The sequence below is a fragment of the Bufo gargarizans genome, chromosome 3 (assembly GCF_014858855.1).
Source record: "Bufo gargarizans isolate SCDJY-AF-19 chromosome 3, ASM1485885v1, whole genome shotgun sequence".
NCBI classification, from domain to species: Eukaryota; Metazoa; Chordata; class Amphibia; order Anura; family Bufonidae; genus Bufo; species Bufo gargarizans.
Window position 1 is genome coordinate 309,340,016 of NC_058082.1, and position 144,179 is coordinate 309,484,194.

General features: G+C 44.9%; 3 protein-coding genes across 3 annotated transcripts; 1 reads left to right on the forward strand and 2 right to left on the reverse strand.

Moving 5' to 3' along the window:
• The first annotated feature begins 53,900 nt into the window (after positions 1–53,900).
• PNRC2 (proline rich nuclear receptor coactivator 2) lies at positions 53,901–57,147 on the forward strand. Its single transcript, XM_044286795.1, has 3 exons — positions 53,901–54,084; positions 55,081–55,266; positions 56,049–57,147. Exon 3 carries the CDS (start codon positions 56,067–56,069, stop codon positions 56,463–56,465), a length of 399 nt encoding a protein of 132 aa, XP_044142730.1. The 5' UTR covers positions 53,901–54,084; positions 55,081–55,266; positions 56,049–56,066; the 3' UTR covers positions 56,466–57,147.
• An 18,329-nt stretch (positions 57,148–75,476) lies between these two features.
• On the reverse strand, positions 75,477–98,655 carry SRSF10 (serine and arginine rich splicing factor 10). Its single transcript, XM_044286797.1, has 6 exons — positions 98,507–98,655; positions 95,703–95,807; positions 90,205–90,308; positions 86,967–87,132; positions 86,827–86,874; positions 75,477–77,102 (listed from the first exon to the last, which is right to left on the reverse strand). The coding sequence occupies exons 1-6, from the start codon at positions 98,569–98,571 to the stop codon at positions 76,859–76,861; spliced, it is 732 nt and encodes a 243-aa protein (XP_044142732.1). The 5' UTR covers positions 98,572–98,655; the 3' UTR covers positions 75,477–76,858.
• A 31,778-nt stretch (positions 98,656–130,433) lies between these two features.
• LOC122933134 (fatty acid-binding protein, liver) lies at positions 130,434–134,230 on the reverse strand. Its single transcript, XM_044287934.1, has 4 exons — positions 134,070–134,230; positions 133,573–133,745; positions 131,979–132,068; positions 130,434–130,562 (listed from the first exon to the last, which is right to left on the reverse strand). Exons 1-4 carry the CDS (start codon positions 134,134–134,136, stop codon positions 130,512–130,514), a joined length of 381 nt encoding a protein of 126 aa, XP_044143869.1. The 5' UTR covers positions 134,137–134,230; the 3' UTR covers positions 130,434–130,511.
• Positions 134,231–144,179: the final 9,949 nt, after the last annotated feature.

The following is a 144,179-nucleotide window of genomic DNA, read 5'->3' on the forward strand; positions in this document are numbered from 1 at the left end:
CGTCCTACCATCCAGGTCCGCTCATACGGTGAGGAGTTAGGGCAAGGATTAGGGATGCTTTAGGAGGTGACCTGCTCCATGTTTCCCTGCATACCTTATCTTGTACAGTGGGGGTTTTCCCCCTCTCCCCACCATTACAGGTAGGCAGCTTTTTAAACAGAACACAGTGGCACATCTTGGAGAACCGATCGACAACCATGAGAATAACCATGTAACCTCGGGATGCAGGAAGTTCCACAATAATGTACATGGCCAGGTGAGACCAGGGAAGCTCTCTATTGGGAATGGGATGCAGTAGACCCAAGGGTAGGCGGCGGGAAGATTTGTTCTGCACACAGACAGAACACTCATCCACATACGTGGCAACATCAGTGTGGAGAGACGGCCACCAGAACTGACGGGAAACAGCCCAGGAGATCTGGTTCTTACCAGGATGACCGGCAGTCCTTGAATTGTGGTACGTGCGCAGCAGCTTGATGTGCAACCCCTCAGGCACAAAACATTTACCAACAGGTGTCACCATGGGTGCATTGGACTGAGCAGCCAACATCCGTTCCCCAAGAGGCGAGGTCAAGTTGGAGCAGATAGCAGCCAGAATATGATCGTAAGGTATGACTGGCGTCGGTCTGGAGTCCTCCCTGGACAACTCAGAATACTGGCGAGACCAGGCATCAGCCTTAACATTCTTGGAGATGGGCAAATAGGAGACCACATAATTAAAACGAGACAAGAATAAGATCTATCTAGCCTGATCTGTCTATCTTGTAAGTCTCTTGGCCTACGAGAGAAACGTCAGATTCTTACAGTCAGTGAGAATGAGAACCGGAACCACAGAACCTTTAAGCAAGTATCTCCACTCTTTGAGAGCCAGGATGATAGCCAAGAGCTCTCTGTCTCCAATCTTGTAATTGCATTCTGCTAGAGACAGCTTCTTAGAGTAGAACTCACAAGGAAGCAAGGGTCTATCAGGTGTCCGACGCTGCGACAGGAGGGCACCTACTCCACCTCTAGGACAAAGGGCAAGCCAGGATTGGGATGAAACAGAATCTGAGCCAAAGCGAAAACAGACTTGAGGCCCTCAAAAGCCTGGGAAGCATCAGGCGTCCAATTGTGGGGATCGCTGCCCTTCTTAGTCAGATCTGAGATGGGTTTGGCCAATGTGAAAAAGTTCCCGATAAATTGGACAGGACAGACAATTAAGACGTTTCAGCACATGGACACACCCCCAACCCTATAACAGAACCCAATCTGGCAAACATTTTACATTATGTGTTTTGCCAGTGTAGGGAGAGGTTGCATTTTGGAGCAGGGACAGTTAGGGACACCAAACTCTAGCTAATAGGGCCACAAAAGTCCTTTTTAAGGACTGGTATAGGTGTGCTATCGAAAGATGTGATATAGAGGGGTGTGATATACTTATAATATACTTTCTAACATATAAATTATATTATAGTGTACAGTATTTATATTGTGCAGCAGTTATGTGTGGTTCTGCTGCGATACCGCAGCTAGATAAGGGGACAAACGCTATTGGAGTAACTAATTGCAATGGGTGTGATATACCTGTTGACCCCCAAAAAATGTCTTGAGGACTACGATATACCTTCTTCCACAAAATCCTGATTGAGGGGTGCTATATACCTGTTTCCGCCAAATACTAATTCAGGGGTGCTATATACTAGTTTCCGCCAAATACTGCTTGAGAGTTGCTATATACCTGTTTCCGGCAAATACTGATTGAGGGGTGCTATATACATGTTTGTGCAAAATACTGAACGAGGGGTGCCATATACCTTCTTCCACCAAATACTGATTGAGGGGTGCTATTGCTATATACCTTCTTCCACCAAATACTGATTAAGGGTTGCAATACACCTGCTTCCAAAAAATACTAATTGAGGGGGGCCATATACACGTTTCCACCAAATACTGATTGAGGGGTGCTATATACCTGTTTCCACCAAAGACTGATTGAGGGGTTACATATACCGTCTTCCATTAATTACTAATTGAGGGGTGCTATTGCTATATACCTTCTTCGACCAATTACTGATTAAGGGCTGCGATACACCTGCTTCCACAAAATACTGATTGAGGGGAGCCATATGCCTGTTTCTGCCAAATACTGATTGAGGAATGCTATATACCTTCTTCCACAAATTCCTGATTGAGGGGTGCTATATACCTGTTTCTGCCAAATACTGATTGAGGGGTGCTATATACCAGTTTCCACCCAATACTGATTGAGGGCTGCTATATACCTGCTTCCAAAAAATACTGATTGAGGGGTGCCATATACCTGTTTCCGCCAAATACTGATTGAGGGGTGCTATATACCAGTTTCCGCCAAATACTGATTGAGGGGTGCTATATACCTTCTTTCACAAAATACTGATTAGGGGTGCTATTGCTATATACCTTCTTCCACCAAATACCGATTGAGGGCTGCGATACACCTGCTTCCCCAAATTACTGATTGAGAGGTGCTATATACCTGTTTCCACCAAATACTGATTGGGGGGGGCATATACCTTCTTCCACAAAATACTGATTGAGGGGTGCTATTGCTAAATACCTTCTTCCACCAAATACTGATTGAGGCCTGCAATATACCTGTTTCCGCCAAATACTGATTGAGGGGTGCTACATACCTTTGTCCACAAAATCCTGTACTGGCCGACAGGTACATATTTATCATGTGAACGCCTAATGAACCTCCAGCCACAGAATCCAAAGTTCTTTGCTGTCAGGTGAACGCCTTTTGCCTAATTTTTGGGGCCTGTACTGTCCGACAGTAACATTTTTATCCTGTGACCGCCTAATGTACCTCCAGACACAGAATGTTGTTTGCTGTCAGTTGAATGCATATTGGCTATTTTTAGGGCCTGTACTGGACGACAGTTACATATTTATCCTGTGACCACCTAATGCACCTTCAGCCACAGAATCCAAAGTTCTTTGCTGTCAGGTGAATGCCTATTGCCTAATTTTTGGGGCCTGTACTGTCAGGTGAATGCCTATTGGCTTATTTTTAGGGCCTGTACTGGCCGACAGTTACATTTTTATCCTGTGACTGCCTAATGCACCTTCAGCCACAGAATCCAAAGTTCTTTGCTATCAGGTGAATGCCTATTGCCTAATTTTTTGTGCCTGTACTGGCCGACAGTTACATATTTATCCTGTGACCGCCTAATGCACCTTCAGCCACAGAATCCAAAGTTCTTTGCTGTCAGGTGAATGCCTATTGGCTAATTTTTGGGTCCTGTACTGGCCAACAGTTTCATTTTTTAACTCTAGCCACATAATCACACCCCTGTCTCACTCCTCTGCATCTAATTATGGTGGCGTATGAACCGCATTCACCATAAGGACCTTCTAATGTCACAGGGTTATGTGACTGTGCCACCTTATACCCTGCATTGTGCCCTCTTACCACACCCTGTGCAGTGCCCCTAGTCTATTTTACACTTTTAAATACCCTGCACATGTAGAGGCACTTATATTGTATTTACATTTAGTCAAATGACTACTGGTTGCCTGCTCTTGACATGCACATTGTGATTTTGTTAGTCTTAATTTACTTAAAATTTAACTTTTTTTAGTTATTTACTTAATATATTATGAACTCTTATTCTAACCTGCTATGTTAAAACTTTCAACAGTCGACCCTTGGTGTGCTGTATTTCTATTAATTTTATTGTAGTGCTGGCTTGTATTAGAGTGGCAGCGTTTTGCAGGACTATCTATCTTTTCACTATATATCTCTGTATACACTCACTGAGCAATGATAGTCGCGCTATTGCTTCCTTTACTGCCTACTAACTAGTCTTTATCTATACCTGCTGACACATTTGTGTAACATATCATTCTACTTTGTAGCTGTAATAGTAGCTGTTGAATCGCTACACTTGCTGTGTTCTAAATGCCTCCTTTTGCTAATTCACTGGCTCTACTTGATCTCTAATGGCGGCGCATTCACTTGCTAAGCTACGTGTCAGCTACTCGGTAGCCAGCACACTGATTCTAGGTCGGCTGTGATCTAAAACTTAATCACTGCCCCCCGACATGTTTCGCCATATACATGGCGTCTTCAGGGGATCGGGCAGTCTGCACAGAGATTAGCATCGTTGAATATATTTGTTACCTCCGGTTTTTGTGACACAATCAATTAACAGCCAATGGATTTGTTTCTTATTGAATGTGTTGTTGTTACACATGGCTCAATTGGCTGTTTGGTGCGCTCTGTCGTGACGTCAGAGATCGCGCGATTGTTCCATAGTCTTGCGCATGTCTTTCCACTTAGAACTTTTAGCTGATCGCTATTTAGGTTTCTTTAGTCTTGACTTGTGGGTTTGCGCGATTATTCTTAACTTGTGAATTCGTGCGGTTGTTCCATATTCTCGCGCATGTCGTCACACTTAGAGCTTTTACCAGGGTCCGATCAATTAGATGACTTGCAGGTATTCACAAGTATCCGTGATCTTTATTTTAGGTGACATGATTACTGATTGGATGAGTATAATACTTGTTGTTCTAAATGTTTACATATTGTTATACTGATATTTGTTTATGTGTATTGATTTCTTGAGTCTAGGAGGTTATTATTACAGACTTCTGCATATGTTTAGTACACAGATATTTCTTCTTTTTCTTTTTTGGGGTTATTATCTCCCACATTTTTTCTCTGTAGTTATTTAGATGTGTACTGTCTCAAATATTTAGCTTGTATATATTTCATATACATAAATTTATTTAGAAATTTTTGTAGATGGTCTGGCTAATATTAACCTCTGTTCCTAATTATATGGATTCCTTGATGTTGTTCTAATACGGATATTGGACCCACAAGTCAAGACTAAAGAAACTTAAATAGCGATCAGCTAAAAGTTCTAAGTGGAAAGACATGCGCGAGACTATGGAACAATCGCGCGATCTCTGACGTCACGACAGAGCGCACCAAACAGCCAATTGAGCCATGTGTAACAACACATTCAATAAGAAACAAATCCATTGGCTGTTAATTGATTGTGTCACAAAAACCGGAGGTAACAAATATATCCAACGATGCTAATCTCTGTGCAGACTACCCGATCCCCTGAAGACGCCATGTATATGGCGAAACATGTCGGGGGGCAGTGATTAAGTTTTAGATCACAGCCGACCTAGAATCAGTGTGCTGGCTACCGAGTAGCTGACACGTAGCTTAGCAAGTGAATGCGCCGCCATTAGAGATCAAGTAGAGCCAGTGAATTAGCAAAAGGAGGCATTTAGAACACAGCAAGTGCCCCTAGTCTTTCCCTGTACTGTGCCCCCTTACCACACCCTGTGCAGTGCCCCTAGTCTTTCCCTGTACTGTGCCCTCTTACACTCTTTTATCCGGTCATGGTATGGCGGTGTTATCCGGTCACTGTACAGAGGTGTTATCCGGTCAAAGTATGGTGGTGGTATCCAATAACTGGATGACCATAACTGTATCCTTTTCCCTGCCCACGCCATCCTTTTTTAGACCTAGCATGAGCGGAAAAAATATGCAGATTGCGGTGCTAAGGACCATTGCGCCACAATCTGTGTCAGAAATACGCCTAACATAGACGTATTTCTATATAATAAACGATCACCTAATTGTATTATTATTCGAGGGTAGGGCTAATATCTTTATATTATAAAGATTCTAGTGTATTATACTGTGCCCTGTATTTCCCAGTAGAAAATGATCCTTGGAAAACACGGTCATCATACCTGACCACCAGGACCAGGTAGCGCTCTGTCATATATAGCGGCCTCCCCTCTCCGCCACGCTGCTCTGCTGTGTACTGGAGCTTATTCTGACACTAGGGCTGGGTTCACATCCTATTTTTGCCATCCATTTAATGCATACCAAAAATGTATGCGTTAACAGATGCCGCAGACTGATGGCGAACAGTGGCGTCCGTTCACCATACAGTTCCATGCATTTTTTTTGTATCCCTCTGCAGGATACAAAATCGAGTGCTGCACATTTGTATACATCAAACCGATAGGAAATACGTTTTCTAGGCTCCAGCAGGGCACATTTTTGAGAGTTTCCCTTTAAGATGCATAAAAATGGCCCCTCATTAAAATATATATTTTTTTGTGGGAATTTTTGCCAATGATCCCTCCTTTGGTATATCACTGTCCATGTTGTGGGACTATTTGTGTACTTCTAGTAAGTGTTTATATTACCTGAAGTTTTTTTAGGTTCACCTGCCATTAAAGTGAATGTGGCCCGCCGCGAACGCGCGGTTCGCAAACATTTGATCACGAACGCGCGTTCGCAAATCGTCCCGGCCGATGTTCATCCATCACTACTACCGAAACCTTCTGAGGGTCCGTGGAGAATCCTTCAGCAGAAATAATATAGCCCAAGAAAGCAACCTGAGACAAGTGAAATTCACATTTCTCAAGCTTACAGAAAAGCCCATCTCTACGTACCCGTCTGACATCCAGGTAGTGTGATTCAATTAAGTCTGAATAAACCAAGATGTCATCCAAATAGACCACCACACATTGCTGCAATATATCACGAAAGACATTATTAATGAACTCCTGGAAGACAGCGGGCGCATTGCACAAGCCAAAAGGCATGACCAGATATTCATAATGACCGGTTCTGGTGTTAAACGCAGTCTTACACTCGTCACCCTCCTTGTTCCTTACGAGGTTATATTCTGCCCTTAGGTCAGGCTTGGTAAGACCATTGCTCCCTTGAGGCGGTCGAACAATTCAGTAATCAACCGAATCGGGTATGAATTCTTGACAGTGATGCGATTGAGACCCCTATAGTCAATGCAAGGTCTCAACTCACCTTCCTTTTTCTTTACAAAGAAAAAGCCAGCACCCGCTGGAGAAGTGGACTTGCAAATGTGTCCCTGGAAAAGTGCGTCCGCAACGTGCTTCTCCATCACCCTATTCTCTGCAACGGAAAGAGGATAAACCCTGCCACGAGGGGGAATGGTAACGGGTTGCAGATCTACTGCACAATCGTAGCGACAATGAGGAGGAAGTGCACCAGCACGCATCTTAATATATCAAATATATCCAGATACTTAAGATATTCAGAAGGCAACACAGAATCCGAGGAGGCAAAAAGTACCTTAACAGGCCCATTTATGCAAACAGCGCCACACTGTGGAGACCAAGAGAGGATCTCAGCCGACTGCCAATCAAAGGTCGGATTGTACCGCTGAAGCCAAGGGAACCCCAAAACCACGGAGTAGTGCGGGGACAAAATAACCTGAAAACAGGCAGATTCCCTGTGAACAGCCCCAATCACCATATCTATCGGAACAGTCTCGTGGGTAACCTGCGTCGGTCTCAGAGGTCTTAAATCAATGGCCTCAATGGCCAGTGGAGTAACACAAGGCTGCAGGGGTATGGAATTTGCAGCAACAAATGTACTTTCAATAATATAACCGCCAGCACCGACGTCCACCAATGCTTGAGTAACCGCTGTGCCCCCTGTCCAGAAGAGAACAACTGTGATCAGCGGTTTATCTTTACGGGAAGCCAGGGATGAGGAAATTCCACCTAAGATCTGCCCCCGACAGGACCTTAGGTGCGAGTGTTTCCCGGACGGGTCGGGCATGACTTCAGGAAATGCCCACTGAGACCGCAATACAGGCATCGGCCCTCCCTCCTCCTAAAGGCCCGCTCAGCCTCAGAAAGGCGAGTGAATCCCAGCTGCATAGGTTCACTGCCAGACGCACCATCCCCAGGAGGCGTGGGAGGTGAGGATGGAATGGATGGGAAAGAAAACGTAGGAGCCAATCTAGTAGGAGGCCTTCGCAGACGCTCCCTAAACGAAGGCCTCTCCCTGAGCCTGGTATTGATCAAAATCAGGAAAAAAAAGAAGAGAGTCTTTAGCTCATCAGGGAGATCCTTAGCCGCAACCTCGTCCTTCAATGCATCAGAGAGACCATGCTTGAAGGCAGCCACCAGTGCCTCATTATTCCAACCCACCTCTGCAGCCAGGGTATGGAATTCAATGGCATATTCAGCTACGGCTCATATGCCCTGTTGAATGGACAGGAGCTGCTTTGCAGCAGAGGCAGAATGAGCAGGTACATCGAATACCCTACGAGAGGAGGCTACAAAACATGGGTAATCACGTATCACAGGTTTATCGTTCTCCCATAAGGGATTCGCCCAGGTCAAGGCCTTGTCCGAGAGTAACGAAATCAGGAAACCCACTTTGGACCGGTCAGAAGGAAATGCCCATCTCAAACTATATGGCCGCTTGGTTTAAGAAGCCACGACACTGACTCGGTTCACCCCCATATTGCTGCGGCAGGGGGGCTCAACCAGTCATCCCTCTGGAAACAGGGATCTCATCTGCAAATGCACGAGCAGGAGTGGCAATGGGCGCGGCTGCAGGCGGAACCAGCAGCACCAGGAGGAAGGTGTGCGGTGAGTGCAAGCAACGTCTGCAAAGCCTGAGCAAACTGACCCAAAAAGTTATCTTGTTGATCGAGTCATCGGCAGGATTCATGGCCCTTGCGTAATGTCAAGGGAGCCAGGAAACCAGTCCACATGCAAACGCAGATAAAATAAAGTCTTTATTTAAAGGAACATAAATAAACATTCATCAGGGACAGCAAGGTTAGGAAGAAGCCGGTCAAGTCCAATGCAGGAAGTCGTCCAAGCCGGAATCAGGTCCAAAGAGGCTAGTCGTCCAAGCCGGGGTCAGGTCCAAAGCGGGTAGTCGTCCAAGCTGGGGTCAGATCCAAAGTGGATAGTCGTCCAAGCTGGGGTCAGATCCAAAGCGGGTACGTCTGCCGATGTAGGGTCGAGAGCCAGAGGAAACGTCAGCCAGTCCGGATCATACATAGGAACACACAAGGAGCGCAGACTGCCAGAGATGCACCTTGGAGAACAAACGCAAGGGCAATAAACCCGAGCCTGAGCAGACTGATATAGTCAGGTGTTGTCACATCATCACTGTGTGACGCCCAGGCAGCAGGCAAGTGATGATGCAATCAGAGGTTATAAGAGACTGCAGTCTGCACATGTCTAAAATGGCGCCACCATGAGGACAAGGTAAGACCTTGACAGGAACAAACTCATGTTTGTTTCACTGTGGAGCAACAGTGCTGTCCGCATTTGTTTCTCTGTTCCATGTCCCTGAAAAAAAAAAAAAAAAAAAACATGTCCTATTCTTGTCCATTAGGCACTTCTGTAATGGGAACATACACGGGTGGAATCCGTGTTTTGCAGACCTAAAAAAAACACTGTCGTGTGCATGAGCCTAATACAAAGATCAGGGTTTGGGTGAGACTAGTGTCAGGCCGCACCGAGTCCACTGAGAGTCTACCGAGTCTTGTTGAGGGCATATCTCACCTGAGAGGCTAAATGATAGCATGACAGCATGTCCTTTGTGGCTTAGTGTTTGGGGGAACATGTTTTAGTTTTCTTTAGTTCTGAATTGACTAGACACACCTGCTCACACTGTAACACCACCACCACCAAAGGCTTGTCTAGTGATAACAGTGGCTGATGCATGGCGCTCTTCTTGACGTCTCCAACATCGTTGGCGGCCATCATTTTTGCTCAGCGTGATTCGACCTTCATCAGTGAACAGCACTGAGGCCCACTGGTCCCTCAACCAGCGTAGATGCTCCCTGGCCGATGCAAGATGATAATGCTTGTGGTCGGTACCCTTGAAGGTCGTCTAGCATGCTGATGTAAGTGGTTTTGATTGGTCTGATGTGACACTTGGGTGCCTCTCACCTGCCTTAAATTTACCTGGAGTTGAGTGGCATTCATCATCCGCTTCTGCAGGGCATTTTTCACAATGAAACTGTCATTAGTGTGGAATATGTGGGATTTTCTATGACACTCTAAGCCACTTCCGTCTGAGAACATCCTGCTTGAAGGTTCACAATGGCGCAGTACTGTTGATCAATTATTAGGTGTCGTCTTGGTCTCATGATGTCAAAATGTGAACAGCATGATGAGGAGGACTGTTTAAAAAACAATTCTAACTGAACCAGGAAATTTATTGAGCGATTCTTTCGCATGGATCAAACACCTGTTGTGATTTTTGTCATTATGATCCTTGTTAGAGAACAGCAAGTTGTGCAAAAAGTACTGAAACATTGAACAGTTGGACATGTGCATTCAAAAGTTTAGAGAAGGTCACATTAATTTCACCTGTAGAGGTTAGAGTGTATTTTAGGTTTCACCCACAAGCCAAATATCCCTAACTTTTTGTGAGTAGCGTATATAGTCATGCTTAAAGGGCATCTGTTAGTAGATTTGTACCTATGAAACTGGCTGACCTGTTGCATGTGCACTTGGCATCTGAAGGCATGTGGGTTGGTTCCATGTTCATATGTAACCGCATTGCTGAGAAAATTGTTTTAATATATGCAAATGAGCAATGTGGGAGCAGTGGAGGCGTTGCTATTACACCTAGAGGCTCTGCTCTCTCTACAACTGCCACGCCCTCTTCACTTTGATTTAAAGGGCCAGGTGTGATGATGTTTTCACTACCTGGCCCTGTCAATAAGGGCTTGTTCACACAACCGTATGAAGCCCAGGCCCTTATTGCGGATCGCATTTGCAAATCTGCAATACACGGGTCCCGTTCCGTGGTCATTCCGCATTACGGATGCAGACCCATTAATTTCAATGGGTCCGCAAATCCGGAGATGCGGAACGGAACCACGGAATGGAACACTACGGAAGCAGTACGGAGTGCTTTCTGAGGTTCCGATCCGTGCTTCCGCACTGCAAAAAGATAGAGCTTGCTCTATCATTTTGCGGAACAGAGGGATCGCAGACCCATTCAAGTGAATGGGGCCGCGATCCCTATGCGGCTGCCACATGGCAGGTGCCCATGCTTAGCGGACCGCAATTTGCAGTCCACAACACGGGCGTGAACAAGCCCTAAAACTGCAGAGGACGCGACCTAACACTGAGGCCTTCAGTTGACAAGTGCACATGTAACAGGTCAGCCAGTTTCACACGTACAAATCTGCTGACAGATGCCATTTCATGCTTAAAGGGAACCTGTCACCGGGATTTTGGGTATAGAGGTGAGGACATGGGTTGCTAGATGGCCACTAGCACATCCGCAATATCCAGTCCCCATAGCTCTGTGTGCTTTTATTGTGTAAAAAAAACTATTTGATACATATGCAAATTAACATAAAAGAGCCATATCTTACTTGTGTGACCAGAGAAGAGTCATATTTTCAAGCTCTGACTCATCTCATGTAATTTGCATATGCATCAAATCGTTTTTTTTTAAACAATAAAAGCACACAGAGCTATGGGGACTGGGTATTGTGGCTGTACTAGCGGCCATCTAGCAACCCATGTCCTCAGCTCTATACACAAAATCCTGGTGACAGGTTCACTTTAAGGTTTGTCTAACATTCATCATAGACTCAGCCTCATAATACAGGACTGATGCAAGACATTGATAAAGCTCATACTATAAAACCTGTATGTCTTTAGAATGATGTTATGATGTAAGGGACAGCAACACGTATGCCATTTCCTTCCTCAGGCAGTGACAACACTCAACCATTCATTCAGTTGCCTGCAGATTGTCTTCAAGCAAGTAACACATTTTTTGAGTGAATACTAAGGCGAGGAAAACAAGTACATTTATTTAATAAAACTCTGGACCTCAGGCCTTGACTTGACTAGTTCTTCCTGTCTTATTTTAAGGAGCCAGAAGAATTCTCATCTCCCTTCTGGCCACTGAAATTTGATACATGTTGATACCTCCTGCTGAAATCTAGGGGTGTACTTCCCCCAACGGCAGGGCAGATGTCACGTAAGGGAAACAAGGGTCAGACAGGTTGAATTTCAATACTCCCAGGTCCTCTGTTTCACACTAGAGCTGTCTGGCAATGACTTTTTCCTGCACTATCCTCTTATAGGGAACCATTTTATCTGCAGTCGCATATTGTCAGAGATGTAGTATAGGGTTTAGTATGATATTTTCTTAAAGGGTTTACCCTGTGGACAGGTGATAAGTTGTTGTCACAGGACAGCCCCTTAAGGGTGGGTTCACACTAGCGTTATGGAGTCCCTTATGGCTTTCCGTTATAACAGGGTTATAACGGAACATAACGGAATCCATAAGACGGAAGGGCGGATCCGTTTTTCTGCCCATAGACTTGCATTATGACGGAATGCAAAACGGACGCCTTTGAAAGGCATTCCGTTTGCTCTCCGTCCTAATAGAAGTCTATGGGAATCAAAACAGAGGGAAGTCTATGGGAATCAAAACGGATCCGTCTGGTTCCCGTTATGCAAGACAGAAAACAAAGTCCTGTCGACAGGACTTTGTTTTCAGACTTGCATAACGGGATCCAGACGGATCCACTATGTTTTCCCATAGACTTCTATTAGGACAGAGCAAAGCGGAATGCCTCTTAAATGCTTCCGTTTTGCATTCCATCCTATGGATTCCGTTATGTTCCGTTATAATGGAAAGCCATAACGGAATCTCTAACTCTAGTGTGAACCCACCCTAAGCCAAACAGTGACTAATACAAATCTAATTTATCACTAGTAACATTTACATTTGTCTCAAATGGTTCAACAGAAGCATCTCAATTTTGGGCAACTGGCTTGTTCCTACTGGGATACATTACTAGTACTATCCAATATGTGAATAAAATAGTGTGTGGTTCATGGAGAAGTGTTATTTATCTGATCATTTAAGTCTGGCTTTTGAAAGACTTTGCCGTCAGGTCAGTGGAAGATTTAGATGGCCACACATTTTCCTGCTGTAGCCGATGCTAGTCAAATATAATATAATACAATACCTATTCAAATAAATGGGCCACCGTGAAATCCATGGCTGTGTCGAGTCTTCCAGAATGAGAGCTGGTCTTTATTTTGTCTCTGACCAAACCAATGCTTTAATGGGTCAAACATTTTAATTACCATTTAATATAACAACAAACTGGTAAGATATCTGTATACCCTTGTGTAGATAGCAAAAAGTATACAAACAATATACAAAACAAGTAAGCCTAGAGTGCCAAGAGAACAACATTCTTTCTCACAAGTTGTTAGAACATTTATTTAGTACAAGCACCTCTTTGTCTCTGTATTGGAGTCCTGCAAGTTGTGGCACTTCAGTACAAAACAAACCAGGCCATTGAAAAGATGTCAGAGGGAAAGAACAGATGGCGACCTGCTGCTTTACAGGCACAGCTGTCTTGGTGACTCTTAAAGCAGTTGTGAAACCTGCAGTAGGCAGAGGCTTTTGTAACGTAATAGCCATACAGCTTTTCGCATGCCATTAATAAATCTGGTCTCAATGTTGAGGGAGAAATACTGGTGCACTGCTTGTACGAAGAACCAGGCGAAACCATTTTAGTTTTTCCTCCTTGCCTTTATAGAGCCATAACGTTTTTATTTTTTCATCAACATAGCCATATGAGGGCTTATAATCTTTGCAGGAGTTGTGCTTTTTAATGGATCTATGTAAAGGGGTTTTTCAAGATTTTAATACTGATGACCTGTCCTCAGGATAGGTCATCGGTATCTGATTGGTGGGGGTCCAACACTTGGGACCCTCACCGATCAGCAGTTTGAGAAGGCACCAGCGATCCTGTGAGCGCCACGCCCTTCTTGAAGCTTACCAAGCACCGCGCTGTTCGTTGTATAGAGGCTATGCTTGGTATCGTGCTCAGCCCCATTCAGCTAAATAGGGTTAAAGGGATTTTGCAGTGCGCGAGCTCGTGCGTGCGCAGTTCCTTCCCTGAGGCTGATACCAGCACAGGGAAGGAACACTATGCCGGCACTGTGCATGCACGAGCTCATGCATCGCGAGATTACGGCGATCTGACTTGGTGAGCATGGAGGAGATTCGTGGATACAGGCGGTGCTGGGCTCCTTCACAGGGGGTGTGGCTGGACTCCAGAACGTAGTGCAGCCCCTTAGTGCAGCCCCTTGAGCACCTTACCAGGCTGATTTACATATATATAAAATATTTGTTTATACTCAATAACACCACTCAGAGATATGGGACAGATATATTGCGGACATGCTAGCGGCGATCTAGCTCTGCATGTCCGCATCTCTATAGGGTAAAAAGAGGTAACCGAATCCCTTTAAAGGTGATGCCATGCAGAGCTGCTATATATAATGTATGGCCCTGTGCTTGGTAAGCTGCAAGAAGGCAGCAGCACTCATAGGAGTGCCAGTGCCTTCTCAAACAGCTGATCGGCACGGGTCTCAGGTGTCGGACCCCCACCGATAAGATACTGGGAGCAGCTACTGTCACATAATAATACAGAGGATAAATGGGAGAGCTGCAAATCCACATTGAGTAATTGCACTAAAAAATGTATCCCTTTAGGTAACAAGTATAAACGGCTAAAATTAAAACCCCCCCCCCATGGCTTACAGCTACTGTAAAAAGAGCAATAAAAGACTAAAAGAGGGCATTTAAAAAATACAAATCTGAGGGGTCAGCTGTAGCATTGAAGATTACAAAGGGCTTAATAAAATCTGCAAAAAGGAGATAAAATTAACAAAGATACAAAAGCAAAAGAAAGCAAAACAAATCCCAAAAAGTTTTTTAAATATATAAATGCTAAAAAACCTAGGTCTGAGCAGGTAGGTCCCCTAAATAATGGTAAGGGGGGGGGGGTAGTTACTGAAGATAAGGAATAGGCAGAGTTCCTAAATAGTTTTTTTTAGCTCTGTATATACAAAAGAAGAGAAAGGAGCTGATATATGTGGTGCCGGGGTTGTTAGTACATCCAGTGATATACTCAATTGGCTAACTGTAGATATGGTCCAAGAGAAGTTAAATAAGGTAATTGTGAACAAGGCTCCGGGTCCAGATGGATTACACCCAAGAGTGCCTTAAGAGCTCAGTTCAGTCACCCTGTTTATAATTTTTAGGGATTCTCTAGGGACTGGTACAGTGCCAAGTAATTGGCGCAAGGCAAACCTGGTGCCCATATTCAAAAAAGGATCAAGGTCCTCCACAGGTAATTATAGACCAGTTAGTTTAACTTTTGTTGTTGGAAAGGGCTGTTTGAAGGAATCTTAAGGGACTACATCCAGGAGTATGTGACTATAAATAATATTATAAGTGATAAGCAGCATGGGTTTACCAAGGACAGAAGTTGTCAGACTAACCTGATTTGTTTTTATGAGGAGGTGAGTAGTAGCCTGGACAGAGGGGCGGCTGTGGATGTAGTTTTTCTGGATTTTGCAAAGGGTTTTGATACTGTCTCTCATAGATGCGTAAGGTCTATTGGCTTGGAAAGTATAGTTTGTAATTGGATTGAAAACTGGCTGAAGGACCGTGTCCAGAGAGTTGTGGTCAATGATTCCTATTCAGAATGGTCTCAGGTTATAAGTGGTGTACCCCAAGGTTCAGTGCTGGGCCCTTTATTATTTGAACTGTACTGTCTATGGAAGATGTCCACAAACTACAAGCTGACTTGAACACTCTGAGTGATTGGGCATCAACTTGGGGGGACATGATTAACCTGTACAAGTATATAAATGGGCCATACAAAAAATACGTCGAAAATCAGTTCCATGTAAAATGTGCTCAAAAGACAAGGGAGCGCTGCCTCCGACTAAAGAAGAAAAAGTTCAGTCTACAGAAGCGTCAAAGCTTCTTTACTGTAAGAAATGTGAATCTGTGGAATAGACTTCCTCAGGACATGGTCACAGCAGGAACAGTGGACAGTTTCAAAAAGGGTTTAGATGAATTCTTAAAAGCAAAAAACCTAAAACGTGTAGAAATCTGAGTCTCACTTCCTCCTGGGATTCGCGTCCCCACCTCTCCCTTGGTGGAACTTGATGGATGTTTGACTTTTTTCAACCATTTGTAACGATGTAACATGATCTCTCATATTTTACATGTTATTCCTATGACAGTCATTTTACTTCACAGAGCTGCTGTGTCAGACACTACTCATCAGTATGAAACAGGAAGGGAATGTTGCAATACTAGTAGTTACCAACGTAACAGTTAAGACGTGTCTGAAAATTCCCAGCTGAAAGTTCTATGACTATTGCACAACTGAGAGGCTGATCCCAGCAGATAAAAAACACAGTGAAAGGCTACTTTCACACTAGCAGGGTTCAGCAAAAACGCTTCCGTTACTGATAATACAACCGTCTGCATCTGTTATGAACGGATCCGGTTGTATTATCTTTAACATTGCTTTTTTTTTACATCAGTTCACAGGAACCAATCCTTTTAACCTCTTTCTGCTGTAAACAATTTTTTTTGCAGGACAAGTTCTGTTTTTTAATGGCACCATCCTCTATTGAAAACAGGGAAAAAAATTGTGGGGTGCGAATAAAAAGAAAAATGAGATTCCACCAGTGTTTTTTGTTTCTACATTGTTCACTATGTGCTAAAATGACATATTGCCTTTATATGTTTTATCATTCTTTACTACTTTTAAAAAAATTTGTAACGTTGAAAAAAAAATTACTTTACGTCCGCAGATTCTGACACCAATACCTTATTTCTATTTCCATCTACAGCGAAGGCTTGTTTTTGTGGGGCAAGCGAAAGTTTTCATTTTGGGTAACATACATCTTTTTCATCACTAGTTCTGGGGAGAGGTGACCAAAATATTTAGACATTGTTTCCCCATTTCGTGGTTCACTCTACAGGATAAATTCTTATATTTTAATAGATTAAAGGGGTTGTCTCACTTCAGGAAGTTGCATTTATCATGTAGAGAAAGTTAATACAAGGCTCTTACTAATGTATTCTGATTCTCCATATTGCTTCCTTTGTTGGCTGGATTCATTTTAACATCACATTATACACTGCTCGTTTCCATGGTTACAGAGCACCCTGCAATCCATCAGTGGTGGTCGTGCTTGCACACTATAAGAAAAAGCATCAGCCTCTCTGGTGGCTGGGACAGTGGGAGCTCACATAGGCTAGTGCTTTTTCCTATATTGTGCAAGCACGCCACCACTGATGGATTGTAACCATGGAAATGAGCACTGTATAATGTGATAGAAAAATAAATCCAGCCAGCAAAGGAAGCAATATGGAGAATCACAATACATTAGTAAGTGCCTTGTATTAACTTTGTCTACATGATAAATGCCAGGTACTGAAGTGAGACAGCCCCTTTAAATGGGTTATTTACTAAACAGAAATACGCCTAAAAAAAGCTCCTTTGCGCTGCAATCTGTGACTTCTCCCCGCTCATGCCAGGTCTAAAAAAGCGGGCGTGATGTGGGCAGGGAAGGGGAAAGGCCGGCAGGACCGTCTTATTTACCATTTTCTACATCTGTTGTAGGTATAGAAAATAGCCTAAATGTAAGACAGCTATGTAAGAGATTTGAGTCTAAAACTTAATAAATGACCCCCTAGATGTTTATTTTAGATGTAAAATTGGGAAGGGGGTAATTAGAATTTTTATTATTATAATTTTTTTTGTATCTTTAAAAAATGTTTTTGTAGTTTTATTTTTAGTCCCCTTTGGGCACTTGAACATGCGATTGCTTACTATAGACAGCAATACTTTACTAAAGCAGCCTATGGAATTTGTGACACCTTTCTATAAGGCCTCTTGCACATGACCATATGGCTTTTTCAGTATTTTGCAGAACGGAACGGAACAGCTGGCCCTTGATAGAACAATACTATCCTTGTCCGTTATGCAGACAATAATAGGACATGTTCCATCTTTGAATGGAACGGAAATACGGAAACGAAAGGCATACGGAGTACCTTCCGTTTTTTTTGTGGATCCATTGAAATGAATGATTTCGTACACGGTCCGTATATGGAACGCAAAAAACGGAGCGTAAACGAAAAAAATATCCGTTTGTGTGCAAGAGGCCTAATGCCCTGTTGGAGACAGGGCTTAAAAGGAATATCACCATGACAATCCGTCACAACTGCCACCCTGTGATTTTTGACAGGACAGAACAAGCTCCCTCCTTCTGTCTAACCTCTCAGATACCGACCACGGTCTGAGAAATGAAATAAACAGGTTTGTAGTTATCTCTGATCCCAGTCACTGCTGGCAGGTGACAGCTGTTTGCATGTGACATTCATTCATTATGTATCGCCACCTAAACATTACTCATTTGCTTTGTCTTAGAATGTGATGCAGCTGTACAAAGGTGTTGTATGAATTTAATGGGTCACTAACTTTTCAAAAAAACTTGTGCTATGTCAGAGAGACATAGCAAAAGTTTAGATCGGTGGGGGTCTCAGCGCTGAGACCCCCTACTGATCTGTAGAATGAGGGGAGAGAAGAGCTCCATAGAAGTCTATGGGCATGTCTCTCAGCACTCAGATCTCCACCGATATAAACTTTTGATATGTCTCTATGACATATGGAAAGAGTTTTGAAAAAGCAGATCTAGATAGCTGTCATGAGCTGCTCATCCTATTGTGCCATCCAGACAAAGTCCCAGGCTCTAGTACAGAGAGGCAGATTTATCAAACTGGTGTAAAGTAGGACTGGCTTAGTTGCCCATAGCAATCAAGCAAATTCCGCCATTTATTTTCCAAAAGAGCTGTGAAAAATGAAAGGTGGAATCTGACTGACTGTTATGGGCAACTAAGTCAGTCCTACTTTACACCAGTTTGATAAATCTGCCCCAGAGTTTCTCCATTAGGCTAGGTTCGCACGGTGCAAGATTTCCACGCGGGTGCAATGCGTGAGGTGAACGCATTGCACCCGCACTGAATCCGGACCCATTCACTTCTATGGGGCTGTGCAGAGGGACGGTGATTTTCACGCATCACTTGTGCGTTGCGTGAAAATCGCAGCATGCTCTATATTGTGCGTGTTTCACGCAACGCATGCCCCATAGAAGTGAATGGGGGCGCGTGAAAATCACAAGCATCCGCAAGCAAGTGTGGTAAGATGAAAGTATATTCATGGTATTATTTTCCCTTATAAAATGATTATAAAGGGAAAATAGCATTCTTAATACAGAATGCTTAGTAGGTCAATTGAGGGTTAAAAAATAAAAATAAATTAACTCACCTCCTCCTCTTGATCACGTAGTTGCCGATCTCTTCTTACTTCTTTAATCATAAGCTGCCGGCTAAAGGACCTGTGGTGATGTCACATCACATGGTCCAAGACCGTGGTGATGGACCATGTGATGAGCTCAGTGACATCACCACAGGTCCTTTTTTTATCAACTTTAGACTAATGTGCAGGGCCGTCTTTAGGCTAGTTTCACATTAGCGTTAAAACCGTCTGGAAGAGGGAGTTCTTCCGTTGAAGAGTGATTTTTCTTATGTATGGAAGATCTTTCTGAGAAAAATATTAAACATGACCGACTTATTTTCAGATGATAATGGTCTGTGATTGGTTGGCTAAAACAATCACTCATTGTTAAATTTGTTAAATTTCACCCAATGAAGGTTCGTTTTGGTTGAAATTGTTTGTTTTGATCAACTTTAGGCCGAATGCACACGGCCGTGGAACACCCAATGACGCCGTGCGCTCCTGCTGTCAGCAGGATGCCAGGCCGGGATACCACGGACCGCTCACGTCCGTGTTCATTCGGCCTTAGTCTAAAGTGTAGGGCCTTTACATAAGTATGCTAGTTTTCCCCAGGCAGAAGTGAGCTGTTACAGAGTGACAACAGAAAGAAGGGTGGGGGCAGTGAATGGACAGCGAGGAGTGTTTACCTGGCTGGAGGCTGTGCCCGGCAATTAGGGGGCATAATGTCTGGCAACTGCGGCTGTTGTTAAGGCTTGGGGGAATTTTGGCTAGAAATGGGAGTATTTTGAATTGCTATCGCCTGACACAATATGGCTAGCACTGCATGAGGGGATATAAATAATCCTTATTTATGTAGCGCCAACAGATTCGCAGCACTTAACAAATTAGAGGAAACACATACAAATAAAATCAGACATTACAGAGTAACAAAACTAATCAGTAATTCAAACAACAGGTATGGGCGCTGCTCAAAAGAGCTTACAATCTATGCAGAAATAGGTTCAGCCATCTTTTATTACAAAAAAAGTTATATATACAGTATATATATAAAGAATAAAATAAAAAGCAGCACTCCCTGGTATGCCAGGTGCAAATCCCCAACTGTTCCTTGGACATGGAACGATGAATTTCTTCAAGTGAATAGGTGAATACCTTTATGTCATTGATATGTTAATTATCAATTATGAAACACTTATGTATTCAGCTGTATTTAAATGTGTTTGGAGCACTACAATGACTAGCTTGACAAAGGCTCCATTGAGAGAGCTGAAATGCTGCATTGCAGTTGGGTGTAATAAAGGTATTCACCTATTCACTTGAAGACCGGAGTGCCGCCTTACTTTCATATATATATATAGATCACAAGACAGTATCTGTATATGCATAGATATGAAGGGTATGTGAGGATATGGAGTGTGGGGGATGCTGTAGGACGAGAGGATCGGGTTCTGAAGAATAATGCAGGAGGGGTAAACAGAGCAGCGTCAGAATAGGGAATGTGATATGCCTGCCTAAGAAAATATGTTTTAAAGGAACTTAAACCATGAATGTTGGAAATTAAAGGGGTTGTCCAAGTTATTTTTATTGATGACCTATACTCAGAATAGGCTTGAGCAGAAAAGTGGCCGATGAGGTTTAAGGGCTTAAGGGCGATCTGCAAAAAACGGATGCCACCCGTATGCCACAATTTGCAGAACAGAACAGGAGGCCCATTATAGAAATGCCTATTCTTGTCCGCAAAACGGACAAAAATAGGACATGCCTCATAATTTTTGCGGGGCCACAGAGTGCTGTCCACTTCTTTTGTGGACCCATTGAAATGAATGGTTCCGTATACGGAATCAAAATACGACCCGTTTACGGAACGCAAAAAAAGTTTGTGTGCATGAGCCCTAACACTGACAAATGTAAGGTTATGCACATGGGAAGGATTAATGCAATTCACATACTAAATGGTAAAACACTGGGTAAGGGCTACTTTCACACTAGCGTTTTTCCCTTTCCGCTATTGAGATCCGTCATAGGATCTCAATAGCGGAGGAAAACGCTTCAGTTTTATCCCCATTCATTGTCAGTGGGGACAAAACTGAACTGAAGGGAATGGAGTGCACCAGAATGCATTCCATTCCGTTTCATTGTATTTCCATGATGCACACAAAAGCGCAGCAAGCAGCGTTTCTGAGTGCGTCCTAGGATGCGGAGCAAGACTGATCCATCATGACTCACAATGTAAGTAAATGGGGACGGATCCGTAGAAAATGGATCCGTCCCCCATTGACTTACAGTGGTTTTAGAGACGGATCCGTCATGGCTATTTTAAAGATATACAACTGGATCCATTCATAACGGATGCAGCTGGTTGTATTATCATGACGGAAGCGTTTTTGCTGATCCATAACGAATCCAGCAAAAACAATTTTGAAAGTAGCCTAACACTGAAATGGAAAAGGACCTAGGAATTTTATGAACAGCAAACTTAGGCCTCATGCACACGACCGTTGTGTGCATCCGTGTCCGTTGTTCCGTTTTCCGTTATTTTCTGCGGACCCATTGACAACTCGGAAAATGCACCGTTTGTCATCCGTGTCCGTCAAAAAAATAGGACCTGTCCTATTTTTTTGACTGACAACGGTTCGCGGACCCATTCAAGTCAATGGGTCCGTGAAAAAACACGGAGGCACACAAGATTGTCACCTGCGTCCGTGATCCGTGTCCGTTTTTTTCCTATCATTTTCAAGGCAAACTTGACTAAGATTTAATTTTCACTTTTCTGGTCTGGTGATCCTCCAAAAATCAAGGAAGACACACGGAAGAAAAAACTGACACAGATCACGGAACAACAGAACACCGTTTTGCGGACCGTCAAAAAATACTGTCGTGTGCGTGAGGCCTAAGCCGCAGAAACCAGTGTCAGGCAGCTGCCGCCAAGGCAAATAAGTTAATGGATTGCATCAAAGGGGGCATAGATGCCCGTGATGAGAACATAGACCTACCACTTTACAAATCGCTAGTCAGACCACACATGGAGTACTGTGTACAGTTCTGGGCTCCTGTAAACAAGGCAGACATAGCAGAGCTGGAGAGGGTTCAGAGGAGGGCAACTAAAGTAACTGGAATTGGGCAACTACAGTACCCTGAAAGATTATCAAAATTAGGGTTATTCACTTTAGAAAAAAGACGACTGACGGGAGATCTAATTAATATGTATAAATATATCCCTTACTTTTAGCTCAGGCAACTCCTAGAAGTTTCAGGTCAAGGAATAAATACACAAGCTGCACAATAGACTAAGCTTGAAAACAAGACTATAGGAAAACATGATTGGCTGAACAAAGGAAGATGGCATACCCGAAGTGAATTTCTAATTTTACAACCAACATAGTAGTTTGCATGAGTTAAAGTGTAACTGTCATATTTTTTTTATTTGCTAGTTTATTAGAGCTAGGCATGTATACCTGAGTTAGGGCTCAAGCACACAAACGTATTTTCTTTCTGTGTCCGTTCCGTTTTTTTTGCGGACCACCATTCACTTCAATGGGTCTGCAAAAAAAAACTTAAGTTACCCAGTATGCATTCTGTTTCCTTATGTCCGTATTTCCGTTATGCAAAAAAATAGAACATGTCCTATTATGGTCCACATTACGGACAAGGATACTACTGTTCTATTCAGGGCCAGCTCTTCCGTTCCGCAAAATACGGAATGCACACGGACGGCATCCGTATTTTTTGTGGACCGCAAAATACATATGGTCGTGTGCGTGAGCCCTAATCTGTCAATGATTGTCAAAAGATCTGTAATTACCTTATAATAACAGCTTTCATTAATGTCCTCTGTCCCTTTCCACTGCTCCCTTCAAAGACAGTTGCTGTGGCTCGTCTGTCTCTGGCTAAGAAGACAGGAAGACAGAGGGGCGGTCCTTCACACTACATGCCAGCATTAGGCTTCAGAATGAGGAGGCGTGTCTCTCAGTAATCCAATCTGATTGGCTAGCAGGGAGCTGTTGGCTACAGTAAGTGTGTATGGGAAGTGAGGGAAAGCAGTTTTGGCCTCAGAGAACTGGCAGAGGAGCCATCTTGAGAATGTCCTCAGATTGTAAATGGTATGTGAAGAAACTAAATATTTCTTTATGCATAATGCTGCTGCAGCTGTAACATATGCTAAAATGTTTTTTTTTTATGAAAACATGACGGTTACACTTTAAATTTTTCATTTGTCAAGTGTAAGTCATTTATCAAACTGGTCTAAAGTAGAACTGGCTTAATTGTCCATAGCAACCAATCAGATTCCACCTTTCATTTCTGACGACTCCTTTGGAAAATGAAAGCTGGAATCTGATTGGTTGCTATGGGGAACTGAGCCAGTTCTGCTTTCAAGAAGTACATTTATTAATTATTTATTGAGGAGCAACAATCTCAGAAGAACTGAGGACAATTATACAATTTATTATTTTTTGTCACTGATTTTTGACAGATTTTGAATGGATGAAAAGTAGAGCTCACTATCTTTGGACCTGTCGATTATAAATGTATATGAAGACATACTTGTGAGTTTAGATGCAGTATTCCACATGCATTGGCAGCTGCAGGTAGCTTGCGGTTTACCACTAATTGCCGGGCAGTACTGGACATGCCACTGTCTGGGTGCAGAAAAGTAATAATTAACAGTAAAGCATGACGATTCAAAAGGTCCCATTACACATAAAATGGTTGGCTGGTCCCAGTGAAATTGGCGAGTTTGGCCGACATTTATCTGATGTGTATGGCTAGCTTAAAGAAAACCTGTCACCACAAAATGCAATTTACAGGCAGCATGTTAGAGCTGAGCAGATTGTTGTGGGAAAGGATTCAGCAAAACCCTTAGGCTACTTTCACACTGGCGTTTTGGCTTTCCGTTTGTGAGATCCGTTCAGGGCTCTCACAAGCGGTCCAAAACGGATCAGTTTTGCCCTAATGCATTCTGAATGGAAAAGGATCCGCTCAGAATGCATCAGTTTGCCTCCGTTCCGTCTCCATTCCGCTTGCAGCGTTTTGGTGTCCGTCTGACGAAACCGATCCAAATGGATCCGTCCTGACACACAATGTAAGCCAATGGGGTCCGGATCCTTTTTCACTGACACCATCTGGCACAATAGAAAACGGATCCGTCCAAAATTACTTTCAATTGTGTTCAAGACGGATCCGTCATGCCTATAGAAGATATAATACAATCGGAGCCGTTCATGATGAATGCATGCGGTTGTATTACTGTAACGGAAGCTTTTTTGGAGATCCATGACGGATCCGCAAAAAATGCTAGTGTGAAAGTAGCCTTACTATATACATATAAATCTCTGCTATTTCTGATTTCATTGTTCACAGGGTCTGTGTTATCAGTGACTGACAGCCTATCTCTGTATACACACTGACAGATTATTCAGAAGAACGTAAGGGCTCCGTACCTGTATTGGGGACCACAAACCCACTGGCTCGAATAGGTCCGCGATCCACAAAATACGGCAAACAATAGGACATATCCTATATTTTGTGGTGCAGAAGCACAGACTCAAAAAGACCACGGAAGCATTTCGGAGTGTTTCCATGAGCTCCCGATCTGTGCCTTTGCTCTGCAAAAGATTGGACATGTCCTATCTCGTATCTTGCGGATCGTGGACCGATCAAATCAATGGGTTAGCGGTCAGCAATACTGGCACAGAGCCCTTACATTCGTCTGAATGAGGTACATTCACACGGCCACATGTATTTTGGGTCTGCAAAATGTGGATCGCCAAAAAAGACGGATGGCGTCTGTGTGACATCTGTGTTGCATCAGTTTTTTTTGTGGGTCCATTGTAACAATGCGTATTCTTGTCCACAAAACGCACAAGAATAGGACATGTTCTATCTTTTTTGCAGGGCTACAGAATCAAAGCCCAAATCAGCAGGAATTTAAGTGTATAAATTACAATATATACTGAAACTTTTCCCACAAAATGACATATCAATCTGCTCAGCACCTCCTGCTCTATAACTTGCCGCTCAGACACTCTTTTCAATGTAACATATCAAAAGTATATGCCATACGTATCTGATGGGTGCTAGTTCCATCTCCAGGCCTACCACTTATTGGGAGAATGGGGACCCCCTCTTCGCACTCCAGAAAGTGTCTCTCTGCATTTCAGGTCAGGTGAGTTGCTGAACCAGCCGAGTATTTCACTATTCCTAGAAACTACAATGAATGACCACCTCTCTGCTTCATCTATTCCTTACTGGAAGGCCTCACAGGCATCAGAAGACCTCCAATCTGCTACTATATGTGGTCACAGAGATGGCCACCGTGCGTCATTAGTATTTGCCTTTCCCAGCTCCTCTTCTCTCTGACATAGAAAGTGCATGTTAGCAGCCACCAGACACAGACAAGCCTGCATGTGACCAGAGGATTGGGGGGGGGGGGGGGGTGCTTACCGAATGGCGTTTCGGTCTGCAGGTAACCCATAGGCCGCAGGAAGTGCAGCATACGGGTAGGCTACCCGACACTGCTAAGATTTGAGTGCGTAGTTCCCTTTAAGCCAGTCAGGCCGGTTACCGGCAATCCTTATCACAGCCAGCAGAGGGAGCCCCCAGTTCAGTATAAATAGGCTAGGGCCTAGCTCAGGAAGTTAGAAGTTTCCAGACTCAGTGCAGAGAGGATTCCCTCCTGAGTCCATGCATAGAAGTCAGAAGGGCATAGCTAATCAGCCTGAAGACACAGAATACCACAGAGGCCGATCAGATAAAGCAAGAGGTACTCAAGATAACAGAGGAGGTACTAGATAAGGACAGCTTCAAGGGTACGCCAGATAAAGGGCATTAGACCTTGGAGAGAAAGTCACATGTAGCAGGACCAGTCAGGAATAGTGTGCAAGCCGCCTGTACTGCATCTCCTGTAATCAACACTCTGTATAATGCCTTGCTAAGACCGGCCATTCTGTACTCCCAAGAACCAGCTGTATTCACTGATATTCAGTAAAAGTTCCAGTTTTTGTTGGCTATCCTATGCTTGCTTCATTCTTCTACAATACCATACACGGCGTGTCACCGTTTAATCGACACTGGCGTCACGAACTGTTAAATACCTGCCTGTTCCAGTATTTGCCCCAATTGAAGACGACAGTGGATCCCAGGTTAGTGAGTCAATCTGCACTACAAAGCCCAGCATACACTACTGACCCCCTGGGACACTGCATCGCTCTTTTTGGCGTCACGAACAGGATCCGCATACTTCTACAGTGCAGAGAAGTGTGAACTGTGTGCTTTAACTATTCCACCACCGTATTGCGAGGACTGTACCCTTTATTTCCAAGCCGGTGGATTGAAATTGTGCCTGGGAGGAATCAGAGACGCTGTACTGTGTTGCGCTACCCCCAGAGAGAAAATCGTATTTGTGGACTGTGATTTATTGGACTTTGCAACACCCTGCTTGCTGTCAGGGAATCGTGATCAAGATGGCCACCGGCCGCCTGGAGTGAAGTTTCCCGCGCTGCTGAGGACCTCCGTGGGCGGATCCCTTCAAAGACACAGAGAATCCCGCCCCTCTTCATCATCACACCGCCGCGGCCCTGCTTTTCCTGCGTCAGCAACGTCACCGCGTACACAGGACGTCCGGAGTCTCACGAGATTTGGCCTGCGCACACCCGGCGAAACCGGTAAGAACTTGTATCCGGAGGGAAGGGGATTGTTCCGGCCCCTTTAGTCACCAGCGGCCACCTCGTAATAAGTTAACATGTCAGATCCGGGAGTTGCCGAGCGGCCGGACCCGGGAGAGCTTGCGGCTCCTAATCATCCTATAGCCCCCAGCATGATGCCCTTCACTATGCCTTACTACTTTGGGGCCCCATGGTTTCCCCGCTATAACGGAGAGGTCCATACCCTAAGAGACTTTAAAGAAAAGTTGCTGGCCTTATTCAAACTGTACCCCATAAATGCCGATCAGCAAATGGAAATCTTGCTAGCGCAACTGGAGGGGGCTGCCCGCAGAGAGGTATTATCCTGGCCTGCTGCTGAAAGGAGTACTCTAGAGCAGATATTCACCCGCCTCAGGGCCACTTTTGAAACGAGGACTGCCTCAGAGATAAAGATGCACTTCTTTGGCAAGAAACAGAAGTCCGGTGAGTCCCTCCGTGACTATGCCCTATCACTTCAGGAGGCTTTGGGGGCTGTAATCCAGATAGATCCCAAGGAAGCTGATAACCAGGATCAGACCCTGAGGGAACAATTTATTACCGGAGTGTCTAGTGAGCAAATAAGGACCCAATTAAAGATGCTGTCCGCCCAACACCCTAACAGTACCTTTCTGGACTTTAAAGAACTGGCTATAAAAATTCTGGGGTCAGCAGTATCTACAGAGTTGAGCACCCCACCTGAGTTATCAGCCTGCAGGTCAAAACCGTTTATTATTAACCGAGCTGAGGCCGGTCAAGCTGTTCAAGCTACAGCTACCGATACTATCGCCATGCTGACAGAGCAAGTAAATCACCTCACTAAAAGCCTAGAGAGAGTGTGCAGAAAAATGGAGGAATGGGAAAAACCTATGATGTCAGAAGAAGAGTTCCTGTCACCCTCTAAGCCGTTCCCACCTCCATACCAAGAGACTCACCCCAGGGATCCTGGGAGGCGCAATAGGGGTCGCCAGCGGCCCGTGTGTACATACTGCAAAAAGATGGGACACACAGAATCCACTTGCTGGCAGTTAAACGGGCAACCCCTGAGGCTGAGGACCACCCCTCGGGAGGTAGAACACTAGGTCCAAAAGATCCAAATTGGATGCCACGGTATGTAGGATCCCATCCTAAAATCAATGTGGAGATTAACGGGGTCCCCTTTGAAGCCCTATTAGATACTGGGTCTCAGGTCACTACTATTCAGCTGCCCGCCTTTGAAAGATTCTGGGACACCAATCAATTGACCCAGCCGCCTGAATCCTGGGTAGAGATTATCGCCAGCAATGGCAAACCGGTAAAGATCCATGGATACTGGGAACCCACCCTGCAGGTGGGAGAAGTAACCTTGCCTCAACAGGGGGTGATAGTAGTACAGGCCGGCGACAGAGGAGTACATCCTGTCATTCTAGGCACCAATGTCTTCAAAAACTGTTATGCTGAAATACTTGCCGTATTACACCAGACTCTGCCCACCGCTTCCTCTGCGTCCAAGAGGGTGATTCAAAAGACTATCACTGTGTTAAGTGCCCAGCAGAGGTTTGCTAACGGGAAAGGAGAAATTTGTACTGCCAAGATTCGTGATAATAAGCCTGTGACTTTGCCTCCTAATTCCCAAACTCTCTTATGGTGTCGTGCTGTCCTGGGAGTCCAAGGCCAAGATTATCCAGCCCTGGTGGAGCCAATCCAGATGGAGAACTACCCTTATGTGAGAGCTGCCAAGTGCCTGGTGAACGTCTCCCAAGGTAAAGTACCTGTCCGTCTGATTAACCTGAGTGATCATCCTGTTGCGCTTACTAAGCATTACCCTGTTGCCCAGCTTTCTCAGGTGTTCTTCCAAGACATCATCCGTCTTCCAGTGACAGAAAAGCCGCCAGCTGCAGGCAGCGGATGTCCGCCGGTGCCCCAGTCACAGGTACCCTGGTGGGAAGAGCTACATGTCGGGGACGAGACTACCCCCCAACATCAACAAGAAGGGATACTACGGCTTGTCAAAGAGCACCACCAGGCCTTCAGTAAACATGCTGCTGATTATGGAGAGGTTAGTGCCATACAACACACCATACCTACTGGCTCTCATCCTCCTATCAAGGAGAGATACCGACCCTTACCGCCTACTTCATATCAGACTGTAAAAGAAATGATCCAAGAGATGAAAGACTCTAATGTAATCCGGGACAGTCGTAGCCCGTGGGCGGCACCCCTGGTCCTTGTAAAGAAGAAGGATGGTGGTATCCGTTTCTGCGTGGACTATAGAAAAATTAACCAAATAACCCACAAAGACGCGTACCCACTGCCCCGCATTGAAGAGTCACTAACTGCTCTGGGCTCCGCTGCCTATTTCTCCACATTGGACTTGACCAGTGGCTACTGGCAAGTACCCATGGCCCCGGCAGATAGGGAAAAGACTGCTTTCACCACTCCCATGGGCCTGTTTGAATTTAATTGTATGCCGTTCGGGTTATGTAATGCCCCAGGAACTTTCCAGAGACTAATGGAGCGGTGTTTGGGTCACAAAAACTTCGAAACAGTGCTGCTGTATCTAGATGACGTCATTGTGTACTCAAAAACATATGAAGACCACCTGAAACACTTAGCAGAGGTCTTTGAAATCCTTGTCAAATATGGCCTGAAGGTAAAGCCATCTAAATGCCACTTGCTCAAACCTGCGGTAAAATACCTGGGGCATGTGGTAAGCGGAGAGGGCGTACAGCCTGACCCTGATAAGTTAGCGGCTGTCCGTAACTGGCCGGTACCCACTACCGTCAAAGAGGTGAGGGGTTTCCTGGGTTTTGCCGGCTACTATAGACGTTTCATCCCCCATTTTGCTCAAATAGCCGATCCTATCCAGGAACTCTTGAGGGGGCAGCCCAAGAAAAGTCCTAGAACTCCAGTGCTCATTGAGTGGAATGAAGAGAGAGAGATAGCGTTCCAGTTGTTAAAAAAGAAACTGACCGAGCCTCCCGTGTTAGGTTATCCCGACTACAGCAAGCCCTTCCATCTGTATACTGATGCTAGCAAGCGAGGCCTGGGGGCTGTGTTAGCCCAGATTCAAGAGGGAAAAGAAAGAGTGATAGCTTATGCAAGCCGCTCCCTGAAAGGAGCTGAGAAAAATGACCAGAATTATAGTTCCTTCAAACTAGAGTTCCTGGCATTAGTGTGGGCAGTGACGGAAAAATTCAAAGATTATCTAGCCGCTACCCCATTCATTGCATTCACTGATAATAACCCTCTGGCACATCTAAATACAGCTAAATTGGGGGCTTTGGAGCAAAGATGGGCCTCTCGTCTCGCCAACTATGATTTCTCTGTAAAATATCGCGCTGGACGTACTAACGACAATGCTGATGCTTTATCCAGACTTCCCACAGAGACAGCTCCTGATGATGTGCGAGATGCTTGGGAAGATGTAGAAATGCCGGCCTTCTACCATAAATTTGCTCAACAGGATCAGGCTCGGGCTACCAGTAACAGAGCTGCAGTTCCTTCACCCCCCAGTAGGCCGGAACTCAAAGAAGAAAGGTGGGTGAAACTACAGTCTGAAAGTAGAGTGCTGGGTGAATTGTTGGACTTCATTACCAGTGGCAGAACCCCTGAGAGGATTCGGCGTAAGAGTACAGATCCTGAGCTCATCAAACTGTGGAGACAGCGCCATCAACTCTTCATACAAAAGGGCCTGTTGCTACGGAGAAGCCTAGACCCAGTGTCCAACGAAAGAGTGCATCAAATTCTCATACCCCGACGAGATGCAGGTATGGTGTTGGAGATGTACCACAATCAATCCGGTCACTTTGGGGTCCAAAAGACTGAGGCAAATATCCGCCAGCGGTTTTACTGGGTGGGCATGAGAGAAGACATGGAGAAGTGGTGTCGGGAGTGTGTAGCCTGTGCCTTGAAACGAGGTGAACACCATGATCAGAGGGCACCACTGAGACCCATTGTAAGTACTCGTCCTCTTGAACTTGTCGCCATCGACCATGTGAAACTGGAGCCTAGTCGCTCAGGGTATGTGTACGCTATGACTATTATTGACCATTTCACTAAGTTTGTTGTAGCGGTGCCTGTGAGAGACCAGACGGCCAAGACTACAGCCGAACTGTTCTGGAAACACTTCCTCCTGCCCTACGGTTGTCCAGAAAAGATCCTCACCGATCAAGGTCCTGCTTTTGAGTCCCACCTGTTCCATGAACTGTGCCGCCTGCACAACTGTAAGAAGATCCGGACGACGGCCTACCATCCGCAAGGTAATGGATTATGTGAAAAAATGAATCAGACCTTGATAGAGATGCTGAGGACCGTGCCTCCTGAAACCAGGGGAGATTGGCCTAATCTGTTGCCACAGCTCATGTTCACATACAATCATACCATACACTGTTCCACCGGGTATACCCCCTTTTATTTGATGTTTGGGCGCCAAGGGTTATTGCCTGCTGACCACTCCTTGGATGTACTCGTACCTGATTGCATCAACCCATTCCCTAATACCGACTGGGTTGCTGAACACCAAAGGCGATTGAATACGGCCCAAGCTATTGTTCAGGAACGTATGGACTATGCTAGAGACCGGCAGCAGAGAGACTATGACCAAGCAGCCCATGCAGAACCCTTGACAATAGGGGCTGTGGTATGGTTAAAAAATAACCGCCGTACCAGTAAACTGGACAGTAAATGGGAGCAAAGTCCTTATGTTGTCACTGCAATCCCAAATGTTGGAACTCACACTTATGAGATCACCCGGGAGGGCAGGGGATCCCAAATTGTACACCGAAACCGGTTAAAGCTCTGCCTGACACCAGGACCCAGTGCCGAGAGTTCTATATCTGAAACCCCTGTGTCAGAGTCATCGATACAGCCCAAGGATCCTATGCAGGCTGTCCGAAATCTAAGGTATGACGCTGATCCCATGCATTGGCTTCTGACACCATGGTTGAACTTGTTGGTGCCCGCTCCGGCACCTACTGTACCTTTACTTCCAGAAGAGCCGGTTCAAGATGCCCCGGATCCAGTTCCCCCTCTAGTGGATCCTGTTGTTCCTGTTGTTCCCGTTGTTCCTGACCAAGGTCTCACGGATGGAGATCCTCCTGTTGCTCCTCTCTCTTCTACCTCGGTGCTAAGGGAAGAGGAAACCCCTGTGTTGAGAAGGTCCACCCGGATGACCAGGGGACGTCCGCCAGTCCATTTAAGAGACTTTGACTATGCTGGTGGTGTCTCCTCCCGAACAGTTACTATCGGAAATAGCCTGCTTGATGTTTGTGCGCAAGAATGGACTCCTCCACGTGAGCCCTTGCCTGTTCTACACCCACGGGGAAACCCTGTGTAGTTCCCTATTATACTTCAGTCAAGAAAAATAGACTAACCTGGTTCACCTTAAGTCCGCTGTGCCAGGTCAGCGGCCGTGCCTAAGAAGAAAGAAGACGCCCCTTTTTCTTGCGTCATTTGTTGCAAATGTTATATTTTGGTGTGAAATAGTTGTTTATTATATTTATAATGCCATGTTTAACTTATGCATCAGCTTATGTTGGTTCAGGCATGTGTGTGAGTACGAGGCCTTACTCACGTTAAAGTCTGGGGGTGTGCAGCATACGGGTAGGCTACCCGACACTGCTAAGATTTGAGTGCGTAGTTCCCTTTAAGCCAGTCAGGCCGGTTACCGGCAATCCTTATCACAGCCAGCAGAGGGAGCCCCCAGTTCAGTATAAATAGGCTAGGGCCTAGCTCAGGAAGTTAGAAGTTTCCAGACTCAGTGCAGAGAGGATTCCCTCCTGAGTCCATGCATAGAAGTCAGAAGGGCATAGCTAATCAGCCTGAAGACACAGAATACCACAGAGGCCGATCAGATAAAGCAAGAGGTACTCAAGATAACAGAGGAGGTACTAGATAAGGACAGCTTCAAGGGTACGCCAGATAAAGGGCATTAGACCTTGGAGAGAAAGTCACATGTAGCAGGACCAGTCAGGAATAGTGTGCAAGCCGCCTGTACTGCATCTCCTGTAATCAACACTCTGTATAATGCCTTGCTAAGACCGGCCATTCTGTACTCCCAAGAACCAGCTGTATTCACTGATATTCAGTAAAGTTCCAGTTTTTGTTGGCTATCCTATGCTTGCTTCATTCTTCTACAATACCATACACGGCGTGTCACCGTTTAATCGACACTGGCGTCACGAACTGTTAAATACCTGCCTGTTCCAGTATTTGCCCCAATTGAAGACGACAGTGGATCCCAGGTTAGTGAGTCAATCTGCACTACAAAGCCCAGCATACACTACTGACCCCCTGGGACACTGCAGAAGTGCACCCCTGCTTTATAGTCAAGTGGATGCAAATTTTCATAATCACAATACAGTAGACTTTTGAAACTGGAGAACAGTGACCTTGTGGCAGAGTACTGACCTATTCAGCCTTTGCATAAAGGTGCTGGAATTCAAGAGTACAAGAAGGAAACGTCATATGAGACTTGGCCTCTCAATGCTGCCTTGGCTAGGTCATAGGAAACCTCGTCTCACTATGTTGTCAGTGACACCACGCAATGGAGCTGCATAGGCAGGGCTGCCTGCTGACCTTACATAGGTAAAACAGGGCGGACGAGGAAACGTACAGGAACCAAGTTGCGTGACTGAATACTCAAGGGCTCTAACATTTTGAAAAATCCGGAAAATATATTTTGTATGTGGTCACTCGTTAGTGGCGAAATGCCTCCCTAATGTTGTCACAGGGACCTGTCATCTCTGTGACATCACTTCTGTCACCACAAAGAAACTTCAGCTATAAGTCATCAACAATGAGTTTGCTGTGGAAATCACTTTGGTTAATGTCTAACTGTCCTATGTAGTCATTAATGTCACTACTACACCCTTATTCCTTCATACACAATGGAGTTATAATACGGTCATGTCTATGAGACTTAAAGGGCTTCTGCACTTTGTTTAAACTGATGATCTATCCTCTGGATAGATCATCAGCTTCTGATTGGTGGGACCCCCGCCGATCAGCTGTTTGGGAAGGCAGCGGCGCTCCAGCAGCGCCGCGGCCTTCTCACTGTTTACCGCTGGCTGAGTGATGTCACAACTTGTATCAAGTGGCCTGGGTGGTGCTAAACTCCATTCAAGGGAATGGGGCTGCCTAGGCCAGTGATACTAGTCGTGACGTCAGTGGGCTGGCGGTAAACAGTGAGAAGGCCGCGGCGCTGCTGGAGCGCCGCTGCCTTCTCAAACAGCTGATCGGCGGGGGTCCCGGGTGTCGGACCCCCGCCGATCAGAAGCTGATGATCTATCCAGAGGATAGATCATCAGTTTAAACAAAGTGCAGAACCCCTTTAAGGCTACTTTCACACTAGCGTTCGATCGGATCCGTTCTGAACGGATCCGATCATAATAATGCAGACGGAGGCTCCGTTCAGAACGGATCCGTCTGCATTATTTTAGCATATAACAGCTAAGTGTGAAAATAGCCTCGTACGGATCCGTCCAGACTTTCAATGTAAAGTCAATGGGGGACGGATCCGCCATGAAGATTGAGCCATATTGTGGCATCTTCAAACGGATCCGTCCCCATTGACTTACATTGTAAGTCTGGACGGATCCGCACAGCCTCCGCATGGCCAGGCGGACACCCGAACGCTGCAAGCAGCGTTCAGCTGTCCGCCTGTCCGTGCGGAGGCGAGCGGAGCGGAGGCTGAACGCCGCCAGACTGATGCAGTCTGAGCGGATCCGCTCCATTCAGACTGCATCAGGGCTGGACGGCTGCGTTCGGGTCCACTCGTGAGCCCCTTCAAACGGAGCTCACGAGCGGACCGACGAACGCTAGTGTGAAAGTAGCCTATGGCACATTGCACACTTGCCATACTAGGCTAAGAACTGCATGAAACATGAACGGCCAAGTATTTTTCAATAGTATGGCTGACATCTCAGTGGAACCAGTTTTTCAGTTCTATTTAATCCCCTGATTATATACCACATAGGCAGTCACTGTACACATTTTGGAATTGACTGACTATGCAATGATATTGGAGGAAGGTGATATAAAACAATATAGGGTTTGTGTAACTTATTGTATGACCCTGTGCATGTCATGGAAGATACCCGTGTAAGGATCCAAGGCCCTTTGTACAGGCCAACATAGCAGACAGTTAGCAGGAACGAGCTGTTCGTTCCCGATAACTGGCTTCTAGTCAGAGGAGGTGAGAGCTGCACTTACATGCAGCAACCCTCTCCTCTGTATTGGGATGAACGATCTCTTGTCATCATGGAGAATCATTGCTTCTGGCAGCAGACTGCTGTTTAGACAGGAAAATCTGCTGCCCAGAAATTATGATTTAGGTGTCTGCATCAACGATGCTTTTACCCAACAAACAAGTGTTTGCTCATTCATTGGGTGATTGGTGGCACATTTACATGTGGCAATTATTGGGAACTAGCGTTCTTAGGAATGCTCCTTCCAATAATTGCCCCAAACATTGGCCTGTGTAAAGCAGGCTTAAAGGGGTTGTAGACATTGCTAAAATATGCCAAAAATTTCAGGTGTGGGTTCCACACCTGAGACCTGCTCCTACCTGTAGAACAAGCCCCCCAAAGTGTAGGACTGCGCACCTCGCTTGTTAAAATACTATCTGCCTATCTGATAGGACCCTAAGAAGATGACTCCATTAGTAAATCTACCTGTCTGTGTTTTACACGAGGATAGCGCTAGTTTTATGCACATCACATGAAAACCTGCATCTAATACACTAAAATGTGCATCTTAAAAGGGGTTGTCTTTTTTCTGTCTGGAATGGCGTATCTCGGATGGAAATGGTTGGAGAGGATTCAAAGTGTGCATGACTAAGCATAACAGATGCTTAAACCCTTCCCAACCAGTGCCATACATGTACGGCGCTGGTCCGGACTTTAAAGATGGCGACGCTCGTAAGTGGACCTGGCGCCATAGCCGCTGGGTGCCTGCTGTTTAGACAATTAACCGTTCGGATGCCGTGGCCAAATGTGACCACAGCATCTGAGGGAGAAAACCCTGGCAAGGACCAAGGGAACCAGATGCAGTGTGTGGCAGCCTCTGTCCTCCTGAATGAACTGAACAGAAAAAAAAAAGTATGGCCCGAAAAGGCAGGGAGTACTAAATGAAAAAACCTCTGGGGCTGAAAGGGTTCAGGCTCTAGGACTAGGTTTTTTTTTTTGTTGTTTATTTTTCTGTTCTTCTGACGGATCAGAGGAAAACGGTGATGTGAACACAGCCTTTTTTTTAACAATGGACATCTCATGGGTGATTAATGGAGGAAGTCATGGGGGTGATCTATGCAACTCTGGAGAGGGTTGCATTTTGCCACACTAGTATTGCAATCCAAAAAAGGTTGCCCACACCAACCAGTTAGGCCATTGCTTTCTTTTCCAATATAGGACAGCTGGAATCTGGTCAGTCCAGGTAAGGCCGAATTTACACGACCGTGAAACACGGACGTGAGCGGTCCGTGGTATCCCGACCTGGCATCCTGCTGAGAGCAGGAGCACATGGCGTCATTGGTTGCTATGACGCTGTGCGCTTTGTGCCGCCGCTGCAGTACAGTAATACACTCGTATGGCACTGCTGGATGCAGACTGGATGCCCGATGGCCCCATTAACTATAAATAACTTTCATTTTGAACATAGTGAAGAGAAATTCTGTACCAGATGTAGGTGATGTGGGCGGCGCGATATGTGTGTGGGGCTGTGTGTGGATGTGGCTTGAGGGTGGGCGGGGACACAGGGGCCCCAAAATCTCCTATTGCCCGGGGGCCCCATGAGTTGTCAGTCCACCCCTGCACAGACGTGTGCTGTACGTGTTCTCCATAGACAGCACACGTCCCCATTCATTTTAATGTGTGCATTCAGACATCAGTGTTTTAGCACTGTCCGTGGGTCAGTGTTTTTAGCACGGATGCATGCTCTATTTTGTCCATGTTCACGGAGCCATCACGTCCATTATAGTCTATGGGTCCATGAAAACCACGAATGCAACTCGGATGCCATCTGTGTTGCATCTGTGTTTCATGGATCATTAAGAAGAGATGCTTTGAAAATTAATTTTCAGCTGTTCAGTGTCAGTGAAACACGGATGCAACATGGACAGCAAAAAACGGACACATGGGCCGCTTCACGGATGCATCACTGACCACCTGCTCAGGGATTTGAGCACGGACACGGATGTGTAAATGAGGCTTTATGGTACCACAGATCTCTATCCTGCTGTTAAAGTAATATACGCAGAAGTTTTTATCTCGAGAAACTGGAAAAGGAACAAGCATAAACTGGTTATAAACCACCAGAGGCAAAAGTTCAGTTTTGAAGAAAAAAAAAAATCTGAAAAACACACATGCCTTTACGGTTGAAGGGAAGGATACAGCCGGCTGACTCATCAACTAAACAATTGCTCTAAATCAGAAGCAAACACTCTAGGTAGGGCATGTTACACACAGTCAGGTGATAGGTTGCAGGAATCTTTGCTGCTTATTTAAGGGAATGTATCACTTATATTTTTTTCTGTCGATTGAAACCAGATACTGACACCAGTGGCGTGCCTAGGGTGTTTGGCACCCGGGCGGGTCTTTCTCTGGCACCCCCCAATCAGACCCCCATTAGACCTCTAGACCCCCCATTATGGAAGCGCTCACTAGTATTCCCTTTATAAGATGCACTGCATCTTATAAAGGGAAAAGCAATGAGCGCTACCATCTGTATTGATGGAAGCACGCAATGCTTCTGTTCTGGCACCCCCCTGAGAGCGCTGAGAGCCGGCACCCAGGCGGTAAGCCCCCCCCCCCCCCCCTGCCACTGACTGACACATATCCTCTGTTTGATTGGCACCCCTGCCAATCAGCTGTTTTAAAAAGAAGCGGCACTTGTGTAAGCGTTGCTTTCTCTTCAAGATTACAATGCGCGTTCGGAAGTGTCATACGATATGTATGTTAATATATATAAATGTGGAGAGAGTGGCAGTGAGGGCAGCAGTAGTCAGTGTGGAGCGTATCTCCACAGTTAACCCCTTAAGGACACAGCCTTTTTACACCTTAGGACCAGGCCATTTTTTGCAAATCTGACCAGAGTCACTTTAAGTGCTGATAACTTTAAAACGCTTTGACTTATCCAGGCCGTTCTGAGATTGTTTTTTCGTCACATATTGTACTTCATGACACTGGTAAAATAAAGTTAAAAAAAATATTTTTTTTGCACCAAAAAATACCTAATTTAACAAAAATTTGGAAAAAATTGCAAATTTCAAAGTTTCAGTTTCTCTACTTCTGTAATACATAGTAATACCCCTAAAAATTGTGATGCCTTTACATTCCCCATATGTCTACTTCATGTTTGAATTATTTTGGGAATGATATTTTATTTTTTGGGGATGTTACAAGGCTTAGAAGTTTAGAAGCAAATCTTGAAATTTTTCAGAAATTTACAAAAACCAAATTTTTAGGGACCACTACAGCTCTGAAGTCACTTTGCGAGGCTTACATAAAAGAAACCACCCAAAAATGACCCCATTCTATAAACTACACCCCTCAAGGTATTCAAAACTGATTTTACAAACTTCGTTAACCCTTTAGGTGTTGCACAAGAGTTATTGGCAAATGGGGATGAAATTTGAGAATTTCATTTTTTTGGCTAATTTTCCATTTTAACCCATTTTTTCCACTAACAAAGCAAGGGTTAACAGCCAAACAAGACGGTATCTTTATTGCCCTGACTCTGCCGTTTACAGAAACACCCCATATGTGGCCGTAAACTACTGTACGGCCACACAGCGGGGCGTAGAGTGAAAGGTGCGCCATATGGTTTTTGGAAGGCAGGTTTTGCTGGACAGTTTTTTTGACACCATGTCCCATTTGAAGCCCCCTGATGCACCCCTAGAGTAGAAACTCCATAAAAGTGACCCTATCTAAGAAACTACACCCCTCAAGGTATTCAAAACTGATTTTACTAACTTCATTAACCCTTTAGGTGTTGCACAAGAGTTATTGGCAAATGGGGATGAAATTTGAGAATTTCATTTTTTTGCCTAATTTTCCATTTTAACCCATTTTTTCCACTAACAAAGCAAGGGTTAACAGCCAAACAAGACTGTATCTTTATTGCCCTGACTCTGCCGTTTACAGAAACACCCCATATGTGGCCGTAAACTACTGTACGGCCACACAGCGGGGCGTAGAGTGAAAGGTGCGCCATATGGTTTTTGGAAGGCAGGTTTTGCTGGACAGTTTTTTTGACACCATGTCCCATTTGAAGCCCCCCTGATGCAACCCTAGAGTAGAAACTCCATAAAAGTGACCCCATCTAAGAAACTACACCCCTCAAGGTATTCAAAACTGATTTTACAAAGTTTGTTAACCCTTTAGGTGTTGCACAAGATTTAATGGAAAATAGAGATACAATTTCAAAATTTCACTTTTTTGGCAGATTTTCCATTTTAATATTTTTTTTCCAGTTACAAAGCAAGGGTTAACAGCCAAACAAAACTCATTATTTATGGCCCTGAGTCTGATACGGGCACACGACAGGGCGCAGAAGGAAAGGAATGCCATACGGTTTTTGGAAGGCAGATTTTGCTGGACTGTTTTTATTGACACCATGTCCCATTTGAAGCCCCCCTGATGCACCCCTAGAGTAGAAACTCCAAAAAAGTGACCCCATTTTAGAAACTACGGGATAAGGTGGCAGTTTTCTTGGTACTAGTTTAGGGTACATATGATTTTTGGTTGCTCTATATTACACTTTTTGTGCGGCAAGGTAACAAGAAATAGCTTTTTTGGCACCGTTTTTTTTTTGTTATTTACAACATTCATCTGACAGGTTAGATCATGTGGTAATTTTATAGAGCAGGTTGTCACGGACGCGGCGATACCTAATATGTATACAATTTTTTTTATTTATGTAAGTTTTACACAATGAATTAATTTTTAAAACAAAAAAAAGTTTGTGTCTCCATAGTCTAAGAGCCATAGTTTTTTCAGTTTTTGGGCGATTATCTCAAGTAGGGTCTAATTTTTTGCGGGATGAGATTACGGTTTTATTGGCACTATTTTGGGGTGCATATGACTTTTTGATCGCTTGCTATTACACTTTTTGTGAAGTAAGATGACAAAAAATTGCTTTTTTTACACCGTTTCTTTTTTTTTTTTTTTACGGTAGTCACCTGAGGGGTTAGGTCATGTGATATTTTTATAGAGCCGGTCGATACGGACGCGGCGATACCTAATATGTATACTTTTTTTTATTTATGTAAGTTTTACACAATGATTTCATTTTTGAAACAAAAAAAATCATGTTTTAGTGTTTCCATAGTCTAAGAGCCATAGTTTTTTCAGTTTTGGGGCAATTATCTTGGGTAGGGTATGATTTTTGCGGGATGAGATGACGGTTTGATTGTTACAATTTTGGAGTACATACAACTTTTTTGATCACTTTTATTAATTTTTTTGGGAAGTAAGGTGGGCAAAATTTCTATTTCATTATAGTTTTTAATTTTTTATTTTTATGGCGTTCACCGTTTGGGTAAAGTAACATGACCGTTTTATAGATCAGGTCGTTACGGACGCGGCGATACCAAACATGTGTAGGGAATTTCATTTTTTTTATTTTTAATCAGTGATAAATGTGTTTTTTGATTTTTACTTTATTTTCACTTTTTTTCACTTTCTTTTTGACCCAGACCCACTTGGTTCTTGAAGATCCAGTGGGTCTGATGTCTGTATAATACAGTACAGTACAATATATATTGCACTGTACTATATTTTACTTACACTGAACAGATCTATGCTTTCAGCACAGATCTGTTCAGCACCATGGACAGCAGGACGCCTGAGAGGCGTCCTGTTGCCATGGGAACCTTCCCCGTCTGCTCAGTTATGGTCAGAACTGCGCAGACGGGGAAGGGTAAGGACGGGGCTTGGGGGGCTGCCTGGGAGCTCTCTCCCTCTCCATTCGGGGGGGCTGCAAAGGTACAGCAGCCCCCCGATGGGAGAGGGAGGGAGCTCCCTGCGCTGTTAACCTTTTCCATACAGCGGTCCGTACGGACCGCGGTATGGAAAGGGTTAAACGGCTGACATCGCAGCACAGATGTCAGCCGTTTATACCAGGGTGCCAGCAATGTGCTGGCACCCTGGTATACCCACTAGACGCCAACGATTACGCAATGGGAGGCGGGGGGTGGGATCGCGATCCCGCCTGCCGCACCGCCCGCCTCCTACACCGCCCGCAACCCTCCCCCTGCACCTCCCACCGGGCAAAAATCACTAAGGGGTGCAGGGGGGGGGGGATACAGATGCATTTCAGGAATACTAAAGTTTCTGATCCCCGCGGTCAGGGACCGCGGGGATCAGAAACTGCAGAAATCGCAGCAAACCGCAGGTCTGAATTGACCTGCGGTTTGCCGCGATCGCCGACATGGGGGGGTCACGGGACCCCCCCGCGCATTTAGCCTAGGTGCCTGCTCAATGATTTGAGCAGGCACCGGGTTCCGATCACTGCCAGCCGCACGGCAGTGATCAGAAATACACAGGGCGTACATGTACGCCCTGTGTCCTTAAGTACCAGGGCACAAGGGCGTACCTGTACGCCCTATGTCCTTAAGAGGTAAAGGGGTTGTCCCACTAGAAATATTCAACAGTTTTCAAGCCAGCACCTGGATCTGAATTATTTTGCAATTGCATGTAATTAAAATTTTTGCATAGCCACTGAGTTATTCAATTAAATGTATCTGTATAGTGCCACCTGCTGTTTCTTCTTTTTATTTGTCTGACCTGCCCACTGAGATGGCCGCACACGCTCTGTTTCATCTACAGCTGCCTCCTGGACTGTGATAGGGAGAGATGAGACACGCCTCCTGAGCTGTGATAGGGAGAGCTGAGACACGCCTCCTGAGCTGTGATAGGAAGAGCTGAGACACGCCTCCTGAGCTGCAATAGGGAGAGCTGAGACACGCCTCCTGAGCTGCAGCAGAAAAGACACTCCCCTTGAGCTGCCAGCCTGATATAAATCTAGCAGAGCAATTAATGTGGAGATCTGTGGACCCATATGAGGTACAGGGCTGGTTCTAGCTTTGTTAGAAAGAGGTTGTCGTGTACTATAGGATCTCTCATCTTCATTTTTTACATTAGTCATGGGATAAACCCTTTTAAGTAAAAACAGAAGATGGAGCATTGCTAAGGCACAAAACGGGACACTTTAGAGCTATTTTTCTAATAGAAATGTACGATTTCAGTAATTAAGGTATACATGGGGCTGATTGGCCATAGACTTTATAGCAGGGATGCCAAACCAGCTGTTGAAGAATTACAACTCCCAGCATGCCCAGACAGTCTACAGCTATCAGCCTACAGCACGGCATGGTGTGAGTTTTAGTTTTACAACAGCTGGAGGGCCGCAGGTTGAGCATCCCTGGTCTATAGGGAAATTTCCCTGTGGGAAGATACCCAGGTGGCCGCCTGAGTCCTCCTTAGTTAGCCTAGTCAGGTAAGTAATGATCTGACGCTACCAGAGTAAATTAATGCTGGGAGTGTCAAGTAGTTATGTACCTGGCTGGCAACCACAGATGCCCTACTGATTAATGAATTCAGCTGTATTACCATCCTGAGCCAACTGTGCCAGAGTGTGGCAGCTGGCGCTGACCACCACAGAGGGGCAACTTGTGAGGAGGCATTTTGTGCTGCACTGTGGTTTTTGATGCTGCTCGGGCAGTTTATTGTGTTTCCACTGAGGCATTTGACAGTGATGGGGCAGTATTTTGTACCGCAATATGGTATTGCTGGCCCACATACTTGTGTTGGCCCTGCCTTCTGTCAATTTGGACCCGCCTACAACATGGGGCCACGTTTAGAATTTTTTCCAGGGCTACTTTAAGTTCCCAGTCCGCTCCTGAAGTTATATTACAAAAATGGTTAATATCACTGCCCCTACACATTACAAAAAAAAAAAGAATGACCATTACACTTTAAGCTGGCCATAGATAGTGGAAATTTATGAGCAGATCCACCAATAATCCAATGGCATACACAAAGGATAAACTGATACTAGACGGGTATAGTAGCAAAATATACATATACTTTATTAGACAATACATAAAAGAGTTGATTATATGTGATGTGTCACATCAGATAAAAAGGTGGACCACACCTGAGGGGACATAACATAGTTACATAACAATTAAGGGAAGAGGGCAATGGGGCTACCAAAAAGCTAAGATGTACAACAAACGCACTGACTTATGCGGATGTCACAAATGTCCAGAAAAAGTGAAGATGTACAGTATATATCCGAACATATACACATATATACACACATATAGGACAAGACCTGTCTTATACTGTATGTTAAAGATGTCACAAGTGTCCACAATTGTGCTGGTATACACGTATATATCTCCACATAAGAGGCTGCCAGTGCACCAAAAACTAAAATCCCAGCTCGAGACATACACGTGTATAGCGACTGGTCACTCAAATGGTCCCATCCACTTGTGATAAAGACTAATGTCTAAATCTCAGCAAAAAAGTGCGTATGTGCATAATATCATCTATCATAGAAATAGAGAACCAAGTCCTATAGACATGCGTGAACATATATGTATATATCACCTTGAAAGCAAATAAGGTTACTGCCAGTGCCCTAAAATAGAGCCATGTATAGAGGCATATACATATACAAAAATATATACAGCAATCGACCACCTAAATAACTGTGTCTACCAAGTGAAGTCAAAGATCACAGAGATCGACCCCTGCAGCAAACACAAAGGGAACTAAATTGTATCACAAAGACATTGGTTTACAAAGCAAAGGGTAGCCACACGCTATGAAATAACATACCCATAAAATGAAAGACTGTCCAACTCAGGGGAGCCACGTACCCTGACGCGCGTTTTGGCTGGAGGATGTGAGATGAAGGCATTGTGGACACTTGTGACATCTCTAACATATAAGACAGGTCTTGTCCTATATGCGTGTATATATGTGTATATGTTTGGAGATATACATCTGCACTTTTTCTGGACATTTGTGTGTGACATCCGCATAAGTCAGTGCGTTTGTTGTACATCTTAGCTTTTTGGTAGCCCCATTGCCCTCTTCCCTTAATTGTTATGTAACTATGTTATGTCCCCTCAGGTGTGGTCCACCTTTTTATCTGATGTGACACATCACATATAATCAACTCTTTTATGTCTTACTATACCCGTCTAGTCTCAGTTTATCCTTTGTGTATGTGTATGTACACTGAGTGGGTACGTTACTATAGGGCACTCTCCATCACATAGGATCACTAAATTCTGTGACTGTTGGATTCCAATAATCCAATGAGCATAGGGTTGTTAAAACATTATCTCAAAACATATGTTAAGCGGAAGATGAGATTGGACAGGGTGGAGTTTGTTCAATTTTACTGTTCCTTGCTGGTTTTAAGTACATTTTTACTGCAGGGTTTCCTAGGCAAAGTCAGTTGTTTGCTGGGGGCGGCAGGAACAAACCCGGGGGAAATAGCTGATCTCCCAGTGGACGCATTCTGAAAGGGGTTGTCTATGGTAAAACAACCCCCTCAAAAAAACTCAACATCTAACAAACGCAGCTCTTGGGCAAACGGAAGGTGTTTCAGACCGGTTTTAGTCATTTCAAACCTGTACTACAGGGTAGGTAGGATTACTGAGTACCAATGTTCTTCTGTATCATGACAATATGCCACAAAACTTATTTAAAAATAAACTATGTGGGTATGAAGCCTAGTTGATCATAGGTTAAGGGTGGCCACATTCAAAATCCTACAGCAGCGATGGCGAAACTTTTAGAGACCGTGTGCCCAAACTGCAATCCAAAACCCACTTTTTTATCGCAAAGTGCCAACATGGCAATTTACCCTGAATACTACAGTCCACCATACTGTAGTATATCTTCCATGTACTTTATCATTTAGCTATAATAGCCTGCCTACATTCAGTGCGCTGCCTGTGCTGTTCATAGTGCGCCCTGGGCTGATGAATGGGTGCGGGTGCTCACAGAGAGGGCTTTGAGTGCCGCCTCTGACACCCGTGCCATAGGTTCACCACCACTGTCTACAGCTATCTCTCCCAGCTCCCCAATACACATAACTGCTTGGCTCAGCCAGAATGGAGAGAGGGGAGAAAGCTGCTGCCAGACACCTCTGGAGGATGCTTCTCTCCCGAGAGAACAAAAGGATTATCAGAAAATATTCATTTCCCCTCCCCACACACAATACACTGGTGGCCACACCCGATATTCTCTGTAGGTTTGGCCACAATACACTAACGTATACGGGGGCCTTAATAGGTGTCACCCAATTTGTGGCTTGCATTTACACAATTAGATACAACAACCAACAGAGAAAATTAGAAGTTTTTTTAATAAAATTATTAGCCAATAAAAGATGCATTTGACACAAAATATGGATGCCTGTCTCTGTCCCGTCACACAATATCGTGATTTTTCCATAATGCTTCCTTTGTTGGCTGAATTCATTTTTCCATCACTTTGCACACTGCTCATTTCCATTTTCGACCACCCTACAATACATCAGCTGTGGCCGTGCTTGCACACTATAGGAAAAAGTACCGGCCTCTCTGGTGGTTGGGACCGTGGGAGGGCACATAGGCTGGTGCTTTTTACTATAGCGTGCAAGAACGACCACCACTGATGGATTGTAGGGTGGTCGTAACCATGGATACGTGCAGCGCATAATGTGATGGAAAAATTAATGAAGCCAGCAATATGGACAATAACACTACATTATTAAGTGGCTTGTAATAACATTCTCTAAATGCTGTTTACTGAAGTGAGACAACCCCTTTAAGGGCCCTTTACATGAGCCGAGAATCTGCCAGATAATCACTAATGAGCGTTCATAGGAATGCTCGTTACCAATTATTTGGCGGTTTAAAGGTGGCAACTGATTACCCGATGAATGAGCGACATGCTCATTCATCGGGTAATCGCATCATTCATGCAGTCACAAAAATCATTGCCAGCCACAGATCATGCTCTCTAATGACGGTCTGCTGCCGGCAAACAATGAGTCTGTATGGGGATGAGCAATGGCATTGGCGATCACTCTTCCACATACTGTGGAGGAGATCGCTACATGTAATTGTTGGGGTCTCCTTCAGTGACAAGCAGGCGATTGCCATAAAAAACGCTTTCTTCCCGACAACTGCTAGGAAGCTGTCTTACATTTAGAAGCGGCGTTGGATGCTTTGATATAGAGGCCGGCACCTCTACATAACTTTGGCGATCCACCTCCAGCGCAGAAGATCCCGTTCTTAATAAATGACCCCCTAGGTGCCCAAAACACAACATTTTGGCTTAATATGCTTACATTTGGTTTCACTTTAGTTTCCTTTAAAAAAAAAAGTTTGTGTAAGGGTCCATTCACACGTCCGTTTTTTCTTTCCTGATCTGTTCCGTTTTTTTGCGGAACAGATCAGGACCAGATCAGGACCCATTCATTTTCAATGGGTCCTGGAAAAAATCGGACAGCTTCCGTTGTTCCGTTCCGCATGTCCGTTTAAATATAAAACATGTCCTATTCTTTTCCGCAAAATTCGGATCCTGGTACAATACAAAGTCAATGGATCCGCAAAAAACGGAAGACATTCGGATGTCATTCCGTATGTCATCCGTTTTTTGCGGAATCCGTTCCTGGAAACACATAACCATTTTTTATTTTTTTTTCTATTTTTTTTTCAAAGAAATCCAAACAACTTTATTTGATTATTGAAATGTATACATGTTTCCGTTTTTTGCGGATCCGCAAAAAACGGATGACATACGGAAACATTTTCAGGAACAACGGATCCACAAAAAACGGACCGAAATTCGGATTATAGAAAAATACTGACGTGTGAATGTAGCCTAAGGCCTAGTTCACACGAACGTTTTTTTTTGCGAGTGTACGGGACGTTTTTTTGTGGTCCGTATACGGAACCATTCATTTCAATGGTTCAGCAAAAAAAACGGAATGTGTTCCGTATGCATTCCGTTTCCGTATTTCTGTTTTTCCGTTCCGTTGAAAGATAGAGCTTGTCCTATATTTGCCCGTAAATCACTAGTCGTGGCTCCATTCAAGTCAATGGGTCCGCAAAAAAATGGAAGACATACGGAAATGCATCCGTATGTCTTCCGTTTCCGTTCAGTTTTTTCTGAACCATCTATTGAAAATGTTATGGCCAGCCCAATTTTTTCTATGTAATTACTGTATACTGTACATGGCATACGGAAAAACAGAACGGAAAAACGGAAACACAACAGAACTCAAAAACGGAACAACGGATCCGTGAAAAACGGACCACAAAAAACAATAAAAGCCATACGGTCGTGTGAACTAGGCCTTAGGCCTAGTTCACACTACCGTATGGCTATTTCAGTGTTTTGCGGTACGTTTTTCACGGATCCGTTGTTCCGTTTATTGTTTCCATTTCGGTTCTGTTTTTCCGTATGGCATATACAGTATACAGTAATTACATAGAACAAATTGGGCTGGGCACATTTTCAATAGATGGTTCCGCAAAAAAAAAACGCAACAGATACGGAAGACATACGGATACATTTCTGTATGCATTCCTTTTTTTTGCGGACCCATTGACTTTAAAGGGTTTCTACCACTTAGGCGTCACATATTTGGCTGTCAGACACTAGCGATCCGCTAGTGTCTGCTCTGGCCAACCATCCTAATATAATTGCTTTTGGGACGGTGGTTTGGCTAAAAAAACTACTTTTATTAATATGCTAATGAGCCTCTAGGTGCTATGGGGGCGTCATTAGCACCTAGAGGCTCCGTCTACCTTCAGAAACTGCCGCCGCCGAGCGCGTCCCTCCAGCCCGCCCATCTCCTCCTGAATGCGATCCTCGTATGTATTCTGCGCATGCGCAGTGAATGTCTGACCGCTTCCTTGCTCAGACATCTCCACTGCGCCTGCGCGATGACGCCATAGTGCTCCGAGGAACAGGCGCAGTGGAGATGTCTGAGCAGGGAAGCTGTCAGACATTTACTGCGCATGCGCAGAATACATACGAGGATCGCATTCAGGAGGAGATGGGCGGGCTGGAGGGACGCGCTGGGGGCGGCAGTTTCTGAAGGTAGACGGAGCCTCTAGGTGCTAATGACGCCCCCATAGCACCTAGAGGCTCATTAGCATATTAATAAAAGTAGTTTTTTTAGCCAAACCACCGTCCCAAAAGCAATTATATTAGGATGGTTGGCCAGAGCAGACACTAGCGGATCGCTAGTGTCTGACAGCCAAATATGTGACGCCTAAGTGGTAGAAACCCTTTAATGGAGCCACGGAACGTGATTTGGGGCCAAATATAGGACATGTTCTATCTTTGCACGAAACGGAGATACGGAAACGGAATGCAAAACAGAAAAAAAAAACGGTAGTGTGAAAGAGGCCTAAAGCTGACAACAGTTGTCAGTTATCTTCCTCAGCTTCTCCTTGAACAGACAAGTAAGCAGTTGCCAAATACCTCTAAGGTCTCATGCGCATGACTGCATGTGTTTCTTGGTCTGCAAACCCCAGATCCGCAAAACACGGATACCAGCTGTGTGCATGCTGCCATTTAAAAAAAAATTAAATCGTCTATAAAGTTTTGTGGGCTGGGCAAACAGATGTGAACAGCACACAACGTGCTGTCTGCATTTTTGCGGCCCTTTGAAATGAACGGTTCCACATATGGCGGTGTACATAGGGCTTCCGTCAGTAGGAGGTTAGAGGGTAAGCTTCCTAAGCTCAGAGACACTGGATTGTAGATGGAAACCACTGACAAATATGTCTTTGACCAGCTCCACTGGCGTTGGGCTTGCCCTCAACGATTTAATATGAAAGCTGGAGAACCCATTTAGGCCTGCTGCACACGAACGTGTGCTGCCTGTTGCCCTATTGCGGACCGCATTTGCGGATCCGCAATACACAGGCGCCGTTCAGTGGGCATTCCGCATCACGGATGTGGACCCATTCACTTCAATGGGTCTGCAAATCCGCAGATGAGGAATGGTGCGGAACGGGACCCTACAGAAGCACTACGGAGTGCTTCCGTGGGGTTTCATCCCGTACTTCTGTTCCGCAAAAAGATAGAACATTTCCTATCTTTTTGCAGAACAGGTGGATTGCAGACCCATTAAAGTGAATGGGTACGCGATCCACTGCGGCTGCCCCACAGTTGGTGTTCTTGCATTGCGGCCCGCAGCGTGGCCATGGAGCGCACACGTTCGTGTGCAGGAGGCCTTAGGCCAGGAATCAGGAGTTGCATGAGGACACACTGGGGCTTATTTATCAATGTGCCGAACATGTAAAGCTTGCATAAGAGGGCTGCAGGCGCATTGTGCCATATTAAACAGTAAGGGTCAGTTCACATGGCTGATTTTCAAAATACACGTGTAAAAAATCAGCACTGAATCCAGACAGATTTTTACGTCTCAAAATTATGAACGTTTTTAGGCAGATTTTTTACTTCATTAAATTCTATAGTACTTTTCCCACAAGGGTTTTTGGCGCGTTTACGAGCGTATGTCCACATCTCAAATGGTGCGTTATATTCTGCTACCCATTAATTTGAACGGGAAAATCAGCGCTGAGTCTACCCCAAGATAGGACATGCTGCTTCTTTTTTACACGTGTAATAAATAAGCAAGTGCTGCTTCCTATTGAAATGAATGTTTTGGAGCTGATTTAGAGGCAGAAACGGTCCAAAATCAGCGCCAAAAAACTCTGTGTGAGTTTTTATGCATTCAAATGCATTCTGAATGGAAAAGGATCCCCTCGGAATGCATCAGTTTGCCTCCATTCCGTCTGTATTGCACTTTGGAGTTCATCTGAAACTGAGCCAAACGGATCTGTCCTGGCACACAATGTAAGTCAATGGGGACGGATCAGTTTTCACTGACACAATAAAAAACGAATCCCTTCTCCATTGACTTTCAATGGTGTTCAAGACAGATCCATCTTGGCTATATTAAAGATAATACAAACGGATCCGTTCTGAACGGATGCAGATGGCTGTATTATCTGAACGGATCCGTCCATGACTGATCCGCACAAAACGCGAGTGTGACAGTAGCCTTAGGCTGCCTGACAGACAGGCAGTCAGACAGTAGGTTATGCTATAAAGGTCTGATGGGTGTGGGTCATACGGCTAGGACCACCATACGGGGTCCGGTGATCTGGCTGTGAAGACAGACATGCATTCTTTGCCATCTCTATTTCAGTCTATAGAACAGGCATGTCCAAACTGCGGCCCTCCAGCTGTTCCAAAACTACAACTCCCAGCATGCCTGGATAGCTTACAGCTGCTATAGAATATGCAGAGTGTCTTTGTCTATATAATCTCTCCTTGTACCGAACATAAGCAAACCCACCACGGCCATGTCCACACCCATTTATCAATCACAGCATGGGGGGGGGGGGGGTGACTCCTCAATCACCTCTCGTCTTCCTTGTACCGAACATAAGCAAACCCACCATGGCCATGTCCACACCCATTTATCAATCACAACATGGGGGGGTGACTCCTCAATCACCTCTCGTCTTTTTTACCGCCAGGCTGAGGGCAAGCCCAGGCTTGTGCTGTGCGTGGAGGAGATCCATTCACATTCACCATACAAAGAAACTGTAGCAGGCAGAATACTGATGTCATTTACAGCTCAAAGGTATACAAGGTAAAGGTATTCTCCCCTGTGGGCTTCCTGACGGGTCTTATACTGCACTGAATAGGTCGTTTAGATGCATCTGGCACAATACAAGAATCCGCTGTCTGGGTCACTATATATTTTTTTTCTATTGGAAGTGCTGTCCATTTCCTTCTAGAGATATAGATATATATATATATATATATGTATATATATAGAATAAAAAACCAGACTGCACTCCAAAGAATCTTCAGTGAAAAAGGATTTATTCACCCATAGGGTGGCACAAGCGACGTTTCGGCTCTCACATGAGCCTTTCTCACATGAGCCTTTCGAAAGGCTCATGTGAGAGCCGAAACGTCGCTTGTGCCACCCTATGGGTGAATAAATCCTTTCTCACTGAAGATTCTTTGGAGTGCAGTCCGTTTTTTTTATTCCGTATCAGTGGGTAAGCACCAGTTACCATACTCGGACAGTGCACCCGTCTTTAACTCTGTTTTTTTGCTTGGTGGTGCTGCTAGTTATTTTTTCCTTATATATACACACAGAAACATAAGCTCATTTATTGGCTGAAAATGAATAAAACAGAATGAGGCATTCAGTTTGCATCCGCCTGTATAATCAGGCCAGTGCAAATGAGCGCAGATGGATGTGTTCTCGTCCATTGGCGCTTGCACTGTCCATATATCGGTACACGGACAGTGTAATGCATAAAGGCTTACAGCTACTAAGATAATTGTGTCCTCAGTCTCACTTCTATCATGTAAATGAGGCATTTTATATTTGTCTGGTTTATATATTCAAAGTAATCACCATCTACAACCCCCCCCCCCCCCTGTAAATGAGGCATTTTATATTTGTCTGGTTTATATATTCAAAGTAATCACCATCTACACCCCCCCCCCACTAATTGTGCCAGTGAGGTGTCTTTTAAAGGGGTTCTCTACCTTTTTCTTACTGATGATCTATCCTTTGGGTAGGTCATCAGCATTTGATCGGCGGGGGTATGACACCTGGGACCCCTTGAGAAGGCAGCACTTAGATGCCATGGTAACTAATGAGCCTAGCATCTAAGGGGTTAAACAGCCTGATCTGAGACGTTGGGTTGCCTTCGCCCGCGGCAGATTTTGTTGCAGAATTTTTCTCACCTGAAAATCATTTGAATGGGCAGCAAGCACATGGATTTCTGCAATAAAGTGAGAGAAGCGTCCTCGCAGAACTGGACTAGGCCACGGTCAAAAGGTAAATTGGTGGTCACTAAGGGCCCCTTCACAGGAAAATGCTACATACAGTGCTTCTCCGGCCGGCGCTATTTAACATCAGGTGTCATCAGTGATGCAACGGATGAATGATCCTACAGAAAACGACGTGGTCAGTTCTAGCTTCTGTTTCTGCTTCACGCTGGAGGGTAACTGAACCGGATCGCCGGATATTTTGTAACGCAGAGGGTGAAATCTGCAGCAAATCCACAGAAAAAGCCCTAAAAAAAAAATCTGCATGGTCGGCGGATTTTTCCAGCATAGATTATGTCCCGTGTGGACAAACCCGTCACTTGAGGTGACCACAGCCATCTCAGCGCTCTCATTGGGGTCACATCCATGCACTTCCTGCAAAACATTGCAATAATTTCACGTAAACCCATGCTCAACCTGTGGCCCTCCAGCTGTTGTAGAAACTACAACTCCCACCATGCCCTGATGTAGGCTGATAGCGGTAGGCTGTTCGGGCATGCTGGGAGTCGTAGTTTTGCAACAGCTGGAGGGCCGCAGGTTGGGCATCCCTGGTCTATGGTGTCGCACTGTGACATTTTGCGACTACAGTCCATCCAAGTTTGATTTTTGTGCGACTATCGTTATGACACATGTGGCAGTATAGTTGTGGGACAAATGTAATTGTGTAGATGTACCCTAAACTGGGGAATGTGTAATGCTTCCTTTGGGCTCATGCACACAAACATTTTTTGCGTTCCGTGTTTTGATTCCGTATACGCAACCATTCATTTCAATGGGTCCGCAAAAGATGCGGACAGCACTCTATGTGCTGTCTGCATCAGTTGCTCTGTTCTGTGGCCCTGCAAAAATTATGAGGCATGCCCTATTCCTGTCCGTTTTGCAAACAAGGTTAGGTATTTCTATAATGGGCCTCCTGTTCTGTAAATTGCGGAAGGCACACGGGCGGCATCCTTTTTTTGTGGATCCGCAAAAAAAGTCACTGTCGTGTGCATGAGCCCTTTCTCCAGTGGTGGCGCTACAGTCCTGCCTAGTTCCCCTGAGGCCTCATGCACAGGACTGTCTACCGTTTTTACAGATCGGGCACACCCTCACATTTATTGTGGATACCTAACGTGTCTTATTACTGTCCGTCTTGCAGATGAGAATAGTCTTTTCTACTGATGGGAGTGAGCATACACAGAAGGTATCTTTATTTTGCGGATTTAAATACGTTACTGTGTGCATTAATTCTAAGATTTATAGAGGATTGGTTGGGGGTCCCAGCAAGTAAACTGTTAGGCGCAACGGGGGCTTCTGCAAAAAAGTGAAAAAATGTCTAAAGTGGAAACACTAGCCTGTGATTTGTGGCGGTATAGTTAAGGGTACTTTCACACTTGCGGCAGAGGATTCTGGCAGACAGTTCAGTTGCCAGAACTGCCTGCCGGATCCGGAAATCCATATGCGAACAGATAGCATTTGTTTCCGGATCTGTCTGACAAATGCATTGAAATACCATATCCGTCTCTCCGGAAAAACAGATCCGGTATTTAAAAAAATGTCCGCATCTTTAAAGGTCTGCGAATGCGCAGACCTGGAAACTGGATCCGTTTTTCCTGAACACTTGGTACCGGATCTGGCATTAATACATTTCAAAGGAAATTAATGCTGCATCTGGCATTTTGGCCGGAGAAAATACCGTAAGAGTGACTGAACTGATGACATCCTGAACGCTTTCCATTCAGAATGCATGGGGACAAAACTGAAGCGTTTTTTTCCCCCCTGTTATTGAGACCCTGTGACGGAACTCAATACCGGAAAACTTTAACGTTAGTGTGAAAGTAGCCTAATATTGTGCCTTATAAATAATTATTTCAGTTCTTCCCTCCCTAATCTTCGCCCCCTCATATATTACCTACAATAAGCGAATAATCAATGGGGGAGATTTATCAAAAGTGGTATAAAAGAAAACTGGCTTAGTTGCCCAATTAACCAGTTCACTTTACGCCAGTGTTGATAAACCTCCCCCAATAACTTTTCTTACAGCGCCTCCATTAAAGTCTGACAATACAGCCACCATTTTCAGCTACACCGCATGATCCCTGCTTTCCTTCTTCCACCCTCCACCCCAGTGCTTGTCTCCAGGCGGATGTCGCAACTCGGCGCAAATTTCTCTCCAGTCCCCGGACTTTGTTTTGCTTTCTCCCCCTCCCCCTCACACAATAACAAGCGTCGCGAAATGGAAACAGTGGGAGGAGCCAGCAAGCAGAAGTCCGAATCCGCACCGCAACAGGCGCCACTCACGGAACAAGCGTCCTGATTGGCAGCCCGGAGATCCCCCTGCTCCTCTATTGGCTACGGCGGGAGTAGGCGGAGATAGCAATCCCTATTTTGTTGCTCAGCTGGGAAGGTCGCGTCGAGAGTTGCGAGTCGGACACGAAGGGAGACAGTGGAAAGCGCTGACGAGGGGGACCGGGAAATCCCACTGAAGTGTGGAGTAACTGTCCCTTTACCCGTCCGGGAGTGTCTGTGTAAGTTCACCGCCGCTGAGGGGAGACAAACCGGGAGCCAGTTTTGTCGAAGGAAGTCTTGGTAAGTTGTTACGGGCGCCCCTCCTCCTCGGTCGCCATGTTGTGCTTGGTCTTTGTTCCTCTCGGTTGCTTGCGCAATCTAATGTTTTCACCCCTTTGTGCCCTGACTTTCCAAAGTCGTACTCGGGGAAACATCGTGGGTGTGGGGTCCCCCTTGTATCATTCGCTGCATAGTGACTTTGTGTATGTTGGTTGTGAGGCTCCGTGCTGGCTGTTGGAATAGAGACTTTATATAGAACATGGAAACAGCTGAAAAATGATAAAAATATCTAAATGCTTTTTGTGTGTGTGCGTATATAATATATCGGTAGAGATAAAAAAAAAAAATATATAGATATTTTAATCTCTCTATCTCTATTTTATATTTCTCCTTTTAGCGCATTAATGTAACACTCTAGTGGTGTATGAGTCTATAACCCCTCTTGCTCCATATGCCCAGAGCCATCGGCAAGCTATTGTTTACATGGCTGGTGTGATTCCATTGATGTCATGGCTCTGCCCAGTTTGGTGGTCAACGTGATCAGTTCTCCAAAGTAACGCCCCCTCCCTTACACTGGGTGTTTATTCTCCCCCCCCCCCCCCCCCCCCCCCCTGTAATCGCTTCTTTTTATGAACTTTCCTTTGTGGATATATCTTTAGCAAAGATATTGTATATGGAGTGTGAATATGTTCAGGGATGTCGCATAGGTGAATAAAGGGTCCCACTTTTCTTCACCAAATGGATGTGCTGCGGTGTCATAAAAAAAAAAATATATATATATATATATATATATATATATATATATATATATATATATATATATATATAGTATATGCTAATTGACTCTCTTCTAATGGCTTTTGTCATCATTGTGATGTTCAGCTCTGCTGTGTATCTGTATTCTAAAGTATTTTCAGGAGCTGTATGTTTTGGCATGTCTTGCGCTGAGCTCCGCACGTAGCCTGCCTCTAGCTGCCCCTCCCCCCTCTTATGTATTTTTTTTTTTTCTTTGCACAGACAGCTGTACAGACTTCTTGCTATCCCCCGCAACTCTCTGCCAAGGGGATTCATGTTGGTTTTGGATTTTCACTGGCCGATGCACAAACAGTCTGGCAAGTGGCAGAGTGGATCACGGTGGGTGGAAGAGTCCTCATTACATCTGAGACCTGAAGGAGTGCAGACGTTTGAAGGATCTGCTGCAAGGTAACTGCTGCTGGAGGTGACAAAGGGATTTTGGGCTCTGTATTCTGGGGGAGATTTCTTAAAGCTGGTGTAAAGGAAAACTCAGATTATATCGGACATGGTGGACAGTGATAGGATTAAAAGATGGTAACTGCGGCTTCCCCTTGGTGGTAATGGCTTTTTACCTTGCTAAAACCTGTAGCTTGCAGCACTTGCATTCCCCGTGAAATGACCATTCTGGAGCACTTTCTAAGAACGGTTTTACAGTTTGCCACCCCTCCTAGAGTTGTATGGGTGTTCCCCATGTCACAGGGGTGTTCTTATAGTGCATGATTGGGCAGGGACACACCCCTAACTGGGAGTACCCAGTTTTCAATGTGCATACATTTCTAGAAGGAATAACAGATATGGCAGGGGAGCTGATGGCTCCTACTTAACTTCGTTGCTTTGTGGTCCAGCTGCATTATCAGATCTAGATAGAATTTTATCTACTAGGGAAATTATGAACCAATTTTAAAACCCTCTCCATGTCTGAGTATGCCTTTTTAATTTTTATTTCTGTGAATCATTTTATGGGGGGCTCTGGTGGGACAGAAGTCTGCTCTACGAGAGATTGTAATGTGATCCTGCCTATGACATTGACCGTTCCTGTCAGGCTGCTCAGCCATATGTGGTATATGAAGGTGCTGGGGCGGAGTGAGGTGTAAATAAAGACATCACATTAGGGCCGGCTTATGGTGTAGAATATGCTCCCTTGTTGTAAATGGTATAAGTTTGTGCTGAGCTTTTTCTTTTAATTTCAGGTGACATAAATTTTCAAGATGGGTGGAGGTGAGAGATGTAACATTCCTGTTCAACAGTATAGACACGCAGTCGGCAAACAGAATAACCGTCAGAAGTTATTTGAACGAAACAATCAGAAGCTGAACACTTCGCATTGTAAAGACAGAGTTCGTGGTCCAGCATGGCAGGCCATGCAGAACAGAGTAATCAACAATAACCTTTCTGCAAACCAGAACTGGAATTCTGGTTTTCATGGATCCAAAAACCTCTTGAGTAGTGAAGATAGCAAGAATTATGCTGGTGCCAAATTTAGTGAGCCACCGTCACCAAGTGTTCTTCCCAAACCTCCAAGCCACTGGGTGCATCTGTCTTGTAGCCCAGCCGAGAAAGAATTGATGTCCTTCCAGCTCAAAACACTGCTGAAGGTCCAGGCCTAAGCAGCATGACCAAATCTATACAGCATTTACAGATGATTGCAGAGTAGCAAGCTGAAGACTGTCATAACTTGTTTTTGGGGACTTTTTTTTTATACATATATTGCATCATTAGGCACATAAACCAATATGAACTGGCTCTGCCTAAACTTGCTCAGGAGCTAGACTGAACTGAATATCTGGAGAAACTTCTGTGAAGCCTCCTGCATCACAAGCACTTTTTTTACCGCCTGTTTTGTGCATATCTCTCTGAACTTGCATTCATCTGCTCAAACAACGTTGATGCAATACTTTGCACTTGACATAAAACTGTGAATTCGGTGAAGGCTAGCTTGGAATGAGTAGCATTGTCCAGCTAGCCTTCACATGAGCTCCATTGTTTCTCAGTATCTGTACAGTCCGGATGGATGACTCTTCATCCATCTTTCTCTTTTTCAGTGTCTGTTAATACAGACTTGCATTGGTCTAGCATGTACAAAGGCTTAATCTTGCCCACCTACAAGATGCTTTATTTTTCTGCCCCTGATGCCAGGAATGTTGTGGTTAGTTTGACTAGGGGTCCATTCAGATGTCCGTAGTGCATTGCGGATCCACAATACACCTGGCCGGCACCCCCATAGAACTGCCTATTGTCTGCAATTGCGGACAAGAATAGGACTTTTTTTTTTTTTCTTCTAAATGTGGAGAGCTCATGCTGTGCTCTCCGCATCCATTCCATCCCTGTAGAGAATGAATGGGTCCACGCATGTTCTGCAATTTGTGGAACGGATTTGGACCCAATATACGGATGTCTGAATGGAGCCTTATCCTCCCCACACTGGTTTACTGAGCAACTGTTTTATATTTGATAATTATGTGCCAATTGAATTGCATGTTTGCACTGCCGATGACTGCCAAAATCTGGAACACAAAGTGGGTTTTAATGTGGTCCCTGGAAAACTTTTTTTTTTTACTAACTGCTTTCTATTCCATGCTGGTTGGCTTTGCTTTTGGTGGCCTTTCCAACTTGAATTTGACACAATTTCCATGAGATAATGGCAAACTTATTTATTTTTTATTTTTATTTTTTTATTTTTTTTTTCTCTAGACCTAGGCAACATTTTAAAATGAGCACTGACCCTAAAGTGGGAACCATATCTGTAAAGTCTTTCCTGGCCTGAGGTTGACTTACTCTATCATTTTTCTAAAACTGCTGCTTGGACAACCATAACCGTTGCGTTCAACGTGAACTGAAGTGTAGTTTTTAGATTTGGGGCTCACTTTAACCTTTTGCATGCTAACAGGCATTTAGCAAAACTAAAACAAAACACTAAATGTTATATACCGGATGCTCAAAATTTGTGAGGCAGGTTTGAGCTGAGTGATTACCAATCCATCTGTGTTCCGGCTGGAAACACTTCATGTAGTCCATGTTTAACGCCTTTACCTGTATCCCCACCCCCGGACACAATCATCTGAATTGCCTATTTGCATGTACCCATTTTGGGTCCATGTTCTGTCTGGTTGAAACTAGGACAGCACCCAAACAGTTTGCTTGCCTGGAAGCATTTTTTAAATATATAATTTTTATTTTTGCCCCACCACCACCACTTGTATAATAGCGTTTTTTCTTTTCTTAGGCCTCTTGCACATGACTGTATGGCTTTTTCAATATTTTGCGGTCTGCAAAAAAAAGCAATTACTTCCGTGTGAATTCCGTTTTTTATGGAGCAGCAGTCCTACCCTTGTCCGTTATGCGGACGATAATAGGACATGTATCTTTGAACAGAAATGGAACACATACAGAGCACCTTCCCTTTTTTTTTTTTTTTTTGTGTGGAGCCATTGAAATGAATGGTTCCGTTTTGTTATGACCTCTTCAGTTGCGGCTCTGCAATGATCTTAATGCTAATGTGTAGTAACTAGTACTTGGCAGTTCTGTAAATACCTGTAAAAGTTGTAGCATATGTAAATGAAAGCAGGAGTGTCTGCGGAGATAAAGTATTTTTTAGTACAAACTGCTGAAAGTAGTCATGCCTAAGCCATGACTTCAGATATTGACTATTTTGGTAAAAACACATACGTATGTGTGTATACGAGTGTAGCCTTTGCACAAAGTGCCAGTATAAATATGTACACGTTTTCGTGTTATCAGTTGTAACTGGTTCTGTAGTGGGATTGGTGCAAATGAAGCATTTAATAATTTTATACTTAAATCTAAAAAAAAACCTTAAAAAAAAAAGAAGCTGCTCAGATCTGACAACATTGTTTTTGTATAAATAGATGTATTTTTTGATATCTTGCAGGCTGAGTCCTCCCACTGCTCAGTCTCATTGTGACACTGTAAATAGGTATGTTAGGGTAAATGGAGTATATATGAAATGTTGCTCAGATTGCATGAGCTAAACCTGAATTGCACTGTGGGCCTTCATTCCATGATTTTTGGAGTATTCTGCCTCCATATCCGGGGATTGACCTCTGACCCTACGAAGATGGAATAACACGGAAAGCCCAACTTGACTGCTCTTCTGTTTTCAACAACGGCCTTACCTCCTTGACCCGGATTCCTGTTTTTCAGAAGACTGGACATTCCTCAAACTGCTCCCCTAAAATGGATATCCATTTGAAAATAACTTGCAGGGTTAGCGCACGAGAGTGAGAATTGCACTGTACTTTCCGTAGTAGCTTATGGTAAATGTCCTACGACTGATGTTGGTTACAAAAGACTTTGTAAAGCGTGTCTAGATGTGAATTGTGGTTTACTAACAACTTCGATGCACAGGAAGTGATCCCATTAGAACACGATCCAAAGGGATTTATTCCTTTTCTTTTGAGCATGTTTGACCATAGCCGTAGTTGGCTTTCTGCACGAAACCTGTGGAAGCAGTATTAAATTTCCAATGCTTTAAAGGGGGTTGTCTGGGTTTAGAGCTGAACCCGGACATGCCTCCATTTTCACCCAGGCAGTTGCCCTGACAGGAGCATCGGAGCAGTTCATGCTCCGATGCTCTCCTTTGCCCTGCGCTAAACCGTGCAGGTCAAAGCCATTTTCAGGAGAGGCTCTCCATGGGGCTGCCAGGAAGCCTGGTGATGTCACTGGCACTGATGGGCTGGCTTTAGTGCTGCCCTAGCCAGTAAAATGGCTAGGGCAGCACTTAAGCCCGCCCATCAGAGCCTGTGATGTCACCGAACACACTGCCGGGCGGAAGCTTCTGTCTGGCAGTGTTATTGTAAACAAAGAGCCCTCGTCCTGCATGATCTAGCGCAGGGCAAGGGAGTGCATTGGAGCATGAGAAATAAGGGTGACAATTAAGGGCATGTCAGCTCTGAACCCGGACAACCCCTTTTTAATTGAAAATTTATAATGGGAGAAACTAGTAATTGTGCCTGCTATGTTTGACATGCTTATGCCACTTATTGTATTACCCCAAGGAACCATTTATACCTCTTTTTAGACTTAAAAAAATATATATATTGTTTTCATTGTGCAAGAAAACAGGGGTCCTATTATGAAATGCATATTTTAAGATAAAAAGCAGGCCAAGAGGATGGAGCATGGTATGTGCACTTTAAGGCGTGTTGTGGAAAAAGCGCAGTACGCACAAAGTGTATGAGGTTAGATGATTCTCATGTACACTTCGCATTTTTTTGTTCCGTGAGGCTTTAGAAACCTGCGGCTCTTTTGTGTGGATTTTTACCCTTTTTCAATGCAAGAATGAGATCTGCACCAAAAATCACAAGCAACGCATGTGGTTTTTGGTGTGGAATTACTTAGAAATCTGCGTATTTTCTTTTTGTAAACTTGTAGCCGAATACTGACAATCTCGTGCTTTACCAGCGGGCGGCCGTCTGCATTGGTACTGCTAAGAGGCTGCTTCACCGGCAAAGGATGTTTCCTCTTGACTTGGTAACCTGAGTTTTTTTTATTTTTTTTGTATCGCTGATCTATGTTATGGGCAAACATTTCTTGAATACTGCTGTGCTGTATTCGCTTATTCTGAAATTTGTTACAATGTGACCTGTTTGTAAAATTCATCTATTTATACATGAAGAATGTGTCAGCAGCACTTACTGATTATGTGAATTATGGAGAAAAAATTTATTGGATTGGCATTGTTTTACACTTATACCCCCTGTACTCCAGAGTTCTGTTACAAATCCCATACTGAATTGGCTTATAAATTTCAAGCAAAAAAAAAAAAATTTAATTTGGAAAAAAACTAATAAATTAACTTCCCCCCTAAATGGAGTTTGTGGTATTTTTTTTATTAAGCTGCTGTAGAGTTCGGATGACGGTGGGTAGGTTTGCATCAGTTTCCCTCTAACCGTTGCTGCTACAGTTCTATTCAAGCATTATCCACATGGTTTCCGTCATCCACTTTCTCGAGTTGGTTACTAAATGAATATATTACAAGTTTTACACTTGGCACAAACAGCTGTGAATATCATCGGCACCCACACCCTAGGGCAGTGTTGGTGAACCTATGGCACGGGTGCCCTGAAAAAAAAAATCTATGGTGTACTGATATGCCTTAGGCTTTTCCTGCCCTTCATCAGCGCAGGGCGCACTATGGACAGCGCAGGAAGCACAGTGAATGCAGACAGGCTATTTTAGCTAAATGATAAAGTACATGGAAGACATACTGTAGTATTCAGGGTAAATTACTGTGTAGGCACTTTGTGATAAATATGTGGGTTTTGGGGTGCATTTTGGGTACTCGGTCTCTAAAAGGTCCACCATCACAGCCCTAGGGTCAACATTTATAGGAATTTAACGGGGAGAACTCCACACAGATGTCCTCTGGTTGCATTCGGACCCCAGTGCTGCCCAGTGACCTCTCCACTGATATAGATATTCCCCATATTCTCCATTTGGCCCGGATGACTCCAGTAGAAATAAAGCTCCCTGTTCCATTCCATCTTGGTGGCAAAGTATCAAAACTGTCCCTAGTGTAAAAATAAAAGTCCCATGCAGGCTGCTGTACAGGCCACTTCTGTCACAGTTCAGGTGTCTCCTGGCTCAGGTGCTCCCAATGACATCACCATACCACAGGCAGTTGCAATGATATCACATTGTGGTTGCCTGTGCCAGAGGTCACTAACGACTGTACAAGTGTTATAGTTGCTTGTTCAGGCCATTTTACTCCCTGGAAAGTCTAAGGCCTCTTTCACACAAGCGAGTTTTCCCTCACAGGTGCAATGCTTGATGTGAGCCCATAGCACCTGCACTGAATCCTGACCCATTCATTTTAAATGGGGCTGTGTACATGAGCTTTTTGTTTTTTCCACACATCAGTTCTGCGTTGTATGAAAAACACAGCTTGTTCTATATTCTGACCTAATCCGTCACGCTTGTGTGAAAGATGCCTAAGGCGTACCAATACGCTTTAGACTTTTCTTTGCCATTCTTCAGCACAGTGAGCACTTTGAACGGCAAGAGCAGTGATGCTGCTGCCTGAAACGACCAATTAAAAAAAGCTCCCCACAACAAGGAGATTTGGCATTGGTTGGTTTGGGTGGCTGCCAGAGGAATACAGGTCACTGCAGCAGGGGGTGCTGGAAGGAGGAGGGCTAGCTCCCAGGGTTGTTATAGTAAGGAGAGCTGCCCAAGGACTCTGGGAAACATGGCAGTGGTGGAGCAGAAGACTACAGCCAAGGCATCATGCTAGACCTGTAGAAGAAGGCGTCAGCGCAGGGTGTAATGTATGTGGGATCATTACACACTGCATCACATACATCACACATATATGTAGTACAGTGAATGCAGGCAGGATATTATAGCCAAGTGGTAAAGTACAGGGAAGATCAGCCATATCAGACTGTACTTTATCACTTGGCTATAATTGCTTGATGTTAATTAGACCAGAAATGGTCTAATAAATAGTAAATCCCCACTTGCATCACTGCTATATGTTGTTCTGCTCATCTAACAGAGCAGAACAACGAAAATAACGGAAGTGCTGGATTGGGCACGTAAGGGTGGGTTTTTCCATATGTTCAACATACACAAAGAATATGTTAACTGATGCCTCATGACAGATGGTTCCAGTGCAAAGAAAAAAAATATATTTTTATATATATTTCTGCAGGATGGGAAAGTGTATTGTGCCACATTTTTCCATCCTGTGAAGTCCAGCAAAAAAAAAAAACATGGGCTATATATATATAGATTTACAATTGAACTCTATGGTGATGGATGCCACAGTATGGCATCTGTCTGAGGCATCTTAACATATATTTTTTTGTAGCATTAAATATATGACAAAAATGTGATGTGAACCCCGCCTGACTAACAGGGAAGAAGCTGAACAGGGCCCCTCCCCTCACACACCCCAGTGGTTTCCTGTCCCTACAGGATGAAGGTGGCCAGTCGATCGGACCTCCTTGTGGTCTCCTTCCTCCTGGCGCCCGAAGTACACAAACAAAAATAGGGTGGGAAATTTGTGTGCTGCTGTTAGGACTAAGGGAAAACAAATTTACGTTAAAATTAACGCTTCCCTTACGTCCTAACCAGCAGCACAAGTGGGGACCTAGCAATTATTTAATGAGAGGGCGGCACTGAGAATGGTACATCCAAATGCCACTCCCTCAGAGCGCCTAGAATCTAGGCGGTAATGCTTCATAAAAGGTGCTGAGGGAGCTCCAAGAGGCTGCAGCACAGATTTGTTTTAGTGGGACCAAACTTTTCTCCGCGTACGAAGTAGATACTGCCCTTGTAGAGTGGGCAGTGACAAAGGATGGAGGAGCCATCCCCTGGGCAAGAAAAGCTTCATGGATTGCCTCTTTTACCCATCTACTCAGAGGGTTTAGAGGCCTTTAGTTTTCCCCGACAAGGACAGCAGGAGGTGTTCGGATCTTCTGAAGTCCGCAGTTCTGTTCAGGTAGATTCTGAGATTTCTTAAATGTCCAAGGAATGGAGGGTTTCTTCCTCGAGATGAGGGAGAGGGACATAAAACCGGTAAGGTGATGGTCTAATTAGTATTTCTAAATGATGGTACCTTGGGGACAAAGGTCGGTAGGAACCTCAACAGAACTCTGTCCTGGAGGAAGAGGGGATAAGGCTCAGCGGCCGCTAAGGCCTGCAGTTCTCCGATCCTCTTGGCCGAAGTTATGGCCAGTAGAAATGTGACCTTCAAAGATAAAAATCTATGGTCCACATTTTCCAAGGGTTCAAAGGGGGGGTAGCGCCCCCCCCCTCCTTCAGAACCACAGATAAATCCCATTCAGGGATAGGTCTCAGGATTCTAGGTTTTAGTCTTTCGGCTCCTTTGAGGAACCTCCTGAGTAGGGGATCTTGAGCTAAAGGTCTGCCTAAACAGGCAGAAAGCGCACTGATATGAACTCTGAGCGTTGACGGGCTTAGACCCTTGTCCAGGCCGTCCTGCAGAAACTGTAGAATAGCTGAAAGAGGATGATCTGAGGGTACAATCTCTTTATCAGCACACCACTGAATGAAGATCTTGTATATCCTTGAGTAAGCTTTGTTTGTAGACTCTGCAGAAAGCCCTCGTAGGGACCTGTCAATCGCCAGGCTGTCAGATTGAGTTTCCTCAGATCTAGGCAGGGGCCTGTGTCCTGATACACCTTGTCCTGCGTTAGGGGAAATCTCCAATATGTGCCCTGACTCATCTTCATGAGCTGGGTGAACCAAGACCTCTTCGGCCAGAATGGTATTATCGCAATGACCGGGGTCTGGTCTTGCTTGATTTTCATCAAATACCCTTGGTATCATGGAAATTGGAGGGAATATGTAAGCCAGCCTAAACCTCCATGTTATGGACAGAGCATTTATCGCCAGAGGATTGTCCTCCTTGTAGAGGTCGCTCTCAAGTCGCTCTCTGGAGTAGCCCATCGGAGAGTGATCTCGGTGAAAACATCTTTGTTCAATGACCATTCGCCTGGAACTGGCAGATCCGACTCAGCCGATCTGCAACTACGTTGAGATTCCCTCTGATGTGAACAGCCAAAAGGTGGGATAGACTGGTTTCTGCCTGTTAGGGGTTTTTCACAGGCAGGTTTATGATGGTTATATGATGAGGCATCAGACCTCCAACTCGTAAATATTTCCCTGTGCAATGAATATCTGGTTTGCTTCTGATCAGGAGATATATATCAGCCCAGACTTAAGTTAGGTTGTTAAATATCTGAAATCTTTATTTCCCAGCACATATTTATAGGGCTTATTGGGGGTGGGCACATATTGTCTCTCAAGATCCAATTGGAACCATCCTGGTAGTTCTTAGCAGGCCTTTGTTAAACAATACTGGTATCTGCTATATACAATACATGAAAAGGTTATTTTACATTGAACAGGTTTTCTCTACATGCTAATAAGTTGAATAAGTTGCTGTCATTGTATGTGAGGTGAGATATTAAATAGCCTTTTGTTCAGGCAGGCTGCTATTGTGTCCAGAGGTTTTGAGATATGTTAATTTGAGGTACTGCATTCCACAAGAGATGAGACTTGTATAATATATGTCTAATCTGTGATGTATCAAAAGTAAGATTATGAAAAATCCCTTTCACTGCCCAAGCAAGAATTAAACAAACTTCCTGGAGGAGAGGTTGAGATCTTGTGCCTCCCTGTCTGTTAATGTAAGCGACTACCGTCGTATTGTCCGAGCGGACTCTTACCGCCTTTACGCGGATAAGAGGAGCAAAGTGGTAGAGAGCGAGACGAACTGCTCTCAATTCACTCAGATCGGATGAGAGAAGCCACTCCTGCGGACTCCAGGTACCTTGTACTGGATTCTTCTCCAGATGGGCTCCCCAACCTAGAAGGGAGGCATCTGTGATCGACATGATCCAACAAGGTTGAATCAAGGACCTCCCATCTGATAGGTTCCTCCACCACCTGAGGAAGGAACGGACTTCGGTAGACAGGGAGTGTGTCTTGTCCAACCCCTTGGGGTTGCGATTCCAGACTGCTAACACTTCTTCCTGAAGTGGATGTAGGTGCCATAGGGCCCAAGGAACTGCTTCCGCAGATGCAGACATGTGGCCTAACATCTTCATGAGTGTTCTGATGGACACCCACCGAGGTGCCATGAGGAACTGCGCGTCTCTTATCACTCGATCCTTCCTCTCTGGAGAGAGGGAAAGGGTTATCTGTTCGGAGTCTACAAGAAAACCCAGAAACATCCTGGAAGTAGATGAAACTTTCTCCGATTTTTCCCAATTTATGAGCCAGCCCAAGCGCTGAAGAGACTGAAGAGCCAGCTGAAGATGAAATAAAAGAACATCTAGAGTGGCGGCTTTAAGAAGACAGTCGTCTAGGTATTGCACGATTTATAGCCCTAGAAGCCTGAGTTGGGCGACAACCGAAGCCACAACTTTTGTGAAAGTTTGGGGAGCGGAAGAAATGTCAAAAGGCAGCACAACAAACTGGTAATGTTTTACCACCCCTCTTATGGAGACAGCAATTCTTAAAAATCTCCTGTGAGCTGGGTGAATGGGGATATAAAGGTAAGCATCCTTCAGATCTAAGGTGATCATTAGATCGCCGGGGTTTAGGATGCTGATGAGTGATCGAATGGTCTCCATTCTGAAGCGCTTTGGTCTTATGAACAGATTTAGGTAACGCAGGTCTATGATCATGCACCAATCACCCGATGGCTTCGGATTAGAAAAACGAGGGAGTATACTCCCAGCCCTTGTTTGCGAGGAGGAACTTCCTCTAGGGCCCTTTTATTTAATATAAAAGGAGGACAGAATGCTCTAAGACTGTTTGGTCTGGTTTAAACAAATTTCTCTTGGGGAGATGACAGAAAATCTATTTTGTACCCCCACATAATTATTTCTAGGACCCGCTGGTCCGGAATATTTTGCAGCCAGGCCTGCTGAAATAAACTCAGACGACCTCCAACTGGAGGGGAACTCAAATTCTGAGCATCGCACAGACGATTTGGAGGGGAAGGTAAGTGGGAGAGTCCGCTTTACGGTCCTTTCCACAACTGCGACCCCGTCCGCACGACTCCTGTCGTCAGAAACCTTGAGGGGCCCTGGGTTCTAGAACTTCTGGGCCTACTCCGGCCCGAAAGGATTGTTGGGGGGGGGGGGAGGGACTTCCCCTTTTTATCCACCAGGCTCTCCATTATCTTATCCTATTCGGAACCAGACAGTCTTCCTGGTTCATATGGTAAGCCACACAGATTGAATTTGGAGGCATTATCGGCAACCCAGGGACACAACCATAGGGGCCGCCAACTGGCGGAAGAGAGAGCCATGCATTTGGCGGCTAATTTCAGGTGCTGGGTGAAAGCGTCACACAAAGTCAGTTCCAAGGAGTAAGGTCTTGCACTGGTCTAGCACATCAGTTCTGGAGACTCCAGATTCCAGGTCGGACTGAATTCTGAGAACACGGGACCGAACAAACTCTGCGACTTCTGAGAAAGCAGCTGCAGCTGCGGAATAGCTGCGCCTCAGAGTGCACTCGGCCCTCCGATCTAATGAATCCTGAAGCTTCAGTCATCAGAAGGAACTAAGGTCCTCTTAGACAACTTGGAGATCGCAATATCGACCTTCGGAGGCGGTACCCACAGTTCTGATTCCAAATCCTGGAGAGGAAACAGTTTAAATCGCTTCGTGAGAACTGGACCTTCTTCAGGATGCTTCAATTCAGTTAAAGGGGTTATCCCACTTTGCGTTTTTATACTTACCTGCTGCCTCCGCGCGTTCACTTCCTGGATTCAGGCTGGGGGCGGGCTTCATCTTGATTGAAGTCTTCTCCCGGCCAGGCCGCTCGCTGGACTGAACGTGCACGCCGCCGCGCATGCGCAATGGTGACTTATTTCTGGCCAGTATAGTACAGAGCCAGCGTGCGCGTTCGCAGCTCTGTACTATTCTGGCCGGGAAGAAGTCACCGTCGCGCATGCGCGGCAGCGTGCGCGTTCAGGACAGCAAGCGGCCCGGCCGGGAGAAAAGAAGGAGTCTTCTGGGCAAGCGCGACAATCGGGATTTTGGAGAAGAGCGGTGGCCGTAACCAGGGGAGACAGAGTCACAACAATAAGGTAAGTGGGGATGACTTTTATCCTAATCGGTGGGAATTGGTTAATCAAATATATTTACAAAAATGATCACTGTCAAATCATTAACAGATTTAACAGTGATCATTATGATGGGATAACCCCTTTAACATAAGCTTTTTTAAATCTTTATCCACTTTAAAGGCCCTTGGCCCCTAGAGGTGGAAGGTGGAGCTTCCCCTTGCTCAACATCATGATCCCTTGATCGGATGGGGCGTACAAGTCTTTGCGTCTCCTCTGCAGGAAAAAGATAAGTGGCATCATCTTCATCAGAAGAGGAGGAGGAACGGTCTTCAACCGAAATTATGTCTTCAGCCATGGGTACAGGACCTGGCGATGAAGCTCTGGGCCTCTTAGAAGAAAGGGCGCTCTTGATCTCCATAATGGAATTACCCATGAATGCCTTCATCCAGCTGAACATGTTACCCATTGCGTCGGAGGAGGACAGCATAAAGGACACCTATTGAATTCATAGGAGTCCGGCATCGGCATCTCGCAGTTGGCACAAGTTAGGTGCTTCTGTTTATGGGAGGATTTCCCATGCTGGTCACCATTGGAAGACGCCATCTGAAAAAACAACTTGGAAAGTAGTTTAGAATAGACTCACTGCAGGCAGAGAGGGCGAGTCTGGCGTCTGCTGAGCTTTTATAGCTAACAGACCCTCCCCTAGCACTCCCGCCGGGAGTGACCACTGTCACTACATTATTTACTTAAGCGCAGCTAAAACAGCCACCGAATATACGCGCGCCGCTGACCCGGAAGTCGTCATCTGATGCACTTCCGGGTGTGGCGCGCATAACACTGAGTGCGGCAGCCGGGATATAGAGGTGCCAACAGGCCCCCCTACCATCTAACTGCGGCAGAGGCTGCAATCCGGCAGAACCTAGGAAATACCGCCACAAGGACCAAGGACTTGGCAGCAAACAAATCAAAAAGGTAACAACCAGTGCCTGAACCTGTCCTCAGGACAGATAAGATGGAAAAACAAACAAACACTGGTTTAAAGGGCGGGCGTCCCTTTATAGGGGGTGGGTAAATTATTTAATTGTCTTGGTAGCAATTTTAATCAATAAAAATTTAACCTGTCCTACCAGTTTCACAGGGGAGAACTCCCCACTTGTGCTGCTGGTTAGGATGTAAGGGAAGGGGAAAGGGAGGACTCCGATTCTGTTAATATTGACTCCCTTTAGTCTGTCGTCCCTAATACCATGGACATTGAAGAGGAGATACCTCACTCAATTCAGGACCAGATGTTTGGGGGTTTGAGAGCCAGGAAGCGTAAAGTTTTTCCTGTAAACCTAAATCTGAAGGAACTCATCATGGATGAGTAGGCGGACGTTAATAGAAGATTCTTGGTCCCTAGAGAATTCAGAAATAGACTTCTATTCAGTCCTGAATATGCAAAAATTTGGGATGAAATCCCTAAAATAGATGTACAGGTCGCTAAAGGCAAACGTACATCCATTCCCTTTGAGGATGCCTCCCAACTTAAGGACCCCATGGACCGTAGGTCGGAGGGGTTACTTAAGAAACTATGAGAGAACGGGGCCATTTCCATTAAAACTAACGTGGCAGCCACTTCTGTTGCAAGGTCAATGTTTGTTTGGCTTAACAGAGTTGAGGACCATCTTAGGAAGGGTACTCCTAGGGATAAGATCTTAAGAGTCCTTTCCCCTCCTTAAAATGACCACAGGTTTTCTGGCTGATCCCTCCACAGAATCTGTGAGGTTTTCCGCCAGATCCTGATCCTTGTCATACTCTGTCCGCCGTGCACTCTGGCTTAAGCCTTGGTCGGGGGACACCTTATCTTTATCAAAAAAATAGACTTTGCTCAATTCTCTTTAAGGGGTCCCTGGTGTTTGGGCCAGAGCTGGACATGATTTTGGAAGATGCTGCAGATAAAAAGAAGGGGTTTCCTATTGAGAGAGCTCCTAGGAAAACACAGTCCTTTTGCAGCAACAAACATCCTTCCAGAAAAATTTTATCCTCAACTCCAACTTTAGTTCTGACCATCCCTGGAAACAAGACTCCTCAAATTTGGGGTCCAATGTTACCTCAAACCCTTGGGCTCTGCAAGTAGTACGGCAAGGGTTAAAAATATTTTTTAAGTCTCCCCCCCCCCCATCAATTTTCAGGTCACAACCTTCTCCTCCCCAGCACAGTCAGCCCAGTTAGAGAAGGGGGTCTTGGACTTGTGGTCTCTGGGAGCCATCATCCCGGTACCCTTAGGCCAGCAGCTAAGGTCCCTTCAGGGTCAGCTAATCGGGAAACATCACAGGATTTACTCCAACAATACAACGGCAGTCTCCTTCATAAGGCATCAGGGTGGGACATGTCACCCTCATCTTCAGAATCTCTCCAAGGAGATATTTTCCTTGGCAGAAGACAGTCATTTCCATCACAGCTGTACACCTGAGAGGAGTGGACAATGTCCAGGCAGATTTCTTGAGCAGGAGAGTATAGACTCAGGTAAGTGGGAGCTCCACAAGGCTGCATTCGAGATGATAGCCCAGAACTGGGGGGGTCATCCTCAGGTGGACCTGTTTGCTACCAGGGAAAACAGAAAGGTCCCCTTGTTCTTTTCCCTGAACAGGGGAGATTTCCCCACAGGTCTGGATGCCCTAGGGCACGACTGGCATTGGAACCTGGCTTATGCTTTTCCCCTTATCCCAGCAGGGTCCCCTTTGGTTTCCCGAGTTTTCAAGAAGATAAGGCAAAGGGATTCTGGTAGCTCCAGCTTGGTCCAAGAGGAACTGGTACCCTTGCGATAGCTCCCCCATTTCCGCCCAGACCAGCTCCAGCAGGGTCCCCTTTGGTTTCCCGAGGTGGGGAGACCATCTCACAGCATGGATCCTGAGTGGTGGATCCTAAAGCAGAAGGGTATGTCAGACCCAGTCATCTCGACTATCCAGTCAGGGAGAAGACTTACAGTTTCCGTCTATTTTAGGACCTGGCATAGGTTTAATTCCTGGCTGCTGGATAGACCCTTTGACATAGACAACCCTAGTATCCCCCTAATCTTGGACTTCTTGCAGGAAGGTCTGCATAAGGGCCTTAGTTATAACACCATCAAGGTACAGGTGTCGGCTCTGTCAAGCTTCCTTGGGGTGTCTCTAGCGGAGGATAAGCTATTGAAGAGGTTCATCAAAAGTGTCAGTATTATTAAACCTAGGTCTAGGCCCTCTGTGCCCAGTTGGGATGTCAACTTAGTGCTGTCAGGACTAACAAGAAGTCCCTTTGAGTCCATTTCAGCAGCAAAAATTAAATGCTGCATTTAAGACTTTTTTTTTTGGTCTGGTCTTTTTGACAGAATCTGCATCAGAGGCTCATTTTCCAACGCAGATGTGAACAGGTGCAGGCTACGTATTATGTATTTGTATTACCGTAACTTTCATACTCCAGTTCGGGGGGAAAATACTCCTCAAAAGTGGTCAGATGAGTATTTTTACACTTCTGGAAAAAATGTAGTGCAACCTCTGGCCTGTGCTATTAGCAGATTACTTCATAGACTTCAGCCCTAACAATATGTTAGAAAACTGCAGGACAGGGAGCCATTAACACCTATGACAGGGCACAGTATTCAACTGTATCAGTGGTGGCCATGAGAAAGACTCAGGTGGCCCCCTGGGCATCTCCCTACTAGGAAGTAAACAGGCTTTATGGCCAGTCAATCCCTAACTGTACCTACACCAGCAGGATCAAATGTCAGTTTACTACAACTGACAGACAATGGCCAAGGTCACAGCCTGCTATTTAACCCATTAGATGTTGTGGTCAATAGCAACCATGGCATCGGAATGGCGAGACAAAGGCAGTGATCGCAGGGTGTTTATGGGTTTCCATGGCATCTGTGGGCAGTGGCGTACATAGAGATGTAAGGGCTCCATAGCAAGGATCAGACCAGCCCCCTCCACAGGACAGAAGGGTTTCCACCTCAACCCCTTTCAATAACCCTTGGGCCATTTTTCCACTTAATTTGCTAAAAGTTCTTCCTTTAGAGGGTAGAGTCCTGATCAAGTTTTCATCCCCAGTAGAAGAGGAGATAATCCCAACTGGGGCCCCTCGCAGTCGCATAGTCTGCCGCTATGATAGGCCCACAGCTTAGGGGTGTTACTATTGAATCGAGGCTTGAGTGAACACCTTGAACTGTTTGTCAGGCACGGCAATGGTTTTCATCAGGACTGACAATTTTAGGCTGAATTTGCCCATAGGTATTTTGTGGCATTCAGCAGCAGTGTTTTTAGTGGGGGGGGGGGGGGGGGGGGGGTTCTGCATTCTGCAAACTCCAGCTGTTAGCTGAAAGTATGGGAAATACAAAATACATGGACATACAGGAGTTCTTTGGCTAGTGCCTTTTATTCTGACTGGAGGTGTTTTTTATCTGGCTTTTTTTTTTTACCATTATGACATTTTTCAGTTGCTGTTCATCTACTTTTTAGGGGCAAAACACAATTCACAAGTTTGTTTAGAAAATGCCATGAAAGACAGTATGGATTAAAAAATAAAAATTTATGTTTTTTATGGTAAAAGGGGCCAGTTTTTTTTTTGCATGTACTTCACACCTAAAACCACTTGATGGCTGCGCAGAAACTGCTCATCATTGCTCTCGATAGGCGACAGTGCTGACATCTGTGACTGCAATTTATGGCCACGACAACATGTCCTATGATGGCAATAAACCATAGTCTTTCATTGAAAATCTACCATATGCAGCATCCAAAAAACAGAATGGCTCCTATACTACTATTGCAAGAGAGCATCTTGCCTTGGCATAACCATACCTTCATTATGTCAGGAGATATAGCTGTTAGAAATCATGTCAGGTGAGATTCAGTGAAAGGTTTTTACTTTTACTTTCAACTGCATTCTCTACCATCCCGATTTCTAACAGCTATATCTTCCGCTGTAATGGATATAATGTTGCGACTCTGGGATTATCTGACTAGGCCCATAGCTCCAGCTGCTATCAAATGGGAGGGGGGGGGGGGGGGGGGGCAGTCAGCACTAGGGATGAGTGAACTTCATATTTTGGAGTTAGTGTTGGGGTATATGCTGAATTGCATTATTAATTCCGGTACCATAGACCATAACGGAATGCCTTTAGAGGACTTCTATTATGACGGAATGAACAGAAGTCTATGGTTTTAGTTATGCAGAAGAGGACTCAGAAAACGGCTGGATCTGTTATGCAGGCCATAGACTTCTATTATGACAGAATGAATAATGGAATGCCTCTAAAGGCATTTCGTTATGCATTCTGTCATGGATTTGCGTTATGGTCCGTGGTAACAAAATCCATAACGCAATTCAGCATATACCCCAACACGAACTCCAAAATATGAAGTTTGCTCATCCCATCCCGAGTCAGCACATCCCAATGCGCAGGTGCACGCACACTGCAAAACACAAATAAAAGTACAATAATGCCATAGTAATAGAAAATATTCTGGCACTAATGCTATGCTTCTTTTGTAAATGTGAGATTCTTGGCAAATACATTTTGTACAAAATTATTTGGGCCCATCTACCAAACATCAAGGCGATCTCTGTAAGACGGGAGGTATACCAGGAGAGGTATAGAGTGGGCTCAGCATGCATGTTGATACCTGGATTTAATGGAAGCCATTATGGCACCAAAAATGACAAAAAGCAGAGTGGACATGCATGTGGAACCTGCACTCCCTGAATTTTATGGTGGCCATTAAGGCACATAACAGGTAATATTTAGTGTTAGGTTCCAGTCTTCTAGAAAATCGCCTTGACAAAATGTATATGCCAAAAATCTCAAATTTACAAAAGAAGCGTAGCATTAGCACCAGAATATATTTTCGATAACTATGGGATTATTGTACTTTGTGTAGCTGCCCCCTTCTTAAATCTGATTTGCTTTGGGAACAGCAGCCCCGCCGGGCACTTTGGAGCCATTTTCCAGCAAAATAAAAGCACTTTTTGTGGACATGGTAAAAAGACAAAGTGCACACAGGTATGTTTGCAATCTATTGTGGGGCAATGATATTATATATATGTAAAAATCTCTTCTTAGGACAGGGCATTCATAGAGATGACCAAAGTGAGCTTCAGAGGCTACATCCAAAGCCACTAATAAAAAAAAAATATATATATATATATATATAAAAAAAAATGAATCATTATAATACTGTACACATGAAGCAGAGTTAAGTTCAGAGTTTTGAAGTTGTTTTTCACAGTAATATTCAATTATTGGAGTTATTCGACAGTCACGCTTGTATGGAGACAAATCTCCGTACGGTATTAGAACTAATTTTTCAGCGAAGTGACTTTGGATGAAGTGAGGGAGTGAACCAATACATGCAGGTATCAAGTCACATAATGATACAGAGGGAAAACATTACTCACTCTCCACTTGGTATGAAAAAAAACCTTCTCTATACATTCTCCCAACAGGGATATAGAAGGACAAGAATGCAGAGCTCCAGACCTTCAACGTATCCCAACACATGCAACATTTTGCAAGACACGCCCCCTTAATAAAGCATAATGAGGGTTGGAAGCAGACTTATGGTAAATACTTCAGTTCATAAGCATAACATTAAAATGTACATAAATACAACTAATTGCAAAAGGGTACATAACTTCAATAATTAACCTGAAAGAATCAAACACCCCAAAATGGCACACTTCATTTCAAACCAGTATTATAATGTATTGGCTCAGATATGCCGAAATCATACGAAGTCTCCCAAGACTTTGCAAAGTAATAACTTCAGGAATTAATATTTACTGTAAAAAAACTTGAAACAGAACTCTGGTTCGATTCCAAGTGGTACCTTGGAACTGTAATGGCTCCAAGTTCTTCTTTAGTGCAATTAGATATTTATGTAGATTTTAATCTTCTGTATGGTAATGTTCCGTCTATTTTATACTTAACGGAGGTATTTAAAAGGCCATGTACACTTTGAGGCAATTTTTGTTTATGATCACATTTTACACATTCAGGTTTTCAATTGGCCTTTATTAAAAATATTGAGCCACTCTGTCACAAACTGTTAACCATTTTTCTAATTGTGTGACTAGTACTTTCAGTTTAGACATGAGGTTTATTAGATGACCGGCAGAAAGTGAGAGATCATAAACACTTATTTAAGCCACATTCTTATCAGTAAGAACTGAGCTATGATGAGTGTTTGTAAGGTCAGAGATAAATAAGGAGCCCATGATCTCCTGGTCTGATGGAAAAGACAGAAAATACAAAGGATGCTACTAGAGCATCTCGGCTCTGCACACAAAAAAAAATATAAGGATTCCACATGTTTAATAAAGACTAATTGAAAAAATGTTAGCTCAAATAAGTACAATGCAATAAAAAAAAAAAAAAGCCCCCAAAGATGTAGATAGCCTTTAAATCAGTTTCCAACCTACATCGTTACGCATACCTTCATATGTTTGAAGAATAATTAGAAAGTATTTTCATACCAAGTAAAGAGAAATATTTTTTTTGCGTTGCAGAGGCACGCAGAGAAACCCCCACAGAAGCACTTCGTAGTGCTTCCATTGCGCACCGCTCCTACTGGATTGCAGACCCATTTAAGTGAATGTTTGCAGGCTACAATACAGGCACAGCCAAGTGTATGAGGCCTTATACAGATTTATAATGCTGAGTAACCCTCAGGGCTCTTTCAGACGAGCTTGTGCAGTCCAGAAATAAAGTTGCATGTGCGAGCGTGATCCTCTGGACACTGTTCATTGTGCAGGAGCGCACGGTGTTATACTAAATTATAATGCTTGAGCGTGTGTATCTGTGTGAATCTGATCAGCTGAACAAAAAACTATGGGATATGAAAGCAGCAGGAAACCCCATAATAAAAAGGTAATCCTACACAACAAAGACCCTGATACTCAAAGCTTGCATGGAAAAAAGGCAATTACAGTGCAAGTGGATGGCACAAAATGATTGGGGAGTAAAACACAAATCTGCTAAAATAAAATCAATAATTCAATAAAAGCAGAATATAAAATGTCCACATTAGGATAAGACAAAAGACTAGGTTTAATGAAGAATGGTTTAACAAGCATATCAAATTCATCATTTAAAGAACACATTTTAGGATATGAACTAAAAGAAAATATGCCTAAAGAACCAATGTTTTTCCAAATTGTGAATTAGAATATACATATTGATCACTCAAACCAAGATATGACCAGTCACTTGTTTATAGACAGTCCATACATCATATTTCCTGCACTCCATGGATGACAAGATACCTTTACACCTGCTAAAGAATTGTAGTCCGGCGTCAAGAAACGATGGGCGCGGGCCGTCATGTGTAGCCGGCCGCCCTGCGTCTGAACCATGTGGCCTTACCAAGCCGATTTTCCACACATACAACCACTGAGAACATTTAGCTACTAGTCAAAGATGAATAGAAACAGTCTGTCTTTGCCTCCTAAACCAGCACTTCCTTCGGGGCCTGGGTGCCAGGAACCCCAAAGGGTCTAGATGCCCAAATATAACCCATATATGCTGCTAACCACTCCTTAGATCGGAAGGAAATTACTAAAGTGCATATCAACATAAACATGCATACATATGGTGTTCTATACGTGTGAAATGCACTCCAGGTTAATTTTGCATATTTAAAGTAGATGAGCTTTCCTTCAAACGCGAAACAAATGTACAAAGAAATGTAAAAAGCAGGGTACAGATATCTCCGGGCCAGAAAAGATACCTTGCCAAGTGCTTACTTAAATAAAATAAAAAATATTTTGAGCCAAAGAATTCACTTCCGAGCATTTTAAACCATGTTTGATGAACGCGCTGAACATTTCCTGGTACATGCCGATTTGGGTGACTTGTAAAATAGTCCTGCAGGACACGCACTATTAGAAATATCAATACTATGAATAAAAGGGGAGGATCTTGCTTGCATTACTCCTAGCAGTTACATACTATTACATGGTCAGGGGATGTGTGATGCCCAATAAACACCAAAATTTCAAAGCTCATCTTATTCAGCAGCACCCTTTCTATGCATTTTCCCTTTTTCATTTAAATAGGCAGAAAATGGTTGTCACCACCAAGTAAAAACAAATACAATTTTACTGGCGGAGCTTCAAGAATGAAGAATACTTTTACGGTCCAATTTTTTTGGTTTAGTGTCTTGTGGCTAGACAAGCTAGTAACCCTGCTTGACACACCAATACCAAACTCTCAGCATTCAGAAAAGTAGCAAAAACATTAAAGACATATGCCAACAGAAAAAGACGTTCTATTATACAGGCTGCAAAAGATCCTAATCTACTTTGATCAGCTGCTGTCAGATGGGTCACAAATGGTCATGACTGTAGCACATGGGGAGGGGGGAAAAGAAAATAATCACATTTCTATGAATAAAACTGTTCACAGAAGCCAAATTAATGGCCACTGGATTTGTGACTGTTCCAAGACCGCGATCTTGATTTCGACCGGGACCTTGACTGTGAGTGAGAGCGGGACTTTGATCTTTCACGTTCTTCTTTGAATTTGCCTTCTGCTTTTGATCGGGACTGAGATCTGGATCCAGAACGTCCAGTACGCTCTTTCCTGTCTTCTCTTGGCTGGGATTTGGATCTTGATCTAGTGTTGGATCTAGATTGTGATCTTTGCCGGCGATTGAATCTGCAAGAAGGATGTAAAATGATCAACATTTTGGGTATCTCATCTTTAACTTGAAGGCAACTGGTCATCGACTTTTTACTGACCTCACTGAGGGCAGCATAAAATAGTGACAGAAATGCTGATTTCAGCAGTGTCACTCATGAGCTAAAAGTGGTTGCTAAGAACCAGCATCATAATCATTGCAGCCCAGGCCTTGAAAAGAGTCAAATCTACCTGAGGAGTCCTGGTTATTAATAATCTCCTGCTCTCCCTGCCCATCTGCTGATGGGCAGTTCTCTCCTAGAGAGAAAGGGATAAACTAGGTAGAAGACTGTCAGTTACCAGCAGGTGGGCAGGAATTCATGAATAACCATGACTCTTTTCCAGGCCCAGTCTGCAATGATTGTGATGTCGGTTCTCAGCAACCACTTACTTTTAACTGACAGACCGCTGAAATCAACTCACCTGTCTCTACTTTATGCTGCAGTTAGTATGGACAGCATAATGATGACAGGTTCCCTTTAAAGGAAGTGGTTGTGTCACTTCAGCAGATGGCATTTATCATGTAGATAAAAGGTTATACAAAAGGCACTTACTAATGTATTATGATTCTCCACATTACTTCCTTTGCTGGCTGGATTCATTTTTCCCCTCACATACACTGCTTGTGTCCAGAGGTTACAGCTATCTGTGCAGTAGAGATATGCGATAGCCAGGATGGGAGCTGGTTAACGTGTGCACTGCCACTAGGGTTGAGCAAAGCAAGCTTCAGATCTTAGATCCAAAGTCTCTTCGTTTTAATGCTGTACAGAGATCAGTGTCTGTACAGAATTAAAGTGTATGGGCTCAGGCAAAGCAGATGCGTTATCACCGAAGTCTTTTAGGAGTTCATTTTTTTTTAACTTAAAACCATTTTAAAAATTTGTTCTGAAGTCAGCTTTGGTACCAATAACGATCTCTGATACCAGTTTTAAAATGTGTCTCAAGTTTAATAAATCAATCAAATCTGAAATGTATTCCCCAAAGTCTCAAGAAACTTCGGTGATCATTCACTTTGCCTCACCGCAGCCCATACAGAGCTCTATACAGCATTAAAACTACGTTTGGAGCGAAGAGACTTAGATTTATGATGCAAAGCTCGCTTCGCTCAACTCTAATCCCCACCACCAGAGAGGCTGATGCTTTTTCCTATAGTGTGCAAGCACAGACACCACTAAAGGATTGCAGGGTGGTCATAACCATGGTAACAAGAAGTGAATAATGTGATGGAAAAATTAATCAAGCCAGCAAAGGCTGCAATATGGACATACATGGACAATATGTAACCGCCTTCCAAGAGCCATAAACTTTTGTGATCACAGCTATGAGAGCTTATCTTTTGGGGATTGTAACCCCTTAGTGACCACCCATACACTTTTTTTTTTACAGAGGTCACTAAGGGGCCTTGGGCTGGAGTGCCACCTATTTATGCCCAAGTTAGCACTTAAATCAAGCGCTGGAGCTCTGTGCCCTGCAGCTACCGGGGGAAGCTGTGGGCTCGTGGCAGTGATCAGAGACTGTGACAAGCGGTCTCTGATCACCGAAAATGCCGGCAGTAAGCTTTCTCCCTCTTCTCATGTAAGAGGGGAGCAAGAAAGTCTCCGGTGCTAGGATCAGGTCCCCATAAGGGAAAGCTGGGTCCTGATCCTCACCACCCCTGCAAAGTTTCTCTCTCCCCTGGAGAGGAGAGGAGAGCGTTTTCAGTTATGCCCCAATCAGGTTCCCCAGCACCCCAATATGGCCCCTAAACAACTTAATAAAGCTCCACGTCCACCCCGTACACCTCCGGATCCCGAGCGCAGGCCAGGAACGTGGGAACCTTGTTGTTGAGCCTGGACGCCATCAAGTCCATGTCCGGGCGGCCCCAACAGCGACAGACGTCCTCGAATACGTCCGGATGCAGAGACCACTCTCCCGAATCCACCCTGTTGCGGCTGAGAAAGTCTGCCGTCCAGTTTTCGACCCCTGGGATATAAACTGCAGACAATATTGGAACGTGAGCCTCCGCCCACTGGAGGATCCTTTCCACCTCCCGCATCACCGTCCGGCTGCGGGTTCCACCCTGATGATTGATGTAGGCCACGGCTGTGGCATTGTCTGACTGGACCCTTGCCGGGAGACCCGCTAGGAGGGGGGTTCAATGAGACGGAGGGGAAAAATTGCTCTGAGCTCCAATATGTTGATCGGAAGGCGGGCTTCCACCTCTGACCACACCCCCTGAACCGTCCAAGCTTAGAGAACGCCGCCCCAACCCAGAAGACTGGCATCGGTGGTGACGACTGTCCAGGAGATTGGGAGGAAGGACTTCCCGAAGTCAGATTCTGAGGGGACAGCCACCACAGGAGATCCATGCGAACCCGAGGAGGAAGGCGGATCCGAGAATCCAGACCCCTGGATGTCCTGTCCCAGAAGGACAGGATCACCTGCTGCAGAGGCAGAGTATGAAACTGGGCAAAGGGAACTGCCTCAAAAGGAGGGCACCATAAGTCCCAGAACCTGCATGCACTCCCGGATGGAAAGACACGGGGAATGCAGAAGACGAGACACCGACTCCCGTATCCGTGAGAACTTGCAATCCGGAAGGAATACCTGGGCTGCAGAAGTGTCCATAATCATGCCCAGGAAGGTCACCCTCTGGGAGGGTTGGAGAGCGGACTTCGGAAAGTTGATCAGCCAGCCGAACTGTTGCAGAGTCTGAACAGTGATCCTGACGCTGTCTTCTGCCTGGGGACGAGAGGGGGCCTTTATCAGGATGTCGTCCAGGTAGGGCAGCAGAGATATGCACCTGGTACGGAGAAGCACCATGAGCGGCACCAAGCTCCAGACATGCTGAAAGGAGAGCAGACGGCCCCCCACCACAAGCAGTGGGAGCGCCCCTTCAGGCGGAGGACTGCTTGGGAGCCACGGGGTGGGCAGAACTCCCCTGGAATTGTGCCCGTGGGCACCAGGAAGGTTGAGGCTTAAAGGAAGGCTTCTTGCGGGAGTCCTGAGAGCCGCCGAAGGAGGGGGCTGTCGCAGACCTGGAGGCGAAGCGCCGAAAGGACTGGTTTCTAGAGCCAGAGGGGCAAGCTCTGAAGGCGCGCTTGGCTCTAGATTGGGGCAGTTGTGTACTCTTGCCCCCAGTAGCGTCAGATAATCTCGTTCAGCTTAGCACCGAAGAGTCTGGAGCCCGCAAAGGGGAGGTTAGTGAGGGAGCGCTTGGAGGAAGCATCGGCGTCCCAGAGCTTCAACCAGACCTCCCTGCGCTGCGTGGCAGAGAGGGCCAAAACCCGCGCAAAGAGTGCTGACGTCCAATGAGGCCTCAGAGGAAGGCTGTCGCCTGGGACATCTGGAGGACGAAGTTCAGGGTGTCCGCATCAGACCTGTGCCTGCCAGAGTGAAGATGGCTTTGGAAAGAGTCTAAACGCCTGTCAACGGAGTCCTGTAGGGAGAACCTGTCCAGGACGGGAATTGCCGTATTCTTAGCCAATCTGGCCACTGGCAGGTCGACCTTAGGAGGAGAAGACCACTGCTGCACATTATCTGCCGGGAAAGGATAGAGAGTATCCATGTGCCTTGTGGCAGAAAAACAGTGATTAGGGCGCTCCCAAGCCTTTGAAAGGACCTTGGCGAACTCGCCATGAATGGGGAATGTGACTGCCTCTGGCTTTCTGGAGTGGAAAAGGGGGAATTCCTGGCTACTAGTAGAAGGAGGTTCCCCCTGGATGTCAAAGGTGTCACAGACCGCCGTGACCAAGTCTGCCACAATGGTGGAGAGCTTAGGCGAGGGTTCTGGTTCAGTGTCCTCGTCCGAGCCGGACCTTTCCCCTTCAGACCTGTAGTCCCTGCGAGGGGGGAGAGACTGAACACGCCTCCAGGCGATGAGGGGGAAGGGGAAAGCAGAGTCAGCCGAGGAGGGATGCTGCTGCGTACGCTGCCTCTTAACGGTCAAGCGTCCTCTGTGGGGGGCACCGGGAGGTGGAGCGGTGCTAACCACAGGATCAGAGGCCACCATGAGTTCCATAAAGGCCATGGCCGCACACAAAATTTGGGCCCTAGATATGGCAGAGGCCCAGGAGGGCTCTGAGGGGGCAGTAGAGGGACTGGGCTGGTTTGGTGGAGAGGGAGGAGGATGATCCTGTCCTGAGGCAAGAATCACAGGACCCTGTAACTGATAGTGGCAGGCAGCATACCTTACAGGATCCCAGTGGGACCTGAGTTGCCTCATTAGATTTTTGGGGGCCCCAGGTCTAGGCAAGATGGCAACAATCCCGGAGTCAGGGTCTCCAAAAGCTTTACAGAACGCTACAGTCCTACAGTGACCTGTGAGGAGCAGCCAAGCGTGGAGAATTGCTGTGGCAAAGCGGAAGCGCCGGAGCAGACGTGATAGGCTCCACCCTCCAGTGGCATCAGATTGCGCGAAACCCGCGCGCAGGAAATAGTTTCTGCCAAAGAAAATATTACCCACTGTAGCGGCTAGCATGTATAGAACAGGCAGAGCGGAGGAAGTTGACTTTTCACTCCCCCAAGTGACGTATTCGCATGCCAAGTAGCTCCACCTAGTGGGAGTGGCCACCTCTATATGAGAGAGACTTTCAGAGGCCGCGCTACGGCCAGAATAGAGCCGGAGGCTGTGTATTTGTGTGCTACACGGTCGCTAACAGGAGTGTGCAGCGTCCATCACCTGCAGGCAGAGTGGCAGAATTTGCTTAATACATGGGGCGAACTGCACTTATGCCAACATACTACACTGCTCCTGATGACATATCACTGTCACCAAAGTGAGCAGACGCATGAATAGGCAGGGAATTTCATGTATATGCAAATAGCAGTCATCTTCAATGAAGGCTGGATTGGAAAAGCAGGTTATAGGATAGAGCTCTATAAATATAGCTCTCGCCTGCACCATATCCATCCTACTTTGCCATCTACATATGTTGCTGATGTGATGCACTGTTGCTATAAAGTGCACAGCTGGTCCAAAAAGTGTATCCAGCAGACCTTGAGCAACTGAGTGTTTGGATATTTTGGCAGGGTATTAAACAAACCCCGACATATCCAGTTAAACACACAGTTTTATTAAAGGGATTCTGTCACCAGTTTTTGACCCCCACATTCAAAAATATGGTTATGTGCATGGAGCTCTTGTGATTCCTAATGTGGTCTTATAAGCTAAATCTGTAGGCTCATTTAGTATAAAAAACGTTTTATCTAACCTGTCATTCATCTCACTAAAAGGTGCCCAGGGGGATGCTCATGTCTTCCAGATGCCGCCCGCACCTGCCGCCGTTCGTGCCCAGCTCCTCCTTTGCTGTCATCAGCGCCGCCTCAGAATCCTTTGCTACTCCTCCGGCTCTCCCTCACTCCCCCCTCCTTCTCTAACATCCCGCGCGTGCGCACAGGCCTGTGCCTGATGCGCCCGTTCGGCTTCATTGAGCGAAGTGCGCATGCGCCGGCACTTCGCTCAACTTGCCGATGACCTGAAGGCTGGCGCCAGTGTTCAGGTCATCGGGAGGTTGAGCGAAGTGCCGGCGCATGCGCACTTCGCTCAATGAAGCCGAACGGGCGCATCAGGCACAGGCCTGTGTGCACGCGCGGGATGTTAGAGAAGGAGGGGGGAGTGAGGGAGAGCCGGAGTAGCAAAGGATTCTGAGGCGGCGCTGATGACAGTAAAGGAGGAGCTGGGCACGAACGGCGGCGGGTGGCATCTGGAAGACATGAGCATCCCCCTGGGCACCTTAGTGAGATGAATGACAGGTTAGATAAAACATTTTTTACACAAAATGAGCCTACAGATTTAGCTTATAAGACCACATTAGGAATCACAAGAGCTCCATGCACATAACCATATTTTTGAATGTGGGGGTCAAAAACTGGTGACAGAGTCCCTTTAAGTGTGGCGGATTGGGCTGTACCCATACAACTGTGGTGGGAGCCACCCCTCCAGACTTAGGCTACTTTCACACCTGCGTTCAGGTGTCCGCTCGTGAGCTCCGTTTGAAGGGGCTCACAAGCGGCCCTGAACGCAGCCGTCTGGCCCTAATGCATTCTCAGTGGAGGCGGATCCACTGAGAATGCATCTGCCTGCCAGCGCTCAGCCTCCGCTCAGTGAGCGGACACCTGAACGCTGCAAGCAGCGTTCGGGTGTCCGCCTGGCCGTGCGGAGGCGAGCGGATCCGTTCCTACTTATAATGGAAGTCAATGGGGACGGATCCGCTTGAAGATGACACCATATGGCTCAATCTTCAAGCGGATCCGTCCCCCATTGACTTTCAATGTAAAGTCTGAACGGATCCGCTCAGGCTACTTTCACACTTAGAAAATTTTTCTAAGTTATAATGCAGACAGATCGAACGCTAGTGTGAAAGTAGCCTTAGCCTGATGAGTTTTTCATGTGGTGGGTTGCCACTATTTTAATAAAGATATCAATAAAGTTATTTTAAGCGTTTATTCAGGCAGTAAAACAAAAAATAGGCATATACGCAAACAATTCCTTTTTTTACCCTCTAATTTAAAAAAAAATAATATTCCAGACATTGGAACAAATTTTACCTTTTGCGATTTGTTTTCATAATTTTTCAAATTTCATTTTTTATGACCATGTCCTGCCATACAAAGCCGATATTTCCATGATATCTTTATTTGGAGGATCTCTAATGATTGAGTTGTTCCTCACTAGTACACTGAGCGCTTTATTAAGATTTTTTTGTGGACACCCCACAACACTTTTATGCACCTGTTGTGGTGCACCGTGTCACTTAGCACGTTCGTCTCTCATAAGAATTGATGGGGCTAAAGAGACGTTTTATGACCAGTCACTGTCCTTGAATGCCAGCTTGTCATTACAGCCCTATCAGTGTTCTTGTATCTTGTGAACAAACTGGAATTTGCAACATAGTTGGACACATAGTGCTCAGTTTTCTTGGACTTGTTGCCCTTTACTACAGTTCAGTTTTTTTTCTCCCTTTTTCAGTTTGGCAAGACAGTCATATGTACAGGCAAATGCCTTTTTAGAAATCTGCCTCTCTTATAAGTGCACAGCTTCACTTCTCATCTGTACGCGCCTTTAAGAATGTGGTGGATTTCTAAGACAGTAACAGGGTTATCCATCTAAATATATTTTCTCTCCTTTTTTTTACGCATTTGGATTCCAAACTACTTCTCACGCTTTAGGTCCCCTAAAATGCCAGGGCAGTATAAAAACCCCACAAGTGACCTTATTTTGGAAAGAAGACACCCCAAGGTATTTCGTGATGGGCATAGTGTAATATACCTTTTTGGGGTTAAAAAAAAAAAATATGCATTTACAGCCTGCCAGCGAATGATCGCCGCTGGCAGGCTGTAGATCCACTCGTTTACCTCCTGTTCCTGTGTGCGCGCGTTCACAGGAAATCTCGCCTCTCGCGAGAGGACGCATCGGCGCGTCCAGGAGGAATAACAGGGGCGCCACCAGGACGCAATCCTGCGTGCAGAGGTCCTGAGTTGGTTAAAAGGAGTCTCACCTAAACTGACCATTATAGAACACCAACACCATGATCTGCATTATAGTCCCCATATTGGAATGCTACTTACTGTATAGCTGTCCATTGTTTATTTAAGCTAAAACACTTTAATTCGATACGTTAAAGGGGTTTTCTCATCTCAGACAATGGGGCCATATTGCTAGGAAATGCCCTCATTGTTTTATAGGCGGGTCCCACCGCACCTATATTGAGAATAGAGCCCTGAAAGTGAAGGAGAGAGCACTGCGCATGCGCAGCCGCCCTCCATTTCTATGGGGCCGCCGGGCTCTGCTATTGCCGTCTACCCTATAGAAATGAAAAGGAGCATGGGAAGCGCATGTGCGTTCTATGGGAGAGGCGGGGATTAGCACTCGGTGGTGGACGGACCCCAGGAAATCTGGGGGCCTCCAGCCACAGGGCTCCCCGCTCTGTTCTCGATATAGGTGCGGGTCCCAGCGGTGGGACCCACACCTATAAGACAATTGGGGCATATCCTAGCCATATGCCCCCATTGTCTTATATAGGAATAACTCTTTAATTATGTTCTGAAGGGGCCTAGGGGCGGCGTTCAAGTGGCCGGTGCCCAGGCCCCTCGTCGCTTTTCATGTGAAACTCCTCCCCTCTGGCCCGCCATAGGTTCTTCAGAAATCCAGCGCCGTTCACAAGATTCGCCGTGCCTGCGCACTTCATTCCCCATTATGGGCAGAGGCACAAGAGCATTTAATGCGCATGTGCCGTCCCGTACATCTAGCCGGCCTTGTGAATGGCGCTGGATTTCTGGAGAACCTAGGGCAGGCCAGATGGGTGAAAGAGGAGGGGTTTCATACGAAAAGCGACGAGTGGCCTGGGCACTGGCTGCTTGAACACTGCCCCTGGGCACCTTCAGAGCTAATAAACCAAATAAAGTGTTTTTTAGCAAAAATAAGCGACGGACAGCTATACAGTAAGTAGCATTCCAACATGGGGACTATAATGTAGATCATGGTGTTCTATAATGGTCAGTTTAGGTGAAAGACTACCTTTAAGGTGTCTAGCTTTCAAAATGGGGTCACTTTGGGGGGGGGGGGGGGGGGGAGGGTGTTTTTATATTCTGACACTTACGCCTCTGCAAACTTAGCTTGATGCAGGAAAAAATATGTACTTCAAAAATTTTAAAATTAATGTTAAAAAGGATGTCTCCCAAATTAAAAAGAAAAAAAAAGTCAGGTTTTTTATAAGTGCCACCAAAATAAAGAAATATATTTGATAAAAATATTGAATAGTATTTATGTATGTGAAATATTGCAGTTGAAAATAGGAACATTTTTACAAATTCATAGATTCAAGTTAGATAAAGATATTTTATCGGTAAAATTTTACCACCTTAGTACAATATGCGACAAGAAAATGTCAGAATTACTTTGATGTGCAAAGCCTTTACAAAGTTATTCTCTGCTAAAGTAACACGTCAGATTTCCAAAATCTGGCTTGGTCATTAAGGCCCATACAGGCTTGGTCATTAAGGCCCATACAGGCTTGGTCACTAAGGGGTTAATGGCACCATTTAATTTACCATAGCTTGTATTGGAAAAAGTGAAATAATTCTGAGTTGAGAAAAAAAAAAATGCACTATGGCTTGTCTTTATGACATTCAATGTGCACTGAAATTGAGGTGACTATTCTAAGTCATTTATATAGTTTCTATTATGTTTTAATACTTAAAAAAAAAAAAAAGTAAGAATTTTTTGTATTGCCACATTTTGACATTATATTTTCATTTACAGAGCTGCGAGGGCATTTATTAATTTTTTTGCAGTGGGCGAGCTGTAGTTTTTACTGGTCTCACTTTTATTCAACACAGTAAATCTGCCATTTTTCTCCAGTTACGGCATTCACTGCACATGACAAAACTCACTGAAGTTGCTTGCAAAATGGTGTGCGTTTTACTGAACGCACCCGGAGCCAATCCATCACACTTGTGTGAAACAGGCCTTAGTCTTTTGTCCAACTGCAGAGTAAAGGAGGACAACCAGTCGTCTTAGGCTTTGGACAGTGATGACTGAAGAGGGCGGTGTTCACAAGCTCACAAGACAATATTTTTTTATTAAAATAAAAATTACAATAGGAGTACAGAAAAGGTGTGGATTGAGGAAGGACGTGGGGGGGCATTTGTTTGTGCATTTTCTATGTTCAGCATTACTTTACATGCTACAAGTTAAAAAAACAAAAAAAAAAAAACATTTTACCGGCCATGACGTGAACGGCTTCTGCTACGGTGTGGTCTCTCAGCCCGCCTGTTAAAAAGATACGTTTAAAATTTAATTGCCAAAGTACACTTAAAAATACCAAATTAGCACCCAGTACCGGCAAAGCAGTATACACTTACCCCCGGGGGCTATAAGATCTTTCATAATTCTGTTCAAAAGAACGGCTCCTAGACCTCCTCCTTTCATAGCTGCGGCTTCTAGATCGCTTGTTATATCGGTCATACTCATCATAACGCGAAGAGCCATAAGAGCTTCTTCCTTCTTTGGCCTTCATTTGATTCGGTGCTGTGTGGGAGCAGAGCCAAAGAGAAAAAAATAAAAAAATAAATCAGACACAAACTATGAAAAGCCCACACTGCAGCCTCTTAAAACAGCTGACAGGCCAGGGTACTAAGAGATTGACCCCTACTGTTCTGATACTGATGGCCTATTCTTACACCAGAATATTACTTTAAGGAAACTGCTCAACTGGCCATAACTAGTAGAGATTTTTTCAGTTGTCACGAACTAAACATGAGCAGCATTTAAAGAGGACCTTTCACTAGTTTACAAACTAAAAACTAAGTATATCAGTGGGCAGAGCGGCGCCCAGGCGTCCCCCTGCACTTACTAGTATGCCTGGGCGCCGCTCCGTTCGCCCAGTATAGGCTCCGGTGTCTGCAGCTCCCTCTGTTGTACTGGGCAGAGTTTTTGTATTAAGGTTGTCCCTTGCTGCAGCGCTGGCCATTCACAGCGCACAGCTCATAGCCAGGCTATGAGCTGTGCGCTGCAATTGGCCAGCGCTGCAGCAAGGGACACGCCTCATACAAAAAAAAAAAAAAAAAAAAAAAAAAAAATCAGTCCAGTACAACAGACGGAGCTGCAGACACCGGAGCGGCGTCAAGACATACTAGTAAGTGCAGGAGGACCCCTGGGCGCCGCTCTGCCCACAGATATAGTTTGTTTTTAGTTTGTAAACTAGTGAAAGGCCCTCTTTAAGCTTATACTGTACAAGTTAATAAGAAGGTGAGAATTGATACCCACACAATAGGTTTCTGTTTGAAAGTGCAGACACTCTACCACACTAAACAGTTGATAGCACTAGGTAGGGCCAGAACAAACATACCTTTTGTGGCGTTATCAGTAGTGCCAAATTCTGCTCTACACAGTGTCCATGGAGGGGCTTCACTGGGAAATGCTCTGCAGTGAGCTGCATCACATCGCCTTCCCTCTGCTCTTGGAGCTGACTACAGTGGTCTCCTCTTCAGATGCTACAGCAGAGGGGGGGGGGGAGGGGTAAGGGAGATCTGGACAGCACTTTACAGTAAGGCTCCATTCACACGTCCATGGTGTGTTGCGGACCTGCAAATTGCGGATCCGCAACACACCCGTCCAGCACCCCTATAGAAATGCCTATTCTTGTCAAGCTGAGGACAAGAATAGGACATGTTCTATCTTTTGCGGAGCTGCGGACCCGAAGATCAGGGCCTCACTCCGCGGATGCGGACAGCACACTGCGTGCTGTCCGCATCCATTCCGTCCCCATAGAAAATGAATGGGTCCGCACCCGTTCCGCAAAATTGCGGAACGAACGCGTACCCATCTGCGGACGTGTGAATGGAGCCTAAAGCACTGCCTCCTGAGTACTTAATAGTCTCAACTACTTATGAGACTGAAGCCGTATGTCTGGGACTGAAGGGATGCAAATGAGCTCTTAAACTCTGCCTCTAATGCCACCAGATGTAAGGCAGCTATCCTAAAAGTCAAGGGTGCACAACCATTTTTGGTCTGAGGGCCACAAATAAGAGCACGGCGCTTCCTGGTTATTACCACCTCCTGCAAGTTACAGGCGCCATGCAATAACCAGTAAGCATATTCCCTTACTAGTGGGGAAAGTGTTTATTGGTTAACACTTTAATAACCAGGCCTGAACAGACACTGAGCGCAAGTGGCGGTAACTTATCTGTTGGGAAAACCAAAATCATTTTTGCAACAATTTTTCAAGGTCATAAAAAGACTGTTGGGGGACTATTTTGCACTTAATTATTTTTATTTGTATTTAATTTTCTATTTTTTAAAAAAATATATATTTATGGACACAAAATGTGTCCCAAGGGATCATAAAAACACTGTTTGGGAACAGTGAACACTCTTATTTTGCAATTTTTATTTATTTATTTGTATTATGTAACTTATTTTTTCACATAATTTGTCCCCAAGAAGTCACTGAAAGACCTTTGGGGGACACAGACTTTTTTTTTTGCACTATTTCCACTGTAACTGGGGCATCTAAAAGGAGCCCCAGTTACAGAAACCAGCCTGCTGTGGGGTCATTGTACACAGGCAGAGCTGATCAGGGTCTCTGCCCCCCAAGCTGGGTCCACCCTGCATAGTGCTCACCTATCTGACACACTGCTTCTGCCTTCTACTCGGCTCCCCGGGGAACGTCCTGCTACAGTGCGGCAGCAGGAGCTGTAATGAGCCATCGTGTGGCGCTGTGGGCATAAACACAGCTGATCGCATGATTAGTTATGCTTCTGTCCAGGAGGACGGGGGCTGCAAGCCTTGGCTCTGGGGGCCGCATGCGGCCCATGGGCCACAGGTTGTGCACCCCTGCTATAAGTCAATGTTCAGCTCTTAAAATTTGAGACATGACTTGGATATTAAATAAACCAGCACCTCATCTGCAGACAGCTGTTTCAGGGAGATTGCCCCTCATCAGTGCAGAGCATTGTGTACTGGCTTAACTGGGCAAGTCTGTACTGCTCTCTCCAGCTCCTATCTAGTGCCATCAACACTTTAGCATGGTCAAAACGGCTGAGAGACACCCTTAAACTGAACAATTCTACTTCAAATTGGCAAAGCCATAGCAGCCACAAAGGACCCTACCACTTAGCCACTACATCAGTATGAAACCTACAATACAGCAGCAGGGCAGGCAGTTAGGCTACATTCACACGTGGTGTTCTACGGATCCACAAAACACAGACACCAGCCCATGTGAGTTTCGCAATTTGCAGACCGCACATGCCGCCGCTGTCTTAGAATATGCCTATTCTTGTCCGGACATGTTCAATTTTTTTTTGCGGGGGTCACAGCAGGGAGCAACGGATGCAGACAGCACACTGTGTGCTGTCAGCATTTTTGCAGCCCCATAGAAATGAATGGGTCTGCACCAGTTCCGCAAAATTGCAGAACGGATGCAGGCTCATTTATATGGTCGCCTGAATGTAGCCTTACTGTTGCTATGGAGTTACATACACGAGACCTTTGTACCACCATACTGGGCACCAGGTACGGAATATTAATGGTTCAGCTTTTTCTAGGGTTGGCAGCCAGTACTGCAATAAGCACCATCTTGTGTCAATGAATACTCACTTTTTCGATCTCCTTGAGCAAACTGAATTTCAATCTGGCGTCCACAAATCCATCTTCTGTCTAAATTATGCAAGGCATCTTCTGCATCACGGACATCTTCAAACGTGCTAGCAGTTAAGGTGCTTTACAATCTTGCATGGATGAATTATAAGCTCTTGTACAACATGTTACACTTCACAGGTAAGATTAGTGGTTTTATTTTTACAACTTATGATATACTATCTATTGCCAAGTCACCGTACCACCATCTTAAACTCTGTAAACTGATGCAGAGCCTCTGCTCCGTGACAAGACTGCAGACACCTTAATTGAACCTGATGGATCCCACTGATCGAAGGAGCAAATTATTTGCCTTAAATAAATAAAAAACCTGCTCAAGAAATAATGTAATAAAAGCCAATACTCTACTTATAATCTTCCGTTGCTTAAGTTGATCGACAACCCAGCTGGTCATAACGTCAGGCAAACAGGAGTTGAATGCCTCAGTTTGCCTCCGTTTCGTCTCCATTCTGCTCTGGAGGCAGACACCAAAACACTGCTTGCAGCGTTTTGGTGTCCGCCTGATAATACTGAGCCAAACGGATCCGTCCTGACACACAATGTAAGTCAATGGGGACGGATCCATTTTCTATGACACAATCTGGCACTCCGTCCTGGCTATGTTAAAGATAATACAAACTGATCGTTTCTGAATGGATGCAAACGTTTGTATTATCTGAACGGATCCATCTGTGCAGATCCATGATGGCTGCGCACCAGACGCGACAGTGAAAGTAGCCATAACAAGTTCCTGTGCTTTTTTTTAAGTCAGTGAAAGGGCAGTTTGTGTGGTCACCTAAACTCTACTGCTGGCAAACAATTTAGGCTACTTTCACACCTGCGTTCAGGTGTCCGCTCGTGAGCGCCGTTTGAAGGGGCTCACAAGCGGCCCTGAACGCAGCCGTCTGGCCCTAATGCATTCTCAGTGGAGGCGGATCCACTGAGAATGCATCCGTCTGCCAGCGCTCAGCCTCCGCTCCGCGAGCGGACACCTGAACGCTGCAAGCAGCGTTCGGGTGTCCGCCTGGCCGTGCGGAGGCGAGCGGATCCGTTCCGACTTATAATGGAAGTCAATGGGGACGGATCCGCTTGAAGATGACACCATATGGCTCAATCTTTAAGCGGATCCGTCCCCCATTGACTTTCAATGTAAAGTCTGAACGGATCCGCTCAGGCTACTTTCACATTTAGAAAAATTTTCTAAGTTATAATGCAGACGGATCCGTTCTAAACGGAGCCACCGTCTGCATTAATATGAGCGGATCCATTCAGAACGGATCCGCTCGAACGCTAGTGTGAAAGTAGCCTCAGTATGGGGAGCAGCGATTGCATTAACAATCGCTGCTCCCCCATACTTTGGAGATCGCTGCATCAAATGCAGTGGTCTCCTTCACTGACGAGCAGGCGTTTGTCCTGAAGGAACGCTTCCTTCCTGATAATCATTTGCTTAGCTGGGCAGTGTAAAGGGGCAATTTCAGTGTGCAAGGAGAATAGGCGCAAACACCATAGGTCTGGTTTCATGTGAGCGTACTCAGTGCAGGAAATGTTCTCCGTGTGGGAGCTGTATTTCCCAGACTGAACACCACTCCTGTGAAGTGAACTTGCAGCATCATAATGATTGTACTGACCAGTAGTCACTGCCTTATGTGAATAAAGTTCAGTAGACCCACGGTGAGTTGGAAATTCACAGTAGGGAATCGACCGGTTATTGGTAGTACCAATATTCAGGATTTTGGACATTATCGGTATATCGACAAGGTTACATGCGGATAATGTGAATACTAGTGAGAGCTTCCATTATGGAAGCTCGCAGCAGTATGCATCCGGTTCTAGGAGCGGGGAAGAAGCGCAGCAAGCACGTTTGATACTCACGCTCCCATGTCGTCTTTGATCTGGCCTGCGCTGTACTGTCCTAACCCCGTACAGCGTCAGGACGTAGTGCACACTATGACCTGACGCTGCACGCTGTCGGGTGACAGTGCAGCACAGGGGAGCGAGACGCCGGACCAGAAGATGAAGAGGAGCCACGGCGCAGGAGAGGTGAGTAGTTTATTTTATTCATCGGAGTTCTGATAGGGGTTAAAAAAAAGTAAGTGAGGGGGGGGGGGGGGGGTTGATGGTATGGCAATTGGCACTAGTATCTTGTAAATGTAAATTATAAATTGACTACCAACTAAGGGCTTTATTAATTTACATTATATACTAGTGCTAAATGCAAATTTCCACATCAGTGACTACCAATAGAATATATATTACAAGATATAAAATATCAGTATAACTCATCGGCCTGAAAGTTCACCGATTATCGTATCTGCTTTTAAAAAAAAATAAAAAATCTATATCGGTTGATCCTTAATTCACAGCATAAAAAAATTATGATGCTGCTAGTTCACTTCATAGAAGCAGTGCTCATTCTGAGAAGTACTGCTCCTACAAGGAGTGCGTTTCCCACACTGAATAACTGGCCGTACTACAGTCATCGACAAGAAAATAAAAATGCACCCAGATAGAAATGTCATTTATGCAAAACTATGCATCCTCAGGCATCTTTGTAAATTATTAGGTGAGGTCTGTGAGTGGGTCTTGCCACAAGAAAGCAGAAAAGGGCTTCCCCTGCTGTCCTATAAAAAGGCTCTCAAGTGTGACAGAGGCATGTCTATCAGTCAGATCTCTGAGGCTACTTTGAAGTAGTGTACCTCTTTGTGAGAGATCGCCGATTAATAGACCTGCCTCTATATTGCACTTGAAAATGTTTTGCACATTTGAGAGACTTAGGGGGCACTGCACTGGACTACGAAGCAAGATAGTAATTTCGACAAACTGTCCGCCATTGTTCTGTTGTAGCAGTGGTTCCATGAAGGCCGGCACATAGCAAAGAGGCTCCAGGCAGCCCACCAGAAGAGGATTATTTCATCTGCTGACAAGCACAAGCATCGCAAGATTACAGCGCTCTAGCTTTCTGACGTCGGGAAGCGAGAGGGAGAATCTGAGGATGCGGGGCGGTGCTGGGCCCCTTCACGCTGGACTCCTCTCAGGTTAATTTGCATATGTATCAAATCAGTTTTTTTTACACAGAAGCACACAGAGCTATGGGGACTGGGTATTGCGGATGTGCTAGCGGCCATCTAGCAATCCATGTCCACAGCTCTATACACAAAATCCTGGTGACAGGTTCTCTTTAAAACTCAAACACAATACAGTTATAATGCTGAAAGTTATCGGCAGTTAAACTCATGGTTGGACCATGATATGTCCGAGTTAAGGCATCTTTCACACTACTGTATGGCTATTTCAGTGTTTTGCGGTCCGTTTATCCGTATGGCATATACAGTAATAACAGAAAAAATTGGGCTGGGCATAAAATCTTCACTAGATGGTTCCGCAAAATCGAAACGGATACGGAAGACATAAGGATGCATTTCCGTATGTGTTCTGTTTTTTTTTTTTCAACTCATTGACTTGAATGGAGCCATGGAACGTGATTTGCTGGCAATAATAGGACATGTTCCATCTTTCAATGAAACGTAAAAACGGAAATCATACGGAGTGTATTCTGTTTTTTTGCAGAACCATTGACATGAAAGGTTCCGTATACGGAATGCAAAAAACGGTAGTGTGAAAGAGGCCCAAGAGTGTGTTGCAATTTGGTAAATTTTAGTTGCAGAAAATTTCTGCACGGGGAAAAAAAATAAAAAATTCCAGTCATCTGAATAGGGATTGCAAAAACTGTGCTTGCCACCAAAACACCAGATGAATTAATACAATGTTCGGTCACAGAAATCTTCAGCAGCAAGTTCTGCTGTGTAAGTGGGCACCCTAATACAGACATGTGAACCTGACCTAATCGAGCAGTCTGTCGAAACTATCATTGCTTTACTCCTAGACATAAATCCATTCAAAAACATGCAAGCGCAAGTGGCTTCACATGCTTCAATAACGCATTAAACCCTTGTCTGAGGGGTTATCCCACAAAGAACACTTAAAGTGCAATATTGAAGAATCACTGAATGTGAGAACTACAGTTGAGCAAGTGGTCAAATTGCATTGAATTGGGTGCAGCCACCAAAACTCTAAAGCAATTTCTGCATCTTCTAGGTCACTGCCATTGAACTGAAACAATCTACTTCAAATAAAAGTTTGTTCTATAATTAGGAAGTGATGCCAAAAAATACTCACCTTTTACTACAAAATGGAACTAGACATGCACACAAGGAAAATGCTATTTCTCATTACCACCTCTACTATGGCTCCCCAGTTACTGATAACGCATGTCACCTACTACCCAATTATACAATGCTGTCCGTACCTCACCAATCATTTACTGTTACCAGCTATTGATTTTTAAGCTTAATAGTGGCACAAATCTGATCAACCTGAAAATCTGTAAAGCAGCGAGTATAATGGACATAAAGAACACATTGAATCTCAAGCAGTGCTCTAAATACTAAGCAAGAATTGGTTGAATTCGACCCACATTTTTAAAGACTGGCCTGATCGGCTACATGGCCCAGTGAACTGACAAGCATCGCTATAGGAGCGGGAATTCACGGGTCTCCTACCGTGCCATGCCCTTACATAACGCCTTAATCTAATCTCACCTATGTACAGATCATTGGCTATGATGTGGTCCTCCTGAGCTTAAAAGTGTAAAAAAGGATACCAATACCGCCTCACCTAAGTACAGATTGTCAGCAGTCAATGAGGCGACCAGTCAAAACCTACGGCCTACTGCAACCCACTTGTCAAACCACGTACTTGCACAAGCCTGTAACCACGTCTTTGTTTGGCAGGATACATCAAGACTCGTGTAAGCTTGACAACCATTCAACTTTATCTTGACCTTTTATTTCTAAGAACTTGTCAGTAGGACTTGTCATGAGGTGCTTGCCAATTAATAGATGCTTCTATCTTTAACTTTGAAAAATACATTTCCTGAATTAAGCGAAGCTTTGATCACATGGGCTTCTTCTTGCAGCAGCTTTTCTTTTCCCACTTTCCCTTTAAATCTTCAAGCCTGCTCATTAAGAGGTCTTTGCTTTGTCTACTTTGTCTCTACTCTAAAGGTTTTCATGCTTTCTCTGTGGTTCGCCTTTATTGTACAGCTTTAAACTCTGAGGTAATAACAGAGGACAGCAGAATTAATGGACACACAGTATTCAGATACAGCCCCCATCCAACACACAGATGTCAAAAATGCAGTGAACAAATGTTAATGACACTAGACCCTGCTGTTCATGACTGAAGATTTCATTTATGGGAAATTATATTTCAGCACTCACGTAAATTAGGCAAAGTGAAAGAAGATACCACAGAATGCTGCAGAATTACTTTGCTATGTGTGTACAGCGAGCAATACAAAAGTCATATGAGCACAGCAAAGCAATTCTCACATGCTGTTACCTCTTACACCATCTTCCAAACGTCATATCCCCTCAAGTAGTTGGAGGAAGAAAGGATATTGAACATAAGCAAATCCTCTTGGGCGCCGGTTGTAGAAATCAAGCGGGACATATACGTCAACGATTGGACCATAACGACCAAATTCTCGGCGTAGATCTTCAGACCTGGAATATAAGCAAACATTTTTATCCCGCTTCCTTCTTAGTAGATTAACCACTTCACATCTGGGCCATTTGCCACCTTCCTGACCAGGCCCAATTTTTGCTAATCTGACACTTTATTGTGGTAATAACTTTGGAACGCTTTTACTTATACAAGCCATTCTGAGATTGTGTCAGGAGAAAACATTGTACTTTATGTCAAAGGTACATTTGAGTCTATATATTTCACCTTTATCTATAAAACAATCCACAATTTACCCAAAATTTATAGAAAAATGTGCGATTTTCTAAATTTCAATTTCTCTGCTTTTAAAACAGATAGTAATTCCTCATGAAATATATTACTTAACATTTCCCATATGTCTATGTTGGCATTTTGTAAATGTCATTTTTTTTTTTTTTTTAGGACCTTAGAAGGCTTAGAATTTTAGAAGCAATTCTTAAAAATAAAATTTCTAAAACCCACTTTTTAAGGACCAGTTCAGGTCTGAAGTCACTTTGTGGGGCTTACATAGGAGTATACTTACCCCCCCGGTACAAGTCAATGGTACCGTGAAAAAAAAGCGGAGGCACACAAGATTGTCATCCGCGTCCGTTTTTTCCCTATCATTTGCATGGCAAACTTGACTTAGATTTTTTTTTAACTTTCCTTCATGTCTGGAGATCCTCCAAAAATAAAGGAAGACACACGGAAACAAAAAACGGACACAGATCACGGAACGGTAGCCCATTTTGCGGACTGAGAAAAACAAACTGTCGTGTGCATGAGGCCTTAAACTAATATAGCACCGCTATCATAAAATTGAAATGTGGTTGCTCCTTGATGGACTTTTATATTTTTCATACCATACATTGAACAATCTGAGCTGCCTTTCTGTAATAAGGGCCGCAATTAGCTGATCGCCCTAGAATTGGGGCCTATAACCACCACCAGATCATGGTAGGAAGCTGCTGACTAGAGGCACGTCATCTAAAGTCGCTTCATTCAAAATCCATCTCTGTACAGTATTAGAATGTACAGGCTCTGATGAGCTGAAGTTATTCACAAAGTCGCGCATTGTTTGTTGAATTGAGTAATCGAAAACCACTCAAAAACCTGACACCGAACTCTGCTTTGGTTCTTCCGACTGGTACCTCAGAACTGAAGCAACGCAGAGCTCGGTTTGCAAGTTTCAAAGTGGTTTTCCCACTTTAAAAATCAATTAAAGGGCTTCTGTCACCCCACTAAAGTGATTTTTTTTTTTTTGGGCTAGTGAAATTAGTTATATTGCGATATATGACAATATAATTGTGTTACTTACTTTGATCCAGCAGTTTCTGCAAAAAACGAAGTTTTAATATATGTAAATTCGGTCTCTACCAGCAAGTAGGGCGGCTACTTGCTGGTAGCTGCTGCAGAAATCCGCCCCCTCGTCGTGTTGATTGACAGGGCCAGCCGGGATCTCCTCCTCCGGCCAGCCCTGTCGGCATTTGACAGCCTGCGCCGATGACATCACCGAAATAGAAGACGTCATCGGCACAGGCGCACTGAGGAGACGAGCCTCCTCATCTCAGAGCGCCTGCGCCGAATCCACACAGGCGCGCGATTTTTGAAATGCCGACAGGGCTGGCCGGAGGAGGAGATCCCGGCTGGCCCTGTCAATCAACACGACGAGGGGGCGGATTTCTGCAGCAGCTACCAGCAAGTAGACGCCCTACTTGCTGGTAGAGACCGAATTTACATATTATAAAACTTTGTTTTTTGCAGAAACTGCTGGATCAAAGTAAGTAACACAATTATATTGTCATATATCACAATATAACTAATTTCACTAGCCCAAAAAAAAAAAAAAATCACTTTAGTGGGGTGACAGAAGCCTTTTAACACAATCGACTTTGTGAATAACTTGGGCTCCTATGGGCCCATACATTCTAATACTGTACTTAGAAATCTCCACACATCTTGAACGAAGCTTGCTTCACTCAACTCTACTGCTGACCATATCACAGATGTGCCAGGGCAGAACCAACAATGGTATTTCTCATCCATGTACTATATGCAGATAGCACACGACCCATTACTGAACATGTCCTATTCTGGTCCATACTGCAGACGGTCCTTTCTATTCATAGGAGCGAGAAAAAATAAAATTAATGCACAGAACTTATTCATAATATTGGGGATGGAAACAAACACAGTGGTGTGCATTAGGCCTTGCGTACCTATTACAGATAACATCCCATCTGCACTTCTTGCGGACCCATTGACCTCAATAGGTCTGTACCCTGCAGCCAGGTATAGGATGTTTTATCCTTTTGCAGAACGCACGTGTTTGTTCCGCACAGAGATTAGATCGGAAAAATGTGGACCACAAGACAACTAGTATGTCCTTGGGTCTGCAAAAAACGTGCGGATCGCACATGAGCGTTTTGCAGTATGGCCGTGTGCATGAGGCCTTAGAGGAGGTGCACTGGAGGGTTTCCATGCTGAAACCGAGTACAGATACAACTCAACAGATCCTTTAAATCATTTTCAATCCTGTTAGCTGCCTCCAAGTCTAGTCTGCACTGGGTCATAAAGGAGGCCCCTACTGCAGAACAAAAACCGCCCCGAATACAGGCATATAATACCAAGCACCCGCAGCCATCGCCGCCATTAGCGGATTACCGGCCATTACACTCGCCTCGCACACTACCTGACCTGCAGTGTCCGCTTCACTTACCGGATGTCGTCTGCCACATTCCGGACGAAGAGCGAGGTGTTGGGGGGACGGAGGTACCTAGACATGGCTGCTTCGTAAAACGACCGCGTTCCTACCACGCTTACAACCAGCACACAAGCACAATGGCTGCTCTCTCCTAGGCCGAATGTGATCTCGCGAGAATTCGCGGAGGGGTGGGGCGCGGGAAAGCGGGCTGCTGGCGGCTGAGTTGGCGCGCTAAAGCCAGCCGGAAGTTGTATTTCTACTCTTTCTCCTTTTTGCTAGTTGTTATGTGGTGAGTTACAGCATTGCAACTAGCAAATGCAGACGAGAAATATGCCGCGTTATGTGTGATATCATGGAGAACTCAATAATAAACGATATACTGTGTGAAGAAAGCTGGTGGAAATGACTAGGAAATGGCCTCCTCGCACGACGGTTTATTTGGCGTAAAAAGGCTTGGAAACGGAAGAAGGATTAGAGTCATGAAAGTGCAGAGGAAGGCACATGAATAGGGATAGGAGGTAGTGTACATGCACACAGTACTGGTTTGCATGTGGCAGACCTGCAGCGTCTTACAGCACAAAGTAAAATCTCATTCAGGCCTCTTGCGCACGAACGTTGTGCGTCGGGGACCGCAATTTGCGGTCGCCAATGCACAGGCAACGTCCGTGTGGGGGGCCAAAACGGATCAGGACCCATTCAACTTAAATGGGTCCGTGATCCGTCCACAGCACAAAAAAAATAGAACAAATTATATTTGCGGTGTGGAGGCACGGACAGAAACACTCCGTAGTGCTTCCGTGGGGTTCCAATCCGTGCTTCCGTTCCGCATCTCCGTGATTGCTGACCCATTCAAGTGACCACAATACGGGCACACAACGTTCGTGTGCAAGAGGCCTCACACTGTGAAAACAAACTGCAGTGAACGTGTTTTCATTTTGAATATTGCAGTCCCGCTGCGGGTAAACCTCGACCCCTCTGCGTCTTTCTGTGGTATTTGCCCAGTAACTGCACCAAGACTAGACGTGGTATAGAAAACCACACAGGAAAAATCCTCAGCCACATGAAATGAGGTGCTGCCTCTTATTGAAAACAGGGGGCAGTTTCACAACAGTTTTTGGCACCAAATTCATACTGACACCAATGAAAAAAAATATATATTGTGTGAACATACCCTTACACCATGGAGTTCACCCCCTTTGCAATACATAAGGTCGAATCAGTGGCAGTTTCAATTCTGTCCCATGTGGCCGTACCCTCAAAGTGTCAGTTTACTTGTGATCTCCCAACAATCTTAGGCCTCATTCTGAAGGCTATAACATGGGTGTGTTTTTGCATCTATAATAGGGTGTTGTCAGACATGGCTTTTTTTTTTAGAGTCTTTGATAGTTTTTTGACCCAAAGCCAGAAGTGGGTTGGAAGGGAATGAGAAATATAAAGTATCCCTACTTTATATTTCTCATTCCCTTCCAACCCACTCCTGGCTTTGGCTCAAAAAAGTCATCAAAAATTTAACAAAAACCTGTGTGATACTTCACTTAGGCCTCTTTCACACTAACGGTACGGATGGGTTCTAGATGTGTTCAGTAAAACTCGCACCGTTTCGTAAGAAAGTTTGCAGTGTCCCACTAGTATACGTGGGCACTGCAAATTTTGTTATGATGAATGTGTATCATGTTGTTCTGCACTTTTGTATAAGGATCCCTGTCAACAGGCTGTTAGGTACACTTCACACATTCCACCACTAGATGGGGATAGCACAACAATATATATATATACCTCAGTTCAGGCCTAGTTAGATTTGAGAGTTGGTGAGATGTAGTAGAAGGAGTAGTGAGGAGCAGGGGGAGGGAGAGGACCCCCCTCCTCTCAGCACTCTGGAGCTCTACGGCCCAGGGTAGCCCGGACCTATCTCAGTTATCAAGGCCAAGGAAATAGGCAAAAAGGTGGGACCTTGCTTCTATGGTTTACCCTTCCGGGGTGCCCACTGAAAGATTATTTTCTATATAAAGACAAAGGAGGACAACAGCCATTTTACTAGGCTTTCAGGCACCTTTGTATACAGGTGAAGGACGTATAGCTGCCGGCAGCCTCACCATTTATTATTACAAGTACAGAAAGGCCATTTGTAGCAACACTGAAGTAGAAGATAAGGATCCTAAACCCACCGTCACTGAGAACAAAGACCATATTCAGGACTAAATATCTGTGAGTACACAATCTCCTACTATAGCCTGAGATATAGCCACATATACAGCCTGTTACTTGGATTTACCACATCTAACCTACATGTTCATAAGAGACTGTTTATAACTAGATGTAAAATTACTGTCAAGAACCTGGTTACAGTAAAGTTCTTAGTTGGATTTAGACCCTACTTCATTCTTCTAGCTCCATACTACAACCACTCTCATCATTTTTCACCATCAAGGTGCTGGCGTCACAACATTACCTCAATCAGGGGCCCAGCCGTACAAGCACCCAGAAAAGCCTATCACCATCAAGGGCACCTCGATCACCACCTGCCCGGTGTCCCCTGTAATAGCAAGTGCCTGGAGAATTTGATGCTGGTCTCCCCTTCTCTGCACTGCTGGCCCAGGGAGGCATCTGCTAACCATGAGTACCGATGAACTTTCCCACCGTGAACTTCACGCGTTCTCCCCTTGGCTGCATATTAAAATTGGCGTCACGAACAGGATTCAATTCCTCTACGCCTTATGTGAATGAGCCCCATTTGTTTGACCGTTTTATTGGGCTAAAGAACTGTTCAAATTGCTTGAAAAGTGCATAAATGTGCTATACCAATTGTCTACTTTGAAATCGCACTGTTAAAACTGGGGAAATCGCTAATTTTTGTGTCACTAAAACTTCTTGCTGTGACTGAATTGACTTTTGTTTTGCACCCAAAATGGCCACCAGAGGCCTTCTTGTCTAATCTATGGCGCCATCACTCTGCAAAACCCCCTGTTTGCCTGAAAAAATTGAGTGCTGCCCCTTGAAAAGTGCGGGAAAATAATTTCTGCTGCGCCATCATTTAATTAACATGGATTACAATATGAGCGCCGCCTCCCCTATGCTGCAGAACCTAGGGGGCATGCAAGAGGAAAGGTGGAGCCTGCGTGATCAGTGGATCAGTCTGCTAGAGGAGCTGTTGTTTCCAGACACGCAGAGAGACGCTAAGCCTACAGATATGTTACAGTCTGAGTCAGATTATGAGATGAGTGCACTGCCGGCATACAGCCAAGGTGAAGGACTGTTACCTTACCCTTGCCCATGGCCACGTGAAGGACCCTGAAATTACCATCAAGGCATCTACGAGCCTATTGCACGTGAACCGCCGTCACCACGACCGTGAGGAGGGTTCGCCCGCCTAATCCATTATGGCTTGCACTTATGACAAAGATCCGCGAGACTGCGGTGAAGAAAACTAACCAAACTAAAATTTATTTTGAAGAACTGACAAAACGCTTAATGGAACACCCAGCCGACAGTCATCCACGGTTTGAGAGGCGAGTGGAAGTCGTGTTAGCCTTTGACAAAGAAAGAGGCTTTGAGTTCTTGAATGATCAAGACACAGGCAGAGACTACTATGTCAACTGCCGGTCTGTAAAAAGGAGTTACCTACCCGGCCGACTACACAATCTGCAGGTGGGAGAGTCAGTGGAGTTTACCCCCGCCGAGGGCATGCAAGGCCCATACGCCACTGCGTTGTCCAGACCACGACTTGAAAGACTGGGTTCGGATGATGACACCGAGACAGGTAGCGAACCAAATACCCTGCTAGGGCCTGTCCGGTCCAAGTACCAGCATCAGGCCTTTTTTACTGGGCCAAACATCTTTTGGCAGCCGACAGTTCTAGAAGGAGGAGCCAGACCTTATCTGTCACCTGACCTTACCAAAAGAATAAAAGAGGTAGCTGCAACTGAAGACCGGGAGAAGCTTTGGGCCTACTTAGAGAGCCAATGCCAGATGGCTGCACAGCAGGATAAGATTGACCTCCATGAGCAGGAGGCTGAAAGACAGGAGTCGGCCTGCCACGTATGTGCACATGTTCCAGAAAAGCTGTGCTATGTTCGGTCGAGAATCCGTATCCAGGAGGAGATCTTGGCTGACGCAATCGAGCCTACGGGAGTTCGAGTGCAGATCCTGTACCCTGACGGTAGAGTCCTTTGGCTGTACCTGTGGAGGATCCAGAGGAAGAGGACACCTACTTGTGAGTAGGACTGTAGGCCATTCCCTATTAACTATGCCAACAAGGAGTCCGTTGTTGCCCAGCATGGACTGGCGGCAGTTTCCCAGGGCACAGTGACAGTTTGTCAAGTCACTATTCAGCCTGCTGCCCCTTTAAAGGGGTTGTCCGGGATTGGGAAGATAGGAGTATGTGTTCAACAATGCCCTAAATGTTGCGTTCATGCCTGTCTTTACCCGACATTTCTAATGCCCAGTTTTCAAAACTCCAATCCTCAGCCGGAAGTGCTGTGTTTCAAAGACTCAGTGACTTACCGGGCCCCTTTCTGCCAAGCGAAGCCTCTTCTTCCGCTTCGCAGGGAGCCCGGTGATGTCACCCTCAGCCACATTAATTATTCAAAGCGCCTGGATGGGCGGAAACAAGGTGGCAACCAACCTTGCGAAGCTACGCCCCTCTGGTCCGGTGACGTCACTGGGCAGGACGCTTTATTATGAATGAAGGAGGCAGAGCACTATGCTACTTAGCATAGTAAACACCTCCAGTAATACGGGCAAATGGGGCGGCAGGCTGTAGGAATAAGCAATTACTACAGGGAGGAGGTGGCAATGTGCGTCAGGAGGCGGGAAACCACGTGATTTCGCGCTGCGCTGGGAACCACAGTGCAGTGCGGCAGGAAGTTAGGCTGAAATAAACATAGATGTAAACAGTGTGTGGGGGACCGTCGGAGCCATGTAGAAATGGCGAAAATGCCTAAAAACACATGGGGGACCTTGATTCAGCTGTTAATAGTGAGTACACTAAAAAAAAATATATATATATTTGATCCCGGACAACCTTTAAGGAATTCTTCCAGGACCCCTTCTGGCCTGTGTTTCTTTCCCTGTTGCGTCTGTTCTGCACAAAATGTTATCCTTTTTACCCCCTCTTCAGGTTGAGTGGGGTTATGCAACAGGACTATTTTACAATGTTTAAGTCATGTACCCAGAAGGACATTTTCTGTGCTTGTTTTTATGCAATTCCTATGTTTACAAGTCAACAGACTTTCTGCACTTTAAATATTATGCTGCACTAAAAAGTTTTTATATTCTAAAGACTTGGCTGGACTTTCCCATGGACTTTATACTATGTTTGTGAGATCAACGCCCATTTGTGTCACCCATTTGTGTACGCCGCCCCACATCCCTTTTTGCATCGTGATCACATAATTTATAACGTTTTCATAATGTGTATTTTCATATAGTTTGTTATATTTGTATCAGTATACCTGCTGCATGCTTTCCCCTTATATTTTTCAGCAGACTTCGTCATGTCCTGAATGTGTTGAGGCCGACATATGTTAAACCAGGGGGGTATGCAGCGTCCCACTAGTATACGTGGGCACTGCAAATTTTGTTATGATGAATGTGTATCATGTTGTTCTGCACTTTTGTATAAGGATCCCTGTTAACAGCACCACAATATATATACCTCAGTTCAAGCCTAGTTAAAGTAGTTATGGAATTAAAGTATAGCTTTATTTCATATTATCTGCATCATCCATTTGCCCAGTGGTACATATCAATAGCAGAATATTTCTGACCGGACGTTTCGGTTACGATGGACCTTCATCAGTGGTCATATTATCTGGAATAATATAAAATAATTGTTTTGAGTGGGTCGTTTTCAGATGGCAGAGCATGAAGTTAAGTTTCAAAATTATAATGTAACAATAAATAACCTACAAGCAAAAAAAGGGGCATCATTTGATATAATTATAGCAGCAAAGTAAGATGGTGTCCAGAGGCTGGTAAATACATGTATGTTAATTCATAGGATCCGTGAAACATGATGTATATACTTATTATGGCAAAAAAACATGATTGTTCAGAAAGCATGATTATTCAAATCTAGATATAAGCGCACTGTAGAAAGCGAAAGACCGGGGGTAGCAAGGAGTATGGTAGATATAGTAAACATGATTATATGGGAATCGATGTGGAACATGATCATTCAAAACATGGTCATATCATTTGTGCCAAATAGGAAAAACCACACTAAAATGTCTCAAAATGCTGGTCCTACGGTCCAAAGGATATCATGTGCATAAATACAGAGGCATTAGGGTCAGACATGAAGGAATGGCCACAGGAAGACATGCAATAAATTCCCATATTCGGTTAGAGTAGCCTGGAGATGAAGCTTCATACATTGTCTGTGGAAAAAGATTATCTATCTGTGAGGTGAGTAGAGGCATTCCTAGGGCGCTAGATGCATGATTATCGGCGGTGTTTGCCGCCGTTTAAGTCGTATGTGCTGGCCAGTGGTTCTGGTCATGTGACCGGAAGTAACGTGGTGTGTGGAGCGCACATGTGCGTTCCATAGAGCGGAAGTCCCTGTTAGCATTTCACTGAGCACAGTGATTCCGGTCACATGACCGGACGTGACGCGGTGTGTGGAGCGCACATGTGCGTTCCATGGACTATCACATGGACGAAAGTGGTCCCTGTATGCGTTACACTGGGTACAGCCGTAGATAAGAGAAGATAGCTGATCTGTATCTGATCCAGCGTCATGTTTGCAATGTATAGCTAGATCTAATGTACATTATTGTCACGACCCTTGGTCATGGTCGTGACTCCTGTAAACCGCAGGCAGTTGCCTGCGGTCTTGGTGTTGTTGTCAATCACAGGTGAGGGCTATAGTATGTTGCCTCACCTGTGGTTGCCGCTGGCAACATTGTGTATGTGGCAGCAGAGCAGCCTGAGCGGTGCTAGGCAGCTTGCTGCAATAGGCATGCGGTTGCACCTGGCAACCTCTCCTTATAGGTGTGCCTTTTATCGATGTGCACGGGGTGTTACATGTGTTGTGTGCACTTACCCTTTTAGTTGATGTTTTCCCTTCCCTGGTGTTGGAAGGGTTAACTTCCTTCCTAGTGTGTGTGTGTGCACTGGGTGTGTCTGACTGTGGGTGTGGCTACTTGGCCCTATAAAGCCTCAGTGGAAGGCAGTAGTCAGAGAGGGTGCTTCAGCCATGCTTGCTGGAGACAGCCTCCTGGTTACTTACCATCTGCCAGTGAGGGCCACCCTGGTGTCATAAACGTTATGTCTGGTGTTAGTTTATGGTTTATCTGTTATTGCAGCATATGGTTTACTGGGTTCCCGTGTGATGTCTGTTGTGTGCTGTGTCCTTTGTGTTGGTTGTGGATAGCAGCACTTGCATGTGGGTTCCAGGTTGTGTGTCTGTGGCAGGTAAGTGTGGTACTAGTCTCATCTACCTGTCATTGCCATATGTCTGTTTATGTTTCCCCTTTCTATGTAGCTTGGCCAGTGAGACTCCTGTTCCTCCGTGTCTAGGAGGAACGGGTCGTCTTACCCTGCTCCTAGTCCAGGGCCACCCTGAGGGCGAGCAGGAATATCAGGTTCCGGAGTATGAGCCCTCCTACCTTCAGGGTTGGCTCATACGGATAGGAGACAGGGTCAGAATTAGGGATGTGTAGGAGGTGACCTGCTCCCTAATTCTCTGTCCTGGCCTTGCAGCGACTCCATCTGCTGATACCGCACGGCTGAGGGTTTTCCCCATCCTCAGCCGTGACAATTATATGATGTAGGATAGTGAGAACCTGGTGAAGTGGCAGGAACGATCCACTGGAAGGGGGAGAGTACAATTAAATATGGAAACGTTAATATAGTATGAAAATTTGTATGAAAATTAATATGAGAATTAAGGAGGAGGTCATTAAAGAATAGTGGCACTAATAGGAAGGGGGATGGGTTGGCCTCGTGGGTGTAGAGGCTGGTCATGTTTTCAACGTATAGCTAGATCTTATGTATATTATATGATGTAGGATAGTGAGAACCTAGTAAAGTGGCAGAAATGATCTACTGGAAGGGGGAGAATACAATTTAATATGGATACGTTAATATAGTATGAACATTAGTATGAAAATTAATATGAAAGTTAAGGAGAAGGTCATTAAAGAATTGTGGCACTAATTGGAAGGGGGATGGGTTGGCCTCGTAGGTGTAGAGCATGGTTGAGGTCTGTACGTGAGGGATTGTTGTCCTATAATGGGATGTACAGTGGTATAATCTACATGTGTGTGTGTATAATTATTTTTGTCCTATGTGTGTATGGGAGGAAAACATCCAAATTGGATACATGTCTATCAATTATAAGGGGGTATATGCCTAATAAAGGGGAGGGAGAGGGTGGAGGGAAAAAAAAGGGGGGGGGGGGGTTAGGAAAGGGAATGGGAAACAGAGGGAACAGAGGCCAATACATCACTCTCACCGGCTGTGGACAATTCAGTGAGTCTGTAAATAGAAAGGAAAGGTACACATTTCAATATATATCAATAGAAAAGAGGAGTTGTCCAGCCTTTCTTCGTAGTATTCCAAAAAGCACTTTATTCAATAACAAATGCTAAAAACATCCAGATACAGGTTGCATAGGTCTACGCGTTTCGGGCAGAAAACCAATTTAGCCCTTACTCATGACTGCTCAAAATGCACTGAATCCTCATCTTTATAGGGGGAAGAAAGCCGCACCTGGGCCAATCAAATGGTCATGCGGCTCCTCCTCCTGCAAAGGTGAATAATGGTAAAACAAGCTTAAAAAGATATACACTCACCTAAAGAATTATTAGGAACACCTGTTCTATTTCTCATTAATGCGATTATCTAGTCAACCAATCACATGGCAGTTGCTTCAATGCTTGTAGGTTTGTGGTCCTGGTCAAGACAATCTCCTAAACTCCAAACTGAATGTCAGAATGGGAAAGAAAGGTGATTTAAGCAATTTTGAGCGTGGCATGGTTGTTGGTGCCAGACGGGCCGGTCTGAGTATTTCACAATCTGCTCAGTTACTGGGATTTTCACGCACAACCATTTCTAGGGTTTCCAAAGAATGGTGGGAAAAGGGAAAAACATCCAGTATGCGGCAGTCCTGTGGGCGAAAATGCCTTGTTGATGCTAGAGGTCAGAGGAGAATCGGCCGACTGATTCAAGCTGATAGAGCAACGTTGACTGAAATAACCACTTGTTACAACCGAGATATGCAGCAAAGCATTTGTGAAGCCACAACACGCACAACCTTGAGGCGGATGGGCTACAACAGCAGAAGACCCCACCGGGTACCACTCATCTCCACTACAAATAGGAAAAAGAGGCTACAATTTGCACGAGCTCACCAAAATTGGACTGTTGAAGACTGGGAAAATGTTGCCTGGTCTGATGAGTCTTGATTTCTGTTGAGACATTCAAATGGTAGACTCTGAATTTGGCGTAACCAGAATGAGAACATGTATCCATCATGCCTTGTTAACACTGTGCAGGCTGGTGGTGGTGGTGTAATGGTGTGGGGGATGTTTTCTGGGCACACTTTAGGCCCCTTAGTGCCAGTTGGCCATCGTTTAAATGCCACGGGCTACCTGAGCATTGTTTCTGACCATGTCCATCCCTTCATGACCACCATGTACCCATCCTCTGATGGCTACTTCCAGCAGGATAATGCACCATGTCACAAAGCACGAATCATTTTAAATTGGTTTCTTGAACATGACAACGAGTTCACTGTACTAAAATGGCCCCCAAAGTCACCAGATCTCAACCCAATACAGCATCTTTGGGATGTGGAACGGGAGCTTCGTGCCCTGGATGTGCATCCCTCAAATCTCCATCAACTGCAAGATGCTATCCTATCAATATGGGCCAACATTTCTAAAGAATGCTATCAGCACCTGCACCAGCACCACGTAGAATTAAGGCAGTTCTGAAGGCAAAAGGGGGTCCAACACCGTATTAGTATGGTGTTCCTAATAATTCTTTAGGTGAGTGTATATATCATCATGAATAACTTAAAGACATGGGAAAATAAATATTAGTATTGTAGGATTAGATCTAATCTTTTGTTTAACCCTTGGGGCTGGCAACTTTCTAACTGGAAAATCCAGTAGGATTCTCTATTAAAAAGTTTCCTTGTGCGGTTACCCCCTCTTACTGGTTTGTTAACCCTTTCAATACCTTGTACAGACATGTCAGAGGTATCACCACCATGAACTGTTGCAAAATGGAGGCTTGCCGCTGAAATATTGCGGCTTTCATGGTGTGGTACATCTGAGATGTGTTTTCTTATCCGTGTTTTTATGGCGTTGGTGGTACAACCTACATATTGTAACATACACTTGGTACAAGTAATCAAATATATGGCATAAGTTGTGTTACAATTTAAGAATGATTTCATCACAAAACTCTGGCCATTAACACTAGATTCAAAGGATCTGGAGATTTTCATGTATTTGCAGCAAGTACAGACAGAATGCCCACACTTATAATTACCTTTAGTTGATAACCAAGTATTTTGTGATGTCAAAGACCTTTTATTATTTTGAAAAAGACTCAGACTCACTGTATTGGCTATAGTGGGGCTTTTCGTGCCGCACATTTTGCACCATTTTGTGCTACTGCCATCCAATTTTTATCACATGCTAGTACTGGAAAATGTTTTTTAATGATGTTGCAGATCTGTGTGTATTCGCTACTGAATTGTGTGACAAAGACATTCTTCTTTATGTACTTTGTATCACAATTCATCTCCATTCCTTTTGCATTCGATTTCTCGAGGTCAGCTGAAATTAATTTATCCCTATTCATATCCAAGACCTCTTTATTGTGTTTTGTCATCATTTGTTTGGAATATGCTCTACATGTCAGTCTATTGATAATATCCTGCGCCTCAATTTCATAAGTTGTTTTTTGACTGCAGTTTCTCCTAGCTCCCCCTTAGGTATATTTCCCCTTAGGTATATTCCTAATTGTATGGATAGGGTGACATGACGTGGCATGTAATAGTGTATTTCCCAATGTGGGTTTCCTGTATGTACTTGTATATATGGAGGCCGTGGAGGAGTCCCCCCTGAGGCGGAGATCCAGAAACACGACATTTGAGGTGTCGTGCTGAACAGTGAATTGGATACTGTTCACACATGAATTTAGATAGTGAGAGAAAGGCGGTATGGCCGCCACATCACCCGACCGCAAATACATTAAAATCTCCAGATCCTTTGAATTTAGTGTTATTGGCCAGAGTTTTGTGATTAAATCATTCTTAAAGGGTTTCTACCACTTAGTTTTCACATAAGTAGCTTTCAGACACTAGCGATCCGCTAGTGTCTGCTCTACCAAACAATCCTAATATAATAGCTTTTTGTGCAGCCGTTTCGCTAAAAAACGAACTCATATGGATATGCTAATGAGCCTCTAGGTGCTATGCGGGCGTCTTTTCAGCACCTAGAGGCTCCGTCTACCTTCACAAAATGCCACCCAGCGCGTCCCTCCAGCCCGCCCATCTCCTCTGGAATCCGATCCTCCCTCTGAGCCAGCGGATGAAATCTTGCGCGTGCGCCGTGCGCGTCTGTCTTCGGCGCAGGCGCAGTGAATGTCTGACCGCTTCCTGCACAGACATCTCGGTCATCGGCGCAGGCGCAGTGAATGTCTGACTGCAGACATTCACTGCGCCTGCGCCGATGACCGAGATGTCTGTGCAGGCAGCAGTCAGACATTCACTGCGCCTGCAGTGTCACCAGATCTCAACCCAATGTCTGACTGCAGACATTCACTGCGCCTGCGCCGATGACCGAGATGTCTGTGCAGGCAGCGGTCAGACATTCACTGCGCCTGCGCCGAAGACAGACGCGCACGGCGCAGGCGCGAGATTTCGTCCGCTGGCTCAGAGGGAGGATCAGATGCCAGAGGAGATGGGCGGGCTGGAGGGACACGCTGGGCGGCATTTTGTGAAGGTAGACGGAGCCTCTAGGTGCTGAAAAGACGCCCGCATAGCACCTAGAGGCTCATTAGCATGTCCATATAAGTTCGTTTTTTAGCGAAACGGCTGCACAAAAAGCTATTATATTAGGATTGTTTGGTAGAGCAGACACTAGCGGATCGCTAGTGTCTGAAAGCTAATTATGTGAAAACGAAGTGGTAGAAACCCTTTAAATTGTAACACAACTTATGCCATATATTTGATTACTTGTACCAAGTGTATGTTACAATATGTAGGTTGTACCACCAACGCCATAAAAACACGGATAAGAAAACACATCTCAGATGTACCACACCATGAAAGCCGCAATATTTCAGCGGCAAGCCTCCATTTTGCGACAGTTCATGGTGGTGATACCTCTGACATGTCTGTACAAGGTATTGAAAGGGTTAACAAACCAGTAAGAGGGGGTGACCTCAAAAGGAACTTTTAAAAAGAGAATCCTACTGGATTTTCCAGTTAGAAAGTTGCCAGCCCCAAGGGTTAAACAAAAGATTAGATCTAATCCTATAATACTAATATTTATTTTCCCATGTCTTTAAGTTATTCAGGATGATATATATATATCTTTTTAAGCTTGTTTTACCATTATTCACCTTTGCAGGAGGGAGGAGTCGCATGACCCTTTGATTGGCCCAGGTGCGGCTTTCTTCCCCCTATAAAGATGAGGATTCAGCGTATTTAGAGCAGTCATGAGTAAGGGCTAAATTGGTTTTCTGCCTGAAATGCGTAGACCTATGCAACCTGTATCTGGATGTTTTTAGCATTTGTTATTGAATAAAGTGCTTTTTGGAATACCACGAAGAAAGGCTGGACAACTCCTCTTTTCCATTTATCTTCATTGCTCCCAGTCCGGGTGAGGGAGCGGTCCCGTGCCTCAGAGTTGAAATTTCCAGGCAGGTGAGAGCTGCTTAAATCACATTTACTTCTTAAATAATATATATCAATAGTATCACAAGTTTATGAAAAAGTCACATTCACGATTCAAGCCGTGTGGTGTTAAAGTCCCCAATTTATGGATCCAGAGGGCCTCCCTTTGTTTCAGGAGGAGTGTCCGGTTGCCCCCTCTCCTTGGTTGATCGATTTGTTCCAGGATTTGAAATCGAAGCTGGGAAATTTGATGTTTTTTCTCTAAAAAGTGTTGAGGTATAGGTAAGAAAGTATGGCCTAGTCTGATTGTCGATTTGTACTTACTTATCCGGTCCCTAATGTGCTGTGTTGTCTCGCCGACGTATCCGAGGCCATATGGACATTTTATCAAATAAACGACAAAGCTCGAATCGCAGGTGTAGTATCCTTTAATCGAAATGGCCTTTCCGGTGCGTAGGTGTTTAGCATATTCTCTTTTAATGACGCTGGAGCAGTGGACACAGTGTAAGCACGGATATGTTCCTTGTCTTTTGCGACATAAAAAAGTTTGTTTAAGAGGTCTAGTAAAGCAGACAGTCAGGTCCATAAATATTGGGACATCAACACAATTCTAACATTTTGGGCTCTATACACAACCACAATGGATTTAACAAGATGTGCTTTAACTGCAGACTGTCAGCTTTAATTTGCGGGTATTTACATCCAAATCAGGTGAACGGTGTAGGAATTACAACAGTTTGCATATGTGCCTCCCAGTTGTTAAGGAACCTAAAGTAATAGGACCTAATAATAATCATAAATCAAACTTTCACTTTTTAATACTTGGTTGCAAATCCTTTGCAGTCAATTACAGCCTGCGGTTTGGAATGCATAGATATCACCAGATGCTGGGTTTCATCCCTGGTGATGTTCTGCCAGGCCTCTACTGCAACTGTCTTCAGTTCCTGCTTGTTCTTGGGGCATTTTCCCTTCAGTTTTGTCTTTATCAAGTGAAATGCATGCTCAATCGGATTCAGGTCAGGTGATTGACTTGGCCATTGCATAACATTCCACTTATTTCCTTTAAAAAACTCTTTGCTTGCTTTTGCAGTATGCTTTGGGTCATTGTCCATCTGCACTGTGAAGCGCCGTCCAATGAGTTCTGAAGCATTTGGCAGAATATGAGCAGATAATATTGCCTGAAACACTTCAGAATTCATCCTGCTGCTTTTGTCAGCAGTCACATCATCAATAAATACAAGAGAACCAGTTACATTTGCAGCCATACATGCCCACGCCATGACACTACCACCACCATGCTTCACTGATGAGGTGGTATGCTTAGGATCATGAGCAGTTCCTTTCCTTCTCCATACTCTACTCTTCCCATCACTCTGGTACAAGTTGATCTTGGTCTCATCTGTCCATAGGATGTTGTTCCAGAACTGTGAAGGCTTTATTAGATGTCGTTTGGCAAACTCTTATCTGACCTTCCTGTTTTTGAGGCTCACCAATGGTTTACATCTTGTGGTGAACCCTCTGCATTCACTCTGGTGAAGTCTTCTCTTGATTGTTGACTTTAACACACATACACCTACCTCCTGGAGAGTGTTCTTGATCTGGCCAACTGTTGTGAAGGGTGTTTTCTTCACCAGGGAAAGAATTCTTCACTTTTAATAGTGGTATCCGTGACAATCCAGTCGACCCGTGTGTACTGTGAACGTGGTAAGGATTTTTTAGTGGCTCTGGGGTGGCAGCTGTTATAAAGAAGAAGGCTATTCCGGTCTGTGGGCTTATAGTACAAATCTATGCTGAGTGATCCTGATTGGACAATCTTAACCAGGGTGTCAAGGAAACTAATTTCCTTTTGGCTGATATGTGAGGTGAATCCCAATTCACTATATATGTGGTTAAGGTTCTTGACAAAATCGTGTATGGTTGATGTTGGGCCTTTCCAGATACAGAAAATGTCGTCTATAAAACAAAGCCATATATGAGCGTGTTGTTGGAACAGGGGATGTGTATAGATGTGGTCTATATCATAATCCCCCTTGGGTCCTCCTACCATCAAGGTCGGCCCATGCGCAGGAACCTCGGAGCCCTGACTTACCCTCCTCAGATCCCTGAGCTAGGAGCTGGGTAAGACGACCTACTCCTCCAAGGTACGGAGGAGCAGGAGTCTCAATGGCCAAGCTGTTGGGAATAGGGGAACTCATACAGCCTTACGGGTATGGCAGGCGAACTAATAGTTCCACCACCTGCCACAGCCTTGCTGACTGGATCCCTGTGCAAGCAGGAATCCAGAACCGTAAGCTGCACCAAAACATAGGAAGGTCCCAACAGAACATCACATACAACATCACACAACATAAAGACATAAACATAAGGACAATATCTTTATGACCACAGGGGTGGCTCTCACTGGCAGGTAATATGCACAGGAGGCTGCTCCAGCCAAGCTTGACTGAAGCAACCTACTGAGCCATGCCAAACACCAAGGCTATATAGGCCAAGAAGCCACACCCCACAGTCGGACACACCCAGTGACATCACACACACACTGGGAAGGGAGTTAACCCTTCCAGCACCACAGAAGGGAAACACACATAAAGGGGAAGTGACCAAACAAAGATCACACTGTGGCTGTTGCCGCAGGCAACGACATGGGTGGCAGCCGTCCTGGGAGACAGCCCGAAGGCCGGGACACTGCCACCACATGTACAACATACCAAACGTTGCCACGGACAGCCACAGTGAAGGGAAAGTGTCAAAGTGCACACCAGACAACACAAAGTGCACACCAGACATACAAACACAATGAACACAATACACACACACCTAACATAGAGGTTGCTAGGTGCAACCGCATACACAGCAGGAAAGCTGCCACATACATACGTTGTCAGCGGCAACCACAGATGAGGCAAATACCACTGCCCTCACCTGTGATTGACAACAAAACCAAACCGCTGACCATCGCATGCGGTTGAAGAGTCACGGTCATAGCCATGGCCGTGACAGGTAGTATCAAATGAAAAGATATTCGTCATGCTTGTTGGAAGGTGCTGGTATCCCGCAGTAATCATGTAATCTGTAATAAAGTGATGAACCGCACTCTATTCAAACATTTTATTACTTGGATGACGGCCTAACAGCCCTTGATTGGCACCAGGGACATTTTTGAATAGAGTGTGGTTCCTCACTTTAATACAGATTAGTTAGAGTAGGTAGAGTTGAGAGTTGGTAAGATGTAGTAGAAGAAGTAGGGAGGAGCAGGGGAAAGGAGAGGACCCCCCCTCCTCTCAGCACTCTGGAGTGCCACGGGCCAGAGTAGCCCGGACCTATCTCAGTTATCAAGGCCAAGGAAATAGGCAAAAAGGTGGGAACTTGCTTCTACGGTTTACCCTTCCGGGGTGCCCAGTGAAAGATTATTTTCTATAAGACAAAGGAGGACAACAGCCATTTTGCTAGTCTTTCAGGCACAGGTATACAGGTGAAGGACGTATAGCTTCCGGCAGCCTCACCGTTTATTATTACAAGTACAGAAAGGCCATCTGTAGCAACACTGAAGTAGAAGCTAAGGATCCTGAACCTACCGTCACTGAGAACCACTGGCGGATCCAGGGCTGGCGGCACGGCCCTGCTCACAAGTGGGGGGCAGCGGCGACAGGGCACAGGTAGATGAGCGCTTCCATTGTGGAAGCGCTCATCTCCATAGTCATCTGTATCGCTGTCCTCAGGACAGCGATACAGATGGCTGTGCTGCGGCGGGGAAGGGAGAGGGGTGTTCCTTCTCTGTTCCTCTGATAGGCTGCCGGTAGCCTATCAGAGGCCAGCACAATGACGTCATGAGCTGTATAGCGTGGGACACAGGCTGGAAGAGTCCTGCATCGCATTTCTGACATGAAGGTACGTATAAATGTTTTTTTTGTTTTTTTTTATATGTACAATACTTTTACTGGCACATGATGGGGGGCCCTTACTACTGGCACATGATGGGGGGGCTCTTACTACTGGCACATGATGGGGGGGCTCTTATTACTGGCACATGATGGGGGGGCTCTTATTACTGGCACATGATGGGGGGCTCTTGTTACTGGCACATGATGGGGGTGCTCTTATTACTGGCACATGATTGGGGGCATCTATGGGGGCACTTATTACTGGCACATGATTGGGGGCACTTATTACTGGCACATGATTGGGGGCACTTCTTACTGGCACATTATTGGTGGGCACTATAGGGGCCACAAAGAAGGGGTATTTTATATGGGGGGCTCTGTACAGTAGCATTTTATACTGGGACACATGGTGGGTACTATGGGGAAGGGGGAGAGGAGTACTATGGGGTCATCTCCAGGGGGCACTAAGAAGGAGTATTTTATGCTTGCAAATTATGGGGGACACTGAGGGCATCTACTGGGGCACCATATATGGGGCATTTTATACTGGTACATTATGGGGGGCACTAGGAGGAAGGGGGAGAGAAGCACTATGGGGGCATTTACTGGGGGCACTATATAATGGTATTTTATACTGGCACATTATGGGTACATTAGCTCTACTGGGGGCATTACAAGGGGGTATTTTTTGCACTGTTACATTATAAGGAGAATTATTTCTACTGAGGGGGCATTATGGTCGGCTTTATTACTCCCCCATGGTATGACCCCCTATTAGCAGCACCAGCCTCCCTCTGCTCTGATATCCCTCTGCCCCTTCTCTAAATCCTTATAATGAAATATTTCTCATTAGGATAAAACACAACATCAGCTCCACCGAGTCCCCCAGCCAAAGTGTTGAAGTGGTGGCCGAGATCCCCAAGGGCCAAGCCAAGTAATTGTAAGTTATTAAACAAACACCCATTTTGGGCCAAAAACTTAATTTTGCAGCTTTTGCTGCATATGTCATTGTAAGATACACCCTTTAGATTCTGTGGTTCTATACAGATATTTGCAAAACAGCCATTTTGTGCAAAAAACTAATTCCGGCCTAGTCTGTCTCAGGACGTGTGCGATACACCCTTTAGATACTGTGGTTATATTCTTCTATTAATAAAACACCTTTTATGGGCAAAATACACAATTTTACAGCCCTTGCAGCATCAGCACGTGTGAAATTCAAGGGTTATATACTGCTGTCGTATTCAGTTATTAAACAAACACCCATTTTGGGCAAAAAAGTTAATATTGCAGCCTTTGCTGCATATGTCATTGTGAGATACACACTTTAGATACTGTGGTTATATTCAGTTATTTGAAAAACAGCCATTTTGTGCACAAAACTTAAATTCCGGCCTAGTACGTGAGATACACCCTTTAGATTCTGTGGTTCTATTCAATAATTAAAAAAACAGCCATTTGGGCAAAACGTTTTAATTGCGGCCTAGTCTGGATTTGTAAATGTGAGATACAACCTTCAGATACTGTCGTTCTATTCTGCTATTAATTAAACACCCATTTAGGGCAAGATCCTAAATTTGAGAAGTATGAGGAGAGCGTCAAATAAGGGACGTGGCCCAGGTCGTGGTGCTGCTGGTGGAGCTCCTGTTACAGGGAGAGGACGTGGTCAATCTGTGCCAGCTACACGCACAAGTGAAACCCCTTCCTCAGTTGCGAGTAGGCGACAGAACCTGCAGCGGTATATGGTCAGACCTAATGCGGCTTTACGAATGGTGAGGCCAGAACAAGTACAGGCAATAGTAGATTGGGTTGCTGACATTGCCTCCAGTTCCTTCACATTGTCTCCCACCCAGTCTCCTGCTGAAAGATCAGAGTTGGCACCTGTAGCCGATGTCCATCAGTCTTTCACCTCACCCCCTTGCAAATCAGCCAAGCAGTCTGAGCCCCAAGTCATGCAGCAGTCTCTTCTGCTTTTTGATTACTCTGTTAGCAGGGTTTCCCAGGGCCATCCACCTATCCCAGCCCCAGATTGAGTGCACCGATACTGAACCACTTATGTTTCAAGATGAGTACATGGGAGGACTATAGTAGCACGTCTCAGATGATGACGAAACACAGGTGTCAACTGCTGGGGCTTTTAAAAGTGTGCAGACTGACAAGGAGGGCAGGGGTGAAGACTGGGTGGAAGATGATGTAGAGGACGATGAGGTCCTCGACCCCACATGGAATCAAGGTCATGCGAGTGACCTATGTAGTTCGGAGGAAGAGGCGGTGGTCTCACAGAGCCATCAGCATAGCAGAAGAGGGAGCAGGGTGCAAAAGCGGAGCTGCCGTCCCCTAGACAGTACGCCTGCTACTGCCCACCGCAGCAAGGGACCGAGCACACTAAAGCCAGCTCCAAGGAGTTCCCTGGCGTGGCAGTTCTTCAGACAATGTGCTGACGACAAGACACGAGTGGTTTGCACGCTGTGCAATCAGAGCCTGAAGTGAGGCATAAACGTTCTCAACCTGAGCACAACCTGCATGACCAGGGAGTAGACACCTCAAAAACCAAGAAAGGTCTCTGGCTCCTCCTGTTTCCTCTTCTGCTGCAGTCTCGACCTCTTCATCCACCTCTGGAGTGACAGTGCCACCTGCCACCCTGTAAACAGAGGATCTGCCAGCAACATCACCACCTGGGTCACCAAGCATCTCCACAATGTCCCACGGAAGCGTTCAGCTCTCTATCTCCCAAACACTGGAGAGGAAGAGGAAGTACCCCCCTATCCACCCGCGATCCCTAGCCCTGAATGCCAGCATTTCTAAATTACTGGCCTTTGAAATTCTGTCATTCCGTCTGGTGGAGACAGATAGTTTTAAAGGTCCTATGGCGGTGGCTGTCCCACAGTACATCATGCCCAGCTGCCACTACTTTTCCAGGCGAGCCATCCCTTCCCTGCACAACCAAGTGGGGGACAAAATCAGGTGTGCACCGCGCAACGCCATCTGTGGCAAGGTGCACCTCACTACGGATTCGTGGACCAGTGAGCACGGTCAGGGCCGTTATATCTCCATAACAGCACACTGGGTAAATGCAGTGGCGGCTGGGCCTGAGGCGGATAGCAGTTTGGCGCATGCTTCTGCACAGCCAGGGGTAAACGGCGCATGCGCAATAGTTACTGTGATGCCATACAAGGAATGGGCATCGCAGTGCGCATGTGCCGGCCGACGGACTGAGGCACTCAGGCGCGGGATCTCGGCGGAATAACAAGTTAGTAGATAGTCGGTCAGAGGGAAAGGATGGGCGGACGGAGGGAAGGAAGGGGCGGGATGAAGCGAAGGAAAGGCTGAGCTAGCAGGGCACCTACGAGGGTAAAGCCGCCCCTGGGCACTTGCGAGCCCTCATTTGCATATGTTACAAAGATCGTTTTGGACGGTTTTATAAGTCCAGGATTGATGCTAGAGGTAACGTTTTTATTAACTGTAAGCATGCTAGAGAGCTATGGGAAGGGTTAAAAAAGTGAAATGCTGATGACAGACTCCCTTTAAAACGTATCTGTTTGGGGGACAAACCCCACACCGCGCAGGAGCTGTGGACAGGCCTTGAACAACAGACCGATGAGTGGTTTGTGCCAGTGAGCCTCAAGCCCGGCCTGGTGGTGTCCGATAATGGGTGAAATCTCGTAGCGGCTCTGGGACTAGCCGGTTTGACGCACATCCCTTGCCTGGCGCATGTGCTGAATTTGGTGATGCAGAGATTCCTTAAAAATTACCCCGATATGTCAGAGCTGCTGCATAAAGTGCGGGCCGTCTGTGCGTGCTTTCGGCGTTCTCATCCTGCTGCTGCTCGCCTGTCAGCGCGGCAACGTAACTTCGGCCTTCCCGCTCACCGCCTCATAAGCGATGTGCCCACAAGGTGGAACTCCACCTTGCACATGCTGGCCAGACTGTGCTAGCAGCAGCAGGCGATAGCGTGAGTTTCAGCTGCAGCACGCACGGGTGAGTCGCTCTGCGGAACAGCACCACTTCACCACCAATGACTGGGCCTCCATGCGAGACCTGTGTTCCTTGTTGCACTGTTTCGAGTACTCGACCAACATGACCAGTACCGATAAGGCCGTTCTCAGCGTAACTATCCCACTTCTATGCCTTCTTGAAAAAACACTGCTGGCGATGATGGAAGAGGATGTGGCACAGGAGGAGGAAGAGGGATCATTTTGTAGGGTTTCCGGCCAGTCATTCACAAGTGGCTCCGAGGGTGGGTTCCTGCACCCACAAACGCCAGGTACACTATTGTCCAGCCAGGGAACATTTCTGGAGGATGACGAGGTGGAGGATGAAGTGATGGAGAAGGAGGAACTATGTTCACAGCAGGGTGGCACCCAGACCAGCTCATGGCCATCACTGGTGCGTGGCTAGGGGGATACAGAGGACACAGCTTTTCGTTGCCTCTGGGTAGCCTGGCACACATGAGCAATTACATGCTGCAGTGCCTCTGCAACAACCGCCGAGTTGCCCACATTCTAACTTGTGTTGATTACTGGGTGGCCACGCTGCTGGATGCCCGTTACAATGACAACGTACCGTCCTTAATTCCCTCACTGGAGCGTGATCGGAAGATGGGCGAGTACAAGCGCACGCTGGTAGACGCGCTGCTGGTGGCATTCCCACCTGACAGCGGGGGCACAGTGGAAGCACAAGGCGAAGGCAGAGGACGAGAAAGAGGTTGCCAATGCAGCTGGGGCACCGCCAGCACCTCAGAATGTTAGCATGGTCGAAATGTGGAAAAGCCTTGTCAGCAAGCCGCAAAAACCAGCACCACCAGCTGTAATGTAACGTCTTAGCAGGAGGCAGCATTTCACCAACATGGTGGAGCAGTATGTGCGCACACGCCTACAAGTACTGAATGATGGGTCTGCCCCCTTTAACTTCTGGGTCTCCAAATTGGGCACATGGCCTGAGCTTGCCCTTTACGCCTTGGAGGTGCTAGCCTGCCCTGCAGCCAGTGTATTAGGCTACTTTCACACTGGCATTTTAAATTCCGTTTGTTAGATCCGTTTCAGGCATCTCACAAACGGTTCAAAACGGATCAGTTCAGCTCCAATGCATTCTGAATGGATAAGGATCCATTCAGAATGCATCAGTTTGGCTCCGTTCCGCCTCCATTCCACTCTGGATGGGGACACCAAAGCGCTGCTTGCGATGCGGAGCCAAACGGATCCATCCTGACTTACAATGTAAGTCAATGGGGACGGATACGTTTTCACTGACACAATATGGTGCAATCGAAAACGGATCCGTCCCCTATTGACTTTCAATGTAAGTCAGGACGGATCCGTTTTGACTTAGACTTTTTTTTTTAAGAATAATGCAAACAGATCTGTTCTGAACGAATACAAGCGTTTGCATTATAGGTGCGGATCCATCTGCGCAGATACCAGACTGATCCGCACCGAACGCAGATGTGAAAGTAGCCTTATCTAAACGTGTGTTTAGCACGGCAGGGGGCGTTATCACAGACAAGCGCAGCCGCCTGCCCATAGCCAATGTGGACAAGCTCACGTTCATTAAAATGAACCAGGCATGGATCCCACAGGACTTGTCCGTACCTTGTGCAGAATAGACATGTATACCGGCCTTAACCAGCCATTGTTATACTGCAGCGCAATTGCTCATTCATGTATTTTGGATATTTCACACTCCTTTGGAGTGTACCCTAATTTTAAAAAATAAATAAAATTTTAAACAAAAAACGGTGTTGGCTACCTCATCTTCCTCCAACGCTGCTTCCACCTACACCGCTAAGTCCACCGCCTCCTCAAACTCCTACTCCATATGGACCTCCACCTCATAAATATTTTTTTTTTTTATTTGTACGTATTTTATTTTATTTTAGGTCATTTCACTACTTTGTCTGTTACATTTTCGGGTGAGATTCACCAATTTTTGGGTGTGATGTACCACTGCTATACCTAGTAGGTTAAAAAAATTCACAAATTTTCTGTTACATTTTCGGGTGAAATTCTCAAATTTTTGGGTGTGATGTACCACTGCTATACCTAGTGGGCAGGTTAAAAAAATTCACAAATTTGTCTGTTACATTTCCGGGTGAAAGTCACCAATATTTGGGTGTAATATACCCCATCTCTACCTAGTTGACAGGTTAATAAATTTCACTAATTTTTCAGTTACATTCTTGGGTTGACATTTTACAAATTTGGACGTGAATAAACCCCTGCTCTGCATAGGTGACAGGGAATACAATTTAAGAAATTCTTCTTTAATTGATGCGTGCCACCTCCTTTCATTCAATGCTTAAACTTTAACAAGTTTTCCCACATTTCCGCTTCAATACTTTGTCCCATATTTCGATTCTATCATATTTAATTTGAAACAATTAACCTCCCTTGGATGTGGTCTCTCTTTCTCATGCTCCCTCTCTGGCGTGGAACCCTAATTCGCCGATAACCGAGATCAACATGGTAGGCTCAGAAAAGAACATCGAAAGTTGATAGAGAAGATATCCAAATGGATGGTGGACGTCACAGGGACGTGCGATCAGGCAGAAGTTATCTAGAGTCAACAAAGTGGCATCAGGGCCTTTCCTGGCTAACGTTTCCAAATCCAAAATACCACAGTGACATTCCCTATAATTTTGTATTAATCATTTCAATAACAGGGCATCTTAAGGTCTCATGCACACGGCCGTGTTCCGCGGCCGAGAGCGGACCGTGGAAACCCGGCCGGGATTCCTGCTGACAGCATGAGCGCACGGCGTCATTGGTTGCTTTGATGCCGTGCGCTTCCTGCAGCCGCTGCTGTACAGTAATACACTGTATTACTGTACAGCAGCGGCTGCATGAAGCGCACGGCGTCATAGCAACCAATGACGCCGTGCGCTCATGCTGTCAGCAGGAATCCCGGCCGGGTTTCCACTGTCCGCTCTCGGCCGCGGAACACGGCCGTGTGCATGAGGCCTAAGAGTCCAGTATTGTTATTTATCGTCACTACCTCTCCGAGTCGGGAGTGGGTAATTGCAGCGCGCCCCCTACTTTCCTTAAAATCCTTTAGTTTTAATAGCTTCTCCCACATTTCTGCTCGATCACAATAAAATTTCATCCATTGATCTCCCTTGGATGTGGTCTCTCTTTCTCACGCTCCCTCTCCGGGGTGGAACCCTGATTCGCCGATAACTGTGATCAACATGGTAGGTGCAGAAAAGAACATCGAAAGTTGATAGAGCAGATATCCAATTGGATTGTGAACATCACGGGGACGTGCGACATGATGGGACAGTATGTGAGCACACGCCTACATGAACTAACTGACAGGGTCAGCCCCTGCAACTTCTGGGTCTCCAAATTGGGCACATGGACTGAGCTTGCCCTTTACGCCTTGGAGGTGCTGGCCTGCCCTGCAGCTAGTATATTGTCTGAATGTGGGTTTAGCACGACTGGAGGGGGTTATCACAGGTTATATTTCCTAATGTTTTGGGGTGTACCCTAATTTAAAAAAATAAAATAAATTTAAAACCAAAAAACTGTGTAGGCTACCTCCTCCACCGCCGCTTCCACCTACACCGCCACATCCACCGCCTCCTCAACCTCCTACTCCATATGGACCTCGTCCTCCTAGATCACGATTATTTTTATTTATGCGCATTTTATGTTATTTCAAGTCATTTCCCTATCTACTTTTGTTTGCAGAGCACTTGCCATGCTCTTAACCACATTTTTCTGGCATTTGCAGCCCTCTAGCCCTTTCCATGACATTTTTACAGCCATTTTAGTGCTCAAAAGTTTGGGTCCCCATTGGCTGGGGTTCGGGTTCGGGGTCATTTCGGGTCCCGAACTCAAACTTTTTGTGAAGTTCGGCCGAATCCGTCGAACCCGAACATCCAGGTGTCTGCTCAACTCTACCTGTGAGTACACAACCTCCTACTATAGCCTGAGATATAGCCACATATACAGCCTGTTACTTGGATTTGCCACATCCAAACTACATGTTCATAAGAGACTGTTTATAACTGGATGTAAACTGTTGTCAAGATCCTGGTTACAGTAAAGTTCTTAGTTGGATTTAAACCCTGCCTCATTCTTCTAGCTCCATACTACAACCACTCTCATCATTTTGCACCATCAAGGTGCTGGCATCACGACAATAAATAAGTCAGGGGCCCAGCCGCACAAGCACCCAGAAAGCCTATCACTATCAAGGGCACCTCGATCACCACCTGGCCGGTGTCCTGGATAATTTGCTGCTGTTCTCCCCTTCACTGCACTGCTGGCCCAGGGAGGCATCTGCTAACCGTGAGTACCCGATGAACTGTTGCACCGATCGGCCCACTGTGAACCTCACTCGTTCTTCTCTGGGGCCCGGCACGCTGCAAGTTCAGCCAGTCTTTTCATGCAATTGTGTTCAGTGTTTCAGTTTTTATGCATTTACAGACTACATCTCCTAGCAACCATCAGTGAAAAACACATTGCATCTGGACTACATCCAGGTTACCTCCGTATGCAATGCGTTTTTCACTGAAGCTCCTTTTACTGCTATGGGGCCAGGGCTGCGTGAAAAACGCAGAATATAGAACGTGCTGCAATTCTCACGTAAAGCAGAAATGATGTGTGAAAAAAAAAACTAAAAGTGGCCCCATTTTGTAGGCAGGACAAAATTAACATAAGGTGGGTAGCAGAAATAAGGGGGGTCAACAATACCATTGTGCAAAATACCATCCCAGCAGAACCAAGTAACACAGTGTAGCACAATATAATGCCCCAAAAGCTGTCCCTCTATGGTGGCCATCAAAAGCTACCAACTTCTGTCCTCCTGCAGTTGTCTGTGGAGCAGGAGGTTTAAGAGGTGAGGTGCGGGTCACAGCAGTTGAATTCAGGAGGACATATGCGGCTGCTGGCTGTGGGTACATGAGTACCTGATTCTCACAGTGTCAGAAGCAGAGAGGAGGACTTGGGTGGCCCCCTGGGGCATTGGCCAATCCGCCCCTGTGTCTAAAGCTCTATGCTGCCTCTGCCCCATTGTGCTGTCTATATGGATTGCTAACTAAATTATCACTGACCCTATGCGATTCCTGCGTAACTATTCATGGGGTCTATAGGACAGTATTTAACATATAAAATGTGCCAAATTTATGTATTGCACATTGATAGTTACAGCGCCTGACAGTATGGTATCTGCTTGTATTATAGCCACTGCTGGTGAGGCACATGAGCAGCAGTCATCCCACCTGTGGTGACCAAAATAGACCTTGAACCTAAGCAAAGTACCAACAGTGTGGGAGGAAAGGGAGGGTTCCTTCCTGCAGGCGTGCCACCAAAGGTACGATATCCTGCAGAGGATGAGACAATATGCTAGTAAGATGGCCCTGTGAATGAGACAGCTGCAGGTGCGACCAGCTGTAGTGACACCAAAAGTGGTTGAAGTGCCAGGTGATAGTTGGGCCCCCTGAGAGAAGAGGCAGGAGCAAAAGGGTTAGTGCCACGGTGCAAAATAGAAACCAACACTCTACATCAACTTCTGGGAACACTTGACTTGGAGGTGTAGGTCAAGTGTGGTGACTTCAGTGCCTGGAAGATAGATTGTGATGGCTGCAAGTGAAGAGAAACTCTGAGCTGGACAACTGGTGTCCTTAAGGCCTAAAATCGCCCTAGTAACATGGAGGTACTCCAGGGACAATTTATGGACTGTATGTAGGGACTGTAAATGGCTGCTCTGACTTTGTCTCTATATACCATTGTGTTTACTACAGCACTGAATAGATGTGTTCCTTCACTGATAAAATGTTTTGACATGAGTACTGTGCCTTCGATAGACTTGCATTAAGAGGTTGTCCTAGCTCGGCATTTACAGGACAGCTGGTAGTGGTGGTCAGAGTTACGAGAACAGCATGGTCTGATAGAAACAGTGCAACACTAGTCCCTGTGTCATTTCCATAACTCGGCCTCCCCTGGCCAGAGCTTAGACCCATCTTGGCCATGAAAATGGCGATATGGGACAACCCCTTAGTGACCAGCCTCTTTTGGACCTTAGTGACCAAGCAATTTTTTATGTTTTTTTTATCGTTGTGTTTTAAAAGCCATAACTTTTTTGAAGGCTTCTTTTTTGCTGGACAATTTGTAGTGTGTAACCATTTTGGGGTACACATAACTCAGTGATTAACTTTTATTGAAGGTTTTGATTGACCCTATTATCAATTAAAGGGGTTGTCTAACTTCAGCAAGTGGCATTCATCATGTAGAGAAAGTTAATACAAGCCATTTGCTAATGTATTGTTGTTACCCATATTGCTTCCTTTGCTGGCTGGATTCATTCTTCTTTTAAATTATACACTGCTCATTTCCATGGTTACGACCACCCTGCAATCCATCAGTGGTGGCCTGCTTGCACAATATAGGAAAAATTGCCGGCCTCTCTGGTGGCCAGGACCATGGGAGCGCACTAGGCTGGTGCTTTTCTTATATTATGCAAGCACAGCCACCGCTGATGGATTGCAGGGTGGTCGTAACCAATGAAACAAGCAGTTCATAATGTGTTAGAAAAATGAATCCAGCCAGCAAAAGAAAGGGTAATAACAATACATTAGTACGTGCCTTCTATTAACTTTCTCTACATAATAAATTTTATTTGCTGTAGCGAGACAACCCCTTTAAGACCTTGAATGCTAAAAAAAAGAAAGCCACTCACCTGGTCACTGGAGCTCTAGTCCAATGCTGTAGGTCTTGTCCTTGCTGCTGCTGGTCATGTGCCTCAGTGATGACATGTTCCTGAGTGGCATGTGGCCACTGAGTGGTCACAATCTTTTGAGCGTCTTGCCATTGTGACTAGGGACCACTTTGTATGATGTCCAATGGCCCTAATAGTGTACATGAAAGAATATATCTTAAAGAGTTGTCAGGGTTCAGTGCTGAACCTGGATATAAGCTATTCCTTGTTCTTTTACTATATATGAGTGGAGCGTCAGAGCATTTCCGTGCTCCGATTCTCCCCCTTGCCTTCCGCTTGTGAGCCCGGTGATGTCACTGTCTATAGCGCTGCTGGGGGCAAATGGCCTTTTAACCCCTTCCAGCAGAAGTCAGATTGGACCAAGTGCCGGAGGCCCATTTTTGAAATCTGACATGTGTCACTTATCCAAGCCATTCTGAAAATGTTTTTCCATGATAAATTGTACTTCATGTCAGTGGTGTATATTGAAAAGCAAGGGTCCCATAGCAAGGATTAAACCAGACCCCCTATACAGGACAGAAGAGTTTCTGCCTAAACCCCTTTCAATGACCCTTGGGCCATTTTTTTCCACTGCCTCATTTGCTAAAAGTTGTTCCTTTAGAGCAGTGGTTCTCAACCTTTCTAAAGCCGTGACCCCTTAATACAGTTCCTCATGTTGTGGTGACCCCCAACCATTACATTTTTTTCCTTGCTACGTCATAACTAATTTTGCTACTGTTATGAATTGTAATGTAAATATCTGATATGTCCCCCCAATCATCATCATGTGCCAGTATAAAGTTGTCGTCCCCCCAATCATTATCATGTGCCAGTATAAAGTCCCCCCGCCCATCATCATCATCATGTGCCAGTATAAAGTCGTCGCCCCACCATCATCATCATGTTCCAGTATTAAGTCCCCCCATCATCATCATGTGCCAGTATTAAGTCCCCGTCCCCCCATCATCATCATGTGCCAGTATTAAGTCCCCCCATCATCATCATGTGCCAGTATTAAGTCGCCCCCCCAATCATGTGCCAGTATAAAGTCGCCCCCCCAATCATCATCATGTGCCAGTATAAAGTCCCCCTGCCCATCATCATCATGTGCCAGTCAGTATTAAGTCCCCCCCATCATCATCATGTGCCAGCCAGTATTAAGTCCCCCCCATCATCATCATGTGCCAGCCAGTATTAAGTCCCCCCCATCATCATCATGTGCCAGCCAGTATTAAGTCCCCCCCATTATCATCATGTGCCAGCCAGTATTAAGTCCCCCCCCATTATCATCATGTGCCAGCCAGTATTAAGTCCCCCCCCATCATCATCATCATGTGCCAGTATTGTAATAAAATAAAAAAAACACTTATACTTACCTCAGTGTCAGCGATGCGATGCAGGCCTCTTCTGGCCTGTGTCCCGCGCTGTAAGGCTCAGGCGGCGTGATGACGTCATCGCGCCTAGTGCGCCGGCAGCCTATCAGAGGAAGGGGAGGGGACACACCTCTCCCTCCCCTGCACCGCCGCAGCACAGGCAGATTACAAGGGAGATGAGCGCAATGGAAGCGCTCATCTCCCTGTGCTTGACTGCGGCGGCGGCGGCTCACTTGGGGGGCGGGAACGGGGGCATTTTAGTTGGGGGGGCACAGCATGATGTAGGGAGGGCCGTGGCCCCCTCTGACCCCCCCTGGCGACGCCACTGCTCACGATGTAGGGTAGTATAACGCTACACGGGCGCCCCACAATAGGAAGCCTCAGGCGACCCCCCGGAAAGGGCCGATCGACCCCCAAAGGGGTCGCGACCCCTAGGTTGAGAACCGCTGCTTTAGAGGGTAGAGTCCTGACCAAGTTTTCACCCACAGTAAAAGAGGAGATAACCCCAACTAATACTGGGCCCCCTCTTGCCCTGGGCCCCATATTAGTCGCATGGTCTGCCGCTATGGTAGTTACGCCCCTGCTTCATGTTAGTAGTAAATTTGAGTTAATATGTTTTACCTTTATTATATTATATTATTATTATAATTTGGAAAAATTTGCAATTTTCTAAATAGCAATTTCTCTACAAAAACAGATAGTGATAGTGAGAAGGTTTAGAATTTTAAAATCTATTATTAAAATTTTCGAGAAAATTTTCATAATTGACTTTTTTATGGACCAGTTCAGTTCTGTTCACTTTAATGGGGCTTACATTATTTTTAGAAACCACACCCCTCAAATTATTCAAAACTGATTTTAGAAACTTTGTTAACTCTTTACGTGTCCCACAAGAATCAAAGCAAAATAAAGGTGAAATGTAAAAATTTCATTTTTGTGCAGATTTGCCTATTTATTTAATATGTCTTGTAAGACAGCAAGGGTTAACAATAAAGCACATCTTAATATTTATTACCCTCATTCTGCATTTTACAGAAACACCCCTTATGTGGTCGCAAACTGCTATATGAACACGCAGCAGGGCTCAGAAGGGAAGGACCGCCATATGGTATTTGGACTGCTGATTTTGCTGAAATGGGTTTTGGATGCCATTTCACATTTGAAGAGGAAACCCCCAAAAGTGACCCCATTTTGGAAACTACACTGGTCAAGGAATTTATCGAGGGCTGTAGTGAGTGCTTTGACCCTAGAGGTGTTTTATAGAATTTAGAAACAGTTGACTGTGAAAATGAAAAGTGTTTTTTTTTTTTTTTTTTATAATAATATGTTGCTTTAGCCACATATTTTTCATTTTTACAAGGGAAGAAAAAGTACCCAACAACTTTTACCCATTTTTTTCCTGAATACTGCACCCCATATGTTGTCTTAAGCTACTGTTTAGGGACACGCTAGTCCTCAGAAAGCAAAGATTTTCTAACATGGAATTTGCTGAAATGGTTTTTAAGAGCCATAACCTTTTTATTTTTGTTCACTGAACTGTGTGAGGACTCATTATTTTGGGAGGAGATGCAGGCAAATGCTGCAATTATGGCAGTTTTTTATTTTTATATGATATGATTATGGCAATACCAAATAGTTTTTTTCATGTTTTACTACTGTTGCATCATAAAATCAGTTTTTATTAAAATGAGTTGTATTTTTCATCTCCATATACTAACATCCATAACATTTTTATATTTCTGCCAACATAGCTTTGTGAGGGTTTGTTTTGTTTTAATGGCTGTAATTTCTAATGCGCTAGATTTAGGTTACATAGGACCTTTTGATCGCTTTTTATGTCATTTTTTTTTAGAGGGAAGGTGGTTAAAAATTGCAACTCTGTCAGTATTTTTTAATCTTTTATGGGGTTAAGCAGGTTGTATATGCGATATAATAATTTTATTCTGCAAGTCGATACGGATATGGCAATACCAAATTTATGTCGTTTTTTGTCATGTTTTACTATTTTTGTATCATATAATTTTTTTTTATTAAAAATCTTTTTTTTGCATCACCATGTCTAACAACCATAATTATTTTATTTTTCCGTTAGCATCATATGGGGTAGATATGATTTTTTGATAGCTTTTTGTACAATTTTTGGGGGAGGTAATTCCATAATTGTTTTGTCATTTTATTAATGGGGCTCAGTGTGTGGGATAATTTTTTTATATGTACCAGTAAATTTTTACATAATTTAATTGATGGTGCACATTTATTAGGACCAGCTTTTTAGAAACCGGTTTTAATAAAGCCCCAAGCTGGCGGTGGATCCCCCAGAGTTATGTAGAGGTGCCGGCCTTTTCATAACTTCAGCAAATTCAGCGACAGTTCTAAATATAACACAGCTTCCTTGCTGTCTTACATTTAGACCTTTTTATACGCCTAAACCAGGCGTAGAAAATGGTATATGAAACAGGCCTGCCAGCCAGTCCCCTTCCCCACCCACACCACTCCCACCCTTTTAAACCTGGCGTGAGTGGGGAGAACTCGCAGATTGCGGCACAACTAGCCTTTGCTCTGCAATCTGCACCTGAAATACACCTAGTTTAGCTGTATTTCAGATTATTAAATGATCCCCTATGTTTTTATTTTATTTCCCTCTATTTAATGTCTTCCGTGTATTTTGTTTGCACTTGGTTATACTTGTGTTTAACACTACTTGCGCCATGTTTCTCAGTTTTGTATTATCCATTGTGAAATCTCATACTGTATGTATGAATAAATACCAAGTGAAACATTAGCATTTGTTGTGGGCGTTTCCACCCATTGAATCTTTCATTGATCTTAACTGAAGACTTGTTCGAAGTAGGCAGTGTTCTCGGTTATTTCTTACTTCGACTAAGAATGCACCAGACTGTCGAAATGCGAAGGTGCTTCAGTGCTATTTTTCTGTGCAATGCCATGATTTTAATAATATTTTTACTAGAATAAAGACTGAATTTAGATGTTACTAAGTGCTGGATCATTTTGTTTTGGATGTAAATTGTTGTGGATTGATCATTCCTGATGGCGGGTGAGCCAGAATTTTTTGTCCACTATTGATTTATGCAAAGTTATGTGAAACAACAGCGACCATTTAAATAGAACAAAGATACTTTTCAAGCAAAATCGTTTCTTTATTAATAGACAACAGATGTTTTTGGTTTCTGGTGCAAAATAGGAATTGGAGGATCTTAAACCTTCTTACTTTTCCTGGTTAGTGTTGATGAGCCAATGGTGATTTTCTGCAAGGAGGGAAACAAAATTTCAAATTAAAACACATCGTTACATAATAAGCCTTATGTTCTCTATTTAGTTTCCCTATTCCTATTAGTCTGAGCAAGTGAGAAAGCCACACCAACATAAAATCGGCAATATTAATATCATAATTGTAGTTATAGTTGTAAATAAAAAAGGCACTGTTTTTAGTTAAACCATGTCTACAACTATGAGAACACAAAAAATTCTGTCTATTTTAATATATATGTATATATATACACCTGTAGTGTAACCATTGTGTATCCCTTTAAATGAGCATTCCAGCCCAATAAAATGGCCTGCAAAAGGTTAAAAGAAGGTCCCTGCTGATGTCTCGACACAGCAGGCAATAGCTGGGAATACTGTTCAGCCAATCACTGGCTGAGGCGGGTCATCAGTGTAGTCAGTGATTGGCTGAGTAGCATTCCAAGCCATTCCAAGCCATTTCCTGCTGTGTCAAGATAGGAGCAGGAAGTGGAGCACAGCACAGATTCGGGCACTGTCAAAGCATGTTGTTTATTTTATTTTTTTAACCATTTGCAGACAATGGGACAGATTTTATTGGGATCAAATGCCTCTTAAAATTAGTCTATTCTAATTTTGACCATACAGATAACTGTTAGCCAAACAAACTCTTGTTCAGCTGACAACTATCCCTCCTGACTTTCCCATACACATGCATGATTATCTTTTTTTGAAAGTGCATGCATTTTTAATAGGGAGAGAGGAGCAAGCCACTACCAAACACCTCTGGTGGCTACGTATTGGGTTTTCTCATCACAAACAATGGGAGCATATCGCTACAATATGCCCCCATTGTCTTATAGGTGCGAGTCCCATCGCTGGGACCCGCACCTATATCGGGTACGGAGCCCCGCAAGGTGGTGGCTGGAGGACTCTGGTCTGACCACCACTAAGCGTGCTCCTCATAGAAGTGAATGGGAGCGTACCGCAAATGACTGGCCTCCGCTCCCATTCACATTTATGGGCCCGACGGAAATAGCCGAGCCAGCGCTTGGCTATTTTCGGCGACCCCATAGAAAATGAATGAAGGACGGCTGCACATACGCAGTGCACCCTTCAACACTTTCGGGGTTCCGTTCTTGATATAGGTGCGGGTCCCTGTGGTTGGACCCGCACTTATAAGACAATGGGTACATATCCTAGCGATATGCCCCCATTGTCTGTGATGAGAACCCCTTTAAGAACAAACGGATTGGATTTTCTGAAATGCAATAGCTGGATCCTTTAGTCAACATCTGCCATCAGAGAAAAGTCAGGATACTCCCATAAACATTAGATTGTCATTTGATCTTGCAACAAAAAAAAAACACACCAACAATTAATCGACATTAATTTGTATGGGCACCTTATCTTAGTTCCCTGATCTATTAGAAACATACCTCCACCATTTCATCTCCATTGACTTCCTGTATGTGAGAAAATTTGTCGCTCTTGCAGATGAGTTTTCCACCTTCCAGTTGCACAGTAACCTATAGAAAAGGAAAAACAATATTGTAATCTTGCATAAGAGACAATAATATATTAGGAAATGTCATTTCATATGCAACCTGTAATATATTTTCATTAGCTAAATCTGATAATTTCCATCAAAGAGCATGGAAAACTCTAAAGCAAACTATATAATGCTTACTCATTTCTTTATGGCATGGAGAAGGGATGTCCAACCTGTTGCCCTCCAGCTGTTGCAAAACTACAACTCCCACCATGCTTTGACAGCCTACAGCTATTAGGGCATGCTGGGAGTTGTAGTTTTGCAACAGCTGGAGGGCTGCAGGTTGCTCATCCCTGGGGTGGATGCTTATACCATGCTTCTTCATCTATGATTTAAAACTAGGCAATATTCATGACAGATTAAAGGGGTTATGCAGGATTTACATATGTCTGGCCTATCCTCAGGATAGGTCATCAATATTAGATCTGCAGGGGTCCTACTCCTGGTACCTCGCCACTCAGCTGTATGAAGAGGCCGCAGCTCTCCGTGAGCGCTCAGACCTCTTCCTAGGCCACATGATGTCACATTCATCAGTCACATGGCCTAGTGGCAGCTCAACCCCATTTAAGTGAGTAGGGCTGAGCTGCAATACCAAGCACAGTCATTATACAACTCAACTGGGGTAGACCGGGAGCTTGATCATTCGATTCCAAAAAATTTTCATGATACATGATATTTTTTTATATTAGTATAGTATGTTTTATTTTTGCTGATATTGAGAAAATTCAAAAAATCCCTGTTTTAAAAAATTTTCAACAAAAAAATTGTGACTTAAACATTTAAGTCATGTCTGCCTTTTTGGAAGTCTTTTTTTTAAATGCAATAATAGGTATACATAATTTTGGGATTGGGGAATGGGGATATAGCTGTAGCTACCGATGTGTAATTTTTTTTTTGTATTCATTTTTATATACATGTTCTTTAGGTCATAAGAAACCTATAAGAGACATTTTAACATTACAGTATTTTTCTTTCATTGCTAATATTTTCTGTGACCAGGGCCAGACTCTTAGTTCCAGTTACAGGGCAAATACAAGCCCTCGATTGCAATATAAAGCTGATCTATGACTAGACCTAGCAGGTCCTGCAGCCACTGTACCCTGCACCTGCAAATCGCATTCTCACTGACACTACAATAGTAGGGGATAGTATGGCCTATAAGCTCCCCAAGGAGAGATAATACCCCCCAAATCATAAATATGCTTGACATGTATGTTGGGAGTTTTTCCAACATACACATTAGTGTAGCTGCATAAAGAGATGTGAGCAGGGCCTTACATTATGTCCAGATGCATTTAAACACAATTGTGCAAATTTACGAAAAGGCAAAGTGTATTTGTTGCCTATAGCAACCAATCAGTACAGCTTTCATTTTGTTTTTCCTCTTGAAAATGTTCTTTTGCACAGTTTCACAAAACTCCTATATGTTACATCTATTCACAAAGCAATGAGATTTCAAAGACAATAAATGAAATCTTTACCTTGATCTTCTTTCCATCCATTGAGGTGATTTCTGACTCCTTTCCAACAGTAAAGGAATTGCTATGAGTTTGCTTTGGGGTCTTTGAGGTAACAACAAATTCATTTCCATTTTGCTGGATTTCAATTACGGGGTTCACATCCTTTGCTACTTTGATAATATCTTCAGGCAAACCTGTAATACAGAATATTGAGGAATATTATGGTCAAAATGAAAATACAAATGGCTGGAAACTTTTTGCAGTTGCTATGCCTAAGTACACTGAAGAGTAGTCACTGTAGAACCATGATGGAGTTTATATATTGGACTGCATTTCATATATGGCAGCTGGCAAAACTTATACTGGGACCTTAGATATTAATGTGGTCTGCATGAGTAAAAGTATCTCTCCACCTTGCTTGGTTCCAGAAATGTGGGCCTACATACAAAACGTTAGTATGAAAAAATAAGGTTAATATTAAATAAACATGTATAAAGTTCAGTGTATGCTATTCTTACCTACAGTCTTCAGGAAATTCTCATAGTTCTCCTGAGCATAGACATTCCAGGTTCCATTGAAGGACATGGTGACTCTTGATGTTTGGATGGAGACAGGCGAATGGAAGTGACAGGAGTGATAAGTGATACTGCTTGTGCTAAGGCAGCTTATATCTGGCCGGGCACTCCAATGGATCTATTGGATATGATAATAATTAACTACACAACCATCAATCATCAACGGCTTGTTTGATGACCATAGACATGACCTATAGTTCAATGTCCAGTAGTTTCTGTGTTAGTGAATATTATGTAACATGACCCTTTCATTCTAATATTATACACATTTTGCTGAAATGTCCTTTAAAATACATTTTATTTGTATTTATTCTTTCTATTCAAGATTAGCTCTTTTTTGGAGACTTTAAAGGGATTCTGTCACCAGGATTAAAGATATAGCGATATTTATATGTGCCTATTAGTCTCCATGCAGTCTTTAAAATCATCTCACTGTTTATGCTCTGTGTGTGTTAGATTCTTATAAAAACTGATCTTATTGATATGTAAATTACCTCTTTTAGGAGCCCAAGGGGTTGTCCCACGATATGTTGGAGCCCAGCCACGCCCATCGATCCGGAACCCAGCACCACCTACCACTTAATTTATTCACTCCGCTATCCCTGACGTCAGTTCTTCTCACTGCTGTAATCTTGCGCAGGCGCAGTGGACACTGTAGTCTGCGCCCATGCGGACTACTGGCACCGGCTTCGACGAGTCAACTGCGCATGCGCTGGCTCCCTCTGCAAGAGATTACGGCACTGAGAAGAACTGACGTCAGGGATAGTGGAGTGAAAAATCTAACACACACAGAGCATAAACAGTGTTATCATTTTAAACACTGCATGGAGACTAATGGGCACATATAAATATCACTATATCGTTAATCCTGGTGACAGAATCCCTTTAAGGTAACGGTAGAGAATTATGGGTATTTAACTAATATAATATTACTTCAAGTCACACTAGGGCTTCAGAGAAGCTTCTGGGGGGGGGGGGGGGGGCCCCCAATGTTGCACAGCAGTTGCAAGATTTCTGACATGGTATCAGCAAAATATAGGATTCATTTATAGTAACATAGTAACATAGTTTATGAGGCCGAAAAAAAGACATATGTCCATCCAGTTCGGCCTGTTAACCCGCAAGTTCATCCAGAGGCAGGCAAAAAAAAAAATATGTGAGGTAGAAGCCAATTTTCCCCACTTAAGGGGAAAACAATTCCTTCCTGACTCCAATCAGGCAATCAGAAAAACTCCCTGGATCAACGACCCATCTCTAGTAGCTATAGCCTGTAATATTATTACGCTCCAGAAATACATCCAGGCCCCTCTTGAATTATTTTAGTGAACTCACCATCACCACCTCCTCAGGCAGAGAGTTCCATAGTCTCACTGCTCTTACCGTAAAGAATCCTTCTATGTTTGTGTAGAAACTTTCTTTCCTCCAGACGCAGAGGATGTCCCCTTTTCACAGTCACAGTCCTGGGGATAAATAGATGATGGGAGAGATATCTGTACTGACTTCTGATATATTTTTTTACATAGTTATTAGCTCTCCCCTCAGTCGTCTTTTTTCTAAAGTGAAAACCCTAATTTTGATAATCTTTCAGGGTACTGTAGTCCCCCCATTCCAGATATTACTTTAGTTGCCCTCCTCTGAACCCTCTCCAGCTCTGCTATATCTGCCTTGTTCACAGTAGCCCAGTACTGTACACAGTACTCCATGTGTGGTCTGACTAGTGATTTGTAAAGTGTCAGGACTATGTTCTCATCACGGGCATCTATGCCCCGTTTGATGCAACCCATTATCTTATTGGTCTTGGCAGCAGCTGCCTGACACTGGTTTCTACAGCTTAGTTTTCTGTTCACTAAAATTCCTAGATCCTTTTCCATGTCAGTGTTACCGAGTGTTTTACCATTTAGTATGTACGGGTGACTTGCATTATTCCTCCCCAGTGCATAACCTTACATTTGTCAGTGTTAAACCTCATCTGCCACTTATCTGCCCAAGCCTCCAATCTATCCAGATCCCTCTGTAGCAGTATACTGTCCTCTTCAGTGTTAATTTACACAGTTTAGCGTCATCTGCAAAAATGTATATTTTATTGTGCAAGCCTTCTACAAGATCATTAATAAATATATTGAAGAGAATAGGGCCCAGTACTGACCCCATGAGGTACCCCACTAGTGACAGTGACCCAATCTGAGTGTGTACCGTTAATAACCACCCTCTGTTTTCTATCACTGAGCCAGTTACTTACCCACATACAGACATTTTCTCCCAGTCCAAGCTTTCTTATTTTATATACTAACCTGTAGCATTACATTAAATCCATATTACGGGTAGGTGTAATTTTTCCTCTGTGCAGTGAAGTGAAAATTATAATAGCTAATCCTTTCTGGTAGCCATACAGCTGTTATATACTATGGCCAACATACAGTTGCATGGGCCCTCCAAAGGAACAGGCAGAGGCAAAAAATGTTGCTGTAGCCGGCACAAGTATCAACAGAAGAAGAAGGTGCTCATAGAACCCATTAAAAGAGTGTTGGCAGAAAAGACCACATGGTCCAGCAAGTCTTTCCTTATTTTGTTGTTAGTTTTTCTTAGGATAGATATTAGAGATGAGGTACATTTGATTCGACCTGAATTGAAAGTGCCCCAGTTGCTCTAAAAAGTTGTGTATCACACTCAGTGGACTGTATCCTACCATTTTCAAGCTCTTTAATGCCAAGACAGAACTACTAATGACAAAGTAACAGCGACATGCTGTATAGAGTGTGGCAATGTGAACATTGAGGTGTGCAGTAAACAGTAACTGCATGTTATATATATGTTGTGATATATATCCTGTTCATTATCACTGTATTTACATGGCTCTGTGGAAAGGGTTAATACTGAGAGACTGTTAGGGCTTTGATTGAGAAGCGGGTAATTTTCCACAGCTGCCATAGGGTTTAAATAAGACCATGGACTTCTGGGGTTGGGACATCGCGCATGGCCGCATTTTAATGGCGATCTCAACTTGCCCACCAAGAATCTGCCTCCATCGGGGCACACAAATAAATCAGTGCCTGCATTTAAGAGCGGACATACCCCCCAAGGCACCTACAGCCCGGAGAGCGCCATCTGACATCACCCGGGGTCCGTGGCAGTAAGCCACATTGCATATATGTAGGATATTGGAGCATACGGCTGAGGCCTACTTCCTCTCCCCAAAGTCGGCTCCCTTCAAACAGCTCGGCATCCGGCTAGCAGCAGCACACAGACCTGCCCAAGGGAAGAAGACGCACAACTCCAGCAGCCATAAAACAACAAGGCTGCCTAGGGCTGCACCCTCACTACCGAGGCCCGCACTCCACTCCTACCCTGTACCACAAGTTTTTTGGCCAAGACAAGCCTGCCAGAAGCCCCAAAGATCCCATGCCGACCCCGCTCCATGTTGTATCAAGCTCACTTGTCTTCACACAGTCACATAGACCAGAGAGTTTCCCGTCTGCAACTGCATGTTACTTTCAAGCCAGCAGCGACACCTGTGGTCTAAAACAGAATAGCACCACTTGCTGCCATTCCTGATACATCCACAGTGCTCTGCTGCAAAGTTACGGTACTTTCACACTAGCGTTAAAGCAATCCATTCAGTATGCATCAGGATGTCTTCCGTTCCGTCCCTTTTACGGTATTTGGCCGGAGAAAATACCGCGGCATGCTGCAGTGTTTTCTCCGGCCAAAATTTCGGATGATCCGGCATTAATTTCCATTGAAATGTATTAATGCTGGATCCGGTACCAAGTGTTCAGGAAAAACAGATGCGCAAACCTTTAAATCTGTGAAAAAAATAAATACCGGATCCGGTTTTCCGGATGACACCGGAGAGACAGATCCGGTATTGCAATGCATTTGTTAGACGGATCCACATCCGGATCCGGAAACAAATGATATCTGTTTGTATGCGTATTTCCGGATCCGGCAGGCATTTCCGGCAACGGAACTGCCTGCCGGATTCTTCTAACGCTAGTGTGAAAGTACCCTTACACTAGAATTGCACTAGAATCTATCTGATTTCACTGAAGACCCCATATGATCCATGAGAATAACCCTCTCAGGCTTATAAACTAACCACAGTAATAGAGCCGTCTCACAACACAGAGCGGACTAATATGACCTGCTGACACCTGAAACAAAGCGACGACAGGTCATACCGCAGTTTTCAATTTTTTTCCACCTTATGTTGTAAACGCCCTTCGAGGTCCACCCTCCCAGGTTTATAACAAAATCATAACACCAGACAGCCAGGCTTAGAGCTGACAGAGGTTATGGACAAATTTGTAGCTAAGAACTGTTCTACAACTACACGCAAAACCTCCCAGGTGCACTCTGTTCCAACCACCACTGATACCACAACCAAAATGTCAAAATCCACGGGCAAACTGACAAAAAAATCACCCAAAACTACCCAAGGGCTCTCCCAAACAGCCTCAGACATACCTTTCTCTGCTGAACTTATAACAGACGGTGACATTACACCATCTAATCCCTCCCCTAGATAGGCCCCTTCGCTCTCCCCTGAAGAGGACCCTAACCATGCTTCTACTGTGGCACAAGAAGTTTCTCAGGTCCTTCTACCCCTCTTTGACAAGAGACTGGAAGTACTCCACTCCTCTATCACCTCTGCCTTACAACTGATCACAACGAACTCCCCAAAAATCTCAGACCTGGAGAATAAATGCGCAGCCCAGGAGATAACTATATCCAATCTGGAATGCACCATAACACAATGCAGAGAAACAGAGTCTACTCTACCCGCTAAACTGGAAGACGTTAAAAATTGGGATCGCCGCAACAACATTACACTCATAGGTGTCCCAGAGAGCATCGTAGGAGAGGACTTACTTACATACCTCACCATAGACCTACCTACGGTACTGGGCTTGGAGCTGTCGGGTGATAAACTTCACATCGAACGGGCACACAGAACTAGACCACCTATCGGCGCCAGCGCACCCTAAAAATACGAGGCCACTCTATTTTACTTTTCCAAGACTTTTCTGCATCATTCTCCCAGAAGTGGAGAGCATTCACCCCAATATGTCAAAGTCTCTTCGATAGGGCGATCCGATTCCAGCTGATCTATCCGGCAAAGTTATGGGTACTGGATAATGGCAGGCAACAAATCTTTGAGGATCCACGTGACACCCGTCACCACTTCCAACTGGACCATGAGAACTGAAGCCTGTTCCATCATACTGGAAGGGCCCCTTACACCTCTCCATGCTCATGATCTTACCAACATGGGAGGTCCACGGGTCTCACTACCCCCGCAGTAATAGACTGCGGGGTGTTATCTCAATTTTACTGAGGCTAACCTTTGTTAGCACTAATGTGCAATTGTTTCTATGGTTTTTGACATGTTTTGTTTTCTTTATGGCCCACTTATCACCTCTTCTCCAGGCATTTGGCCACGGCGCGTGGACCCCTGTGCACTCTATCTCAGTCTTCCAACTCTGTTCTCTGTCGCTGCTGGGCCGACAGGGAATGGTCAGTTATGACACACTCTTTGAACCTTTACATCACTATCCTGAGCGATGACATCATACACACCCCATGACATGGGATTACAATACCCCCACCACACTCAAATTATTATCCTGGAACGTGGCGGGCCTTAACAACCCAATTAAACGTAAAAAGGTCCTCACCGTCTTAAAACAAACAAAACCTGATATAATATTCCTACAGGAAACACTGGAGGCCAGGGTCTAATAACAGACTACAGCATGGCTTGACAGATGCCACTCGTCGGACTATACGCCTAAAGCCAGAGGGGTTGCTATATTATTTCTTAGAGGTTTAGGGGTATTTGTAGAGGAGGAGTTGGAGGATAGAGGGGGCAGATATTTACTGCTGCAAATATAAATAGTGGGGAAGTCGTATATACTTTTAAACATATACGCCCCTAATCAAACGAACACTGATTTCTTCGCTAGGCTCCAGGCCCTTCTCCTATCCAGGTCAGATCTCAGGAGCAACACTGGAAAATGCCGCGCTCATCCACAGGAAGCCAGGAGCCCGGACCTCACCCTGAACCTTGGGCGCACAACGGATCCCAAAAGAAAGAAAGATGGTCCAGCTTCACTGAAAAATACTTGAGGCTTTATTCAATCCTGTGCAGATAAAAACCAACATTCAGCAATGCAGAAAATCGACCGGTTTCGGATCACTATAGATGCGGATCCTTAGTCATGATGTGCATCAGTAGGAGGTGATGACATACTTCACAGATAAAATGCATAGTAATTACAACATGCCAAAAAACTGTCACGAGGGTGTCAAGAGCCACGTCTGACTCCGTTATACCCGGGGTCAGGAAGTCGCAGCGGGTGGCTGCGCGCTCTATGTCTAAAGATCACAGTGTTTCTTAGTGTTTGTTTTCTGTGTTTGCCTTGCTATCCTTTTTGTCTCACTCAGGGATCCGTAGCTTCTCCTCCTCAGCTGTTTCTTGTCTGCCACTCCCAAACTCCTTATATTCTCCTCTCACACTTCTCTTGTTGCCAGTTATAGAGCTTCCTGCCTGGACATCTATGCTGACCCACTGGAGCTGAGAATCTGGTTGTTGTTCCAGAGTGCTACCCTCCGGATCCCTGTTGGGCTTTTGTTGTCTCCTGTTGTTGCCCTCCTGGGATTATATGTTTAGTTTGTATTGTCTGTCCTCCCCTTGGTGTTTTCCTTTAGAGCTAGTGGTGCGGACTAGTGTTCCCACCGCCCTGTTCACTATCTAGGGCTCATCCTAGGGAAAGCCAGGGTTTTAGGCACGTGATCGGCGTACGGGTGAGGAACCCGTCTAGGGACGACAGGGCAGCCAGGCGCCAGTCGCAAGGTGAGTCAGGGGTCACCACCTTCCCTCTCACTAGGGCAGGGCCTCCCTCTTTTCCTCCCTCCGTGTCACGTATGTGACAGTTACGCCGATCGTGATATTATAACTGGCCCTTATTTATTTTTTGAGAAAAAAAAAAACAAAAAAAAATATATATAATTTTTTTTTTTTTTTTTTTTTTTTTTTTTCTCTACTTAGAATCCAATATGGATCCTATTGCTGCTTTGGCAAAACAGCTTCAAGGCCTGTCTTTGGAGGTGGCAGGATTGAAGGCGTCTGTCCTCCAACAGCAGCAGCAAATGCAGCAGACCGTAAGCCCAGCGGTTGCTATGGGTAACCAGGTTGTTACAGAACCCAAGGTTGTTCTTCCTGACAGATTCTCTGGGGGAAGGGACAAATTTGTGTTGTTCCGTGAGGCCTGCAAGTTATATTTTAAGCTGCGCCCTTACTCCTCAGGTAATGAAGAACAGCGGGTGGGGATTGTTATTTCCCTGCTTCAGGGGGACCCGCAATCCTGGGCGTTCTCGTTACCCCCTGGTTCCCAGGCTCTCCGGTCAGTGGAGGGATTTTTTGGGGCTTTGGGTCTCATATATGATGACCCTGACCGTGTCGCCCTGGCTGAGTCGAAGTTACGGAGACTCCTACAGGGAGATCGGCCAGCAGAGGAATATTGCTCAGAGTTCCGCAGGTGGGCTACGGATACTCAGTGGAACGACCCGGCTCTCAGGAGTCAGTTCTGCTCTGGGTTATCTGAAAGGGTTAAGGATGCGCTGGCGCTGTATGAGACCCCCCTTTCCCTTGATGCTGTTATGTCCCTCTCTATCAGGATAGATAGACGTCTTAGGGAGAGATCGAAAATTCCTGAGCAATCGGTAACCTCTCCCAAGCAGCAGTTAGTCTGTACTGACTTGGATGAGCCTATGCAGCTAGGAGGAACTTCTCGTCAGGTCCGTCCTCCTGAGGTTCGCCGTAGGTGGGGGGATTGTTTTTTCTGTGGGGGGAAGGGTCATTTCATTAATGTCTGTCCCTCCTTTTCCCAAAAACAAAAGACCGTCGGAAAACTACTAACCCCAGGCTGTGCGGAGGATGTCAGCCGGGGGGTATACGTTTCCTCCATACGAACATCTCAATTTGTGTTGCCAGCGGTTATTGTTTTTGGTGTTAAGACGGAGTCTATTTCTTTTTTTCTAGACAGTGGTGCAGGGGTAAATTTGATAGATGCCCATTTTGCCCGCACTATGGGTTTGTCTCTCTGTACGCTGCAGAGACCCATTCCCATATTCGCTATTGACTCTGCTCCTCTGTCTCAGAGAAACCTCACTCACATTGTCCATAACTTACATCTTCGGGTAGGGGACCACCATAAGGAGCGTCTTTCATGTTACGTTCTGGAGGGCCTTCCCTCTCCTGTGGTATTGGGTCTTCCCTGGTTGGTAGCGCACAATCCAGTGGTGGATTGGCAGGCCAGGGAGATATTGGAGTGGAGTGAGCATTGCAGAGAGAATTGCTTAAATAACAATTGCTTAATCGCCTCCATAGCTTCCCTACCTACATTTATTTCGGACTTTGAGGACGTTTTTTCTGAAAAGGGTTGTCAGAAGCTACCACCTCATCGTCCTTATGATTGCCCGGTTAACCTGATTCCCGGTGCAAAATTACCCAAGTCCAGGTTGTATAATCTTTCGGGTCCCGAGAGACAAGCCATGAAAGATTATATCTCCGAGAGTCTGGCCAAGGGACACATCAGACCCTCTTCTTCACCCATGGCTGCAGGGTTTTTCTTTGTTAAAAAGAAAGATGGGGGCCTGCGTCCTTGCCTAGATTTCCGTGAGCTAAACCGGATAACCGTCCGAGACCCATACCCTCTTCCTCTCATTCCTGACCTTTTTAATCAGATTGCGGGTGCTAGGTGGTTCTCCAAACTTGATCTTAGGGGGGCCTACAATCTGATTCGTATCAAGGAAGGGGATGAGTGGAAGACAGCTTTTAACACCCCTGAGGGGCATTACGAAAATTTAGTCATGCCTTTCGGTCTGACCAATGCCCCTGCTGTCTTCCAACATTTCGTTAATGATATTTTTAGTCATCTCATCGGCAGGTTTGTAGTCATATACCTAGATGATATCTTAATTTATTCGGCTGATCTGAAAACACATGAAGTACATGTCAGGCAAGTACTGCAGGTCCTACGGACGAATAAATTATATGCGAAAATTGAAAAATGTGTCTTCGCCGTTCAGGAAATACAATTCCTGGGGTATCTATTATCTGCTTCAGGTTTCCGTATGGATCCTGGGAAGGTCCAGGCAATTTTAGATTGGGATCTTCCTGAGAACCTTAAAGCTCTACAACGGTTTTTGGGTTTCGCAAATTTCTACAGAAAGTTTATTAAAAATATGAGTGGTAAATACAAATGCATGGCCGATAAGAAACGGTCGCCAGGTCCGGACCTAGGAGTGAATGACTATGTGTGGTTGTCTACTAGGAATATTAAGTTGAAGGTTCCCTCTTGGAAACTGGGTCCTAGGTTCATTGGTCCTTATAAAATTGTAGCCGTCATTAACCCTGTGGCTTTTCGCCTGGAGCTACCTCAGACTTTTAAGATCCATAACGTCTTCCATAAGTCGCTGCTCAAGAAGTATGTTCCACCTCTAGAACCATCACCGCTGCCACCTCCTCCTGTTGTTGTGGATGGTAATCTGGAGTTTCAAATATCCAGAATTGTTGATTCTCGTCGGGTCCGCCGCTCTCTTCAGTATCTGGTGCATTGGAGGGGTTACGGTCCCGAGGAAAGAATGTGGGTTCCAGCGTCAGAGGTAAACGCCAACAGGTTGATTCAGGCTTTCCATGTCTCTCATCCGGAGAGACCTGGTCCTGAGTGTCCGGAGGCCCCTCGTGAAAGGGGGGGTACTGTCACGAGGGTGTCAAGAGCCACGTCTGACTCCGTTATACCCGGGGTCAGGAAGTCGCAGCGGGTGGCTGCGCGCTCTATGTCTAAAGATCACAGTGTTTCTTAGTGTTTGTTTTCTGTGTTTGCCTTGCTATCCTTTTTGTCTCACTCAGGGATCCGTAGCTTCTCCTCCTCAGCTGTTTCTTGTCTGCCACTCCCAAACTCCTTATATTCTCCTCTCACACTTCTCTTGTTGCCAGTTATAGAGCTTCCTGCCTGGACATCTATGCTGACCCACTGGAGCTGAGAATCT

Bases quoted from the DNA above. Each gene is read 5' to 3' on its own strand.
- PNRC2 (XM_044286795.1), top strand. From the start codon at position 56,067: ATGGGTGGAGGTGAGAGATGTAACATTCCTGTTCAACAGTATAGACAC.
- SRSF10 (XM_044286797.1), bottom strand. From the start codon at position 98,571: ATGTCTAGGTACCTCCGTCCCCCCAACACCTCGCTCTTCGTCCGGAAT. The intron at 90,309-95,702 runs ATATCCTTTCTT...AACTGCTAGCAC, and splicing joins AGAGGATTTGCTTATGTTCA to GTTTGAAGATGTCCGTGATG. The intron at 86,875-86,966 runs GTAAGTGTATAC...TCTTTTTAACAG, and splicing joins AGATCTTATAGCCCCCGGGG to GCGGGCTGAGAGACCACACC.
- LOC122933134 (XM_044287934.1), bottom strand. From the start codon at position 134,136: ATGTCCTTCAATGGAACCTGGAATGTCTATGCTCAGGAGAACTATGAG. The intron at 133,746-134,069 runs GTAAGAATAGCA...TCTGTATTACAG, and splicing joins GAATTTCCTGAAGACTGTAG to GTTTGCCTGAAGATATTATC. The intron at 130,563-131,978 runs GTATGTTTCTAA...CCCTCCTTGCAG, and splicing joins ATGGAGATGAAATGGTGGAG to AAAATCACCATTGGCTCATC.